Below are 121,896 nucleotides of genomic sequence, written 5' to 3'. Positions count from 1 at the left end.
AGACACAAAACTTAGAAGCGTTTGTAAATTAGGTCACTAATGAACTCAAGTTTCAGCTCTAATGGAAGCAACTAAAATGGTCTCAGCACCCCCTTCATGCTTATTTTTTCCCTCTGTTTTATCATCCTCGGGCTCAAAATGAAATGATATGTCCTAAAAAGTCTGAGACCATCTAATTGTAGAAAAGCAGAGCCAAAGCACAGATGTTGATAATCTATTTGTAATTGGCATGGTGATCTTTCAGATTTGAAGTCTACCCACAATAATGAAGTCATTGAATGTGAGTGTGTGTATGTGTTAGCTTTTGTGTTCATGGCTAGTGCTCTATTACTTGAGCTACAGCCCCATTTCCAGTTTTTGGTGGCTAATTATAGATGAAAGTCTCGCTGACTTTCCTGCCCAGGCTGGCTTTGAACAGTGATCCTCAGATCTTAACCTCCTGAGTAGCTAGGATTCCAGGCATGAGACTGTAAATAAGCTAAGGATTATGCACTTTAATTTGGCTACTGGAGGCAAGTGATGTCTGATGCACTCTACTACACTTATGTATATTATATATATATACACAGATATAATACAATTTTGGTGAACTAAGTTCAAGGTTTCCACACGGCAAACGGAGGCACTGAGTTAAGAAATTCGATTTTTCCTCAAACATGCTGAGCAAATTCAAATTTCTGCTTTGTTGTTGTTGTTTTTTTTCTTTTGTATTTCCATCATGCAGCCATTGTATTTTTTTGTCTCTAGAAAATTCTTCATATTCTATACACGTTCCTTACAGGCTTGTATCCCTCAAGAACAAATTCATGGATGGAGAAAAGAAAATGACATTTAGAAAAAAAACCCCAAGACTGATAAGACATTGAAGTCACCTGACTGGATTAAATATTCAAAAGAGTTAAAGGAACAGCTGGACCCTTACTCCCCTTTTTGCAATGCACACAAAACAGGTGAAGACCGAAAATCGGAACATTACTTCGAGAGAACACACGTTTGTTAAGAATCACAGATCACAGAGGCTCTGCAGTTGATGGCTGTGGTATTGTACTTGCTATAAAAGAAACTTCACGAAGGAAATCAGAAAATAAGCTTACTTAAAGCATTAGCAAATGGCTGGCCTTGACAGCGGAAAGCAATTTCATCAAAGGGATAAGTCTCATTGGTCTTAATGGAAAAGCCAGATGTGTTAACATCTGTCACAAAATAAAGCTGGGTGGGGAAATTCAGGAAGCCACCTCACCCTTGATTTCAGTTTGCATATGGTAAACACACACACACAACTTTCCATGTCTTCTGAAAGTACAATTTTGCTCTCTAAAATCCAAACATTCTCATTCAGCATGAAGAAGACACCCGAGGGATCGATCGGATAAAAGATTAAATTTTCCCACAAGCAAATTTCATGCTTCCATTTCATGCAAACAAGGTGCCTTACAAGAATATGACCATTCTGCAGGGAAAAGACGCTCTGTCGATCTAAGCTATTTGCAACTGCTTTCCTTGGAGTACTGGGTCTATTTATATTTTTCAGTGAAATGTCCATTTCTAGATAAAGAAATGATCTATACATGCTGACCCCTTTGGCATGGGGGCTCCTGGGGTCAGTGCCTGCACCTTAGGAAAGTGGACAGACTGAAGGAGACTACACAGGGCGGGAACTGGGGGTCCACTGGCTGAGAGGCCTGGGGGAAGGAGGGGGGGCACTCCTTGGTCTACTTTGTTTCTGAGTTTTGGGATGATCCTGAGGTTGGAGGTTATGCACAGGAAGGCTGGCTAGGGCAGGGGCATGGAAACTTCCCAGTTATCTTGTTCTTCCTTTCTGCAAACACAAAGTCAACACTAAGATTGTCTGCCCCTCCCTTTTGGGCTTAAAGGCAGTGAGGTGCAAAGTTGACAGATTAACTTCTTTAGACTGGAGCAGAATTTCTCTCTTTCTGGTGCCAGTACAGGGACTTGAATTTAGGGCCTGTGCTTTCACTTGGTTTTTCACTCAAAGCTGGCACTCTACTACTTGAGCCACACCTCTACCTCCATCTTTCTGGTGATTAACTAGAGATACACATCTCATAGACTTTCCTGCCCAGGCTGATTTCAAACTGCGATTCTTGGATCTCAGCCTCCTGAATAGTTAGGATTAAAGGCATGAGCTACTAGTGCCCAACTGAGAACTCTCTCTGCCAGTCCTGGGGCTTGAATGCAGGGCCTGGGTGCTGTCTCTGAGCTTCTTTTGTGCAGGGCTAGCACTCAACCACTTGAGCCATAGCGCCGTTTTTGGCTTTTTCTGTTTATGTGGTACTGAGGAATCAAACCCAGGGCTTCATGCATGCTAGGCAAGCAGTCTACCACTAAGCCACATTCCCAGCCCTGAGAATTCTTTTTGCCACTTGGATGTTTAAGCTGATCTCCTGTAAACCTTGATTTGAATCTTCTATTCCTAACTACCTGCAGAAACGAAAGATAGAAGGACCACTCTTCTCTTTTACAAAGAGGAATCACCAGTTTTGCTCATTCACCGTTTTGTTCTTGCAGTACCAGTTCAATTTCTCTGACATTCTCAACCTTTGGATTTAGCTCCTTTTTTTCCCTTAAGTATTGGGGATTTAACCCAAGGCCTCATACGTGCTAAGCAAGTGCTCTACCACTGAACTCCTCTTCTTGCTTCCAATATGAAGATTTCAAAACAGAAACAAAAGAATGACAGTTGTCTAAGACCTGATAGCCAGGCCATTCATTTAGGTAAAGTCTACTGGAAGTAGTTTACTAAGAGGAAAACCAGGAGAGAAATGGGAGAAGATTCTCTTTATCATAGTTCATCTACCATGACATTCCCCCAGCTATCAAGCCCATTAGCTTATTTCCATGTGAACTTATTTGAATGGATACATAGACAATGAATTTTACTGAGTGTCTTGGCAAACTCTGGGGCTGGAATTTAGGGCCAGAATGCTATCCCTTAGCTCAAGGCTGGTGTTCTACCATTTGAGCCACACTGAAAAATTGCTGAAAAAGCAATTTTCAGTTTCTTGCTAAGTTAATTGAAGAGAAGAGTCTCTCAGGCATTGTCTGCTCGAGGTTGGCTTTGGACTATGATTGTCAGATCTCAGTCTTCTGTGGCCAGGATTACAGGAGTGACCCATCAGTGCCCAGCTCAAATTCTGAGAATCTTAATGAAAATGGACAATTCAAGGTTTTTGGGTACAAGTAGAGAACAAAGATGTTTAATCTCTCTTGAGACTCTCAGTTCTTCAACGAAATCCCCAGATATCAGCTTCATCACATTCAGCCATGCCACTCCAGGATTTCAAAGGCCACGAGGGCTCAAGCGGGGTGGTGGTATTAAAAGACAAGAACAAGTGGACTCTTTATCAAATTCTTTGAAATGTATAAATAAGTTCTCATTAATTGCACTTGGAGCCTTTCTAGGTTAATAATCAAAGTTTCCAAAAAATTTTTAAAGAGTTAATTAGGCCCCCAAATAGGAATTTCAGTAACTCTTGATATTCAAGTACTGGTGATCCGTAGTTCAAAACTGAACAATTAGGGACGTGACGCCTGAGATGTTTCGTGTTTTGTTTAGTTTTAGACTATCGGGTGTGACGGAAAGAAACTGACCTCACTGTTTTCCCACCCCTAGCAACAAAGCTGTGTAGAGTGTGCACATTTTCCTCTATTATTTGCCCTCCGAGTCCATGCAAACCTCCCCCAACCTTACCATCCTTCAGCAACGGACATTGGGTGACATGCTGGGGGATTTATCTCATTTGTGAAATTACACAGCCACATGCACCCTCGGAGATCAAAGGGACAGGTTTGAGGACGAGGCAGTCTTTTCCTATATCAGAAGACGATTCTTAACAAACAAACAAACGACAACTCCCCCACTTAAGAAAAAAATGAAAACAGAAAAACCTCAGGGGCTATTCAACATGAAGTTACTCTGATTCCGGCCGACAGGGCTGCTCTGAAGAGCGCATGCCGGGTAAATTCAGGGTAGCTCGCTTCTCAGGGTCTGGAAGTGTGAGAGTTTCTGGAGCAGACTTTTTCCGGGGCCGATCTTTGGGGACAGACAGAAATTCTGGGGCATCCGTGGAGAGCGGGGTGGAAGGGGCACTGGACGGGGCACTGCGCACAGAGGAAGGAAGCAGGGAAATACTGGAGATGGAGATGGCAGGTGGGAAAACGCCGATTTTCTTGTTGGTAGCTTCCTGAGTGGCTCGTTCGAATTCTCGCACTTGATCCATTGTCATGTCTTCAGAGGGAGAGACAGAAAGGGAAAAAAAGCAGCAGTTACTGGCAAGAGGTGGATGGATTGATCTCTGAGCTTACTTTTAAAGGAACTAGTGAGACCCTGGCAGAGAAGGGGCCTATAAGACGACAAACCTGAGTTATTCCCCCATTTTTATTTTTGTGCCAGGACTAGAACTTGAACTCAGGGTCTTATGCTCTTGTTTAGCTTTTCTGTGTAAGGCTGGTGCTTTTCTCACTTGAGCCACAGCTTCATTTCTTTTTGGTTGGCTAACTGGAGTGTAAGAGTCTTACGGGCTTTTCTTCGTGGACTGGTACTGAACTGGGATCTTCAGATCTCAGCCTCCCACGTAGCTAGGTTTATAAATGTAAGCTATACTTGTCCAGCTTGCAATGTTTTTCTTAGACAGGAAAGTCAAAGTGGCATTTAACAATTGTAAATGTTTCTCTCGTATATGTAATGGATTCTAGACACCACCTTTGAGACCTAATGTGTTGAAAACACATCACCATGTGATATGTTATCACATCCTGTGATAATTTCCTTCTCAAAGTCTATTTGTGGTGTGTGTGTGCCAGTCCTAGGGCTTAAATTCAGGGCCCAAGAGCTGCATCCTTGAACTCTTGCTCAAGACGAGCACTCTACCACTTGATAGTGCTATTTCTTGTCTTTTCTTCTTGGTTAATTGGAAATAAAAGGCTCAGAGACTTTTCTGCCTGGCCTGGCTTCAAACTGTGATCTTTGGATCTCAGCCTCCTGAGTAGCTAGGATTACAGGGTGAGCCACAGCACCTGGCTTCTATTTGCCTTTTTTTTTTTTTTTGGTCATGGGGCTTGAACTCTGGGCCTGGGCACTGTCCCTGAGCTCTTTAGCTCAAGGCTACCCACCCTACCCCTTGAGCTATAGCCCCACTTCCAGTTTTCAAGTGGTTAATTGGAGATAAGAGTCTCACAGACTTTAGGGCCTGGGATGGCTTTTAACCACAAGCCTCAGATCTCAGTCTCCAGCTAGGATTACAGGCATGAACCACTGCACCCGGCTTCTATTTGCTGTTTTAGCTAACTAGCTCTTCTTTCCGTTACTGTTATCAGTCACTGCCAGTCTGACTATGCCTGGTAGCCTTTGCATTTTTATTTACTGGGAACAAGGAAGCAGGCAACTATATTATTAAAATAAGCACTGGGTAAAGTTCTGAGTAAAGGCTGATATCTGTTACCCAAGGGTTTTCTCATGTATCTTGCCTTTCAAGAGGCTCATTTTTTGTCCCCCCCCCCCCCGCCATGGTTTTAGCTGCAGAAACTTCCCTAGGGGCGTGTGTATGTGTGTATGTGTGTGTGCCAGTATTGGGGCTTGAACACAATGTCATATGCTTTCCCTTAGCTTTTTCATTCAAGACTACTGCTCCACCACTTGAGTCATCGTCTCACTGCTGGCCTTTTGGCAGTTAATTGGAGATATGAGTCTCACAGACTTTCTCCTGTCTAGGCTGGCTTCAAACCAAGATCCTCAGATCTCAGCTTCCTGAGTAGAATGGATTATGGGCATTAGCCACTGGTGCCTGGCCTTAATTATTAGATTTTATAGTATTTAACATATGAAAAATATTTTTCATAAAATGAAACCCTCAAGAATTCCTTTTTAATAGTTGTTAAAATTCCCTCAAAGAATAAGGATTTCACAAAGGAAAATAAAAATTTAAATGACAACTATGTTGACATAATGTAAATTTCATAATACGTTAAGAAAAAAATTGTACGTATGGACTTACTACATTAAAAATACTAAGACTAGTAAACTAAGAAATGAGAAGTTTTTAGAAAAAAGGCAAAGTTAAGACTCTAAGAAGAACTTCAGTGAATTAAGTTCTAGGTGTGTACTTGCCCTAAGAAATGGATAGCCTCTGAAAAATTACTTTCTGCAGTCTGTATATATTGCTATACTCAAAGCTTCCAGCAGGGGGCAGAAATCACCCAAGGCACAAAATGTTGCTTTTCCACTCCCAGTGTCTCCTAAGTCTTATTTTTAACCAAGGGGTTTTGAAACGCCTTGATTGAAAATAAGATTGTAATTTCCTTATTGCTGTGTTCATGGATGTTAATTTTGCACATGTCCAATCTGATTCATCTCAGTTCAGGTTGAGTCTTGAAATTTCACCACGCATCCGTGTGGTTTTAATAAAGGATGCACAGCAGCTTCTTGGTTTTAATTGCTTCCTTTTACAATAGAGAAGACTGTGGAAAAAGAAATGATCTTCAATTTCACAGAACTCCAAAGAATAAGGAAAATGTCAAAAGCATTCCAAAAGACCATTTGTGGAACTTTGCAGGGAAGTAGCGGGGGGGGGGGGGGGGGGGGGCTGCGGCGCGGCATCTGTTAAATTAAAATCATGAAACAATCATGGCCTGTAGACAGAAAATGCATGGTGTGTGTGTGTGTGTATGTGTGTGAAAATAATATCTCATTCTAACTTAGTGCCTTCTATATAATATACAGATATAATAATAATATCAACAACAATAATATAACAATAATAGCCAAACTTAAAGAAAATCATGCAAATGGCCTTCTGCTATTTCTCAGGGATTTCTCTACTTAGGCTGGCTTTGAACCGTGATCTTCAGATCTCAGCCTCCTAAGTAGCTAGGATTACAGACATGAGCCACTAGCACGCACACCTTGCTGCAAACATTTTATTTTTATCTTTGGAGCAGGGAGGGCAGAGAGGAATGTCTTATGGATCCGTTTGGCCTCAAATGCAGTCACTGCATGCAAGCAGGCAGGGAAAGGAAGAATTCTGGACCCCAGGTGGCCTCAAGGCATTCAACTTGCATGCATCCCATGGCAGTGCCAGATACTTGCAGGATACATTCCAAAGACATGCGCTAAACACTTAACTGAAAATTTCCAAAGAGCTACCAGGTCTTCCCAATCCTTTGTATCCAAAAGCCATCCCCTGATTTTGCATAACTATATTCTCTTTTCAAATTTTCTCTAAAAACATACAAAGTATCAGCTCATGGTTTAGCAACAGTTTTTTTTTTTTTTTTTTTTTGGCTTATAAAGCAAAATAAAACAAAAAACCCTAGTGATTATTCCACAGCCTGGGCTCCTGGATATGAGAACTCCAGCTGGGGCTGAAGATCCATAGAAATTATTTGTTGTTGATTATGTTTTCCTCTGCTCTTGTGTCTCCTCTTCATTTGCATAAGTGATTGAGAAATGACTGTACTTTTTCTTTTTTTAATTTTTTTTTTTTTTTTTTTTTGCCAGCTGGACTTGAGCTCAGGGCCTGAGCACTGTCCTTGGACTTTCTCAAGGCTAGAACTCTACCACTTGAGCCTCAGCACCACTTTTGGCATTTTTCTATGTATGTGGTGCCGAGGAATCAAACCTGGGTCTTCGTGCTTGCTAGGCAAGCACGCTACCACTAGGCCAAACTCCCGGCTCCTGTGACTCTACTTTCAATGGTGGCCTACACAGTACAGTCAGCGCTCCTTACCCACTGTGTGACTGACACAGGAGAGATCCACTCTAGCTCATCACTGCTTCCCCACTCAGTTTGTGAGCTTGCAGACTACAGATTACTCTGAGTAGAAAGGAACTGATTGGCTAAAATGGCTATGGAGAGAAAGTTTGTTTTGGTTTGGTTTTTTTGTGGGTTGTAGGGCTAGGATTCTGGGCCTGGGCGTTGTGCCAGAGCTCTTCAGCTCAAGGCTACCACCCTACCCCTGGAGCCACAGCGCCACTTCCCATTTTCTAATGATTAATTGGAGATAAGAGTCTCTCGGTGGTCTTTATTGCCGAGGTTGGCTCTGAACCCTGATCCTCAGATCTCAGCCTCCTGAGTAGGTAGGATTACAGGCGTGAGCTGCTCCGTCCGGCCGAAAGAAAGCATTTTAATGCAAGTGGAAGGAAACCTAAAATAGCAGATCATTCAGAAGCCTGCCCTTGAATGAATAAAGTGAGTGCTAAGTATGTTTGGAAAAGTTCCTGACATGTTTTTCTAGTATACATAAGACATCCAGCTATTCTTCCTATGCTCTTTTCTGGTTGGTGAGAGCCATTCTTTTTCTACCTTTACTAGTACCATAAAATGTTTCCATTTCTGTTCTAGGCTTTATAACAACCAACAACAAAAAAGAAGAGAACCCCAACTAGGTTGCTTTAAAGAATCAATCTGTCTGGGAGAGACAGGAAATAGGATTTGTCTAGACTGAGCTGGGCATCTTTACCAATGGCCTGTGGTGGGCGCTGCTATGATTTTGTGGCAGGCTGGAAAGGAGCATTTGTGGTATTTCAGAGATCAGTGCATGTGTTTGTTATGGGGTGGGCAACATGTTGGAATAATTCTACATACACTTGTTTGGGCATGATTCTCTATGTCATCCACAGTGGAGGAATGCGGATTGCAAACTTTTATGTTGGTTTGTTCATGCATGTTTTTCTCGTATTCCCGAACATCATCCAGTGTCATATCTGAAAGAGGTCAAGATGTTGGCAACTTCCGTTATTCAAGGCACACTTTCAATGCGGGGGGAAGGGGGATTTAAGGGGAGCATGATTGCTTAGCAGTGGCCAAAGAGGTTGAGGGCAAAAAAGAAAGAAAAAGAAAATGCAGGGAATGGACTAACTTTATGAAGAATACATCATAAAGTTAGCAGAACCAGCCAAAGAGGGATTGAGGGCAAGGAGGTTAAGTCGAAAGAGACTTAGAACCGAGGACAGATTATTCAGCGGTGAATTCTGGTTGAAAAAGAGCTCAGTTGGGTAGAAGTATTAGCGTGTGGGCAGAGCACAGGCTGAGATCTACTAAAGCTTTTTTAGAAGATCCCTTCGTGGACAGAGGATCAGATTTGTTTGAGCCAGTACTTACCTTTCATAATATCTTTCTCCAAGAGCCCGAGTCTTTAATGTACTCAACATTAAGGGAAGAAAATGGACGTGGCTACCACAGGAGACTGGATGCAAGAGAAGTCTAAGCATGATTTGAAGCAATTCTCACAGAGACTTTTTTTTTGCCTGTCTTCCCAGGTGTCAGGGAGGGAATGTCTACACCTAACAGCTTGGCGATGGCTGACACCACTCCACCCAAGCTCATCTATAAATAAAATGTCATGTGATATGAATTTTGGCCTCAGTTTTTTTTCTTTCAGTATTATGGGATAATGGTCTTTTAAACTGGTGGTTCTTGAGAAGAGACAGTGTTGGGACATTTTCAGGAATTAAAACTGCAGACCTGCATCTATTTAGTGACTTTGTGCCCCTGGCAAAGAATTGTTTGATTAATAGAATGATCAAAGTGTCCAGAGTGATCAGGTTGAGAAATCTCGTCTTATTCAAACAGATCAGAAAACTATAAATGAGCAAGCTGGGTATGGTGGTACATGCCTATAATCCCAGCATTGAGGAGGCTGAGGTAAGAGAATTGAAAGTTCAAGTCCAGCCTGAATTACCTAGTGAAATCTTAGTCTCAAAAACAAAGCCCCCAATCTACTCTCAAACAAGGAACCCATCTTGTCTTTAGAATGAGAAATGTAGTTTCACTTTAAATGACCCCATAATTTTACTCCCCGTCCCCCCAATCTACTCCAGATATATTTGTGTGTGAATCTACCAGTCTGCGACTGAACTCAGGGTCTGATCACTGTCCCTGAGCATTCAAGGCTAGTGCTCTACCACTTGAGCTACAGCTCCACCTTTTTTTTTTTTTTGGTGGTTAACTGGAGATAAGAGTCACACGGACTTGCCTTCCCAGGCTAGCTTTGAACTATGATCCTCAAATCTCAGCCTCATGAGTAGCTAGGATTACAAAGCAAAAGCCACTGATACCTAGCTTACTCCTTCTAGTGTTTTTATTTCCAGCAACTTCTTTCTTTCTTTCTTTCTTTCTTTCTTTCTTTCTTTCTTTCTTTCTTTCTTTCTTTCTTTCTTTCTTTTTTTGCCAGTCCTGGGCTTGAGCTCAGGGCCTGAGCACTGTCCTTGGATTTTCTCAAGGCTAGAGCTCTACCACTTGAGCCTCAGCACCATTTCCAGCTTTTTTCTATGTATGTGGTACCGAGGAATCGAACCCGGGTCTTCGTGCATGCTAGGCAAGCATTCTACCACTAGGCCAAACTCCCGGCTCCAATTTTCAGCAATTTCCATAGATGAGCATTCTTCTATTGCTATCATGGCAGAATTTAATTTTCCTGTCTCTTTACAAAGGAAAGAATGTGGGCACTTGCATAAACTCCCACACTCTGATCACTAACAGGTGTGATGGGTATTACAGCTAGAATTTTTTCTGTGTGCCAGTACTGGGGCTTGAACTCATGGCCTCCTGTATGCTCTCTTTGCTTTTTTTTTTTTTTTTTTTTTTTGGTTGTGGGGCTTGAATTCTGGGCTTGGGCACTGTCCCTGAGCTCTTCAGCTCAAGGCTATGGCCCTACCACTTGAGCCACAGAACCACTTCCAGTTTTCTGGTGGTTAATTGGAGATAAGAGTCTCACAGACTTTGGTGCTGGGGCTGACTTTGAACCTTGATCCTCAGATCTCAGCCTCTTGAGTAGCTAGGATTACAGGCGTGAGCCACTGGCACCCAGCTCCCTTAGCTTTTTTGCTCAAGTCTGACACTCTATCACTTAATTTTACTTTAAGAACTTCAGCTTCTCTTCTAGTTATTTGCTGGTTAATTGGAAACAAGAACTTCACAGACTTTCCTGCTCAGGCTGACTCTGAACCGCAGTCTTCCAGATCTCAGCCTCCTGCATAGCTAGGATTATAGGCATGAACTACCAGCTCCTGGCTCTTCTGACTTTCCCTTAGGTATTTTCTGTATCCTGTGGTTTGACGTCTTTCTACATCAATCCATGTGTCATATGAGATTGCCTTCATTTTCCAAAGGGCAGACATGTCAGAGCTTATGATTTAATTCAATATGGTCTGGGGCTTAGATGGAATATAGGTCTACACCCAGATCTGGACTATTCTATTTAGCTCATGATCCCCCCCAACCCCATCCATCCAAAATGCTGTCTTTATGCAATGTGAGTACAAAGAATGCTAAGCAGCAATCTGGCCAAGCAAAGAGCATGCTTTCATTTTTAGAGAACAGAAGTGAAGGGAAAGTAATAAAGAAATGCTACTTTATGCTTACCACAAACACATTGTACTAAATAATAACAACATATTATGCAATGCAATCTCCTTAATTTCAATGGCTTATTATCAAAACTTCTTAAGCATAGAAACAGAGAATGACTATGAGGAGGTCACATTTAATTAAACGTTTAAAATTTATACAAGTTGAAATACAAGGTTAACAAAGATAATTTAGCATGACCCTAGGCTTTCAAAGATTATATCAAAATCTTATCAAGATCTATCAATTCTATATTGTTAAATAAACAAGGATGAATATTGCTGCCTTGTTTATTTATTTATTTTGTCTGAGATTGAGAGCTGACACTTGCATTCATGGGCTGGCACATTACCAACTGAGCCATGCCTCCAACCTGTGCGTTTTTCATAACAGTGAAAAATGAAAGCTACTTGAAAACATTGATAGTATTATACAATTATCAAAAACATACTTGAAGAATATTTACTACAACTATAGAAAAAAGATTCTTGAATATTGTCAATAAAAATCCCTAAAAAATCAAACATACTACATAATATCATATCATCTATATTTAAAAATGGTACAAGTAAATATTTCAGAATGTTCAGTAATTTTTTGGGGGAGCAGAGTTGAACTTACAGAAAGTTTTCATTTCCTTTATATATACCTGTATATATATTTGTATATCTGTATTTCCTATATCAAATATATGCAAATGTGTAAAAAAAAAAAAGAGCACAATTTGCAAATCGGTTCTTATAGGTCACAAAACAAATACCATCACTTTGGAACTGGCAAAGAGAAGATATACTTTTCTAGAACTTTTGGCCACTTGAGGAACATAATTGTTATTTTTGTTTGGTTGTTTTTTGGAAGTAGCAGAGTTGGAACTTAGGGCTTTGTGCTTTTTTTTTTTCTTTTTTTTTGCCAGTCCTAGGCTTGAGCTCAGGGCCTGAGCACTATCCTTGGACTTTCTCAAGGCTAGAGCTCTACCACTTGAGCCTCAGCACCATTTCCAGTTTTCTTTGCTATGTATGTGGTACCGAGGAATCGAACCCAGGTCTTCCTGCATGCTAGGCAAGCACTCTACCACTAGGCCAAACTCCCGGCCCCGGCTTTTACTTTCTAAGGAAGCATTCTACCACTTGAGCCATTCTTCCAAGTCTTTCTCCAGCTGGGCAGTTGCTGCAGTCTCTGTACTTATGCTTCCTATGTAGTTGGGATGACAGGTGAGTGCTACCATGTCATCATTGTTTTAAAGAATTGAGATGGAGTCTCCATCATTTTTTCTCAGGCAGGCCTCAAGTGGTAAGCCTCTCAATATCTACCTTTCAAGTAGATGGTGTGAGCCATGAAAACTTGTGCATGTGTTTTTCTTCTTCTTCTTCTTCTTAGAAGGGTTAAACAAAGTTTCAGGCCTGGGGTTGTAGCTCAGCAGTAGAACACTTGCCTAGAATATGTGAAGCCCATGTTCCTTCTCCAGCTCCTCTTCCAAACAAACAAATACAAATAAGAAGCAAAATTTTCATAAAACTTCTACAAGAAAAACACAGTCCCAATTAGATCACATAAGAATGAATGTTTTTGGTAGAGCCATTTCTCAAACAGTTGATAGTAATTTCTTTGGTTTGTGCACATATGAAGGGAAAATAGGATTGTGTAAATCCTGAATCCTCTCCACACACCATAAGTGGGCACAGTAATGATGTATATATTTTCAAAATTCCTTGGGCGTATATGGATCCTCAAGTGAAAAGGATCTGTCCAGCTGACCTGGCCAAATGCCTTACTTTTTGCAATATATATTACCTCAATAACCAAGGATGAATCAACATTTAGGGAAACCCTGTCATGCGTGTCCAATGGCAGATTGTACTTTCAGAGATGATTCATCTTCATTATGGATTGATTTTCAAGGATCACAGTGACTTCCAGTAATTCAGGTCCAGCCTTGTTTGCTTGCAGCAAACCAATGTTTAGATGCATCAATTTCTTTTTCTTTTTCTTTTTTTGCCAGTCCTGGGGCTTGAATGCAGAGCCAAGGCACTATCAATGAGCTTTCTCAAGGCTAGTGCTCTACCACTTGAGCCACAGCACCGCTTGTAGCTTTATAGTGTATGTGGTACTGAGGAATCAAACCCAGGGCTTTGTGCATGCTAGGCAAGCACTCTACCACTAGGCAACACTCCTCACCCCCCTTTTTTGTGCCAGTCCTGGGGCATAAACTAAGGGTCTGGGCACTACCTCTTAATGATTTTGCTCATTCAATATTAGTATTTTACCACTTGAGCCACAAAATTCCATTCCTGGCCTTTTTTTTCTTTTTTTTTTTTTTTGGTCCGTCATTGGGCTTGAACTCTGGGCCTGGGCATTGTCCCTGAGCTCTTCAGCTCAAGGCTAATGCTCTACCATTTGAGCCATATAGCACCATTTCTGGTTTTCTGATGGTTAATTGGTGATAGGAGTCTCATGGTTGGCTTTAAACCTCACAATCCTCAGGTCTCAGTCTTCTGAGTAGTTAAGATTACAGGCGTGAGCCACGGTGCCCAGCTTTTTATTGGGGGTGGGGGTGGGGATGGGGAAGTTAATTAGAAATAAGAATCTTAGAGACATTCCTTTTCTGGTTGGCATAGACCCATGATCCTTAGATCTCAGTCTCTAAGTGGCTAGGATTACAGGTATGAGCCACTGGTGCCTGCTCCTTGTTCTCTTAAGAGAACATTTCTTTCCTTCTTTTTCTTGTTCTCCTTCCAGTGAGAGTGAGCAGATCCTGATTTTGTACCCCAGGATATGAAGATCACTTCAAAGGCCCTGAGTGGAACCCTCTCCTCTGCAGGTGACTGAGCTGAGATTAGAACCCCTGCATTTTCCACCAGCCTAGACTTAGCAAAAACACCTTGATCCCAGGGAATCTATGAAATGAGACTTTAAAAATTTCCCACACTATTAACTAAAGAGCAAAACATGCTTCAACTACATGAGTTCTACACTGCTCTAATCATCTTTTTAAAAAATAGACTTTCTAACTACTATTTACTAATTCAGTCACTCAAATAATCTATGAACTATGTTCCATAAAAGTAATCAAATACTATTGACTTCTTCCACCAGTCCTATTGCTTCTCTCCTAAAGATAACACTGGTATGAAACTGAGACACACATATTTATGGAAGTCACATGCATATTAACACACATATTGATCACTTGGATATATATGGAATCATACTATAATTACTATACTTTATTTGCAAGTACTTTGGATTTACTTTTTCTTTTACCTTCTTTTGCCTTCCCTTTCTTCTTCTCTTCCTCCTTGTCTTCCTCTCCTTCCTTTTTTTCTTCCTTCCTTCCTTCCTTCCTTCCTTCCTTCCTTCCTTCCTTCCTTCCTTCCTTCCTTCTTTCTTCCTTCCTCCCTCCCTCCATCCCTTCCTTTCTTATTCATATATTCATAAGCATGTGTGTGTGTGTGTGTGTGTGTGTGTGTGTGTGTGTGTGTGTGCAGGTCCTGGGGCTTGAATTCAGGGCCTGAACATGAATGTTCTACCACTTGAACCACAGCTCCACTGCTGGCTGTTTTTATTGTTATTATTGTTGGCCAGGGGGCTTGAACTCTGGGCCTGGGTGCTGTCCCTGAGCTCTTCAGCTCAAGGCTACTGCCCTAGCTCTTGAGCCACAGTGCTACTTCTGGTTTTCTAGTGGTTAATTAGAGATAAGAGACTCACAGACATTAGTGCTCCGGCTGGCTTTGAACCTCAATCCTCAGATCTCAGCCTCCTGAGTAGCTAGGATTTCAGGGGTCAGTCACTGTGCCCAGCTTGCTTGGAGATACAAGTCTCATAGATTTTCCTTCCCAGGGCTGGCTTCAAACTGCAATTCTTAGACATCAGCCTTTTGAATAGCTAGGATTACAGGCACAAGCCACTGGCACCAGGCTGCGTCATTCCATGAGAATAAATTTCCAGAAGTAGAATCATGGATGACAGGTTATCTGACTCTCAGCATTTTTATGGCATACTTTGTACTTTATCATCTTATACCCCATGATAGGTATTACTAACCACAGATTCTTGCTATCAGACAGGCAAATGTAATAGCTTCCTGCTGTTTTCTCTGTGAGTGGTAATGAGTTTATTGGCCATTTTCATTTGTTCTATGATTTGCTATTCATATTCTTTCTTTTTTATTATATTTTGGTACTGAATTTCCAATTTATCTGACATTTTTTTTGTCACAGGGCTTGAACTCAGGGTCTGCACATTTGCACATTGTTTCTGAGCTTTTTTTTTGTCACTCATTGGGCTTGAACTCTGGGCCTGGGCATTGTCCCTGAGCTATTCAGGTCAAGGCTAATGTTCTACCACTTGAGCCACAGCACTATTTCTGGTTTTCTGGTAGTTAATTGGAGATAAGAGTCTCATGGATTTTAGTGCCTTTGAACCATGATCCTCAGATCTCAGCCTCATGAGCAGCTAGGATTACAGGCATGAGCCACCAATACCCAACATGACTTTCTCTCTCTCTCTCTCTCTCTCTCTCTCTCTCTCTCTCTCTCTCTCTCTCTCTCTCTCTCTCTCCATATATATCTGTATATATACACACACATATATATGATAAATATAAATATACACACATATATATATGGTAAATATAAATCCTCTTTCAGCTATGTATATTGCAAACATTTTCTCCTATTTGTTTAACTTTTTATGGTGGCAACTCTCAATCATTTCATCTGCGTGTTTATCTGTCTGTCTGTCTACTTTGTAGCCACTGGAGACTGAACTCAGAGTCTGAGCTTGCTAGGCAGGCACTCTACCATTGGCAATTATTATTTTTCCTGGTACTGGTGTTTGAACTTAGAGCCTTGTGCTTGCTGGGCTTGCATTCTATCACTTCAGTCATGCCCAGCTTTTACCTGTTTTGAAGATGGAGTCTCATAGACTTTTCTGCCTTGGCTGGTTTCAAAATATGATCCTTTGGATGTAAACCTTTTGAGTGGTTTGGCTTATATACATGAACCATCTGTGCCCAGCTGCCAATTATTCTGATTTAAAGGATGGAGAGTTAAATTCATAGTTAGAGAAGGTAAGGCCAATATTTAGAAGGCCTTTTGGATACAAGTCATTTACAGGTACCGAGCTACTTACTATAAATGCAGGGGAATGAATAATATGCAAGCATCAACTGTTCCCTGCACTGTATCACACCGTCATGGACGTTAAGATTTAGGAGAGGAAAATTCCATATGCAACATTCAATGCCCTGTCCAATGACACCCTGTACTTTACTACTTCCTCTTCTTCCCCTTTTTTTTCCTGCTCCTCTTTTTAAGTTTAGCAAGGATTTATTACAGTAAAACAGGATAAAGTAAGGGAAATGGGGAAGTGGGCATGTTTTGCTCATGCACAGGAAATGTGAGTGAAGAGGACTCAACATGGTGGCTGCTCTGCAATAATTATCTGGGGGTGCTTCACTTTCTCCTACAAATGCCATCTTCTCACTTTCAGGCTCCAAAGCCAAAATAGAGGTCATTTCTGTCGAAGTTGGAGTCAAAATAAATGAAAGTCTAGAGCAAGGATTTGAGTCAGGGATGAAGTTAGGTTGGATATTCCAGCTGCAGCAAAATGGTGCCTCTCTCCTTTGGCAACAGTCACTTATGAACTCGTCAAAATGATTATAATTCAATACAAAAAGCTTAGGTCCTTCCTTCTTTCCTTCCTTCCTTCCTTCCTTCCTTCCTTCCTTCCTTCTTTCCTTCCTTCCTTCCTTCCTTCTTTCCTTCCTTCCTTCCTTCCTTCTTTCTTCCCTCCCTCCCTCCCTCCCTTCCTCCCTCTTCCTCTCTCTTCCTCCCCGCCCCCCTCACTTCCTTTTCTTTCTTTGCCAAACTCAGGTCTTGAACCCAGAGATTCTCACTCTCACTTAGCTTTTTCATTCAAGGCCAGCTTGGGCCACACTTCCACTACCTGCTTTCTCCTGGTTAACTGGAGATAAAAGTCTCATAGACTTGCCTGCCTGGATTGGCTTTGAACTTTGATCTTTAGATCTCAGCCTTCTGAGTAGCTAGCTTTACTAGCATAAACCACTGTCTTGCACTTGGCTCTTGCATATTGTAAATTGGGTTTGGAGCAAAGGTAGGAGAAGGGTTCACAGAGAAAGTTATGAATTCTCTTCCTAGAAAATGAACACACACACACACACACACACACACACACACACACACACACACACACACCAGACACTCAAGTTCACATTTCAAGAAACCCAGGTCACCAGGCAATGCTGGCATGGCGATCTCTACCAGCTAACACTAGCTCCTCAGCAGGCCTCTTGCTCCACTTGAGCTGGCTTCATTCATTGGCAGGCTGGCCCTAGGGATGCCAGCTGATTTCTAAGTCACTTTCAAGGCACAGTGTCATCTATGCCAGCTAGAAGTCACCTTCCCTCAGACTTTTTTGGGAAGCGTCACATTTTCAAAGACATTGGTGAGGTCCCCCTGGGGTCACAGGCTCCCTCTGGCTCCCTCAGTGTGCCTCTCAGAAAATACTGTCAGATTTGAGAAGCAAAATCATGCTTTATAAAGCTGGGCTGGCTATTTTTATCCACCACTCCTCTTGTTACGGCTTCTCTGATTAGTGTTCTAGTCATGCACAAAGACCCAAGGCTCATGGATAAAGACCAATCAGGGCTTTGAAAAACCAACTCAACTCCTCCACACGGAAATGGCTCTACTTTACAATGAACATGAACAGAATCAAATCTGCTTAGGGAAAGATTTTCGTGATAGGCAAATGCTGGAGCTCAGAAGAGATACAAAAATGAATCTTTGGATAGGAAAGGATCCCATCCCTCTCCAGCATCTCTTTTCTTGACTCATAATGACACACCAGAGGTGGTGAGTCTAATTAAAGAGGAGAAGCCAGGGCTGTCATGTGTGGTCCTGACCGGTGTCCAGTGGGTGCACTGAACCAACACAGAGCTGACGTGAATGGAGCCAAAATTCAACTCCAAGTACACTTCCCAGTAGGGGCACTGTGTTCTAGTTCATCTATTTAAAGGGGAGTATTTTCTCATAAGGGATCCAAGTTTAGCAGTTTCCCCTGAAGGAAACTATGATCCTCTAGTCTAACCCTTTTGGATTGAATTATTTAAACTGTCCTTAGATTCAATTGTGCTTTATAACCTATTCCATAAGCCTATAGTTCTGAATCACCTCTAGGGCATCATGTTACCCTTGGGTAGACCAGATGACTAGGCCTAAATCCTCCAAAGTTTCTGAGTTATTGGGTTTGGGATGGAGGCTTGAGAATATAGTTCTAATAAATCCCCACAAGATGTTGATGCTATAGATTTGCGGGGGGGGGGAGGGGGGAGACCTCAGTCAGAATCCTTGTTCTAAGTGGTAGCCAAGGGATATTACTAGGACTTGAACTCAGGGCCTTATGCTCTTATTTGGCTGAGGCTCTTATTTGAGCCACATTTCCAGTTCTAGCTTTTTGCTCGTGAATTGCAGATAAGAGTCTTATGGATTTTTCTTTCTGGAGCTGGCTTTGAACCACCATTTTCAGGTCTATAATCTGGGTCTATAGGTAGGAGTTGCCAATTCCAGGCTGCCAAAGGCTTCATTATTATTATTATTAGTATTAGTAGTAGTAGTAGTAGTAGTATTGCTATTGTTATTATTTAGGCCCAAGACTGGGATTCAAATTTGATACCAGATGCTTTCACTCAGTGGCTGGTATTCTATCAATGGAGTCACACTTCCAACCCTGACAAAGGCTTCTTTACTTTACACCTTGTCCCTGTGTATTAATGTGAACCTCACTGAGCCTGTACAAGCCAAAGAAAAAGAAGCAACACCAGGTCCCTGAATTGAAAGGTTCTCTGGGTATGCACTTAGCCTGGGTAACAGCCACTCCTTTTCCTGGAAGGCCTGCAGTCTCCAGCATGACCTTGAATAAGAGGCTCAGGAGTCACAATGGACAGGACTGTTTCCATTCATTGCATTTCCTGAGCATCTGCAGCAGGCAATGAAGGAGCCACTGTGGTTTCCACTAATACCTCAGCTGGGTGGCTGGCAGTAGTTCACATGAAATTGGTGTGTGCTTCTCAGATCAGACCATCAGTGAGTTAAAAGGTGGCTTGTTTTACCTGGGGCTTTGACTGTGGATCTAAAAGGTGGGGACCCACTCTGGGGACTTAAGGGGCTCTGAGGATCTGCATCCATGAAAGCCCACATTCTTCCCCTCCATCTTCCACTCGAACACAGAAAGGATTTGTTGATCAACAGATTTCTTGAGTTGTTAACTGCCTTTCCCTCATCTATTCTAGGTAAATAGGTGTTTGTCAAGATTTCCAGACTGGAGAACTTGACTGTCCTTTCAATTATTATTTTAGCTTTGGGTTCTGGTAATAGTCTGAGAATTTGGTCTGAACTTGGGGCCTTGTGCTTGCCTAGTGGTCCCTCTCCTTCTTCTCTGTTGTTCCCCTCTCTCTGAATTACTCTTAAGTTCCTCCTTGCCCTTGGCTTACAAAGAACCCCCCATACCATTTTCTGTACAGGTCATTTACATGCTAGAGACTTACCTACAATTTAAAAACATTCCTATATTAATATTTTGTTCTTTACGCCTTCCTTTTTCTAGAAAGTCCTCAATGGCATTCTGGCAGTAGGAGATACCTATTTTAATTTTTTTTTTTTTTTGCCAGTCCTGGGGGCTTGAATTCAGAGTCAGGGTACTATCTCTAAGCCTCTCTGTGCTCAAGACTAGCACTTTACCACTTGAGCCGTGGCATCATTTCTAGCTTTTTCTGGTTATATGATACTGAGGGATGAAACCCAGGGCTTCATGCATGCTAACCAAGCACTCTACCAGTAAGCCACCTTTTCTAGCCCTCGCTTGGTCTTTACAGTGACAGATTTCTGGCCCTCCAGCTGCCTTTCCTCTTGCCAAACTTCTGATCAGTTCAAGCCTGTTATTCTTCAAATCCCTTTTTGCTCTTGCTCTTGGCAGCACAGTATGAGCCATGAGCTCTGAGAAGACCAAATTAGCAGAGGTCAGAACCTTTTGGGGGGTGGGGGTACGGGGTTGGTTATGCTCCTTTTGAGAATCTAAGAGAAGTCCCCTAGGTGGGGAAACCACCAAAAAAAGATTTGTTTGGGGATTAGGGCAAGTAATCACAGGAAGTTGTTTGTTCACTTGCCTCATCAATGACAAGACAGATAGATGGTTCTTCAGATACTTTCATGACAACGTGCGATATGCCAACTTGCTTTAGGACAGGGGAGCATCCTAAGGGTGTGTTTGGACCAACCTAGGAAGATCCATGTACCCTTTAGAAGGGACAGTTCTGGGAAAATTCAACACAAAACGAGTCCGTAGCGTACAGAATTACATCTGTTCAAATGTGGCTCAAAAGCAGGTAGAAACATTTATAATCATTGCTGTTTTGGTCCATTCGGACCCCATGTATCCTGTTACTTTAAATTCGGTACCTTCTGCTAAGAAATGGGAGGGATAGGTGAAATGATGATGGAAAAAGGACCAAAATATAATTTAGGTTACACTTAGATCAAATGGGATGGGACTTGGGGAAGGGTCAAAGAGGAAGGCATTTCATTAGATAAATGATCTGAAAATCAGATTGAAGCTAAGTCACCCATTGGGTGTGTTCCTTTCTATTTATAGCCAAGGACACAAGTCATTTGATGATGGCTTCTGGGAATGCAAAAGGCTCTTGCACAAATCCACAGCGCTGAGCATCTGGGGAGGGCGAGCCATCCGTCACAGGATGAAGCAAACCTCATTTTCACAGAGTGACAAAGCGCAGAACTTCCTTACCTCTTCCAGTTTCATAACCAACAAGTCAGAGCAATGGCATCCATTAGGCTTAGTAGGACACCTGCACCTCTGTGTGCCCTTGAATTTTTTTTATAGAACCTGTAGGTATTTGGTGAAGGATTGTTTCAAGTGCTCTCTGCCTCAAAGGACTGTTTTTCTTGACATGAGACAGCTTTGATCCTGAATTGGAGTTTGGGGATAAATTAGGATGGGTTTGAAATGCATCCAACAGAGAAAGAGAGGGCCTTGCATATCAACTATATACCAGCATCAAACATACTGAGGCCTACTTTGTCAGTAGCTCTGAGGCTATTTTAGACTCAGCTTCTATAATTGCATCTCTATTATGTTCAGTGGACAGGGCCATTTCCAAGACAGGAAGCAGTGGCCTGCCTTTGTGTTTGGCCTTCCAGGTAGCAGTTGAAGCCAGATAAACTGAAATCCCAAGCCAACATATTAGGAAATGGTTCTCCCAGTTACTTCAGGCAAGATGACTTACCATACCACTCATCAACCCATGCGAAAGCCTGCCTGTGCCCAATCAGCAGAATGTCTCGGACAACCTAGAAAGGAGAAAGACGAGGTTGGAATGCTACCACGATACCAGCACCGATGGCTCATGCCTGTAATTCTAGCTACTCTGGAGGCTGAGATCTGAGGATCACTTTCTTGCTTGAGCAAGAAAGTCCATGAGATTCTTATCTCCCAAAAAGCTGGACGTGAAACTGTGGCTGAAGAGGTAGCGAGCTAGCCTTGAGGGGGGAAAAAAAGCTGAAGGACAGAGCCCAGGTTTCAAGCCCCAGGACAGGCACCATAGAACAAACAAACCCATGTTCCATTAAAACTCTGGAAAAATAGGCGGTTCACAATTCTGAGAATCTTGACCACTATGGATTCTTTAATTTCAGTATCTCTGTGTGATGAAACTATGTGTTAAAATATATTATATTATGCTTGTTCACCCCAGCCCCTTTACACAACACTTATATGATTGACAGATATTAACTGCTTTGTTTCATTTGAGTTCCACTGGGCTTATGTACTGTTAGCATAACCTCCTCCATCTTAGGAGCCATTCCACCATCTTAGGTCTTACAGTAAACATGGCTTTTCCCCGAAATCAGCTGACACAGGCCCTTCCTTGAAATAAGCCCCAAACAGGTAGCTGCAACATCTCACAGGCTACATGCAGAATTCCTTTCTTCCTGCCAGTGATTGTCAAATCATAGAAGGTTTGAGTGTTTCAATACATGTAAGAATGAGTGTGTGTGTGTGTGTGTGTGTGTGTGTGTGTGTGTGTGTGTGTGTATTGGAGCTTGAACTCAAGACCTTATGCTTTTGCTTAGCTTTACCACTTGAGCTACAGCTCCATTGGGAGCTAAGAGTCTCACAGACTTTGCTTCCTGGGCTAGCTTTTTGTTGTTATTGTTGATTATAAGGCTTAAAGTCAGGGCTTGAGTGCTATCCCTGAGCTTCTAGCACTCTACACTTTGAGTACCAGCATCACTTCTAGTTTTCTGGTGATTAACTGGAGATAGAGTCTCACAGACTTTCTTGCCTGGGTTGGCTTTCAACCGTGATCCTCAGATTTCAGCTTCCTGAGTGGATAGGATTATAGGCATGAGCTACTGGTACGTGGCTAGTAAATGGAGGATTTTTAATTCAGTGAGTGTACAGAAACACGAGAAGCATATCTAATGAAGTGTTTATTCCTCTATGTCTCTGAATATGTACAGAGGGGTTTAAGATTTGGAAGTAGGAACCTCAGATCAATAGACAAAGGAGCAGGCAGCCATGTACATTTGAGAGCTGAGCAAATTCATGGAAATCTGAAAGAAGCACTTCAAAGCCCAGTGGTGGTAAATCTACTCTATTACATTAAACACAACACAGCTGTCACTGGAAACAAGAACTCCAATAATGTATTAATGGCTCGCTTTCCAACATTTTCTCTCCCCCTTCTCTGTGAATAGATTTCTTTACAAAACAAAACAGAAAAAGAAACCCCACCACCACCACCAACATAAAAACCAAAGGTGTTCAGAGAAAGGAATCCTTGGCACTTAAACTCATGCAAATGCTAACCTCAGATTCTCATTAGCAACTCATGTGCCAGAGCAGGTGTGTTTGGGGGTGACAGTAACACTTCAATTCATTTGGAAATGGGCAAAGGAATGCCTGTGATGCAGCATCATTCTCACTGGTAGTTTAAAAACAAAAACAAAACCAACTCAAAACTATACAATCAAGCCAGGAGTTGGTGGCTTCTGCCTGTAATTCTAGCTATTCAGAAGTCTGAGATCTAGGAAAAGGAATCAATCTATCTATCTATCGATCGATCTATCTGTGCATGCCAGTCGTTAGGCTTGAACTCAAGGCTAGTAGGCCACAGTGCCATTTCCAGCCTTTTGCTAGTTAACTGGAGTTGAGTTTCACAAGGCTGAGACGGCCTGGGCTGGCTTTGAACCATGATCCTCAGATCTCTGCTTGCTTCCTGAATAACTAGGCTTATAAGCATGAGCCATCAGTGCTCATCAAGGGACTATTTATTTTATTTTAAGAGTCCTGGGGCTTGAACTCAGAGCTTGGGCACTGGCCCTGAGCTCTTTTTGCTCAAGGACAGCAATCTACCCCTTGAGCCACAACGCCATGTCTGGCTTTTTCTGTTTTTGTGGTGTTGAGGAATGGAACCCAGGGCATTATGCATGCTAGGCAAGCACTCTACCAGTAAGTCATATTTCCAGCCTGGAGTTATTTATTTATTATTTATTTTGTGGGTCATGGGGCTTGAACTCGGCCTGGGCATTGTCCCTGTGCTCTTCAGTTCAAGGCTACTGCCCTACCCTTGAACCAAGCCCCAATTCCCATTTTCTAGAGGTTAACTGGAGATAAAAGTCTCAGATCCTTTTGTACCGGCCTGGCTTTGAACCTTGATCCTCAGATCTCACCACAACCGGTGGGGCTATTTATTTTTATGAACATGACAGAAGCTATAAAAGGTCATACTCTATATCGCATTTCCTACTATTTTCAAGTCACATGGAGAAGTCAATTTAGAAATCCTCAGAAAACTTAAGTCATCACCACATAGGTTTCTGCTACAACATGAATCTGTTTTGCAGAGTGAGTATGCAGTTGAAATCTGTGTTTTGGGGCTCTTAATAATTCTTCAGTAACTGAGTTATTAAGTGAGCAGAAATGCTGAGCTGTGTATCTCAGAGGACTTCTAGGAGTTCTTGTTCTAGCTTAAGTTTGCAAGATCTGCTGAGTGAAAATCTGTGTCACTTCCTGGCCAGGAGTGTGCACAGAGAAACTGTCTAGCCTTTGCCTGAGGCCAAAGTGAGAAGTACATTTTGAAAGCATCACTTCCCAAATGACACTAGCCTGATCAACGTGGAAGTGACAGAAAGAGAGCTACAGTGTACCATGTCTATAGCTAGTTTCATGGGAAAAGTTTAACTCTACATGTAAATGCGTTTCCTACCTGGTGTGGGTTCCACACATGGACATTGGCTGTATAGCACAGTACTTGAACTTGACCATCAGAGAGGTGACCTTGCCCGTAGCCCAGCAGCAGCTCTTGGATCCACTTACCTTATGTACAAATTGTTCCACTCGAGTCTGAAGCCCCCACACCTCAAATTTCACGGTCACCAGCTTGTAAGAACACATGATGGGTTGATGATTGTCTCGCCAGCCTTCCCTTAGCTGGCCTCGTCCTGTCTTCTCTGATTTGAAGTGTTTAGGATCCTAGAAAAAAAAAGTATCATAAACAAAATCAATGCATTAAAACTTTCGCCCTCTGTGTGAAATGTCCAGAAGAGGCAGGGAGTAGATTGGTGGTTATTAGGGTGTGAGGACACCCCACAACCCCTGAGTGTACAATGTCACCCATTTTACCTTCTTCAGAAGAAAACAAGTCAGGTGTCAGTGACTCATGCCTGTAATGCTAGCTACTCAGAAGGCTGAGATCAGAGGATCAAGGTTCAAATCTAGCCTGGGGAGGAAAGTCTGTGAGACTCCGGTTGCCAGTTAATCAGCAAAAAGTCAGAAGTGGAGCTGTGGCTCACAGTGGTAGACCTCCAACGTTGAGAGAGCACTCAGGCCCTGAGTTTAAGCCGCAGTACTCCCCCAGGTCCCTCCCCGCCCTCGAAAAAGACCCTGCAGTGCCTCAAGACAAACTTTAATTCACGATTAAGACTAGAAAAATATTGCTTCTACAGAAAAGAAAAAAAGAAAAGGAAAAACGACTGGTGATGCTTAAGTCCATTTATGGTTCTTTTAATTTTTTTTTCAGTGCTGCTGCCGTAGGTTGAACTCAGGGCCTCTCAGTTACTTGGCTGATGTTCTACCATCTGAGCCATACCTCCAACCTGACTTTTTACTGGTCACTCTGGAAATGAAGTCTCTTGTGTCCAGGATGGCCTTGCACAGCAACCTTCAGTAGCTCTCTCGTGAGTAGCCAGGATTATCTGTGGAAGCCATGTGTGCCTGGGCTCAACTGTGGCTCTTGATGGTATCGCAAAATTATACAATTGTACTATGCAAGTGTGAAATAAAGTTGAGGGAAAGAGCTAGACAGTAATGGGACGTAGATTGTGATTTCAAGACTCAGAATAGCATTTCTAAGCTGAAAGTGATACTTCGGTTTCATGCCCTCAATTTTGTAGATAAGGAGCAGAAGCCTAGGCGACATGGAACATTTTGCCTCCAGATCACAGGTATTTGGTGACTGGCAGCCTCTCCCGATTTTAGCCCACTGCTCTTTCCACAACCTCTACTCTAATATTAAGCCGCAAAAGGGTGTTGGCTTTATGTAGCTGGATGCCAGAAAAGCAATTAACAACTGGGCTTTTTATGGTAACACTGTATCTCTCTCTCTTCCTTCCTTCCTTCCTTCCTTTCTTCCTTCCTTCTTTCTTTCCTTCTTTCCTTCCTTGCAAGACTAGTGTCTAATCTTGGCCTATACTTAGAGATTCACTTTCAAAGTGCTGTAGGGAGGTAGGAGAGAAAGGTTTACCAAAGGAAGCTTTTCTTCAGACTCCAGAACACATTTGAATGGAGATGACATCAAAATAAGAAAAAAAAAAGTGGGGATGGGTAGTCGAGGGGACACCAATCCAGCAGGTGTTTTCAGAGCTGATCTGACCAGTGAGAATTTTTCTCATCCCATGTACTTTTTATTTATTTTTGCCAGTCCTGGGCTTGGGCTCAGGGCATGACCACTGTCCTTGGGTTTTCTCAAGGCTAGAGCTCTACCACTTGAGCCACAGCACCACTTCTGGCTTTTTTCTACGTATGTGGTACTGAGGAAGAGAATTCGGGTCTTCATGCATGCTAGGCAAGCACTCAACCACTAGGCCAAACTCCCAGCCTCATCCCAAGCACTCTTACTTCCTCCTAAATCCCTCTCCCTCTACTTCCCAATTCCCTTTCTTCTTACAATCCTTTCTTGTCACTGTTTTCACACATGTGTCTCTGGGCATAAGTATCTAAATTGCTCTATTCACACGTGGCTTGATCTTTCTTTTTTGGTTGTTGTTGCTCATGGGGTCTGAACTCAGGGCCTGGGTGCTGCCTCTGTGCTTTTTCATTCAAGGTTAGCCCTTTGAGCCACAGCTCTACTTCTGGTTTTCTGGTGGTTAACTGGAGATGAGAGTTTTATGGGGACTTTTCTGTCCTGGCTGGCTTCAAACCGTGATCCTTAGATCTAACCCTTCTGAGTAGCTAGGATTACACACATGAGCCATTGATGTTCCTTTGGGTTTGGCTTTTATAGATTTTATTTCTGAATTGTATTTGCACAGCTTGCAGAGCAATTTGGTCCCGACTCAAACTTCATTATATTACCTGTACTCTTGTTTGAAAAAGCCATTGTAAACTTTCACTTTCAATACTTATTTAAGCCCAGGGCCTCATGCATGCTAAGCAAAACTTTTAGTGACTGAGCTACAGCCTCAGTCCAGAAGGTTTTGTCATTTTATTTATTTACTTACTTATGCCAGCTCTGGGGCTTGAACTCAGGGCCTCACACTCTTGCTTAGCTTCCTCACTAAGGCTAGCATCCTATCACTTATGCAACACCTCCATTTCCAGATTTTTGCTAGTTAATTGGAGATAAAGAGCCTCACTGACTTTCCTGTCCAGGTTGATCAGAAATCCTTATATCTGAGCCTCCTGAGTAGCTAGGGTTGCAGGTGTGAGCCACCAGCAACCCACTTTTGCTTTGGTAATAGTGGGGTAGAACATACAGACAAAACATGGAAAATAAGCTCAAACACACCCACCCAGTATCATCAGGAAGTTTTCTTGGGGTGTGTGAAATGCGGGTGGGGTTTTCATCATTGATGACTGTGCATAAGCATAGGATTTATGGATAAAGGAATTCTAAGAAAAGATGGCTCCTTAGTGGAACACGTGGCTGGGTGTTGGACACTGTGTGGTCAGTGATATGGGCGGCTGTGAGTCACCAGAACCAATTTACTTCCTTTTCTCTCTTAGGTTCCTTGCGTATTCCGAGGTAGGAACACCCTGTTCCGGGCGAGACAAAAGCAGAGAGGAAGGCACACTGTCCTTTCCATGGGCTGATCACCAAGGCACTTCCCCTAGGGCCTCAGAAACCATCCAAGCATGGCCCTTCCCCGGACAGTGAGCTCACTGCGCATTCACCACCCAACCCAGGAGTCCACCAGGCAGTCCTGTCATCTTAGCACTTGGGAGGCGGAGGCAGGAGGATGGCAAGGCTGAGGCCAGCTTGGGCAAGTTTGGGTTACAGAGAGAAAGTCCATGAGACTCTTAGCTCTAACTGATCAGCAAAAAGCCAGAAATAGAGCTGTGGGTTTAAGTGACAGAGCACCAGCCTTGAATTAAAGAGCTCAGGGACAACACCCATGCTTGGAGTTCAAGACTCATGACTGACAGAAAAAAAAAAAAAAAGCAAGTGTCTCAAGGATTTTTCTGCCTAGGCCTTGGCCTTAAACCATAATCTTCTGACCTCAGCCTCCTGAGTAGCTAGAATTATAGGCATGAGCCACCAGCACCCAGCTCTTTCAAGTCTTCTTAAGTCCTGGTCACTCTTCCATTCCTCACTCACTCCCTGGAACCCAGACCACCACAGGATTTTTTAGTGGACCCACTGAAACGCAAAGCTCTTGCTGAACTAGCAGTGATCTGGCTGGGGAGCTGGGGGTATATCTCAGTTGGTCCTTAGTGTCTCTGGGCCCTGCAGGTACTGGTACGTCCTGTGCTGGGCAAGTGGCTGCTACAGCCCTGCTGGGAATGCCATCTGCTGGAGGTGGGGTAGAATCTCCAGTGCTAAGGTTGTTTCTCCAGGGTGGGCTTGGCTGGGACACTGTGTGTGTGTGTGTGTGTGTGTGTGTGTGTGTGTGTGTGTATGTGTGTGTGTGTGTGTGTGTGTGTGTGTACGTGCGCCAGTCCTGAGGCTGGAACTTGGGCCCTGGGTGCTGCAGTCCCTGAACTGTTTTGCCTGAGGCTAGTATCCTATCACTGGAACTTCTAGTTTGTTTGCTACTTTATTGGAGTTAAGGGTCTCTCATGTGATTCTTTTTTTCTTGCCCAGGTTGGCTCTGAACCCTGAAACTCAGATCACAGCCTTTTGTGTAGCTAGAATTACAGGCATGAGCCACTGACACCTGACCCGGGACATCTTTCTAAGGCTTTCTCTTCTGAGGGCCGACAAGGCAGAGGAAGGTGATGCCAAGGGCATCTTCATTAAAGTAGCCCACATGAAACTCCCTGCATGGGTGACATGCCAGCTAACACCTGGAGGGCTGAAAGAGAAGCCCACAGCAGCTTGAGGTCCCGCTGGAGTGGAGCTTGCAGCTCAGTATTAGCTGACTCTCACAAAGTCTGCAGGATTAATTACTCTTGCAGTTGGAACCACAAAGGACAATCACCATCAGGAGCTTGCTCTGTTAATTGAAATGAGCAGTTTTTTTTTTAAATGTTAAATAAAAAAAGACTAAGCAGAAATTGCTGTACTAGGTAACTGCCATGCCCTTTCTAAGTAAGGAGAATGAACAAGGCAAGTATCACATGGTTTTCCCTACTTTCTAGAACTTTCTGAAGACTCTTTGCTAATTATTTTGGAGATGGAGTCTTGCAGAATTTCTGCCTGGGCTAGTTTTAAACCATGATCCTCCAGATTTCAGCCTCTTGAGTAGCTAGAATGACAGACCTTTTCGTGCCAAGGGTGCCTGAACACGCCCCACTCCCGACCCCCGCAAAAAAGTAAGATTTTACATAAAAAAAATCACAAAACATATTAAACGAAACCAAACACATACTTGCAAATCCTAGGCCAGACACATGAATTCTTACTTTCTATCAGTTAATAACTAAAGTGATATTTTCCAAGCCTTTGCTCTCGGCACAAGAATGTACCCCAGACTCAGAGATTTGTGCTGTTCCCTTGCAAAGACATTCTATTAAAGGAGTTTAGCTCCTAAGGTGAGACTAATATGTATAAAAACAAAGAAAAAGAATTGGATGCTGGAGGCTCATGCCTGCACTCCGAGCTACTTAGGAGGCTGAGGTCTGAGGATTGCAGTGTGAAGCCAGTCCAGGCAGGAGAGTCCATGAGGCTCTCATCTCCAATAAGAAACTATTCAGAAAAGGCCGTAAGTGGAGCTGTAGCTCAAGTAGAACAGTGTTAGCCTTGAACACAAAGACACTCAGAAACAGCATGGAGGCCCTGAGTTCAAGCCCCAGGACCAGCACACACACACAAAACAATGTTTGGATCTTTGTTTCTAGTTCCTTGGACTGAGTCACCTTCCTTCACATCTGAGTTTATGCTAATGAGGTGATTAGGAGGAACCCCTGTGGACAGGGAGCCTGGGGCTGGTCATCAGAGCAACCAGGAATTTTCAGTGCCCCCCACTGACCAAAGGAATGCTGGAAGACAGAGCTCTACAAAGACTTTGTGTTTTGTTTTTTCAGATGTGGGGCTTGAACTCAAGGGCTAGGTGTTGTCTCTAAGTTCTTCATGCTTAAGGATAGTGTTCTACCACTCTAAGCCACAGGGTCATTTCTAGTTTTCTGGTGGTTAATTGGAGATAAGAGTCTCATGAAGTTTTCTGCCCAGACTTGGCTTTGAACCTCAATCTATAGACTTCAACATCCCGCATAGCTAGGATTACAGCTACTGAATGATGAGATTAGCAATTTGATGGGGAAAGTGGTAAGTTAGCTTCCCATTGCTGTGACAAAATGCACACAATAAACCACTCCTAAACAGGAAAAGGCTCATGTTTCAGAGGTTTAGTCCACAGGACTTGGCCCTGTTGCTTTGGGCCTACGGTAACCTAGATCTATTCACTTCATGACAGCTGGGAAGAGACAAGAGAGACAGGAAAGAGCTGGGGCTCAATGTCCCCTACATGTGCACAAACCCAGTGACCTTCTTCTCTCCCACTGGGCCTCAACTCCTCCACACGAACACTTCGCCAAAGTGCCAAGCCATCAGCACACATTGTAGCACTAGGGCACCCACCAAGGGTGTGGAAGTTTCAGGACCTTCCTCTACCCACAGGACCTCAGCATTCTATCCTTTAGAATAAAGTGGTAAATGTAAATAATTTCTTGACTTCTATGAGCCTTTACAGCAAATGACGGAACTTAAGGAGTAAGTCTGTGATAAGCCAGTAGTGAGGGCCGGCCCTGGGGGGCTGAGCTCTTCACTTAGGGGATCTGATTGGAGTACAGAAAGTATTAAAGGTGGCACTATGGCTCAAAGTGACAGAGTACTAGCCTTGAGCAAAAAAGCTCACGGGTAGTGCCCAGGCCCAGCTTTCAAGCCCCATGACTGACCAAAACCAAAAAACAAATAAGCAAAAAACTACAAAGTGTTAACATCTGAATTGTCGAACACTCAGATGGTGTCAAGGAACTTGGCTGGGTGCAGATGGCTCATGGCTATAATCCTAGCTACTCAAGAAGCTGAAATATGAGGATTACAGTTCCAAGTCAGCCTGAGCAGGAAAGTCCATGAGACTCTCCTCTTCAATGAATCAGAAAAAAGCTCAAAGTGGAGTGGTGGGAAGGGAGGGGAGGAGGGAGCTGGGGGAGGAGGTAAGAAGGAAGGGTCTCCTCCTACAGCCTGGAAGCACCCAGCCTCCGTGACAGCAGCAACCCGAAGAGTAGAAGGTCAGCACTCCTCCTGCTTTTCCCAGCTCTGGGGCTGGTTCTCAATCCTAGTATGACACAAGGCATCCCCTCAACATCCTGTTGTCTAATGCTAACAGGATCCTTTTGGCACTAACAGATGCCAGGATCACTTCTAATCAAAGCCAAAAGGGCTATTCAAGGCCACACTGGATGGACCCGCCTCCCAACATGTGACGTGAGGAAACCAAGAACCCTGTACTCCAGAAGCCACTCCTCCTGCTGAGGAAGCCGGGGAGGATATGACCTGTGGGTGGCCTTTGAGCTGGATTGCCCTTTCAAACTGTCCTCACATACTCTTATGTTAGCACTGTATATAAGGAAGGGAATACTGTATACAGTCTGGGGCCTAGCGCTGGTAGCTCATGCCTATAATCTGAGCAGCTCAGGAGGTTGAGATCTGAGGAATCATGGTTCAAAGCCACCCAAGGCAGGAAAGTCCATGAGATTATCGAAAAGCTGGAAATGGAGCTGTGGCTCAAGTAGTTGAGTGCTATCTTTGAGCACAAAAACTCAAGGATAGCCCAGAGTTCAAGCCCCAGGACTGGGCCTCTTACCCTCCTCCCAAGACAGCCTGGTCTATAGTTAGCTTACATTTATGAAATCAAAAGTTGCCAACAGACTCACAAACATTATTGATGACCTGCACCATGGCTGACAGTGATTCGCCCTGGATTAACAGCCTAAATCTAGCTTGTAGTGGATTGCTTTGGGAAACTTGGATCTCCAACCTGTTGCACAGAAACTGAATGGAGACGTTCAACAAGCCAATTTTTATTTTATTTATTGTTTTTAGTCAGTACATGTATTACTCAATTACAGGATTTGTGAGTTTTTTGGTTATTTTTGTTTGTTTTTTCCATACCTAAGGGGTCCTGAGTTTGAGCTCACAGCACCACTTCTGGCTTTTTTCTATGTGGTACTGAGGAATCGAACCGTGGTATTTGTGCATGCTAGGCAAGCACTCTACCACTAGGCCAAACTCCCAGCCCTTGGAAATATGTAAAGACAGAAATTTCTCCAAAAACTGGGGAGTTATCATCAGCTCAGGGATGGGAAAAGCCTTTATCTTTGTGTTACATACTTGTTTCCAAAATGCTCCATTTCCAAGAGCCAATGTCAGTGAGAAACAGTCAAGGAGGGAATAATCTCTTAGCATGATTTTCAGAATTAGCAATCGTTTGTACCTTCAGCTTTACCTTAGAGGAGCCAGCTAGGTATGAGGAACGCAACATTCCTGTGAGTCTTACATTTGGGGTTTCAATCTAAGCCTCCTAAAAATTCTAGAGAGGTACACAGACTCATTTTTGAGTCTCACTTTCCTTATTTATAAAATGAGGCCAATTTCTAATTTTCCTCCCTTCAATTATGAGGAATTAAGTGATACAAAAGAATCAAACAGCTGGGAGTTTGGCCTAGTGGTAGAGTGCTTGCCTAGCATGCACGAAGACCTGGGTTCGATTCCTTGGTACCACATACATAGAAAAAAAAGCTGGAAACGGTGCTGAGGCTCAAGTGGTAGAGCTCTAGCCTTGAGAAAGTCCAAGGACAGGGCTCAGGCCCTGAGCTCAAGCCCCAGTACTGGAAAAAAAAATAAAAAATAAAAAATAATCAAACAACTTGATATTGGCATTTATTTTTCTCAGAAGTTAGCTCCTTGATCCAGCCACGTGACGTGTGGCCTCATATCTATGGGAAACTGATTGCAAATTCTAAGACCCCAGTTAATGAGCTAGTAATTGTATGCTTCTCTCTGGGCCCTGCACAATGAAAGATGAAGACAAGTACCTTAATAGCATCTATTCTATCCTGGGTATTTTTGGAGCTGGAGCTGAACAGTTGTACCTGCAGTTTGAATAAGTAGAAGTGAGGGAGAAAAATACTACAGATGCAGGTCTTATTACTCAAGGGGAAAAATACCACTTCTAACATCATGGAGTGTTACTCACTCACTGGAAGAATTATACCTAGAAGAGGACCAATCTGAAGCTTCCGCCATTTTGGAAGCAACTGAAGTGACATAATGTATTCGTGGTTTCCAAGGAGGACCCAGGTCCTGCCTCTATGATGGCAGCAGATTCCCAACCGCTGCAATGGAATTCAAAACCACTGACTCCAGGCTCACGCCTGTAATTCTAGGTCCTCAGGCGCTAGCCAGTGGTAGCCTTGAGCTGAAAAGCTAAGGGAAAATGCCCAGGCCCAGGGGTAAGCGGTAGCCTTGAGCTGAAGATCTCAGGACAGTGCCCAGGCCCAGGCCCAGGTCCAGAGTTCAAGCCCCATGACTGACCAAAAAAAAACCCCAAACAAAAAAAGCTTGAATACACTAAGTAGAATTGTCTTAGGCAAAGCTTCCTTCCATGATGAATAAAAGATATGACAAGATATTACTTTGCTTGGCCTTGGAGGTTGGACATCTATGACCAGGAGCTGTTTCTCAGTATGTCAATCTTAAGTGACCTTTCTGTGTGTGTGTGTGTGTGTGGTGTGTGTGGTGTGTGTATGCACATGTGTGCACACGTGCATGCAGGCCTGTGCACACATGGATGTGCACACACACATGTTGATTCTGGGACTTGAACTCAAGGCCTTTGCACTCTCTTGAGTTTCCCCCTGCCCTCTATCCTCTCTCAAAGCTAGCGCTCTACCACTTAAGCCACAGCTCCATTTCTGGCTTTTTTTTGGTGGTTAATTAAAGAGTCTCATGAATCTTCCTGCCCAGGCTGGCTTTGAACCATGATCCTCAGATCTCAGCCTCCTGAGCAGTTAGGGTTACAGGTATGAGCCACTGGTGTCCACCTCTGACCTTTATTAATTAATTTATTTTTTATTTTTATTTTTTTTTTTTTGCCAGTCCTGGGCCATGAACTCAGGGCTTGAGCACTGTCCTTGGACTTTCTCAAGGCTAGAGCTCTACCACGTGAGCCATAGCACCACTTCTGGCTTTTTTCTGTGCGTGTGGTACCAAGGAATTGAACCCGGGTCCTTGTGCATGCTAGGCAAGCACTCTACCACTAGGCTAAACTCCAGGCCCTAATTAATTTATTTTTTAAATGTGTCATGGCAAGAAGAAAGTTGGCAAGCTTTCCTTTGAGGCCATTTCCTTAGATTGGGTGCTTTGACAGATTGTGGGGCTACCATCCTGGTGGGAATCCAGAGTGCTTGGCTAAGGTGCAGCTCAGGTATTGCCTTCTTCTCTTCTCCGACAGCTTCCTAGGTGATCCTGACCTGATCTGATCTGGAAACTCTGCTGTGAGGGCCAAGAAGTTCTGACATTTTAATTTAATAAGACTAAAAATAGCAAAGGCTGATGCAGCTGGTCCAAGTCCTGAGCAATGCGTGGATTCAGAAAGGACAGAGGCAGAGAGAGGCTCCGCCCCCTGCCCCCGCCCTCCTTCCTCCTCCTTCCCCCACCAGATAAAGCCCAAGAAGAGTGCTTGCTCCTGGCTGACAGCTCTGGTCCCACTGGGCCCATGTGATCCTGTGTCCCCCCCCTCTCCCCACCCCTCCCCATTGCCCCTTTTATTTTGTGCCAGTGCTGGGGCTTGAACTTGAACCTGACACCTCATGCTCCTCCTTACTAGCCTTTTGGCTCAAGGTTAGCACTCTAGCTACTTGAGCCATACTTCACTTCTGGATTTTTTGCTCCTTAACTGGAGATGTGTTGCATAGACTTTCCCGCTTGGGCTGGTTTAGAACTACAATCTTCAGGTCTCAGTTCCTAGGCTTACATCTGTGAGCCACCAGTGGCTCATCTTAAACCTGCTTCTTTTTATTTACTTTGATTTATTTCATTTTTTGGTACCAGTCTGGGGCCTTGAACTCAGGGCCTATGAGGAGCTGTCCCTGAGATTTTTTTTTTTCTCTCTTGAGATTAGTACACTTAAGCCACTCGTCCACTTCTGGATTTTGAATTCACTGGGGATGAGAGTCTCAAAGACTCCAAACCATGGTCTTCAGATCTCACCCATCTGAGTAGCTAGGATTACAGGTGTGAGCCACTGGTGCCTGGCTGCTGCTTTTTATTTTTTATTTATTTTTTATTGTCGGAGTAATGTATAGAAGCATTACAGTTACATTTGTTAGATAGGAGGTGCATTACTTCTCACAGATGGATACCCCTTCTCATGTTTTTGTCCCCATTTCCCTCCCCTTCCCCCTGTCCCAATCATCTTGCTTTTTTTTTAAAGGCTTAAATGTTATGGTCTTTTCGGTGATACATTCAGTGAGAATGTTTCCTGGCAGGCATTGAATGACAGAATGGCCTCGGGTACTGTGCAGGCTCAAATGTCCCCTCAGTCATAGAAACATTAAATTGTCCTAGTATCCGTATTGAGAGATGGGGCCATTCAGCTCTGACCACCTTGCCAAGAGTAGGTTAGTGATGGCTTTGTCATCAATTCAGCCTTCTCTCGTCCTCCTCTTCAAATCTTGCTCGAGCTGCCCTGCCTCCCACCATGCTGTGCTTCAGTGCATCGCCCTGCCCGGAGGCTGGTGCCATGATGCCAAACTCCCTGGCCTCCTGTCTTAGTTAAAGCACTAGAAGGTGGACTAAGACAGATACCATCTGAGGATCCCATGACACAAACTTGGCACAATAAGCCCGGGTGGTGTTCTTAAGCTTTTTTGTTCAAGGCTAGCACTCTACCATTTCAGCCAGAGCACCACTTCTGGCTTTCTGGGGATTAAGATTCTCATAGACTTTCCTTCTAGGGGCGGCCTCTGAACCATGATCTTCAGATCTCAGCCTCCGGAGTAGGTAGGACCATAGGAGTAAACCACTGGTGCCCAGTTCACCTTTTTTAAAAACTTGAGTTTCTGGGGCCGGGAGTTTGGCCTAGTGGTTAAAGTGCTTGCCTAGCATGCATGAAGACCCGGGTTCGATTCCTCGGTACCACATACATACAAAAAAAAAAAAGCCAGAAGTGGTGCTGAGGCTCAAGTGGTAGAGCTCTAGCCTTGAGAAAGTCCAAGGACAGGGCTCAGGCCCTGAGCTCAAGCCCAGGAATGTCAAAAAAAAAAAAGTAAAAATAAAAATAAAAACTTGAGGACCGGGAGTTTGGCCTAGTGGTTAAAGTGCTTGCCTAGCATGCATGAAGACCTGGGTTCGATTCCCCGGTACCACATACATAGAAAAAAGCCGGAAGTGGTGCTGAGGCTCAAGTGGTAGAGCGCTAGCCTTGAGAAAGTCCAAGGACAGTGCTCAGGCCCTGAGCTCAAGCCCAGGACTGGCAAAAAAAAAAAAAATAAATAAATAAAAAATAAAAACTTGAGTTTCTGAAGGAACTAGAACTCTGAGCCTCTTTGTGCTCAAGGTTATTAGTGCTCTACCACTTGAGCCACAGAGCTACTTCTGGCATTTTCTGAGTAGTTTATTGGAGATGAAAGTCTTATGGACTTTTGTGCTTTTAGGCTGGCTTTAAACTGTGATCTTCAGATCTCAGCCTCCTGAGTAGCTAGAATTATAAGTATGAGCCATTGGCACCTGGATCTCAGCTCCTTTCTTTGCTGCTGCTGCCAGTGGTGGTGGTAGTAGTTGTGGTTTTATGTGTGTGTGCGTGTGTGTGTGTGTGTGTGTGTGTGTGTGTGTTACTAGTGACCAAACCAAAGCCTGTGCCCTACCACGTTCCCACACTAAGGGCTTTTTCTACTGATAATGGTGACCCTATGCTACAATCTAACTCTTCTCCTGATAGAGACCTGGAAGCCTGCCTTTGATTTGGCTTTTAGGAATTTGCCTTAATTTTGTTTGACATACTTGGTCTGGTATTTTACTACCAAATCCCATTGGTAAGATTTGCAACTGGGCTGTTCTGTGTGTGCGGGGAGGGGCGGGGGCCTCATTCATGTAAATGACGGAGTGGTTTGTTTTACTTCTTCTTGGGGAAGGGGGAGGTAAACCCAAATACTTGTTCTCTAAGATGCAGCTGGGCACTTTTTTTTTCTCTGCCAGTTCTGGGCCTTGAACTCAGGGTCTGAGCACTGTCCTTGGACTTTCTCAAGGCTAGAGTTCTAACGCTTGAGCCACTTCCGGCTTTTTTGTATGCATATGGTACCGAGGAATTCACACATGCTAGGCAAGCACTCTACCACTAGGCCAAACTCCTGGCCAAGCTGCACTTTCTTAGTCCTTCCAGCACAAAGCTTTGCTCATAAAAGCATGATAACTTTCATTTTTATCTCTGGGCTGGCATGGGCTGTTATTTTCCTACTTAATCTCTCCCAATAGCTGGGCTAATAGGCGAGTGCCACTGTGCTCTGGGTTGAGATGGAGTCTCTCAGACTTCTTTTTCCTAGAACTTCAGTTCCCTCAATCTTTGCTTCCCAAGTAGCTGAGATTATAGGCCTGAGTCATCATGCCTGGCCCAACCAAATTATTATTACTATTACTAATACTACCATTATTATTATTGACTATTTTGAAGCTTGTACTCAGGGCCTGGGTATTGTCCCTTAGATGCTTTTGCTCTACTACTTGAGCCAAGAATCTATTTTTGGATTTTTGGTGTTTCATTGGAGATTGGAATCTCAAAGCCTTTCTTGCCTGGTTTGAACAGGGATCTTTAGATCTCAGCCTTCTGAATAAGCTAGGATTTTAGGCACGAGCCACTAGTGCTTGAAGCAACCAGATTCCTAAAAGGATGTTTACAACTTCCACCTCCTCCTCCTCTTCCTCCTCCTCCTCCTCTTCCTCCTCTTCTCTTCTTCCTCCTCCTCCTTCTCCTTTTTTTTTTTCAGTAGTGGAGCTTGAACTCTGGGCCTGGGCGCTATCCCTCAAGGCTAGCACTCTACCACTTGAGCCATAATGCCACTTCCAGTTTTCTGGTAGTCAACTGGAGATAAGAATCTCATAGACTTTCATGCTGTGGTTGGCTTTGAATCGCAATCCTCAGATCCCAGCTTCCTGACTAGATAGGATTACAGGTGTGTGCCATCGCATCAACATGGATGCTTACATCCTAACACCATATAAATATAAAAGTTACATCCAATGAGTGAGGCCTCATAAAGGGGCAGTTTTCTGGAAATTCAGACCAACAGCAGAGTTCTCTTGTCTTTCTGGCTAGGCTGAGAAAACATCCCTGATGCCAGATTTCCTGACCTCATTTGTTAGACTCTCACCAAGGGTCACTTTAGCCAGGGATTTATCTTCTCTCCACGTGAGAGGGGGAAGAGACATCCAGACCCTAGGAAATTGGAATCCATCACAGCACAGCCACACTCCTCTCAGAAAGAAACAGATGGGCCCAGGAGAGGAGGGAGGAAAATGACACCAACACAACAACAAATTGAACTTAACCGCGTACCCTGGCATGAGGCAGCTGTGTAGCATCTGGTTATCTGGCACCACTGAAAAATCTTCCATGCCCCCCAAATATGTTTAATTTGACAGAGCCAAGTGGTTTGGGAGAGGCACTTTGGAGCTGAAGAGTAGAGCTCAGGATGGCAATATCTATTTGTTTGGTCTCTCTGTTCTCTTTCTGGGGACTGCTGAGTATAGCAAGCAGTACTTCATCTGTCACGTGGAACAGTGATGGGGAAAGTTAGTGGATCTCTTTGCTTTGTTCTCTGGGTGTTCAGAGAGAATTCAACGGATATTTAGACTGGTGTGACCAAGGAGCTAGCTGTAGTCCAGGGACCTGGAGCTGAGTTTTAAATAGGGTTATCTCCGTTATCCAAGTCAAAGCAAAGTCATTTAAAAATCTGTCTTGGGTTCCATTGTATCCCTTGTGGGCCCATTCTTCTAGGATAGCCTCAAGTCATTCCTTTTTCTCCATTATCCCTCAAGTTCAAAATCTTCTAAATTTCCCCACTTAACATGACTATATTCTTCTGAGCGCTGCCAGCTCATGCTTATATTCTTTTATATTCTTTTTTTTTTTTTTTGCCAGTCCTGGGCTTGAGCTCAGGGCCTGAGCACTGTCCTTGGACTTTCTCAAGGCTAGAGCTCTACCACTTGAGCCTCAGCACCACTTCCGGCTTTTTTCTATGTATGTGGTACCAAGGAATTGAACCCAGGTCTTCATGCATGCTAGGCAAGCACTTTAACCACTAGGCCAAGCTCCCGGCCCTCATGCTTATATTCTTACTTATTCAGGAGGCTGAGATCTGAGGACCGAGGTTCAAAGCAAGCCCACGCAGAAAAGTTGATGAAACTTTTATCTTCAATTAACCAGCAAAAAATCTGGAAGTGGAGGTATGGCTCAAGTGGCAGAGTATCAGGCTTGAGCAAAAGAGCCAGGTGAGAGTGAGAGGTCTTGAGTTCAAGCTCCAGAACTGGCACCAAAAACTGCCCTATGTTCTAGGGGTAGGCATTGTGGCTCAGACCTGAAATCCCAGCAGCTCATGCCTATAACCCCAATGGCTCATACCTTAATCCCAGCTACTTTGGTGGTAGCGACAGGAAGATGGTAGTTCAAGGCCAGCTTGGGCAAAAAGTTAGGGAGATTCCCCCCCCCCGCCCTTTTTTGTCAGTGGTGGGACTTGAACTCAGGGCTTGGGCACTGTCTCTGAGCTCTTTCACTCAAGGCTAGTGTTCTATCATTCTGAGCCACAGCTGCACAACCATGTTGATGGCCATATCCTTCACAATAGCCAAGAGATGGAAACAACCCAGATGCCCCATTACAGATGAATGGATACAAAAAATGTGGTACATATATACAATGGAGTTCTACACAGTCACCAGACAAGACAAAATAATGGCATTCTCTGGGAAGCGGATGGACTTAGAGCAAATCCTATTGAGTGAGATAAGCCATGACCAAAGGAACAAAAGGAGCATGGTCTTTGTCTTGGGTATGGTTCATCTGGTATGCTTCATCTCCAGTCACTTGATGCCAAACAGAGCTGTGACAATGAAAAATGTCATAGATATCCAGATATCTCCAGGGGTGAAGCTGTCCCTTCTGGAGAATCATTGGTCTACAGACATCTGCTGTGTATTTGCATTAATCAATCAAGCTATCATACCCACACGGCTAGCAACACAACCCAGTGGTTAGTGGCAGAGCACTCACATAGCATGTATAATGACATGCTATAATTTGAGCAGTTGGGAGGTAGAGTCAAGAAGATTTTGAGTTCAAAGGTAGCCTGGAGTTATAAATCACTGCCCTATTTGAAAGAAAGAAGGAATAGGAAGAAAGAAAAAAGAACAAAGGAAGAGAGAGAAGGAGGGAGGGAGGAAGGGAAGGAGGGAGGGAAAAAGGGAGAAAGCGAGGGAGGGAAGGAAGGAGGGAGGGAGGAAGGAAAGAAGGAAGGAAGGAAGGAAGGAAGGAAGGAAGGAAGGAAGGAAGGGAGAAAATAGAGAAGGAAATATGAAAGAGAAAAAGAGGGAAGAAAGAGAAAGAGAATATGAGGAGAGAAAGAGAAAAGAAAAAGAAAGGAATGAAGGAAGGAAAAAGAAGAGATGGAGGGAAGAGAGAAAGAAATAAAGAAAGGAGAGAGGGAGGGCTGGGCATGGCAGTAGACAGTAATTCCAGTGATTTGGAGGGCTGAGGCAGGAGGATGAGGAGTTTGAGGCCAACACAATGAGATACTGTGTCCAAAAACCCCAAAGCAACCAACAACCAAACCCAACCCAGAGTGTAGTGCACACAAACCTGCTACTTATACACCTTCTGCATGAGAGAACTGCGTATCTTTTTTTTTTTTTCTCTCTTCCCCTTTGCACTGGAGGAATATCTGAAAATGGAGAAGCCACACATTCCTTCACATACTCTGCTTGTCCCTCCAGGACAGAGCTGCAGGGGGCCAGACTGTGAAGCCATTAAAGATGCCACCGTCTCCATTTAATCATGGAAGCCACTGTTCATGAATGCCAAGGAACAAAACAAGCCAATTTGACCATCAGACAGCACTCCTGGCCTGTAAATGGGAGCCCTCTGAGCCAGACTAGTCTTCAGGCTGGGTGTTGACATTTGGTTTTGCACCACCAATGGCCAGCTCCGTTTTGGGGAACAGTCTCTTTGCCTGTGGGGGTGCTTCGATGCATCGACTGAGCGAACAGAGTTCCTTGTTCCTCTGCTGGAATCTTCACCTTGAAAGCTTGGCAGGGCATCAAAGAGTCACGATGGAAATTTGGCAGAAGCGAGAAGCTGCATATCAACCTTCTAACAAGCTTCTCAGAGGTCAGATTCACTCTTTCTGGTGCTTTGTTCTTTCTGTTAGAGAAATCATGCTGAAATTTTTTTTTTCACATGATCTTGCCTTGCAAGATCTTCTACTCAATAGAGGAATAAAAGTGGAGGCTCAGAGATTCTCAGGAGCTGAAACTCAAAGTCCTTGGCTTGGATGGAAACAGTAGTACTGCAAAAGTGAGAATAAGGTGCTTGCTAGGCGGATCTGGATTCCCCAATGAGTCCTTCTGAACCCCTGGGGAATGATGGCACAATCACTGTCAGGCAGACGGCAGCCCATGGAAAATTCCAGTTCTGGTCACTTAACTGAGAATGGCATTCTGGGGTGCGTGGCTCAGAGGGTTCCAGGGAAAAACAGGCAAAAGACAAGCGAGAGCTTCTATCTTCTCTGCTGGCCTGGGCAGCAGGTATGCTGTGGAAGTGGGGTGAGAGGGGATGCCCCCATATAACCCTGGACTGGATCCATTCACATCAAACATCTCAAAACAGAGTCTGCCCACCCGCACAGGAAGTGTGCTCCAGTTTACGATGCTGACACAGGCAATTTAGAAGGACGGATGGGAAGAAAAAGCCCATAAGGCAGTAAGCCTCAGATGAAAAAGAAACAAAAAACAAAACCCTGATTCACAACTGCTAGCTTAATGGTGACAGATTCATCTTCTTTCATAGAACTCGCTCTGAAATTGTCACTGCTGGGAGAAAAGCACAAAGCCGTGGCCTTCACTCATTCATGCCATGACTGCAAGGAAGCAGCTGCTCCGTCCTCACGCTCCACTACGGCAGATGGAGGAGAATAAAGACGATGGCGTGGAGCTGGGCTTGGGGAGGCTACAATCACAGTGATCTAACATGAGCTGAATCAGCATAACCAGTGTGACCTAATGGGTTCTAGTGTGATCTAACATGAGCTAGCCTGAGCCAATGTGAGCTAATGTGATCCAACACAAGATGGCATAATCTAGCATGAGGCTGCATGATCTAACATGATCAAGTGTAATCTAATGTGACCGAGAGTAGTCTAACATGAGCTATCATAATCTAACATGAATTAGATCATGAATTTGCACGACCTAATGTCAGCCAGTATGATCGAACATGATTTACCATAAGCTAGTATGATCGCATGCTAGCATGATCTAACATGATCTAACATGGGCTAGCATGGGCCTACATGACCAAGTATAATTTAATATGATCTAGTGTAGCCTAACAAGAGCTATTATAATCTAACATGATCAAATGTTAGATCATGAGCTAGCAGGATCTAAGGTGAACCAGCATGATTGAACATGATTCACCATAAGCTAGTATAATCATATGTTAGCTTGATCTAACACGAGCTAGCATGATTTACATCAGCTAGCATAATCTAACATGCACCAGCATAAGTTAACATGATCTAGAAGCCATAGACCACAGACTGGTTAGGGAGCACGGGCTTAGGAAGGTTCACTAGCAGGAAGTGGTGTTGGAGCTGATCTCTAAGGCAGACCCAGTCTGGGTTTTTAAGCAGTGAATGACAAGGTCAGAGCTCATGGCAGAAGGAAAGCTGTGGAGGGGAGCTGTGTGTTAATTATTCACAAGGGTGCTGAGTAGCCATCGACTTGGAAATGGTCTGATGAGTTGGGATTCTATTCTTAGTCCTGGCACATTCACAGTAGTCACACAACCAAAACAGCCTAGAAAACTCACCCCTCTCACTGCTAGGGAGTTTCAACTCCAGTCTCAGATTGTGTGTGTGTGTGTGTATGTAATGATGGTGAGTTGGGGTCTAAAAGGAGCCCCAGGAGTATTCTTGGCACTGCAGATGGAGTATGTATGTAGCCCTTTGTGGTAGAATTGCCCAAGCTGTGAAGGGGGATTTTTTTCTGGCCCTACAGATCTTGAGGAGAAAAGATCCTATATCCATGAAGTTACACTCAGACTCCAGAACAGGCAGAGCAGGCTCGGAGTGTAAGGCTGGACCCAGAGGTCCATCCAGCTCCAGTATCCTCGGTCTCTAGGATAAGTCTTCCCAGACTTGACTGTATTGGATGACGATTTTTGCAAAGGGGTACTCTGTACTGGAAGGATGTTTAGCAGTATCTCCAGACTGTACCAACTAAATGCAGTGGCAGCTAGTGAGAGGCAAAGCTGGCACGAGACAAGCATCTTGTGGGACAGTTACTACTGTGGGAACTTATTTCCATAAAAGACTCTTTTCAGTTGCTCACTCATCTTACTGGACTCCCTTGCAACATTCAACACAACTGATTGCCGCCTTCTTTTTTTGTGGGTCATGGGGCTTGAACTCAGCCTGGGTTCTGTTCCTGAGCTCTTCAGCTCAAGGCTACCACCGTACCCCTGGGCCTGGGCATTGTCCCTGTGCTCTTCAGCTCAAGGCTACGGCCCTACCCTTGAGCCCAGCCCCACTTCCCATTTCCTAGGGGTTAACTGGAGATAAGAGTCTCAGGTTCTCTTATGCTTGGGTTGGTTTTGAACCTTGATCCTCAGATCTCAGACTCCTGAGTAGCTAGGATTTAGGCATGAGCTACCATGCCCAGCTTGGGATTCACTTTTAATATAATTTTATTATAATTTTTTTCTTTATGTGGTACTGAGGAATTGAACCCAGGGACTCTGCCACTAAGCCACATTCCCAGCCCATATGATTTACTTTTACTAAGCTCATTTATTTTATCTTTGAACAGCTTGAGTGACTTGGAGAGAAGGGTTTCAAGGTCCATATGCAGGGCTTAAGGACAAGTTTGGGGCCCTCATTCCAAATATACTGGCTACATGTTAAACAACAAAAATAGCCCTACATCTGTTGTCATTACACTAACAAGCAGGTCTCTCAAGTTCCATCAGCAGCCATTAATAAAAGGCTAACAGGATCTGGATGGTGAATTGCAAAAACAGTAAAATAAAAAGGGACTGGAAAGGCAAAGGGTGGATCATGGTTGGATAGAAAGCAGAGAGAATGATGCTCCTTTGAATATTACCTCAACCAAGAACAAAGATGCTCTCATGGACGTACATCCTATTTCAAAAGAATGGTTCTGGGCCAACATGAACTATCAAGGTTTTGAGGATGGAGCTGGGAGGTTGGCCTAGTGGTAGAGTGCTTGCCTAGCTTGCACGAAGACCCAGGTTTGATTCCTCGGTACCACATACTAGAAAAAAAAAAGCCAGAAATAGTTCTCTGGCTCAAGTGGTAGAGCCCTAGCCTTGAGAAAGCCCAAGGACAGTGTCCAGGCCCTGAGTTCAAGGCCCAGGACTAGCAAAAAATAATAAGAAAAAAAATCAAAAACCAAAGCAAACAAAATTTTGAGGATTTTTTTTTTTTTTTGCCAGTCATGGGCTTGAGCTCAGGGCCTGAGCACTGTCCTTGGACTTTCTCAAGGCTAGAGCTCTACCACTTGAGCCTCAGCACCACTTCCGGCTTTTTTTCTATGTATGCGGTACCGAGGAATCGAACCCGGGTCTTCATGAATGCTAGGCAAGCACTCTACCACTAGGCCGAACTCCCGGCCCCAAGTTTTGAGGATTGACTGAGGATTTTCTTTATGTGAAACTCCAGAGAAACAAATCACTTTAGGAGGCCGAGGCAGGAGTTTGAGACTAGCAAGGTGTGACCGCCCAAAGTCAATCAATGCAGAACCAAGTGAAAGGCTCCCAGATTAGGAGGCACTTAGTACATATCTGTTGAGTGAGTGAATGACCAAACGAATGAACACATGAACACATGAAAGAAAGAAAGAACGAATGAATGAATGAATGAATGAATTTCCTCCACACATCACTTATTTATTCCTTACCTCTGATTCTTTGTAGTAGCGTTCTGGAATTTCATCGCAGGCAATATCAATAAAGCAAACTTCTCTCTCTAGGTCTTTGGCTTCATTGTCAAAAATCTGGAAGGACAGCAACATATTAAAGGTTAGACCACATGTACTAAGGTGCCTGGACATCTGTGTTACCTTGCCCGAGACACAATAACACCTACAGCATGTCTTCACATAGTGCCCTTGCCTAACGCTTTTGCCTGCCACAGAAATGTGCAAGAATCATAGAAGAGGTTTTTACCCCTGCCTGGATTTCTGTCACTTCTGAGGCAGGTGTGCCAGCCAGCACGGCTTGGTGAGGGGGAGAAGACAAAGCAGGATGTTTTTAGACCCTTGAGAGTGAGGAAACAAATCTCTTTCAAAAAATCTCTCCCCAGGGGCTGGGATTTTGGCCTAGTGGTAGAGTGCTTGCCTAGCATGCACAAAGACCCAGGTTCGATTCCTCGGCACCACATACACGGAAAAAAGCCGGAAGTGATGCTGAGGCTCAAGTGGTAGAGCTCTAGCCTTGAGAAAGTCCAAGGACAGTGCTCAGGCCCTGAGCCCAAGCCCACGACTGGCAAAAAAAAAAAAAAAAAAAAAAAAATCTCTCCCCAAACTGAAGTCTGCTATTTGTTTTTTCTTGGCCAGTTAATCTGAATAGTGAAAGTGTAGAGTCTACCAAGGGTCTGGTTAGATTTGAGACTAGACAATCCCGTGTGTGTGTTACAGAAGAATGAGTGTGCATACCCCTCCCCCCCACATATGTATGGGGCTTGAATTAAGGACCTGGCCACTGTCCCTGAGCTTCTTTTGCTTAAGGCTAACACTCTACCACTTGAGCCACAGTGCCACCTCCGACTTTTTCTGTTTATGTGGTATTGAGGAATTGAAGCCAGGGCTTCATACATGCTAGGCAAGCACTCTACCACTAGGCCACATTCCCAACTGAACATATATTCTTGTTTATATGTACCTGATCTCACAAAGAATGCACACTTGACGCAGAAAAACATACAGATGAAGCTGGCTGCCGTGCCTCACACCTGTAATCCTAGCTACTCAGGAGGCTGAGATCTGAGAATCAAGGTTCAAAGCCAGCCTGGCTTATCTCCCATTAACCACTAGAAAATGGGAAGTGGGACTTGGCTCAAGTAGGGTGTAGGCTTGAGCTGAAGAGCTCAGGGACAGCACTCAGGCCGAGCGCGAGCTCCATGACCCACAAAAAGAAAAAAAAATACAGATGAGTAAAAGTGAAGGAAAAAGCCACAAATTCCATTACCCCTGGAGGAACAGGTCCATTTTCTTGACTATTTTATACTGTGATTTCCTTGGTATACATAAGGGCTGACGAAGGTAGAGCTCAGTAAGATGCTGAGATGGCTGTCTGCCAATTTCTCTCCACTGGTCTGAAATGTTTATTAATTGAAAAAACAAAAGCAATACAGCCACAATATATAATCATTTATATCTATCCAGATAGATATAACTGATTCTGGCAGAATAACTAGGTTCCTCTAGTTTTCCTCTTTGTCTTTTTTTTTTTTCTGGTCTAAAGGGAAGAGGATAGTTTGAAAGCACTGCGGAAGTACTGTAAGTAGACTAAGTTTAGAGAAGACACCATTTCTGGAGGAAGTCTTAGCTTTGCCCCATCTTTTTGCTGAGCTAGTTCCTATGGGGCATCATTAGATAACACCAATAATTACATCTAACTCTTCAGGAGATAATAGAATTATTTGGAACAAGTTGTCTGACACCTAAGAACATTGTCTTGACTCAAATTTGGTGCCTATTATTAACATCCACTTCCCCAAGACAGCACCTGGAGGCTTCAGTGCTTGCTACCCGCTTTGCCACTTACATGGCAAAGTAAGATTTCCAATTGTTTTCTGAGAAAAAGAAGACATATTTGTGCAGATACATCTCCATGTCTGCTGTTGGTTCTTCTGCCAGTTTTCTCCTAAAATGTTTGGAGGCTCAATTTACAACCCAGTCTGACCTGAGATGGCCTCCACAATTCCTTCAAGGCAGAGAAAGACCAGTTCTTAGCTCAGCCCTCATTCTTTCCAACTGCCACTGAATTCAGTGCTTTAGGACACCACTTAAATGTTTGGAAGGGACAGGCGGACTGCCTTTGAAACAGACAGTGGCAGACAAGCTCAAGTTGAATAGAGAAATCAGTTGTGGAGGTTGGGAGTGTGGCTTAGTGGTAGAGTGCTTGCCTAGTATGTATGAAGCTACAGGTTCGATTCCTTGGTGCTGTGGCTCAGGTGATACAGCATTAACCTTGAGCACAGAGAAGCTCAGGGACAGAGCCCAGACCTTGAGCTCAAGTGCAGGACTGGAAAAAAAAATCAGCTGTGAAATGAAATACTGGGTCTCAGATTATATAAATCAAAATCAATCTCTGTCTCTGTCTCTGTCTCTCTCTCCCCCCCCCGCCCTCCATCTCTCACAAGGGTAGGCCAAGAAAAGAAAGGCACATGCCCCACTAAGAAGGGAAAACAGAATACCCAGAGGGGACAAACTTATAGAGAGCAAATTACAAAAGAAGTTCTAAAAAGGATTGGAGCAGGGCACCAGTGGCTCATACCTATAACCCTAGCTACTCAGTAGACTAAGATTTGAGAATCACAACTCAAAACCAACCTGGGCACGAATCTGTGAGACTCTTATCTCCAATTCACCATCAAAAAGCCAGGAGTGGAACTCAAGTGGTAGAGTCCTAGCCTTGAGCAAGAAAGCTTATAGACAGCATCCAGGCCCTGAGTTCAAGTCCTAGTACTAGTACTCTCTCTCTCTCTCTCTCTCTCTCTCTCTCTCTCTCTCTCTCTCTCTCTCTCTCTCTCTCTCTCTCTCACACACACACACACACACACACACACACACACGCACACGACGGGACATTTATTAGTAAAATCTATGAGATTCAAATAAAAGGAAACAAGTCTTTGTTAAATGAGCTTTTGACAGATGATGTGGTTTTGTCTAATGGGACTTAATTTTTGGATCATACCGTGCAGCTGCTTTATCTCTGCTGAGCTTAGGGACTGGATGGTGTGCAGGACCAAAGCCTGGCCAGTAGAGGGCGCCGGAGGGACACTGCAGGAAGCAGGGGAAGTCTCCCAGGTCTGGATCTTGAGGACACTCTGTAGAGCTTTGCTCTGCTGCACGCCTAGAGGACAGGATTGCTGACCATGTAGCAGCCCTGGCCCAGGCCCAGGAACTCCATTGTGGCCTTCTCAAACCAGGCACCATGCCCTCCAGGCCTTGTAATGCACTGGCAGTGTGCCTGTCTGTCTACCATGCTCACCTTGCCTGTGCCCCTGCAGGCTCTCTGCTGCCCAGACAGAGGTGGCTCAGGCCACCTCAAGAACTCCTCTGCTAGTCCTCAGGCTACATGCACACCTTCTCAAAATCTGTCTGTGGGATCAAAATCTGTCCATCCTTGAGGACTCTGTATTAGCCTCATGTCCCTCCTGAGACGGGGGGCAGGGGGAGCACTTGACTGTGAAAGCGGGCTTGGCTACTTTTCTTCCATCACCTGCAGTCCCATTCCCATCTTATCATAGACTCTAGAAGCCTACTTGCATTGCTGTCATGAAACACTCGAGGCAGGCTAACTTCACATAAAGGAGGATTATGGGTTCTGATATGAGTGAGTGAGTGAGAGAGAGAGACAGACAGACAGAGGGACAGAGACACAGAGACAGAGAAAGAGAGGAGAGACTGGGGAAACATAATTCCCTCTTCAACAAGGCCCCATGCATAGACTTAATGTTTATACATCATCTTCTAAAGGTTCCACACAGACACCCAGGAACCAGGCTTCTAAACCAGAATCCTCAAGGGAACCCTATGCTGGCACCCCAGCAGATGCACAGAGTGAATGTGTTTATTCTTGCCCTGCGCCTGTTTTCCCATGGAGGGATCCTCTGTGGTGGATTCCACTGCCCATCTGGCTGACCCCCTGACCTCCACCCCACTCCCACTAGGGAATGAGGGGGGCGTTTTCAATGTTTTCTGTTTTGCGGTACTGGGGTTTACAATCAAGATCGCATGCTTCACGGCTGGGCCATTCCTCCAGCCACCTATGGGGAAGAAAAAAAGGCAAGACTCCTTTCAATTCAGGGAAAATACACAGGTCACTAGTCCCTAGCTATTATTTTTGAAGGGAGAAGGGGCCGAGAACATGGCCTAGTCATAGAGTGCTTGCCTAACATGCACAAAGCCCTGGGTTCGATTTTTTTTTTTGGTACCACATACATATAAAAAAAGCTAGAAGTTGTGCTGTGGCTCAAGTGGTAGAGCACTAGCCTTGAGAAAGCTCAAGGATAGTGCCTAGGACCTGAGTCCAGGCCCCAGGACTAGCAAAAAGAACAGAAAAAGAATTCTTTGTAAAGCACAATGAACAATTAAGTACCAAATGGTTTATACATCTTCATATTTTTTGACCTAGAAAGCATTAGTTTTTTTTCCCCACTTCAGTCATGGAACTCAGGATCGACACACTGTCCCTAGGCTTTCTTCCCCACCCCCCTCAAGGCTAGTAGTGTGATCCACAGCTTTTTTGGTAGTTAATTGGAGGTAAGAGTCTCACAGGCTTTGCTGCCTGAGCTGGCTTTGAACTATGAGCCACAGATCTCTGCCTCCCAAGTAGCTGGGATTACAACTTGGGGAATGTATCTCATGAAAATAACTCTAATAAGAGGAAAAATTTTATGTTCAAAGATTGTCATTGCATTGTTATTGGAATGGCCAAGGAAGCAAAGATACTAAGGAGTTAAAGGGAAAAAGATGAAAATATACCACCGTGAGGAAGGAATAGCTGAGGAAACCAGGATACATTCATTGGATGAACTGGGAGTATCGGGATTACTGGAGTGTGTTGCCATGCCTGGCTTATTCTCAGTCTGAGCACTCAGAAATAAGCAGTAGAACTGTTTAGTCTGGCCCCTTCCTGGGTTGCAACCACACGGAAGTCACACCCTCTCAAGTTGTTTTCATTTTTCTCTTTTGCCCCGTTCTTTTAAAAAAAAAGTTTCTCAGGAACTAGATGTTTTTTAACTTGAGAAATACAGTCAAGTACAAAAATTAGAAACCACCCTAAAGATTTGACATACCTTCACTTTGGGCAGGATCAAATATTAAAACTCAAATTTGTACTAAATCTAGTTCCATCTTGTTATTCACAAATATAAATGACAATTCCTTGTCCTTTGAGACTCCTTATCCCTATCTTATTTTTTTTTTTTTGCTTTTGTTGATTTTGTTTTTGGAGAGGGAACATGTACAGATACATTAACACATTAGGGGTTCTGAGAACCATCACCCCAAGAAAGATTTATAGTACCCTCTTTCCTCCCAGCCTTGGCTACCACAGGTCTGTTCTCCATTCCCATGTTGTCTCAGATAGGCCCCAAGGAGGTAGCTCAAGTGGTAGAACATTTGCCTAGCAGGTGTAAGATCGTAGGTTCAATTCCCAGCTCCACAAAAGAGAAAGAAACCTGGGACAAACGCAATCCTAGAGAACGTAATCTTTGAAGACTGGCTCTTCCGGTTCACAAGAATGCTTTTGAAATCCTTTGTCTTGCACATTTTAAAGGTCATTCCTTTTCAGGGCTCAGTGATATTTCATTCTGTGGATGCACAGCTATTTATCCTCACCACTGATCAGAGCTGCTAAAGCACTGATGAACACTAAGTGTTCATTTCTCTAGAGTGAAAACTTAGAAGTGATATCCCTGGGTTGTGATTCGTCCTTAAATGTGAGTCTCTAGACTCCTACAGTAGATTAAATAGTATCTGTCTCCTGACTTATGGCCACCAAGAGCCTTGATTGAGGCTGACTTTATTTGGAGATGGGGTCTTTGCAGATGTCCTTAAGTTAAGGATCCTGGAATGAAATCCTGGATTGAGGGTTGCCCCTAAATACCACGGCTGGTGTCTCGTAGAAAGAAGATACGGTAACTGATGCCATAAAGACACAGGACACATGGGAAGTGGATGTGTGGCTCAAGTGGAAGAACACCAGCCTTGAGCAAAAGAGCTAATAGACAACATGAGGTCCTGAATTCAAGCCCCAGTACTGGCACAAAAAGAGAACAGGAAATCTTAAGATGCAGACTGTTGGCAGGGGAGGGAAAGCCGTGTGAATACAGAGGCAGAGACTGGAATGACTCATCCACAAAGCAAGGAATCCTGGGGCCACGGGAAGCTGGAAGAGACAAGGAAGGACCTCCATGGGGAATTGAGAGGAAGCAAGGCCCTGTGGTCTCCTTAATTCAGCCTCTGGCCTTCAGAGCCTCGAGGGGAGGCCATTCACGAGCGCACCCCTTCTTGCTGCAGGCCAGCATGGCACCCTCCAGGCTCTGGGGCAAGAGACTTGTGTCCTGGACGATTGCCAGTGCAAACGAATAGCCATTTTGTTCTCTGTGCTCAATTAGTTTAGAGTTGGAAAACTCAAGAAACAGGGCTTGGTGGCTCACGCCTGTCATCCTAGCTACTCAGGAGGCTGAGATCAGATGATCAAAGCCAGCCCCGGTAGGAAAAAAATCTGAGACTTATTTCCAATTAACCAGCCAAAAAGCCAGAAGTGCAGCTGTGGCTCAGATGGTAGAATGCCAGACCTGAGTGAAATAGCTAATGGATGAGCACCAGAACCAGCACAAAACAAAACAGAAAAGAACAGTTGAAATGTAGCACCCAATGGGCCAAGTGGTAGATATCAGTTCATTTGCTTTCTGCCCTCCACCCAAAAGTCCCCCAATTTCAACACAATAGGCAGAAAGTCCACAACAACAATGCATTAGGAAGACAGAATAACTAGGGGTGAGATTCAGAATAAAAAAACTGCCATGAAGCCAGGTGCCAGTAGCTCACACAAGCAATCATAACTACTCAGAAAGCTGAGATCTGAGGTAGCAGTTCTGAAGCCAGCCCAGGCAGGAAAAATTGAGACTCATGTTCAATTAACCCCTAGAAAACCTTTAGTGGTGCTGTAGCTCAACATGGTAACCCTGAGGAAAAGAGCTCAGAGACAGTGCTCAGGCCCTGAATTCAAGTCCCAATGAAAGAAAGAAAGAAAGAAAGGAAGAAAGAAAGAAAGGAAGAAAGAAAGAAAGGAAGAAAGAAAGAAAGAAAGAAAGAGAGAGAAAGAGAGAGAAAGAGAGAGAGAAAGAAGCTGCTGTGACATAGCAAGGAGAAGGGACAGGAAGATGCCTGGGACAGTGGAAGGAAGTGGAGTTCTTGAGGTATAAGAGGGTGCAGAGGGAGTAGTGGGGGTGGGGGAGTGAAATCACAGGCAAGGCTCTTTGAGGCAAGGGTTTGTGCCAGGGTTTGAAGCACCAGCAAACTGGGCAGGGGACAGAGAACAATTTCATATGAGGTGTCAAGTTCCAAAGTGCCACACTCAGCATAGAGACTCTGGATTCATTTGGGAAACATTAAAGGTGAGCAAGAAGGCCCAAGAGATTGTCACCAAAGTGACATTAAGGCAGATGACACAAAGGTTCAAACAGGGTTCTAATCAGGCACTCCCGGTCACAGCAGCTAATTACAGGGACAGAGAATTACATTAAAGCCAAACAGCCAGGTCACAAATACTTGATTCATTGACTAAGAAGGCTTTCACAGCGTGCACACACGCATGCGCGCGCACACACAGAACCACTTCTAAGTTTTGGCTCCCAGGACAGCTGTAACAAGGCTCCTTTTAGAAACATGGGCTAATTTTGGTAGAGAGTGTGAATTCTCCCTTTGGGCTGGCGGACTCAGGAGTCAACGTCGGACACCTCCGAGGGACAGTGAGCAGTTTCCCTGCAGCTGGATCAATAATGGATCTCAAAATAATTCTCAGCAGCTATGCTTAAAATAGTCCTGGCTTCTACGTTCGCTCTGATCTCAATTCACACGGTGGGCTCTGAGAACGGGACACGCCTGCTGGTGTTCTCGTAAGGGCGGCAGGTCAATACTGAACATGGAAAGGGTTCCCAGGGCCTGGCTTTCAATATGCGTTGGTGTTTGGTGTCTGTCTACCCCAAGGTGACTTTGAGCCTCTCGTTGCCTAAACTTGTTTGGGAGCCTAAACAAGGAAGCCTTTGCAAAGATTCTGGGTGCATGCCTTCCCCCGCCACACAGGTATACAGACGGGTGGCTTTCAGAGGCCACACTTGGAGTTTCTTGCCTGGGTTGGCTGTGAAGCACAATCGACAGCTTTCAGTCTCCTGAGTAGGCTGGATTATAGGTATAAACCATTGGCACCCAGCTTCTTCTTCTTCTTTTTTCCCCCTTTGCTACTTGTAGGGCTTGAATTCTGTCTGGGTCTAGGTACTGTCCCTGAGCTTCTTTTACCAAGGCTAGGGTGCTACCACTTGAGCCACAGCACCACCTCTGGCTTTTTTCCTGAGACAAAGAGTCTCAAGGACTGCCCTGCCCAGTCTTGCCTTGAACCTCGATCCTTGAATTTTAGCCTCCAGAGTAGCTAGGATTTACAGGCATGAACCACTGAAACCTAACTTCTTTCTTAAAAGTTTATATTTTTATTGTCCTCAAGTAGTTGGGCAAAGGAATTATCACTTGACAAATCGGTTTATAAGTGCAATGCATCTTGACTGTTGTCACTCCATCATTTCCATCCCTTTCAACCCATTCCATCTCCTCAATTTTCTGAGTTTCATAGGATATATATTGACTATTATGACTCTACTCTCCCCACTTATTTTTGGTGGCACTGGAATTTGAACTCAGGACTTCTTGCTTGCTAGGTGAGAACTTGCCCCATGTCCTCGGACTACTATTTTTTTTTTGCCAGTCCTGGAGCTTGAACTCAGGACCTGAGCACTGTCCTTGAGCTTTCTCAAGGCTAGAGCTCTACCATTTGATCACAGCACCACTTATGCTTTTCCTGTGTATGTGGTACTGAGGAATCAAACCTAGGGATTTGTGCATGCTAGACAAGCACTCTACGCTCCCAGTCCTCACTCTACTTTTTTTTGAAGGTCTGAATTGCTTTTACTATATGGCTATAATCTAAATGAATCAATCTTCTTCCTATTGAATATCTTTCCTTTTGTCTCTTCTCCTTCATGTTATTTATACCACTTGGAGAACACCTGTAATAAAATGTCCATCTTTGATTGCTAATGACCTAATAAATCTCTTGGAGAGCTCAGACATTTTTTGCCTGAGTCCAGATTTGTTGATGTCAAAATGACAACCTGAAATGCCAATCTGGGTTTGATCCCCAATTAACATATCAGAGACACATTCATCATCCTCACCTCCTGAGGCCTTTGACTCTAAGATTTATGCCTCTTTCACTTTATGTCCTTCAAGGATCCAAGGTGTGAGCATTCCCTAGTGCTCTGATTGCTTTCTCCATCTCCCATCTGGTCCAGCACTGAATCCTTGCAATGATTCTGCTTCACAGCAGTCCATCTTCCTGACAGATCCTGGACCAAGTTTCTTTCTCTCGACATACATACCTCAACATGCCTTCATCTATCCATTCTCCATCTACACAACCACTTGAAAATTTTCTTCCCGGTCCTGGGAGCTTGAACTCAGGGCCTGGGTGCTATTCTCAAGCTTTTCTTGCTCCAAGCTAGAACTGTACCAATTTAAACCACAGTTCTACTACTGGCTTTTTAGCAGTTTACTGGAGACAAAAAAAAATCTCATGGTCTTTCATGTTTGTGCTGGCTTTGAACCATGATCCTCAGATCTCAGCCTCCTGAGCCATGGACCAGTTTCTTTATTACCTCTAGAAGATGTTGATTGATGGTAGACAGAGAGAAACTTTGTTGCTGGGGGAAACTTCTAGAAACTCCTCCGGGGTTCTGTTTCATCATGTGGAAGTTAGCACTCTGTCTGTCCCTGCCCCTCACTGAGCTATCGGGGTAAGTGGGTGTGAAGGCTCTTTGCAAAGAACTAAATGCTATACACAGATTTGGACTTAATATATTGCCTCTGCCCATCAGCTCACCCATCTAGAACTTTCTCCCTTCTGTGGGCAGGCCTTGCTTTCTTCCTAAGGCCTACCTTCCTCACTACACCCTGCTCACTGTTTCAACCTCTCCTCTCCTCCTTGGCACACATCTACTATTATCTCAGGATCATGGTGACTTTGTGGGTCACCTTTTAGTCAAGCAATAATGAGTAATCACAAATTCATTTTCAGATAACAGTTGGTTAGAATTTAATTCCTGGGTTCTCAGGGGCCCCAAACTCCCTGGCCAGATCAGCACAGGGACATGACTTCTGTAGGTGCTTTGTTCAGCTGTAGGTACTTCCAATAATTAAATAGAACAACTGTCTACCAGTGTATGTACAAGGCTAAAAGTACTAAGTAGCCACAAGTCCACTAGGACTTTTGTTTTAAAAACTTATCTACCTGCTGAGTGCCAGTGACCGACTTACTTCTGTAGTCCTATCTACTCAGGAGGTTGAGATTTGAGAGTCTCAATGAGAAGCCAGCCTGGGCAGAAAAGTGCACGAGATTTTTCTTTTGTCAGCTGTGGGGCTTGACCTTAGGGCCTGAGCACTGTCCTTGAGCTCTTTTTGCTCAAGGGTAGTGCTGTATCACATTGAGCCACAGCTTCACTTCTGGTTTTCTGATGGTTAACTGGAAATAAGAGTCTCATGGACTTTCCTGCCTAGGCTGGCTTTGAACAGAGACCTTCAGATCTCAGCCTCCTGTGTAGCTGGGGATTATAAGTATGAACCATTAGTGCCTGGCTTCCACGAGACTTTTATCTCCATTTAACCAGCAAAAAGCCATAAGTGGAGCAGTGGCTCAAGTGGTAGAGTGCCAGCCTTGAGCAAAAAAGCTAATGAACAGCACCTAGGCCCTGAGTTCAAGCCCCAGGACTAGCATAATAAATGCCACCAAAACCAAAAATCAATAATACAAAAAAGCTATCAACCTTGGGAGTCCATAGTTGATGTCTTGGTTAAATTGGCTTAAACAGCAGTCTAGACACAGAAAAGAAAATCAACTTAACATTACAGTAGAAGTCTTTCATTTTAGGCAGATACAGTGGTGCACACCTGTAATCCTAGCACTCCAGAAAAGTGAGGCAAGGAAATCATGAGTTTGACACAGGCTTGGGCTACAGAGTGAGTTCTAGGCCAGCTGGGATACAGAGTGAGATAGTGTCTCAACTCACCCAGCCTGCCAAGGAAGAGGGGGAAGAAAAAAAAAGAAGCCTTTCATTTTGCTGAACTCTGCAAATCTGAACAACACCCTAAGGATTCTACTAAGAGGCTGGTCATTACTGAAATGCCATTAAATGTTCTAGTAGTAGAAGCCCATGAATCTTTGGGGTTATGGTTAATATGCTTGACAATTCATTTGTGTGTTTCTCAGACTTTCTCCGTATTCATATATGTTGCTTTTGTGGAAATGAGCTGTTAAATTCCTTGAACCTTGAGTTTCAGTCATTTATTGTTTTATGTGTGATAGCACAGGGACATTAAACTCGAGCCCACCTGATCTTGATTTTTTTTTTTTTTGTCAGTCTTGGGCTTTAGCTCAGGGCCTGAGCACTGTCCTTGGATTTTCTCAAGGCTAGAGCTCTACCACTTGAGCCTCAGCACCACTTCCAGCTTTTTTCTATGCATGTGGTACCAAGGAATCGAACCCGGGTCTTTATACATGCTAGGCAAGCACTCTACCACTAGGCCAAACTCCCGGCCTTTTTTTTTTGCCTAGTGCTATCATTCTGCCACTTGAGCCATACCTTCACTTGCCAGCTTTTTGCTGGTTAATTGGAGATAAGTATCTCAAAGGTGCCTCCATCCAAAACAGCTTCCAATTTATGATTTGCTAGCACCCTCCCACTAAGCCACATTCCCAGCCCCCATGAGATTTTCTTTTTTGTCAGTTGTGGGGCTTGAACTCAGGGCCTGGGCACTGTCCTTGGGCTCTTTTCTTGCTCAAGGCTAGTACTGTACCATTTGGAGCTACAGCTCCATTTCTGGTTTCCTAGTTGTTAAATGGAGATAAGTCTCATGGATTTTCTTGAACAGGGTTGGCTTTGAACTGTGATCCTCAGATCTCAGCTGCTGTAGAAGCTAGAATTACAGTCCAGAACCACCAGGGTTTGGCATGAGTTTTAACATTAGCATGTGTTTGATGGTAGTCGACTCACTTTGTTGTCTGCTAGCAGATGACATTTTACAAGCCAAGAAGTAGTAGCAGATGTCAAAGTTTAGAAAAAAAGAATTGTGAGAACATAAAATTCAGATTTCATCCACTAAATCACATTCACGCTTATGCGTCAAAATTATTTCTGAGCATTCGAGGAAAAACAACACCAACAAAAATCTTCAAATTGAATTTTAGGAGTGAACCTCAAATTGCAAAGTAGTTTGAGAATCATCTTCCCACACCTTGGACCACAGAGCCTAAGGGGCAACTTAGCTTTTTATTTTGCCCAGAACGAGCTCTTCTAGCATGTTCTACCAGTTCATGCCATGCTTTGCTAGGGCTCAGAAATCACCTAGGGCAGTTCATTTGCTTTAGTACAAGTTCTGATTCAGTGGGTCTAAAAATCAAGCTCTCAGGAAATTGCAAGGGAAGTTAGTATAAAAAATGGTCAGGGGCTGGAATGTGACTTAGTGGTAGAGTGCTTGCCTAGAATGTACAAAGCCTTGGGTTCCATTCAGTACCACATACACAGAAAAAGCTAGAAGCAGTGCTGTGGCTCAAGTAGTAATATGCTAGCCCTGAGCAAAAGAAGCTCAGGGACAATGCCCAGGTCCCGAGTTCAAGCTCTAGGACTGGCAAAATAAAAAAAGGGAAAAAAATCCTCTTTCCCTTTGATGGTTGTGCAAGTGCTGGACTTAATAAGAGATTGTTCTAGAAAAGGGATAAGGGCCTTCACTAAGATCATGGCAGTTAGAGTGGAAAAGTAACACGAATATATTTTTTGCTATACTATTTTTTCTGTGCCAGTCCTGGGGCTTGAACTGAGGGTCTAAGCACTGTCCTTGTTTCTCAAGGCTAGACCTCTACCACTTAAGCCACAGTGACACTTCCAGCTTTTTCTATGTATGTGGTCTTCGTGCATGCTAAGCAAGCACTCTACCACTAGGCCAAACTTCTGGCCCCAACATGGATACACACACACACACACACACACACACACACACAGTCCAGTCCTGGGCTTGTGCTAAGGGCCTGAGCACTGTCCTTGGACTTTCTCAAGGCTAGAGCTCTACCACTTGAGCCTCAGCACCGTTTCCGGCTTTTTTTTTCTATGTATGGGGTACCAAGGAATTGAATCTGGGTCTTCACGCATGCTAGGCAAGCACTCTACCACTAGGCCAAACTCCCGGCCCCTGGATATATTTTTTAAGAGGCCAAATCACCCAAGTGACTTAGCCACAGACTTTGGCTTGCTTTTTCCAATCCAATGAGATCCACATCTTCTGTGTTTTTGTCTTTCGTTTTTGTTACTGCTTTGGATTTAAAGAAAAAATTAATTCTGGTAGTGAACTTAGGACCTACAGGAGTTTGGCTAATCCAATCAGATCCGCATCTGCTATGTTTTTTTGTTTTTTGGTGCTGGCACTAGGACTTGAACTCAAGACCTGGGCACTGTTCCTTGCTTTTTTTTTTTTTTTTTTTTAAGCTGAAGGCTGGTATTCTACCAATTCAGCCATAGCCCAACTACTGACTTTTTGGTGGGTAATTAAAGGCAAGAATCTCACAGGTTTTCCTACCTGGGCTTTGAATCTCAATCCTCTAATCACAGCCTCCTGAATTGCTATGATTACAGACGTGAGCCACAGGTGCCTGGCTTTGTTTCGAGGTTGCTCAGGCTGGTCTGTAACTTACAGGCTCAGTGATCTTTCTGAGTGGCCCTACTCCTAAGCGCCACAACACCCATCTCTGGATGGCATTTTTCAGACTAGGAGTCCACAGCTGCTTTGGTCTTGGGGTGGCTTTGCAGGCTGGTTAGCCATCATTCTTTCTCTGGGGGCTTAGAACATGGCTGTGTAAGCTCCCACCAACACTGGTCTCGAACACCAGCAAATAGCATGAAAAATTGCGTAAGGACAAAGTGTCCTCAAAGCCATTTAGATAACACTCACGGGCCATGCTGTCTCCAATCTAATCACAGACAAGGAAAACTGGAGGAGGGAAAGCCGCCAAGTGCCTGTGTTCCTAACAGCATCAAGAAAAAAACCCAGAAAAACCTAAGGAACAGCCCTGGATGAAAGACTCAACAAGGTGACAACAGAGCTCCATGTTGAGAGTGTGTTACTGGGACTGAAGGAATCATGAAGATTGTTGTTGTTGTTGTTGGCTATAAAAAGACATGATTAAGATAATTATTGAAAAGTAAATAGCTGCTCTATCAGATAGCATACAACTATGGCAACGTTAAACTAGCAGCATGGAATCATGGCCCTGTGGTTACGTAAGGGAAAACTCATGTTCTCAGGACAACCACAATGACGTCTCCAGGGGTGAAGGGTCAAGGTGCCTGGAACTTATTCTCCAAGGACACCGTGTAAACATTTACAGAGGGAAATATCAAATGGGGAAAAATGTGAACCATCGGTGAATCTGCTATCCCGGTTCTACTCTTGAAAACTTCCTGCCAGGTTTGAATTTTGTTTTTTCCTCTTTGAAGGAAAAGTTTTAAAAGTTTCCCTATAAGACATCTTGCACTGGTTTGGCAAGAGCAGGTATTCTGGATACATCACCCAGAATTGTGTTTTAACAGAGAACCCTGCCCAGTTGCAATGCTCAGGCTACAAAGCATAAATGGGAAGAAGAGCTAATCACTGTGGAGCATATAATTCTAGCAACTCAGGAGGCTGAGATCTAAAGATCATGGTTCAAAGCCATCTTGGGCAGAAAAATCCATGAAACTTTTTGTTTTTGTTGTTTGTCATGGGGCTTGAACTCAGGGCACGGGCACTGTCTCTGAGTTCTTTTGCTCAAGGGTAGTCCTCTACCACTTTGAGTAACTACTGGTTTTCTGGTAGTTAAGTGGAGATAAGGGTCTCATAGACTTTTCTGCCAGGGCTGGCTTTGAACTGTGATCCTCAGATCTCAGCCTCCTGAGTAACTAGGATCACAGGTGTGAAGCACCAGTGCCTGGCTTCAGCCACAGGGAGCAACCCCTGGGAACCAATCACTGTGTGTCCTTCCTTGGATCAGCATGGTATGAGGTAAGCAATGTGAGGTTTTGCTCAAATAATGATTCCTCCAAGTCCAAGCAGAAAACAGGCCTCAGTGATCATTATTTCCCTTGTGCTACAGATAACAACCCCTCCCCCGCTTAAACTGGGGCCAGTCCAGGACAGGAAGGGTCATGGTGGAGGTCATTTCAAGGTCAAGTCACTGCCAAGATTTCTGACAGCCAATGATCCATTTCTCTATTTATCTGACTAACCCAGGAGAACAGAGTTGTTCAAAGGAATTCTTGAATATCTTCCCCCCTATTTCTTTCCCCATGGGGAAATATTACTCTTACTTATTATTACTTTTTAATGGAAAGTGGGGGAGGAAAGCACCTCTATGGCCCTGAGCCTAAAATCTTCCATGTGATGCTAATGTCTTCTCCCCACTGCTCCCACATGTTGTCCTTGGCTCTGGCCAGTTTAATATCTTGGTGGAAGATAGCAGGTTGTGGCAAGGTTTCTATTAGCAAGCTTGGCTTTCAATTGTGTCTGAGATGGAGATAAGTCTTCCAGGCCAAGGCCCCACCCATCCCCAGTCTTGTAGGAGTATCCCAGAGATCTGCAGCCTGCATTTGTGAGTCTTTCTTACCTAATGGAATTTTGTCATCTTTATCATCATCATCATCATCATCATCACCATCACCATCATTATCATCATCACCATCATTTAGTTAGCTGAGATTTTTTTGTGTGTGTTGTGGGTCATGGGGCTTGAACTTGGGGCCTGGGCATTGTCCTTGAGCTCTTCAGCTCAAGGCCTTTGCCCTACCCCTTGAGCCACAGCCCCACTTCTCGTTTTCTAGTGATTAATTGAACTGTAAGAATCTCAAGGTCTTTAGTGCCTGGGCTGGCTCTGAACCTTGATCCTCAGATTTCAGCCTCCTGAGTAGCTAGGATTACAGGCGTGAGCCATCACCTGCCCTGTTAGGTAGCTGAATTTTTAACTGTGTCTTTTTTTTTTTTTTTTTGCCAGTCCTGGGCTTGAGCTCAGGGCCTGAGCACTGTCCTTGGACTTTCTCAAGGCTAGAGCTCTACCACTTGAGCCTCAGCACCACTTACAGCTTTTTTCTATGTATGTGGTACTGAGGAATTGAACCCGGGTCTTTGTGCATGCTAGGCAAGCACTTTAACCACTAGGCCAAACTCCTGGCCCCTTAACTGTGTCTTTATCAATGATATTTCTTTTTCTAAAACTTGATCCATCTCTTGGAAGGTGTTTAAATTTGAATAGGGTTTTAAAAAACATAATCTAAGCCAGTGACCAGTGGCTCACACCTATAATCCTAGCTATTCAGGAGACTGAGGATCTGAAGATCAAGGTTCAAAGCTAGTCAGGGAAGGAAAAGCCATGAGACTCTTATCTCTAATTAACCACCAGAAAACTGGAAGTGGTGTTGTGGCTCAATGTGAAGAAGCTCAAGGATAGCACCCAGCTCCTGAGTTGAAGCCCCTTGATCAACCAAAAACAAAAACCAAAATCCCTTGAGGGTTATGGATGCAGCTCAGTGGTAGAGTGCTTGCCTAGTCTGGTCTAGGCCCTGGGTTGAATTCCCAGCACAACAAAACAGAAATAAAAAGGGTCACTTGTTGGAATGACAAGAAGCAAGATAAAGGGTATTGAGAAGCAAATGTTTTCTCCAATGCTTGACAAAGAAAATGTCTCCGTTTTTACTAGTCTCCTTTCTCTCGATTCCATTTTTCATGATTTACATAAACACTTGTGTATATACTGAAGATGGTTGAACCCCAACTATTGAATAAGTCTCTCAATTATCACCCATGGTCACAGTCAGGCAGCCAGCTAGTTTAGTGAAGAATTCTCGCTTCAACTCTTCCCTCAGGTCTACTATGGCCACGGGCTCTGCTTCTGAGCAGGTGAGGTGGATATAGAAGAATTAGAAGACCACAGCCAGGCTCAAGGATCTTTGAAATTCACAGTGGCACTCTGGCTATGTCATTGGTGCAGTGTCGTCCTTGGGTTCACTTTTCTGGGCCTGTGATCACCTCTCCTCTCCATCCCCCAAGTGCTCCTTCTCATCCTTCTCCAGGATACGCTATTTCCTTCCCTTCCCATTGAATATCCATCTTCTCATGGGTTCTGGCCTTGCCCTTCTTTTCCTGTTACCACTCATCTGTCCTGTGGGAAATAGCTGCACAGCTTTAAAACTACCATTGCTTCATGACTAAATCTCTATCTCTAGGTCTCAGCTCTCAATTTATAACTCCAATTTCCTTCCAGTTTTTTTTTAACTAAATTTTCCGTGAGCACATCAACCTAACTGGATAAGAACACGACCTCAACCTTGCCTGTCTCGGTCTGTCCAAGTGGCTGTATATACCACAGTTCTCTAGACTGTGCAGACTGTATACAATGGACATTGATTTCTCCTACCTGTGGCACATGGCAAGTCCAGTCAAGGCTTACCTCCGGCTATTCCATGGCCCCTTCCTGCTTCATCCTCATATGATGGAAGAGGACAGGGTCTCTCTTCAGATATACCTCTTTTTTTTTTTTTTTGCCAGTCCTGGGCTTGAGCTCAGGGCCTGAGCACTGTCCTTGGACTTTCTCAAGGCTAGAGCTCTACCACATGAGCCTCAGCACCACTTCTGGCTTTTTACTATGGATGTAGTTCCGAGGAATTGAACCTGGGTCTTTGTGCATGCTAGGCAAGCACTCTACCACTAGGCCAAATTACCAGCCCCTAGATATACCTTTTTTGTGCCAGTACTGGGGTTTAAACTCAGGACCTGGGCATTGTCCCTTGACTTTCATGCTCAAAGCTGGGCGCCATTGCTTGAGGCATAACTATACTTCCAGCTTTTTAGTAGTTAATTGCACATAAAATTTGGATGGACTTTTCCACCCAGTCTGGGTTCAGATTAGGATCCTCAGATCTCAGCTTCCTGTGTAAGCTGGGACCACAGGCTTGAATCACTACCACTCCTCTACATTTAATAAATTTATGTACCAAATTACTTCCTTCCCTTCCCTTCTGCTCCCTTCCTTTCTCTTTCCTTCTCACTGATCCTAGAGATGGAACCCAGGACCCTGCATTTGCTCTACCACTGAGCTACACCACCAGCTCTGGCAATATTGTTTTCTAACTGTTACAAAAAGCCCCAACAAAGGCATGCCATGTGTACAATTGGCATCAGCTCTTCCAAGAAACCCAGATGGTTCCAAGCAAATTTAGTTGGGTGCTAAAAACAAGGCTTCCCCCATAGATTAAAATTAAGTTACTAACACACACACACACACACGCACACACACACACACGCACACACACACACACACACACACACACACACACACACACACCCCTTTTCAGTATCCTTTATTCTTCAAGTCTCCTTACTATGTTTCATTTTTCTTTTTCTTTTTTTTTTTTTGCCAGTCCTGGGCTTGAGCTCAGGGCCTGAGCACTGTCCTTGGACTTTCTCAAGGCTAGAGCTCTACCACTTGAGCCTCAGCACCACTTCTGGCTTTTTTTTTTTCTATGTATGTGGTACCGAGGAATCGAACCCGGGTCTTCATGCATGCTAGGCAAGCACTTTAACCACTAGGCCAAACTCCTGGCCCCTATGTTTCATTTTTCATTTCAACATTTCACTCTAGTTTTGACCTGCCAACCAAGATGAAGTGAGTTAGTAAGAAACTCTACTGTATAACAGACATGAATCCAATGATTATCTATCTACCTGTCTGTCTGTCTAATAATAACTTTAGCACAAGGCTATCCAATATTTGGTCTCACTAGTGCACGTCCATTATGTGATGACATTTAACTGACACTTCCCGACATCTGTTTATTACCTATAATAATCTGATTGGCATAACTAAAGATAATTAAAACTAGCACACTTAATGGTCAGTATATTTAAAAAATATTTACTCTGAATAAATAAATAAATAATCTGGGCACAGTGGCTCACACCTGTAATCCTAGCTACTCAGGAGGCTAAGATCTGAAGATCTTGGTTCAAAGCCAGCCCGGGCACTAAAGTCCATGAAACTCTTATTTCCAATTAACCATTAGAAAGGCGAAAGTGGTAGCCTTGAGCCCAGGCCCAGAGTCTAAGCGCCATGACTGACACACACACATAAAAATTATGAGCTGAATGCTGGTAGCTCATGCCTTTAATCTCACCTTTTGAGGAGGCTGAAATCTGAGGATCATGGTTTGAAGTCACTCTCTAAAGAATTACCAAAAAGCTTGAGGTGGATGCTAGAAGTGGATGCTGTGGCTTAAGTGGTAGAGTGTCTGCCTTAAGCAAAAATGCCCAAGCTAGAGTGGGAGGCTCTGAGTTCAAACCCCAGTATATCAGCAAACACATACACACACACATACACACACGTGCGTGCGCATTATAACCATCTTTAAAAGTTTAGGAACAAGGGGCCGGGAGTTTGGCCTAGTGGTAGGGTGCTTGCCTAGCATGCATGAAGACCCAGGTTCAATTCCTCGGTACCCCACATACATAGCACCTGAAGTGGTGCTGAGGCTCAAGTGGTAGAGCTCTAGCCTTGAGAAAACCCAAGAACAGTGCTCAAGCCCTGAGCCCAAGCCCAGGACTGACAAAAAAAAAAGTTTAGGAACAAGATGGCATATTTTCAGATGCAGTTCCCTAAAGTTTATATTTAATAAGGGCTGTAAAATGGTGTAATGTAAATAGGTCTTCAATAGGTATTAGTGGCTTCAATCAGATTTAAGGACTTCATACCATTCCGATTGTATTTCTGGCACTCTAGGAAGATCAAGTGCAGAATTGGGAGGCTAACAGCTGAGACACCACCTGGCTAGAAGGCAGAGCGTGAGTGCAAGTTACAGCAGATGGAAGCACAGCTCAGTGAAACTAAAGGAAAAATATTGCCTGGAAACTATGTCCATTAGAAACCATTGACTTCTTTTCCATATGCCTAAATAGGAGCCAAGAATTTTGTCCTTGCAGGTGTGTTTGTCAGATAATTACATCTGGGGACTTCAGAATGAAATTCATCTCCCAAAGGGGATGGCTCTGAACCTATAGAGGGAAGGCAAGCCCACTATTCTCTATGCAAAGATCTAGCAAGTCATTTGCATTGTTGCAAAGCCTGTCAGCATCCTGGACTAAGTTACCATAACCTTCCTGTCCCGCAGAGCCCAGCAGTGAACAGCCTGCTATTCAACGACTTTTTTTTTGTTGTCAGTCCCGGGGCTTGGACTCCGGGGCTGGGCACTGTCCCTGAGCTCTTCAGCACAAGGCTACTGTCCTACCCCTTGAGCCACAGCACTACCTCCTGTGTTCTAGTGGTTAATTGGAGATAAGAGTCTTAACCATTTTTAGTGCCCGGGCTGGCCTTGAACCTCGACCCTCAGATCTCAGCCTCCTGAGTAGCTTGGATTATAGGTATGAGCCACAGCTCCTGGCTTCAACAACTTTTCTTTGGCAGAATCTAGTTCAGGTTACACAGTTCTATGCAAGCACCAATCAACATTTAAAGACCCTCATGAAGGACTTGTGCATACACGTGGATGCTGAATTAGTGCCTTGCATCTAAGACACCACAGCCTACTATGTCACCAAAAAAAGGTGTGTCACCTTTGTTAGATGTGTGTGCGTGTGTGTGCGAGCGTGTGTGTGTGTGTGTGTGTGTGTGTGATACGGTTTTAAACTTAGGGCCTGGGTACTGTCCCTTAGCTTTTTTGTATACAAGGCTATCACTCTACCACTTGAGTCACAGCTCCACTTCTGACTTTTTAGTGGTCAACTAGAAATAAAAATTTCATAAACTAAGCTGAGTGTGGTGGCTCACGCCTGTAATCCTAGCTACTCAGGAGGTTGAGATCTGAGGATCAGAGTTCAAAGCCAGCCCAGGCGCTAAAGTCTGGGAGAGTCTTATCTCCAATTAACCACTAGAAAACAGGAAGTGGCGCCATGGATCTAGGGGTAGGGTAGTAGCCTTGAGCTGACGAGCTCAGGGACAGTGCCCAGGCCCAGAGTGACCAACCCAAAAAACAACAGCAACAACAAAACCATTAGACACAGATGCAATAGGAACAGTGGCTTTTTACTACATGCATCAAGGTAGAACAAAAAATGATCTTGCAAAAGTGCAAATGGAGGTGGTATTTTATACAACCTTCTTAAAAAAATCTACTGACTTATTAAGAGAAAATTACAGATTTTGTAGGTGGCTGGTTATAATAATCTACAGTTAAAAACAACCATAAAAGTTGAAGGCATCAGAGATCAGATCTAAAAATAAAGCAAATACTTTTTTTTTTCTTTTAACAATCCTCAATTAGAAGCCATGTAAGGAAAAAAGAAATCAGCTTCTGGGACCTGTAAATATGAATTCCCAGTTCTCCCCGGCACGCCTGTTTTATAATTTAATTTTTGAGTACATTTTGAAATGTGTTATTCACTATCTCATTTGCCGTATTGCCCTTTTGACATTATAAATACTAGGAATGAAACATACTTCATGATGACTATTGTCAATTAAAAAACAGATACATAGAGGCAGTTCTCCCAAAATGATGAAGTTTTTCCTGGCAGCTGGTTGCTTCCAGGGCTAGCTATTTGGGGTGAGGAGAACATCTCTGGGCATCTCCCCAAGGCCATGAGGGATGAGCCTCATCTATGCATGGAGATGCTTTTGCAAATCATGCAAAGATGGCATCCAGAGAACAAACTCCATTTGGCTGGAATCTTTTATACTTAAGAAAATGGGAAGAGCCTAATTTCCTAATACCAAGAACAACCCAGTGTTTAGAAATCACTCATTAGGGGGGAGGGAAATGGGTACCAAGACATGTGAAAGGGTATCAATGTATGTGAATTAATGCACCTTCTATCTGGCAAATATCATGTAACCCTTTTACTAATTACAATAAATAAATAAATAAATAAAAAGAAATCACTCATTAAACTAACGTAAGATAATAATCAGAAGCTGAACTTGAAAGCAATTACAGTCAAGAGCCACTGCTTTACACTAGTAATCCTAGCTACTGACGAAACTGAGACCTGAAGATCAGGGTTTAAAGCCAGCCCAGACATGGAAAGTCCACGAGGCTCCAATTAACCTCCAAAAAGCTAGAAGTAGAGTATGGCTCAAGTGGTAGAGTACTAGCCTTGAGCAAAAAGGGCTCAGGGATAGAGCCAGGGCTCTGAGTTCAAGCCCCATGCCCCCCAAAAAAAACCGATAAATCATGCAACATGGAATCCGACTGTGGTTTCTGGAATAGAAGAACTAGGACTTCATTGGGAAAAGTGGCAAAATTTGTACCAAGTGTGTAATTTAGACAAGCACACCAGGGTTAGACGGGGACAGGTTCACACCAGGGGAGGTCTGGTGCAGGACAGGTGGGAAACTGTATGGACCATCTTTCTGACATTAGTGCAAACTAAAGATTATCCCCCAAATAAAAAGTTTATTTTAAAAGTTCAGTAAAGCACATCATGTCCTTCTTTGGCTTAAACCTCCTGGTAACTTCCCTTTGCAGTGCAATCCAAACTCTTCTCCATGGCCCCACATGCTTTCCATGATCTGGCTTCCTCCACTGTTCAACCTCATCCACTTCTCTACTTCCTTTCCCTACTAAGGCTGGCCAGTGACCTTCTATCTTACTGTCAGGGGCCCAAGATCTTTGCCCTCACTATCTTTGCAGTGACTGCCATCACACAGTCCTACAGACCGAGAGCCTTAAACAACAAAACTGAGTCATCTCACAGGGAGGCTGAAAATTCAAGGACAAGATCCTGGCAGGGTTGATTTTCTCTGAGGCCTCCCATCTAGGTTGGCAGTCCCAACTCACTGTGGTCTCATCTGTCTCTCCTGTGTGCATGGGCGCCAACTTCTCTTCACCTGCCCAAATTTTCTCCCCTCACAAGGATGTTGGATTAGGCTCCACCCTAACTGGTCTTCAATATATGAACTGGGGTAGAAGGTTGCATCTCAGCTCATGGCTGGCCTAGAAAGCTAGCAGATGGCAGACTCTCAGATCCACATGGACTTGTCCTGCATTGTGAGAGGCCTTTTTGACCGTATGGCTTCCCTGTGTCTCTCTCCATTTTATTGCCTTTGTGACACTCAGTTACAGTTGTGATTCCTTCGTGGCTTTGCTTGCTTGTGGTCTGCCTTTTCTTACTCCATGAGCAAGGGCCCACAGGTCTCTGATGGCTGGATCTTCAACACCTCTCCTAGTGCTTGTCAATAGCAGGTGCACTACCACAAATGACTTACTAACAATTCACACAAAGCCAGTCTCACTAACAAAGCACCATGACCACAGCCAATCCAAGATCTAGGATTGTTCATAGGATGATTACAGTGGCTATCTCTAATATTTGTGTAAGAGCGTACAGTTAAAAAAGTACTTCCACATAAACAACCTCTAGAAAATCTCCACACTTTGATACAGGCATTAGTATGTGTGTGTGTGTGTGTGTGTATGTATGTGTGCGTGTGTGTGTACATGTATGTGAACCCCAGTACTCAGGGTCTGGGTGCTGTCCCTTAACTTTGGCTGGCTGACACTCTACTATTTGAGCCACAGCCCTACTTCTGACTCCAGTCCTGGAGTTTGAACTCAGAGCCTGAGCACTGTCCTTGGGCTTTCTCAAGGCTCTACCACTCGAGCTACAGTAGCACCACTTCTGGCTTTTTCTATGTATGTGGTACCAAGGAACTGAACTCGGGTCTTCATGCATGCTAGGCAAGCACTCTACCACCAGGCCAAACTCCTGGCCCTACTTCTGACTTTTTACTAGTTAACCGGAGATCAGAATCTCATGGACTTTCTTACTCAGGCTGGCTTCAAACTGGCTTCAAACTGTGTGAGCCACCGACACCCAGCTTGATACAAGCATTATTTATTCTATTTTCTTGATAAGCCAAGACTCCAGTTGGTTAATAGGATTTCTGAAGGTCATAGAGCTGGGGAGCTTGGACATGAATGATCTTTTAGTCTCTTAAAGAACAACGCTGTGTTCTTTCCTTCCAATCTGGATGAACTAGGCAGTAAATAAATTCCAAATACTTGTTTTAGTCAATCTCTCAGGAGAGCTCTGTGAAAGACAGGGCTTAGTTTCCAGGAACGGGAAAAGAACTAGACATTCTTTCCTTATTGGAGGACTTTCCTGGCTGAGGGATATTGTCTCTGTCGATAATATGACTAACAAGAATATATATGGTGTCCTGGGCCACATAGCAGGGCGGTAATTGCAGCCACGCAGGCTTTTTGGAAAATGTTCTATTTTCAGCAACAGGAAAAGACAAGACATTCAAAGATCTCAGTTTCTTGAGTGCTTGTGTCTTAAGTCTGTTAGATTTCAGCCATGTTGTCCCTTCCATTCACCTCGGAGAGCTTTAGAAACCCTACTGGTTGGCCAGGTGTCTGTGGCTCACACCTATAATATCAGCTACTTAGGAGGCTATGATTTTTAGTTCAAAGCCAGCACAGGTAGGAAAGTCTATTTTGAATGAAAAAAAGCTAATAGACAATACCTGGGCCCTGAATTAGAGCCTCAAATACTAGCTTTTAGAAGAAGAAAAAAGCAGGGTGACATTGACCAAAAAGAATGTGACGTAGCGATAGAGTGCTTGTCTTGCACACATGAAGCCTGGGTTCCATTCCTCAGTACGACATAAACAGAAAAGCCAGAAGTAGCACTGTGGCTCAAGTGGTTGAGTGCAGGCCTTGAGCAGCTCAGCAACCATGCTCAAGCCCTGAGTTCAAGGCCCAGTACTGGTGTAAAAACAAAGTATACCCATTCCCACTTCCCAGATTCAGCCTTCTGGAAGGGTGTGTAAGATACTGCCTCTGTGTTAGTTGCCCTGGGGCTGATGAAGTCAAGCAAACCTCCTCTCTGGAGGGTGGGGAGGAGAGGTGGCAGAGCCCTTTCAGGCACCAATGGACAAACTTCTCATATGATTTGAGAACCGCTGTTGTTAAGTGGCACTGGCTTTGTTTGGAAAAAAGAAGTAGGGGTCAAGCCATCCCCATTAGCCTCCCCAAACACTAGTCACACAAGTGGCTTTTCCTTTTGCTGAGCTAGGCACAGCTAAGCAATGACCCTCTTAAACCCAGAATTATGGCCTTAGACAAACAACAGCACCTTACTTTGGTCAGGTGCCAGCCTCCTCCCACAGCACTCATTAAGGCTTAAATAATTCTCCTCACTAGTACATAACATAAATGGGCCTCAATGCAAAATAACTTCCCCTCTGTGACCAGGTCATAGTAATCACAGTTTGCAGGCTTTCACAATCATACATTTACTAGCCTTCTTTTTAAGGAGGAATGAGATCCATCTAGTCATCCTAATCACTATTTCTTTTTTGCTCCTTTTTTTTTTTTACTAGAATAAGGAAGGTGTAAAAAGATGACTTATATGATCATTGATAATAAGATAATAATGTGCTCTATTCAACCACGAATCCATGTGCTTATCACTATCGTCTTTCTATTTAATTATTGCTTCTTATCATCAGCCATTTCATTAAAGTTTTGGCAGGTAGGGGAGGAAATCAGGTTAGAGCGAGTGGAAGAAGGATGGCGAATAAATGATAAGATTTGGCACTTGGATTATGTAGAAAAGAAGTGAGTTTTTATTAAATAACCTGACAGCGCATGGAGGATACCCACTCCTGTCCACCAGTCTTGAATTCTGCCTCCACCCCAAATTCCTCCTCCACTCTGGACAGAAGAGGAGCCCAGGTCAGGCCCCAGTGGCTCCCTCTTGCAGTCCTAATCACTCAAGAACAAAGCAAAGAGTCAGAATAGCAGATCAAGTGGGTGCCGGGTGGCTCAGGCCTGGCATCCTAGCTACTCAGGAGGCTGAGATCTGAGGATCATGGTTTGAAGCCAGCCTGGGCAGAAAAGTCCTTATGAGATTCTTTCCTCCAATTAACCACTTAAAAACCAGAATTGGCGCTGTGACAAATGGTAGAGCACTAGCCTTAATTACAGAGAGGCTCAGGGACACAGCCCAGGCCCTACAACCAACAAACACCCACTGACACACACTGACACACGTACACACACACACTCACACCAGTGAGATAATGGATTTTAAGCAATACAAATACATCAAGTTCCTAGCTAAAATGTCTAATCGTTCAAAATGCCATGTGGGGTTGAAGGTTTTGCCCAGGTCCCCTGAATTTTTGGGTAGGATATGTGTCAATGTACAGATAGGCCCACCTAAGCAGGAGGCAAGAGAGCAGATTCAGGGTCGCACACAGGTCTAATTCAATTCACTTCTCCAAGTCAATTAATAGTCACTGAAAAGATTTGTACTGAATCCAATGGTCAGAACCAGACCCCAGGGAGCTGAGTTTCCCATCATCCTCTCTGCCTCTAAGGATAAACATTGCAGGCGAAACTCACAGAGGTTTCTGTGGCCCAGGGAAAGTCAGGCCGCAGGGACTAGGCCAAATTGGACATCTCAGAGGTCCAGGCGCAGACCCTGCTGTCTACTCTGGCCATAGAGGGAACTTGGGGAAGCAGCATGACTGCACAGCACAGAAAAAGGTGACAAGCTACTCACACTGTCATTGCTTCCTTTGTTGTCCTCATACTTGGTTTCTATATGGATGGAGAATTTCGGCAGAAAGGAGCACTGTGGAGAAAAAGGCAAACTTCCATTAGCATGACTTTCCCTTCCTTTCGGTCATGATTTGAGAGTAGGATTGTGAAGGTACAACTCCCATCACCACATTTAGAGACGCAAAGCCACCTCTGGAACACGAGTATGATTTCTGTCAGGCCACAGACAGCAACAGCTACGGAAAGCCTAATGGCCCAGGAGAAGACTTCCAAAAGGAATATGTCCTAGGGGATCCTGCCACTTGGCTGTAGAAAAGCAAATCCTTGAAGCAAAGGTCAGGCTCCAGTGCTAGGAGAGTCACACCATAAAGTGAGACGGATCTCACTTTAACTTTTCCATAGTCATAGAATACTAACACGAGACAAGCTTGCTACTTGGTGACTTTGGGGAAATCAGGCAATTTCTCCGAATCCTAGTAGTCAAACAGGAACCATAATTATTATCTAATTATTATAAAAAGCTAGATTAGCTAATTATCTTAAAAGCTAGACATTATAAAAAGTTAGAGTGATGTGTGAAAGAAAGGAGTCCAAACCAGGAATCCATGGCTCACATCTGCCATCCTAACTAAGTTGAGATCTGAGGATCACAAGTTTGAAGCCAGACCAGGCAGACAAATCTGAGACTATCTCCAATCAACTGGCAAAAAAGCTGAAAAGGGAGGTCTGGCTCAAATGGTAGAATGGCAGATTTGAGTAAAAAAGCGGAGTGTGAACACAAGACCTTGGAGCCAAGCCCCAGTACCAGCACCTGCCTTCCTGCATGGCAGGACCAGGGAGGGCCAGAAACCTGAACTGTGACACTAGCCTAGCATCAGGTCACACTGTCCCATCACGGTATCCAGCTTTGAAGGACTGAAGGAGCATGGGGAGAGGACTTTGATGGATGTTGGGATAAACACCTTCCTGCTGGTATCATGCTGGGCAGTGACTTTCTCCACCACCACAGATGGGGTTGGAAGCTAATGGATAAAGTGAGCCAAGCACACCACGGGGGGCTGTAGGTATTGGGGAAATGAGACTTGACTTGATCGGATCACAGTCCTAAAAGGCTGGGCCCTTTATGTAGCACACTCAGAGCATGCACTCTGGGCATCTGGGACATTTGAGATGCTTTCAAGTTCCTATTCAATAGCTGTCAAACCTCCGAGGGGTACCATCTTTGCTTTCAAGATGGAGATGCAAAAGAGAAGTCCAGAGAAATTAAGTAAATAGCCCAGGATCACAGAGCCAGCTAACCATAGGCACTGAACGCTTCTCAAGCAGAAGATGTGTCATCAACAATGGAAGACCCCCCTAGATCACCTTGTTAATAAATGCTAATTCTTGGGCTTCAGCCAAGTCTCACTGAGTTGGAAACTCTGGAGTCAAAGGCCAAACAATATTATGTTTCCCAAGCCTGCCAGGCATACATCAGTGGAAAACCACCTCCCATGCCACCCACAGGAAGGAAATTCAGAATACATTATCTAACATCCCACTAAGAGTCTAAAAATAGACTAGGCACTGATGGCTCACACCTATAATCCTAGCTCCTCAAGAGGCTGAGATCCGAGGATCACAGTTCAAAGACAGCCCAGGCAGGAAAGTCCATGAGACTCTTATTTCCAATGTACCACCAAAAGAAACCCCAAACCAACCAACAATAACAATAACAACAACAACAAAATGAGAAATGGAGCTCTGGTTGATTGCTAACCTTGAAAAATCTTAGGGACAGTGCCTAGACCATGAGTTCAAGTCTCTGTGCTGGCTCGTGCATGCACACGCACGTGCACACACACACACAGCATGAGTCCATGAAAGAGTCCACTTCTCCCACCATGAGCTTCACCCACGACCACACGCCTCTTGAAGCCTTGCTGAGACCTCGTGGCCTAAGTACCAAAAAGCAGGGGCTGGGAATTAGCCCTGGATAATTTCCCCAACACTGCATGCCTGTGTGCATCTGGCTATCTTCATCTGGGTGTATCAAGCCACCTGAACCCCGACTGAGGAAGCATGGAAGCCATCGATCCCAGTAATGGTCCTTACGGAGAACGAGGTCCTGCAATGATTCCTCAGCATCTTCTCTTGGGCTCCACTCACATCTTCTTTGGGCATGGCTGCCCTCACACCCAGTGCCAGGGGCCTCTAGAAAGGGCTGTAAAATGCCAGTCCCTGGAGGGGCTTGGCTCACCCCACTGCCTGAGGCAGACTCTGATTGATTTCTGGATGTGGTGAGGTGTCCTGACAGAGAGATATTCTTAAAAGCAATGCGACTTTAGGGACACCCATGTTGGACTTTTGAACCCATAATCCATCTGAGGATCACTGAACTAGCAGGTGAGGAAGTGGGTCTGGGGGCGCCAAGTAGAAAACCACAAAGCGTGCTTATCCCTTTAGTCTCGAAACCACATAATGAGGTCAACAAAGACATTTTAGCATCAGGGTAATAAACCCAAACATGGAATGCAAAACTCCCAATGCAAATGAGCAGATGTGCTTATTTTGAAGTTGAGGACTTAAGGTTGTTTTCTTATCATGTGATGGCACACCTGCCTTTGGCAAAGCACCAACAGGAACAGCACCAGACGGGCCCAGTCCAGGCTGGCCAGTGTTTAGTCCCTGTACACATGGCTTGGGGTGGATCGTCCCCTTGAGAGATCTGATGGCTGCTTCTTGGAGCCCTGGTATGTTTGAGTGTCTTGAGTTAAAAGTCAGGAATCTTAGCATACGTGTAATCCTAGCTACTCAGGAAACTGAGATCTGAAGATTGAGGTTCAAAGCCAGCCAGGGCAAGAAAGAAACATAAGGAGAGCTGTGGCATAATTAGTAGAGTCCCAGCCTTGAGCCCTGCTGAGATCTCCAAGGGCCACTGTGCCAGACAGTGCCCAGGCCCTGAGTTCAAGCCCCAGTACCAACACACACACACACTGACACACACACAGACACACACACAGACACACACACACACACACACACCCAGGAGTCTCTGTGGCTTTAGGCATTTTCATGTGATGATATGCTCATCTGAAGATAAATTTCTGTCTGCCCCGTGTAGGTTAGTGTGTCTAAAAATTCAGCAAAGCTTGGCTGTCAAGCAAGGACTTCCATTTCCCCCTGGATGTCCCACCCAGAGTTATTCCAAGCCATTTCCCCGCTCCATCCTGGAGTTGATCATTTCCATTCATAGTCTGATGAGAACACAAACCATGTGAGAGAACCACCTACACTTCCTTCCACTTCCAGGCTCCTGCTTATTTCTTGATGCTTCTTATTCTCGATGAATCAGAGAAACTACACTTATTTTTTTTCCAACACAAAGTAAGAAAAGAATACTAGGGGCATTGCTCAAGTGGTACGGTGCCTGGTTAGCTGGGCTCTGGATCCTGACTTCAAATTCCAGCACTACAGAAACACCCACTAAACAAAAGCCATCTCTGAATGAAGGTCCCTGAGTGCAGCCAGTATTGATGGTGTTGTCTCTTCAACACAGCCCACCTCTTCAGTAACACCATTGTTCTTTTGTTCTCAAACTGCTTCAGTCATTTTCCAAGAAGGTCATCGCCTACAGCCACTGATATCAGCAATGGTATACCAGTCCCCCAAGGGAGCCCACTCAGTGCATCATTCTGCTGTCGCTAGGGATATGTTACTAGTCTAAACACCCTATCAAGAGTAGGGGAATGAGAAAGAGGTTGAGGGTCCTGACTTGGCCACTCAGGAGGGTGAGATCTGAGGATAACAGTTTGAAGTCAACCCAGGCAGACACATACATCTAAGGGCTTCTATGTATGTAAGGGAGTGATTCTTCAGAGCTCCTCAGAGCCTTTGACACCAAGGAGACAAGACAACCACTCCTGAGATTTTGTCACAGGATCTAACATTTTATTTTAAGAGACTTTTTTGGGGGGGGGTGCTTTGAAGTGTTTTGGGGGGGCTGGAACTCTGAACCTGGACACTGTCTCTGAGTTTTTGTGCTCAAGGCTAATGTTCTACCATTTCTGGCTCCACTGTGGCTTGAGCCTCAGCTCCACTTCCAGGCAGGGGAGGGTACTTAATTGGAGATAAGAGTCTCACAGACTTCCCTGCCCAGGCTGTCTCTGAACCATGATTCTCAGATGGCAGTGTCCTGAACAGTCAGGGTTACAGGTGTAGGCTACCTGGGCCCAGGTCTTACTTGGCTTTTTGATCAAGGCCAGAACTCTATCTATGTCTCCATTTCTGGTTTTATAGTGGCTAAGTGGAAGTAAGAGTTTCTGGCTGAGCTGGCTTTGAATTGTAATCCTCAGATCTCAGCCTCCTGAGTAGCTAGAATTCCAGGCATAAGGTACCAGTACACAATAGCAGAGACTACTTCATTGGCTGTGAGTGAGCGAGTCAGGAGGCCAGGACTGGAGGAAGGCTGACTAGAAAGTGGGACCACAATCCTACATCAAAATAAACAAACAAACAAACAAACAACAACAACAAAATCCAGAGCCTAACAACAATGGGTCAGCTTAAACAGACCTCAAGTCTCAAGAGAGCCTACAACCTGGCCAAGGATTCAGCTAACCTTGGCCTCTACTTTTTTTTTTTCATATATTTTTATTGTAATTGTAATTAATAGAAGGGTTACATTATATTCACCAGATAGAAGGTGCATTACTTCACAAACATTGATACTCTTTCTCATGTCTTGGTCCCCATTTCCCTCCTCCCACCCCCACTCCTCATCTTGTTTTCCTCCCTTCCCTATCCAATTTCAAATAACCAAAAACATATATATATACATACAATATATCAGATAATAAGGTGAAATATTGTAACAATATGAGATAACCAAGGGACAGCAAAAGAGATGAGAGATAACATAGTACATTGAGGACAACAATCACTCATTATATGGCTTTTGTTTCTATATCCTGGAGGTCCTTTCATTTAGCATCATTCTATATGGCCTTATGTATCTAGGTTTTGCTCTATTGTAAATCTCTGCTAGAAGAGCCCAAGGTTTCTACTGATTATGACAAATGAGGGAAACCATTGAGCCTATGTTCCTTTGAGTCTGGCTTACTTCACTTAATATGATTTTCTAAGTCTTTCCATTTCCTTACAAATGGGGTGATGTCATTCTTTCTGACAGCAGCATAGAATTCCATTGTGTATAAATACCACATCTTGTTGATCCACTCATCAACCGAGGGGCATCTGGGTTGGTTCCATATCTCTGCGATGGTAAATAGTGCTGCAATGAACATCATTGTGCTAATGGATTTAGTATGTCCTTGTTTCTGGACGATTGGGTAAATTTGGCCTCCACTTTTAAGCTATGGAGAGAGTGAGATGACAAACGCATGCTGGGTAAGGTTGCTAAGATTATGGGAAATGTGTTCCATGGCAGTAGAAAAATCAAACAGCATTTCCCTTTTAATCAGGCATGGCCTTCAATTTGGTAAGCTTCAGTCTGGGAGTACCCCTGGCACATGCTCAAACTGTGGTCTGCCTATTTTAAGCTTCCCGTTGTCTCTGGGATCACAGGTACTTACCATCACACCAGCTTCTCTCCATGTAGACAAAGATTTCTACACAGAGTGGGCTGGCACCTGATCCTTCTAAAGTTAGCCTCCATTATATTCTGTGATGCCAGGCATGTGCCAATGCATCCAGCTATGAATTGAGAAGAGGTCTCAACTTTTTTGCCTTGAGCAGATCTTACACTGCCATCTCTCAGTTTCCCATAGTACATTATGGTGTCTACGCTTAGTGTGTGAATGTGTGGTATGGTGTGGTGTGCTGGTACTAAGGTGTGAACTCAGAGCTTTATGCTCTCTCTTGGCTTTTTCCGCTCAGAGCCGGTGCTCTACTATTTGAGCCATGCTGGCAGTCTGGCTCTTTTATTGGTTAATTGGAGATTAACCAATTTGTCTGCTTGGAATAGCTCCAAAGCCGGATCCTCAGATCTCAGCTTCTTGACTAGCAGAGATTATAGATATGAGCTACTGGCACTCAGCTATCTGTACATTTTTAATTTTTAATTTTTATTTTTGTTGGTCATGGGGCTTAAATTCTGGGCCTGAGGTGCTGTTCCTGAGCTCTTTGGCTCAAGGCTACCGACCTACCCCTTGAACCATAGCACCACTTCTGGTTTTCTAGTGGTTATTTGGAGATAAGAGTTACAGACTTTAGTACATGGGCTGGCTTTGAACTTCAATCCCCAGATCTCAGCCTCCCGAGTAGCTAGGATTACAGGCATGAGCCACCACGCCAGGCTTATCTATGTATGTTTAATTGGCCTTCCAAACCCAATAGAGTCTATGGGATCAATGTCTTAAGAGTGGCCACTGGGCATTCTTAAATCTCCAGCACCTAACAGAGAAAGGATGCTTCTTGGTTGAATATTCAGTCATCTCCTGGGAACTTTGGGAAGGGGTGAGGGGATCTGCCAGGAAAGATGCGAGGTCTCTGGGCTTTGCAGACATAGCCCCCTCCCAGATTCAGTGTCGGGAAATGAAAGCAGCGCACACACAAAATGTGGGCTAGAGCTGCATTCCCAATTCACTACAGACATGCTTCAGAAAACATGAAAGAGCTATTTTTGGTCCTGTGATTGATTAGGGTTGCTATGGCAATAAGAAACACTTATGAGAACAAAACTAACTGTAAGCAAACCCAAGTCTTAAAGAGAAAGGGTCCAAAGTCTGGGGGTATTTCTTCCACTTCTGGGTGGGGCTGGAAGCTTCAGCTTCAGGTTTTAAACCTGTGCAGGGAGGGGGACGGGGTACTGAGCATGAGAGCTATGGGGACAAGAGTCCTGACGTTCAGAGGCAGGAGAGGCAGAACTTTAAGGATTGTCTTTATTGTCCTCCAAGGATACAAAACCCTCAACACACCTAGGATATCCCACCCCACCCCCATACCAAAAACAACAACAACAACAACAACAAAAACCCCCCAAAACAACCCTCTACCAGCTTCAGAAATAAAATGTAAATCATACTCTTTATTGTGGTGTTTCTAAAGCCTGCATAATGCTACTTTGCCTGCCAGGCTTGTTCAAACAGACTTCACACCTCTTGTCCTCTTGTCCTTTCAGTAAGTTGGTGGGGTCCAGCTGTTTACCTCCAAACTCAGGAGTTGGCCCCTCCCTTCTTCCTCCATTCCCTCTCTTCCTTCTTTTCCTCCCTCCCTCCCTCCCTCTCTCTTTCTTCCTTGCATGTCTTCTTTTTTTTTAAGTGGATTTATTCAGAGCAGATGGCTGAGTGGTATAGCTGTGCTCAGCATGTGAGGCTCCTAGCAAAACACAGACACACACACACACACACACACACACACACACACACACACACACACTCCAGGAAGAGGATTCAAACCCCCATGTGGTAGCACACACTTATGATTCCAGCCTTTAGGAGGCTGGGTTTGGTGGCACACCACTGTTGGCACCAGCTTGGTGGAGGTTTGTCTGGGGCCAGCCCAGGCAAAGTTAGCTCAAGACCTCATGTGAAAACAACAAACAAATGATCAAAAACCTAAAAACAAAAAGATTAGGAGTGGGCATAGTTCAAGGAATAGGAACACTTGCCTAATAAGCACAGCCCTGAGTTCCATTCCCTGTGCCCCCCAAAGGTCAGCCTGGGCTACGGTTGGACTCTACCTTGAATAACAGGAGAGAATAACAATTTCACTTAGCCAGAATACTCAGTGCCTTCTTCCTTCTTATCTCCCACCTCGCAGAGGCACCTGACAAAGAGTTTGGAATCAAATGGGAGAGTCAAGAAGCTGGCTTAGGGTTGATGAAGTATTTATAGGCCTTTCATAAGATCATTTCCTTTTAACATGCATGGAACTCAATGTGTTCCTTTGTTGTGATGCCTGAGAGCAAACAACCCATGTTGCCAGCTATCAATGAGTGTGATACTGCCCTTGAACTTGACCTTCTCTCTGATCCAATGTCCTGACCATGACTTTGAGAACCTGCTACTATACTATATATTCTCATAGCTAACCTCCTCCATGGCCAGAGAATTCTAACCTGGGATGGACTCATTCACAACAACTCATGTGCAAATGTTCACACCTTTCTCTAGCAGGAGACCCCACACGCAGAACACAACCCCATCCTGGTGAGACCAGGCCGGGAGCAGAGGGCTGCTCTTCATCCACCCTGATTCTCAGATGTCCACTTCTTGAGCAGCCATGCTTATAGGCCATGAGCCACCAGCGACCAACTTAAGTCAAAGCAAAGAGATAAGGAACCACATGTAAAGGATGAATCTGAGAGTGACTTCCCTCATCCTTACTGGAGAGGAAGGCAAGGTGGCCCAGACAAGGAAGGATCTGAGAGAAGCAGAGGCAGAGAAGAAAAGAGAGGGAGGAAGGCAGAGCTGACTGGCAGCCGGAAAACAGCTGCTTGTATCCCGCCCACCTCAAGGCCCTGCAAAGGCGACAGCTCCTGGCTTCTCTCAGCCAGCACCCCACACTGGGACTTCTGTTCATTCATACTTCAGCCATTGATGGAGCCTCTTCCCGTCCCCTGACAGGCCGGGAAATTGCGACTCACTGCAGGAGGAAGGGCAGGAGGGAGCCAGTGGCACCATGAATGGAAGCGCATTTTCTGAATGGAGGATGCTCTGCTACTTGGCACTTCTAGGAAAATCCAAGCAAGGAAACTAAATTCAGGCTTGTACAATCTGGAGCTGGACTTGTCAAGGCAGAAATAAGGAGAGGATGCTCTTGAATACTGATAAGCTCCACACAACAAAGAGAGACAAGAATTTAAAGAGGCAGGCCCATCACATTGGATGACACTGGGCTGCGTGGTAAATAGAGTGATGAGAATGAATCAGGGACAGGCAGGCAGCTGGCCAGGTAGGGAACTCGCAGGTGGCTTTCTTGGTTAAAAACTAAAAGATTCACCCCCTCATTTTTCTTTTTTCTCTTTTTCCTCAATGAAAAGAACACACCTGCCAGGTGCAGGAGGCTCAGTCTTATAATTCTAATTGTCCAGGAGGGGAGAGATATGAGGATATTGGTTTGAAGCCAGCTCAGACAGGAAAGTCTAGGAGACTCTTATCTCCAATTAACTACAAAAGCCCGAAGTGGAGTTCAAGTGGTAGAATACTAGCCTTGGGTAAAAACGCTAAGGGACAGTGCCCCAGCTTGGAGTTCAAGCCCCAGCACCAGAACAACAACAAAGGAAGGAAAACGACACTCCATGCTAACATTTCCCACAATATTAAGTTTATAATTCTGAAATGAAAAATAACTGTGTCCCTTCTTCCTTTCTTTAATTATTTTTTTCAACGCTGAGGCTTAAACTCAGGACCTTCTGTTTGCTAAGCAGGCAGTGAGAAAACTACCATGCCTTTAGCTCTTTGTGCTTTGGTTATTTTTGAGATAGGGTCTCATGATGTTTACTCCAGGACCAAACTAGACAAAGATCCTCCTATTTATTTATGCCTTTCACATTGCTGGAGATCATACACGAATACCACCAAGCCTGGCTTGTTTGTTGAGATAGGTCTTACATTTTTGCCCAGGCTGACCTCAAACTATAATCATCTCAATCTCTGATTTTTACTTCCCAAACAGGTGGAGTTGCAGGCATGAGTCCAGGAGATGGATGCATTCTTGTAGCAATATTTGCCTGTATGTACAGGCATCTTGTAGTATCTCAGGTCTACAAAGGCTAAAGGACAAAGTCTAACTCTAATAATTGGAATTGTACTATTTTATTATATTAAAGTTCATCTTTTTCATTTATTTTTGCCAGTCCTGGGCACTGAACTCTAGGCCTGGGCAATGTCCCCGTGCTTCTTTTGCTCAAGGCTAGCTAAGTCTACCACTTGAGCTACAGCGCAACTTCTAGCTTTTTCTGTGATTAACTGGAAATAGGAGTCGCATGGACTTTTCTGCTTTGGCTGGCTTTGCACCATGTTTCTCAGATCTCAGCCTCCTTAAGGAGCTAGGATTACACGCATGAAGCCTGGCTTTTTCTTCTCTCTTTTGCCTCCTGGTCCTGAGGGAAGCCGTTTTGTTCTGTTCCTATTCACTCACCCAGGAACTGCTGAATCACCACAGGGCCAAAGCAATAGGGCCAATCAGCATGGACTGAAACCTCCAACATTATAACCTTTTTTCTCTATAAGTTGATTGACTCAGGTATTTTATTATAGTGATGGAAGGCTGACTATCTCAGAAGTACTATGCTTCATACATTCTCCTCATCCCAATTTACTGGTGCCTTTGCTACATAGTTTAACAAAATTGATTTTGGTTGAAAGGGAACTTAAGAAATTCTGTGCCAACCGACATAAGAAAATACTTCCATTACTATTTGGCAATCTTCAGAAAACTTAGGCATGGGAGTACTACCAATCTTCAGGCAATGCCTCAGCCCACTGATAATGAGAATAACATTTGCATGACAGAATAGATCCAGTGGCCTATTTAGTGGGCATAGAATAGCTCTGGCCCTAAGAGAAAGAACTCAAAGTCTCGTGGCAAGTGGCTTCCTTTGTGAGATTCGCTTTGTACAGGAGGATCATAAAGGCTCTGGGACACCCTGTCTTAATGAACTCTAGTGATTCCTCTTGCTTAATTGTCTGTGCATCTTCTTCAATGGTAGTTATGGTTTCCGACTTGCTTCCACCTGAATTCTCTGGAACCCTGAAGATTCTTGAGTCGGGTCACTCTGCCTCTTTCTACACCATAACCTGTGTGTCCACTAGCCTCTCCATGAGAGTCTGTCTTCTTCAAGCCTGTGTCCACTGATGCCCTGCTCGTCAGCGCCCCCAACTGGAAGATTGTTGATTTGACTTGGTCCCTAACATGTCCTTCTTGATAAAAGGCCATGTTTGAAAAGAAAGGATATTTTCTGCTCCTTAAAATTGGGTACCAAAATTGCACCCATTGGATAGTTATGGCTCATTGTGATGCAGAGATAAAAGTAGCTTCTTCACAGCTAACAATCTGGCTTCTCTATGACCCCAAAGATGGGACAGTTGGGGACTTGATTATCTCAACGTTCATAGTAGGTAGTTGAACTGGCCAGGAGGCTGTCATTTCCTTCTCACAAGGCTGGTCCCAGTACTGGTATAATCTAGGTATCCCTCCCTGGAATTGCTTGTGTTCTCTTGTTATGTAATTCAGAGGTTTGGTGGATGTTTTAGCTGGAACTCAGAGCAAGCAGGGCAAGGCTAAAAGGGATGGAGGTCATTCATCCACTCTGGAAGTTACCAGAGAGGCCAAAATGGGAAGTGAAATTCCTAGCTGAGAGAGTTCACTGATTTCAGAAAAGAATTTTTTTTTTTTGCCAGTTCCGGGCTTGAGCTCTGGGCCTGAGCACTGTCCTTGGATTTTCTCAAGGCTAGAGCTCTACCACTTGAGTCACAGCACCACTTCCAGCTTTTTCTATGTATGTGGTACTGAGGAACTGAACCTGGGTTTTTGTGCTAGGTAAGCACTCTACCACTAGGCCTCGCTCCCAGCCCCAGAAAAGAATTATCTTAGCCCCCACTGCCATTCCTGAGAAGTACTGAGAAGTTCACCTTGGGTGATTGTGACAGGGTCACATGCTCAATTCTCTCTATTCTCAATTCTGCTTACTCTCTATTTCATTCCTGTCTGTCAAGGCAGCAGTACTTTTGAGGCTGTCATTAAAAAGTCATTTCACAGGTAGGCCCTAATGGCTCATGCCTGTAAACCCTAGCTATTCAGGAGGCTGAGATATTAGAATCCTTATTTGAAGCAGCCCAGACAGATAAATCCAAGAGACTCGTATGTTCAACTAACCAGCAAAAAGCTTCGAGTGGGTATATGGTTCAAATGATAGAGTGCTAACCTTGAGGGAAAAAGCTACAGGACAGCCAGGCCCTGAGTTCAAGCCCTAGTACAAGCATACAGAAAATGTCTCTTAACTCTTCCTCGCCTTTTTCTTTCTTTCTTTCTCTTTCATCTAAATAATTAACATGTTGGGTAGCAATAAGCTACCTCCTTGTGGCAAGACCACCATTTTGACTAGCAGACGACATTCACTGGTTTGTCCCATGGATTCTTCCTAAAAGATGCTGTGGTGGAGAGATGTAACCACAGGAGCAAAGCATATCCATCAAGTATATATTCTAAGTCTCTGTCACTGTAACCTGACTCTTCAAATGCCTACAGAAAGGGGGAAAATCCCTTTTCCTTCATTACTAGTGAGCCTGAATTGATGCCATGAAGTAATGTTCAATTTCAAGTATAGGCTTTCTCTCCCCTCCCAACTTTTCTTTTGTTCTGAGACAGGGCCTAGAACTCAGTATCTGATTCTCTCACTCATTAGCTAGCTGAACCATCCACCCCTCTTCTCTTTCTTCTAAGCTATAGGAAAAAATAAAACCAACAATTTGGGAAGGTGGCCTGTTTTCTTCCAGCATGATTGAAAATTGACATAGTTGAGAAACTCTTGCTGGTTTTGATGACTTGGCCATGTTGGGTAAACTGGCTTATCCTCTGGGCAACTCACTGTGATGTTCCCTTGTTTGCTATATAACTAAGATTATAAAAAATTTCTTTCCACAATCAAGTTAAAGGCATTCTTTCCACTTCCTGGGCACGTGGTATTTCAACAGAATCATAAACACATGGTCTCTTGCAATGATGAAGATGCTTTGATCTCTTGGTAACTGGGAAAATGTGAAGTCCAGAAAACCCTGCAGAGAAAGTACTTTTGTCTGACTTTTGGTATACATGAGGGCAGGCTGAGGTCTGTCTACCAGCTGAACAATCAGAGAGGAACTAGGCAGGTCTCAGATAAACACGTCCAGGCTCATGTTGTCTGAACTGGTCTGGAGTTTTTCAACCTTGGCAGCTGCCTTGGGAGGGAATGGAAGGGAGATCTTTGCTGGGAATCTGACATTGGGTATTGGGGGAGGTTTTTCAGAGAAAAACTGAGCTTGAAAAAGACATCAAAATGAGGTATGAGGATGAAAGGGCTGGGGATAAAGAGCTCAATTAAAAGAAGCATTTTAGGGGCCTAGTGGTAGAGTGCTTGCCTAGCATGCACGAAGACCCGGGTTCAATTCCTTGGTACCCCACATACATAGCAAAAAGCCAGAAGTGGTGCTGAGGCTCAAGTGGTAGAGTGCTAGCCTTGGGAAAGTCCAAGGACAGTGCTCAGGCCCTGAGCTCAAGCCCAGGACTGGCAAAAAAAAAGAAAAGAAAAGAAAAAAAAAGAAGCATTTTAAATGGAAAGATGAAGGCAATTGAAAGTCCCTGTCACAGAGCCTGAACACAGTCTATGACAGCTTCCACCCCACCTCTTCCCAGCTTCAATCCCTGCACTTGCAAGCCTGCAGGGGGCACACATGAGTGACAGAGAAAAATCTCCAGCCCCCACCACGGGGAGGTGGCAAGAAAAGCTGTTCTGGATTTAAATTAGAAAGTAGAAGCGGGCTAGTCAGGTCCCACACAGATTTCCTATGGAGAAGTCAACTCACATCTTGACCTGACATTCAAAACTCGACCAGTCACCAGGTACTCTGGAGGCCAAGACCCAGTGATGCTACCTGCCTGGCAGAAGCACCAGCGTAACAGCCAAGGTGGCTGCATTTGGAGAAGGGAGCTTTTGAAGGTCATTCCGTTAAGACTGGGTCCTGAAGGTGGGGTCCCGAGAACAGGGCGGGGTCCCATGGACAGGATGATGGCCCTTATAAGGGGATTATTTGCAAACCAAGAAGAGAGGCATTGCCACCTAGCAAAAAAATCAGCCAGAACTGAGGAGAAATACATAACCACTGAAGTGCCAACCCTGCCTCCAGTCTGTGGTGTTTGGTTATAGCAGCTGGAGCTAACTAAGACGGAGCAGATATGTGCAAAGGGGGTGGGGGCTAGCCCTTGTCCCCTGGGTCAGCTTCAGTGCCATCTTCACCAGGAAGTCTACCTGAACTTTCGCAGACATTCTCTCCTCTGCTAATCCTGATGAAGCCAGCCATATCTCAGATGTATAACAGGTTTTCCTTAGCACACTGAGAGGTGTGTTTTGAATGGCTCCCACTCTGCCTCCTCTACTTCACCTCCCAAGTTAACGCTGACACAGAGGCAACTTCCAGGGGTTCTGCTGACATTTGGCTGGGCTTAGAGTTACCACCCTGCAGGATGGGTTTCTGAGTTACCCCTTCCTGATCTCTCCTCCTTCATCCCTCATCCTTGAGTCCTCAGGCCAGTTCTGTCACACTGCTGCTTATTCTAGAACAGTGATTCTTTTATTTTTTTTTCCCCCGGTCACTCATGGGGCTTGAATTCTGGGCCTGGGTGCTGCGCCTGAGCTCATCAGCTCAAGGCTAGGGTTTTCTGGTGGTTAATTGGAGAAGATAAGTGTCTCATAGACTTCTGTGCCCAAGCTGGCTTTGAACCATGATCCTCAGATCTCAGATTCCTGAGTAACTATAATTAAAGGTGTGAGCCACAGGCATCCAGCTGATTCTTCGATCTTTTGAACATTAACATTAAAAATGTGCATCTTTCGGGGCCGGGAGTTTGGCCTAGTGGTAGAGTGCTTGCCTAGCATGCACGAAGACCCAGGTTCAATTCCTCAGTACCACATATATAGAAAAAAAAAAGCTGGAAATGGTGCTGAGGCTCAAGTGGTAGAGCTCAAGCCTTGAGAAAGTCCAAGGACAGTGCTCAGGCCCTGAGCTCAAGCCCAGGACTGGCTTAAAAAAATGTGCATCTTTCCATAAAATATTGCCTTTTTCCTCTTCTACAGGTTTTTGGCAAAAATGCTATTCCTATCATTTCACAAAAGATATTTACTCTCCAGGCATGAAGGAATGGAATTTAGTGACAGGCCTTTAGGTGAAATGAGTTGAATTTAATGACAAACTTGGAATATTATTCTTTTCTTTAATTCTTCAAAGAACACGTGAGACTGTAGCCTAGAGAAGATATCCGCTGGGCAATTGGGGGGTCTCTGCTTAATGGTTTGTAGCCAGTAAGTGGCAGGCTAGAGGATACCTCAGCCTTGGTAACCCTGAAGCCCATGTCAGCTCTGGATGTGTATGTGCCTGTGTATTAAGTTATGGGTCATGCATTCATTCAGTTATTCCATAACTGTTCATTGAACTCCTACTATGTTCCTGTCATCTTTACACTGAGGACATTATGAGTCATTCTTCTCATTCCTCTTATTGTCTCTTGCTTTCCTTTGTTTTATTTTATTTTGTGTGGTTGGTTATGGGGCTTGAACTCAGGGCCTAGGATTACAGGTTTGAGCCACTGATGCCTAACTCCTTTCTGGTTTGTTTGTTTGTTTGATGAATATAAAATCAATTCTTAGCTGGGTGCTGGTGGTTCACACCTATAATCCTAAATTACTCAGGAGGATGAATTCTGAGGATCGTGGTTCAAAGCTAGCCTGGGCACAAAAGTCCATGAGACTCTTATCTCTAATGAACTAGCAGAAAACTGAAGTGATGCTGTGGCTTAAAGTTTTAGAGTGCTAGCCTTGAGCAAAAGAGCTTAGGGATAGCACCCAAGCCCCGAGTTTAAGCCCCACAACTGACAAAATAAAATAAAATAAATTCCAGTTCTTGGGACTCCTCTCCAAATGGAGAGATGGAGAGTCTTGCTATTTTCCTTTCATGGTTTTCTTTTTGCTTTCAAATAAACTTACACTGCTTTACCTTAAAACCAAATTCAGTTCTTCCCTCAGCTCAGTTAACTATTTTTCTGAAGGCCATTGAGGGAAATGATCAAATGACAATAACAACACAATAATATAATAATATTATAGAGTCTATCTCTCAGGACAGGAAGGAAATACATTATTTTATCAGGCCACAGCGACTGTCTAACCAGTGTTCTGTGTATAGCTGTCTGCACAGGTCTTCAAGATTTGTAGGGTTTCTAACATAAGCCCTGCCTTCCACCAACCAATAACCAACTCTCCCTAATATCACATTGCTAGAAATGATTCTTCTGGATACAGTAAACTATCACCCATAAAGCTGTCAAGGTGCTTCAAAACCACAAGCAAAAGTTAATCGTGCAAAGGTAAGATCAAGGTTGTTTGAGTAAACATTAATATTCTTGAACCAATTATTCAACTTATTATATTCTATGCAAGGTAATAACCTGCATTTAAACATTTCTGGTTTTGAGTTATGACTCTTTTTTAAAAAATATGACATGGATAAGACAAATACAAGGAATCTTGCTCATTAAATAGTCCCATTAATTTAAAATATTAAATGAAACTTACTGTGTATTCTGATTCCAAAGGTCCAGGTAGAGAAGAGGGAAAAGAAAAAAAAAAAAAAGAAAGACAATTATTTAGATCACATTTAAGTAGAACATAAAACCACAGAGCTAACAAATAGTGGTGAGGTGTAATTATTTAAAATGTTGTAAAGATATCTCCCCCCCAAATAAGATATTGATAAATACTGAATGTCTCTATGATGCACTGAGTTTGGAGTTTCCCAGGATATTCTTGTGGTTGGCCAGATAAGGACAATAAGACAAGATTCAATTAGCTCGTAGGTTTGTGGCTAATTAAAAACCTAAGTGTTGGCATTGTCAGAGCAGAATTAAACTCTAATAATTCCAGCTGAGCATTTCATTACCCGCAAAGGAAATCTTTTAAGTGGAAAAGCAGCTTTTATAAAACCAATATGAAGAGCTTGTTACGGTGAACTTGAAGTGGGATCTCCAATGTAGTGTGTTTAGGAACAGGAGCCCAACTGTCTAAATGTAGGGGCCACAGTTTGTGGTCAAGAGAATGTACTATCATTGCATTAGAAGGAAATTGATTGTAAAGATTTTTTTTTTTCACATTCTCCAAGAGAAAAAGGATCTCAGGAACAATGAGAGAGACTCATTAGACATTTTTATTTCAAAAGTCACATCATTTAGAAGGGCCAGGATGCTGTAAAACAAGACAACAGCTAGCTTGCAGACATATAACGGGGGAAGGGGGAGGAGGCTAAAGATGATAAAATCTCTACAACTATCATTAATAGTGTTTTTTTCCTCATTCCCTCACAAGGTCTGCTCAGATAATTGGCACCAACTCAGGGAATCTCAGCTACTGCTGCAGCATGGGGAATATTTCAGGACTTACCTGTAATTGTGTAGGGATAATAGTTCCATGCCTTCTCAGTCACATAAAATATTTTAGGGACCACAGCTCTAGCCCAACTAGGCAGTTTACTAAAAGAAAAAAACAAGAGAAAGGGAGAGGAGGGAAAAAGCCATTAGAGTCGGTTCAGAGCCTCATTTCCTCCTACTGGAACTGGCGGAAACCTGAAGAATTTCTTCTTCTTGCACTCATTCTTTCTCCAGCTCTGCTCCTTATGGTAGCAACCATTTTCTGGGCCCTCAAAACAAGTTTCTACCTGGCTCAAGGAAGGGCAGCTCTGAGCCTGTCCTCATGGATTGAATTTGCAAGCGGAGGAGAATTTGAGGCCTGGTAGGTGCCGTATATGACAGGTTTGTCCAACCTGTCCTTTGTCTCCTGGGACTAGAACAGGGGAAACAGAATGTACATATGTATAAGCCCCAACAGGTATCAACAGAGGCAAATGCCAGAGACTGAACCCAGCCTGACAACCCACACACACCGTGTGTGTGTGTGTGTGTGTGTGTGTGTGTGTGTGCGTGCGCTCACGCGCGTGTGTGTGAGCTCTGAGGCTTGGATTCAGGGTCTAGACAGTCCCTGAGCTTCTTTTTGCTCAAGGCCAGTGCTCTACCACTTGAATCACAGCCTCACTTCTGGTTTTTTGGTAGTTCTTTGGAGATAAGAGTCTCATGGACTTTGATGGCCTGGCTGACTTCAAACCGTGATCGTCAGATCTCAGCCTCCTGAACAGCTAAGATTACAAGTGTGAGCCACTGGCACCTGACATTTTGTTTTTTAATGGACAAAAGCCATAGAGTAAGAAGCTGGTGACACTAAAGAACAAAACACAGCTCTTTGAAACACGTTGGCGCCACCTCAAATTGGACTGTCTCCCTTTCCGGTGCCTGGGAATATAATCTGATTTGAAAATAGGGTCTTTGAAAGTATAATTAAGTTAAGGATTTCAACATCAAATTATCTCCTGGGTACCAGTAAGTCATGCCCATAATTCAGCCTGGGTAGACAAGTCCAAGAATCTCTTGCTGGTCTAAGAGCCAGCAAAAGGCAGAAGTGGAGGTGAGGCACAAGTGGTAGAAATGCAGTACCTTGAGTGAAAAAAAAAACAAAACACAAAACTAACCAGAAGTATGACACCCGAATTCAAAGCTCCAGTACCAACACACACACACATAATCAAAAATCAAATTATCTTGGATTTAGGGGTGAGCCCTAAATCCAGCGACCCCTAAATTCAGCGATTGGCTTTTTCCTTTTCTTTTTTGTGTGTGCTGGCACTGGGGTGGAACTCAGGACCTGGGCACTGTCCCAAGCTTTTTTGCTTGAGCCATACCTCCACACCCAGATCTGTGTACCCAACGCCCCTCCCCCATCCTCCATTAATTGGAGATAAGTGTCTTAAGGACTTTCCTTCCTGACTTAGCTTTCAGCCTCCGGAGTAGCTAAGACAAGTACCAGCCATAAACCAGCAAGATGCTGGACAGCCATTTCTGGAAGACAAATTTTCAGAAGGCATGGGTCCAGAAGCTTTTGTGCAAACCAACTTCCAGTTAAGTTTTATATGTTCCTTTCTTTGTTTTCTTCAAGGATAAATTGTCTTGCAGAGTAGAAGCCCAGAGAATTTCATAACTATCCCTTACTATATTTAAGGAATAGGTGAGATTAGTACTTAGAATGTAGCTGCCTGTATTTATTTCACCTAGTGCTATAACGAGGGATTTTTCTGTCTTTCCAGAGGCCGCCATTTTGTCTTTGCTGTTTTGCAGCCTGCTGAAGAGTCTGGATGCCAAGGCTAGCAAGGAGGATGAAGTCCATTCTCAGTCATTAGGGCCGAAGGCTAGCAGGAGGGGACATCAAGAAGCAAATTTGAATTCCAAGTTGGTCAAACTAAGAAAGGAAATAAATATAACTAATAATAGAGCCCCAAGCCCCCAAATCCCTCTTGTTGGTGGACTATGAATGCCAACCAGAGCCAGTGAAACACTGTGTCCCTACCTCTGGTTTCTGATAATCCCACCTTTGAAAAGATAAGATGTGCATTGTCAATAGCTGGCTGGACCCAATCCAAAGTTCTGGGGTGTTTATCAGAGTCAAAACAAATATAGGGGAGACATCAGTGAAGGCTGATGTTCTCAGGTGGGTTCTGAGAAGAAAGACCAGTCCAGGCACTTAAAAATTTACATAGAACTCTCAGGTTGAACTCATGGGCCTGGGTACTGAGTTCAAGGATGGTGCTTTACTATTTGAGCCATAGCTCCACTTGTCACCTTCCGGTGGTTAACTGGAGATAAGAAGCTCAAGGCATCTACTGCCTGCGTGGGCTCCATATGGAGATTCTTAGAGCTCAGCCTTCCTAGTAGCTAGTATTGCAGGTGTGAGTCACAGGTACCTGGCTCACCTAAACCTCTGATTGCTGCTTTGAGGTGAATTTCTCCTGTCTAGTCATCTCAGCAGTGGCCACTCATCTACCTTAAATTCACAGTTATCAAAAATGGCCAGCCTTCATAGGGATAGGTATAGCTTTTACCTATGCTTGATTCTCCCAGTCACGGATGTGGAGGAGCAATGGAGGTTAATGTGAAGTGAGAAGACCCCACTAGCTTGCTTAAAGGAAACAGTGGCCACCCAGATCCACCTGCCTGGACCTTGATCCTACTATTTAGCCTGAGATGATATAACATACCCAGTGGATAGGGCTGTGTGTGCTCAAGCCACAGGAAGGTGTTTTCACATGATTTTAATGGACCGAATCAGAGTTGGAGATGCTCCTCAAATGAAGCAAGGCCTCAATTAGCTTAGATAACTGGAATTGGCTTCCTACAGCCTCAGGGCACCTTCTCCCTCATTCTGTGGTAAGGAGCTGCTCACTTTCACTGTATGTCTTCCCCAATCCACTGGCATCCATCCCTCCAGAATTCATTCCTTATAGACTTCTAAGAACCAGACTCCTAACCACAGTCACTATTTATGAAGGAAGAAGCAGAAGAAAACCATCTGTAGTTATCCATTCCCAACGAGGCTTTCCCTACTTATAAATAATCAGGACTCTGGATGCTAGCTAGAATCCTTAGTTTTGCTATTTTCTTTAGCATCTTATCTAATACTATAAACCATGACCTTTCCCCTAAATCATAATCATTTAACCAAAATGGCTGCACTAATTTTCTGAAAGAAAGCCATTCTGGATGTGTGTGTGTGTGTGTTCTAGTACTGGGGCTTGAACTCAGGGGCTTCACACTATCACTTGGTTTTTTTTGGTGGGGAGGAGGGTCATGGGTCTTGAACTCAGCCTGGGCACTATCCCTGAGCTCTTCAGCTCCAGGCTACTGCCCTACCCCTGGGCGTGGGCGTTGCCCCTGAGCTCTTCAGCTCAAGGCTACCTCCCTAACCATGGGCCTGGGCATCCTCCCAGAGCTCTTTAGCTCAAGGCTACCGCCCTACCCTTGGGCCAAGCCCCACTTCCCATTTTCTAAGGGTTAATTGGAGATAAGAGTCTCTGGTCCTGGGCTGGGAGTTTGGCCTAGTGGTTAAAGTGCTTGCCTAGCATGCTTGAAGACCCGGGTTTGATTCCTCAGTACCACATACATAGAAAAATGCTGGAAGTGGTGCTGAAGCTCAAGTGGTAGAGCTCTAGCCTTGAGAAAGTCCAAGGACAGTGCTCAGGCCCTGAGCTCAAGCCCAGGACTGGCAAAAAAAAAAAAAGAGTCTCTGGTCCTTTTGTTTCTGGGCTGGCTTTGAACCTTGATCCTCAGATCTCAGCCTCCTGAGAAGCTAGGATTACAGGTGTGAGGCTTTGGCTTTTTTTTTTTTTGTTTGAGTCCAGGACTCTAATTCAGTATCTGGTGCTTTCACTCATTGGCTGGCACTCTACCACCTGAGCCACACCTCTTCAAGTCACTTGGCTTGGCTTTTTTTTCTTTTTGCTAGTCCTGGGGTTTGAATTTGGGGCCTGGGCATTGTCCCTAAACTTCTTTTGCTCAAGGCTAGCACTCTACCACACGAGTCAAAAGCGGAGTCAGCTCCACTATTGGCTTTACTGGCAATTTATTACAGCTAAGAGTCTCATGGACTTTCTTGCCCAATCCTCAGACATCAGAGTCCTGAGTAGTAGAATTACAGGTGTGAGCCACTGGTGCTTGGCTCACTTGGCTTTTTTTGCTCCAGGGCGGCACTCTAGCAATGGAGCAATACCTCCAGCCCAGTGAAGCCTTCAGATCTACGTCATTTACTGGGCCAAGAGCATTATTAAAGTTCAATTCCCTCCAAAGACCAATGTGATAAATAAACGAAGCCTTAGCCGTGTGGGAGGCGGCAGGGCATTTTGGAGGTGGGAAGAAGTTAGGTCATTAGCACTGAGCCTTTAGAAGGACCCCAGCCTTCTTCCTCTTCTGCGTTCTCAGCACTGAGGGACTGTGCAGCACATCTCACTCTACCATGTTACTCCATATGACTACCAAAGGTCTAATAGCAAGGGCTCGTTGCCACCACCAGCTGTAAACACCAACATCAAGAGCCATGATGAACCTTTTCTCTTTATAAGTTCATCATCTCAGGTGTTTTGTTACTGAGACAGAAAGCTGATGAACACAATGCTTTTTAAGTATGCTTTAAGCCCACTAAGAAACCTCCTTTCAGCCCCTAGATTCCCCAGAACACATCATTATTGGGATCATTTTTATCAGAGAAAGGAAAATTTCCTTTTTCCTACAGCAATGATTTATGAGAACCAGCAAAGGAGAATGGAATTAAATGTCTCTGCTGTTGCTGTCACTTTCATGATGCATACTGTCACACAGCCTTCAATTCTAAGGGAAAGTGTCACTCAAATTTACTATGAAGTGTCAGCCCAGAGTTTCTCTCCTAGGAAGGAGAGCTTGGGTCCAGTCTGCAGTCCATGCATGGGCTAGGGTCAAATCTCCCAGGAAGCCATCTTGTCAAAGCTCAAGTATTAAGAGACATTTCAATGTCTCTTTGTCAACACCTGTGGAAGGCAAAGAAGCATTTGGTTTCTTCCTCTTTTTTGTTTTGTTTTGGTGGCTCTGGTATACAACACCGGGGCATCACCCTTGTTAGACAGGCATTCTACCACAGAGGCACACTGGAAATCTGAGACTTAAACCATTCCAAGCTGAAAAAGCCAACACAGGACTTCCTCCCGCTCAGCCCCTTAGCCCTGTCGCTGGGCCCCGGGACTGGGCTTAGGAGACAGGAACTCATTTCCCCCAAATCCACATGGCCCTCCGGGTCAGGGGAAGAGGCAGACCTTGCATCTCCTCCTAGGCTGGAATGTGGTGTCTGGTAATTCTCTGATAAGAATCCATGGCTCGCATCCAGCTGTTCACATGGTGATTTCTGAGGTTTTACAATGTCACTCCTCACCTGCTTTGACTCCTTTGGTGTGAGTGTCTCTTCTGGCTATCCGGGGCACTCTAAACACACAGAGGCCTACGGCTTCTGAGGCTGAGCTATTGCCAGAGGAGGCAAAGCTGCCTGGCTTTTTCCAAAGAAACGGTGTCAAACCTGAGTTCCTTGAACTCAGACCCAGACTCTATGTCGGAGGCATCTCTTTTGTTGGGTGCTGGTAGCTCCTACCTGTAATCCTGGCTACTCAGGAGGCTGGAATCTGAGGATTGCAATTCAAAGCCAGACTCCAATAAAATACCAAAAGGCCATAGGTGGAAGTATGGCTCAAGTGGCAGAGTGCTAGCCATGAGCAAACGAAGCTCAGAGATAGCACCAGGGCCCTGAGTTAAAACATAGGAATGGTACCAGAAAGGGAGGGGGGGGGGGAAGAAAGGGGGAAAGGGGTATGGGGAGAGAGGAGAGGCCTGGTGGAAGGAGCTTGCCTGGGGCAGGCTCCTGGGAGCCTCTGATTGGATGGAATTAGGGTGAGGTGGGTAGGCCAGATGCTCTGTATTCACCTGCATCTTTCAGGAGTGAGGCAGAGAGGGGTGGATGCCTGCAAAGATCCCAAACAGGCATAAACCTTCTGTTCAGGTGATTTCCCATGGGAGTAGAGGGAGTAGAACAGAGAGGGTCTGGTGGCAGGGGAGTTTCTAGAATATTCTTCAGCCTTGATATGGGGACAAAATAAAATAGCCTGGTCTGGAGGGCAGGAAAGAAGGAAGCCCCTGACATATCCCATTTTTTTCCCAGAGTACTGTCACCTTTCAATACATGTGTGCATACACATGTGACATGATAGGGTAAGTATTTATACAGGATATATAAATATATGTTCTAAAATTCATCATGACCTACTAGGGTGACAGGGCACTCGAACTCCCAATTCGAAGTCAAGTCCCATCAAGGTAGGGATCTTTGTTTTGTTCACTGTTAAATCTCCTATACCCACAGAAAGCAACTTAATACGTAGTTTGTTTCTTGGTTTTGAATGAGTGACGATGGATCCCTGCGCATGCCCAAGTCAGTAATGATGGTGAAGAATCTTTGGCAACAGCAAATCGAGCAACCACAATTTGCTGAGAAACCTGCTGCCTGGCTCTCAAAGCCAGGGGTCCCCCAAGCTGATAGTAGGAGCCTCTTGGAAAATGGCAGGGATGTGTTCAGCCCATCTGAGAGTGTGGAGAGAAGAGGAAAGCGAGACTTAAGCCATGGCAACAGCTTCTACCAATGAGCAGTAATGGCCAGGGCCAGGGGACCGGCAGGTAGACTGGCATATCTGCTTACAAAGAAATTACAGAAGCATTACTCTGCCTTCTGCAAGACACCAGAGGGCCCAAGAGCATGCAAGGGAAGGTCAGGACCACGTGGGAAAGGAACCCGGCTGGCACGGTACAAATCCACTCAGGCATGGGGTAGAATAACCCTCAGAAGCTGGCATCGCTCCCTGACTGGCAGCTGCCAGCACAGTCTAATTAATCCAGGAGTCGTGGTGCTGAAGAACATGACACTTTATGACTGAACAAAACAAGCCTAAAAATAGTCCCCCATCTTTTCTCCAAAGCCTCGCCACCCTCCCAGGCCTCAGTGGGAAGGGACTGGAGAGACACCAGGACCACAGGGGAAAATCAAAGGTGACTGAAGAAAATCCCGCCTGCATGTTACTGGGCGTGAGTTTTATTTAGAGCCACTATTTTCGAGTCTGATTGGAACCTTGTCTCTTATCCCTCGATGCCAGTCAAAACCAGGAGTTTAGAAGACAAGCCAAACAATATGGCTTTATTTGAACGGGATCAAAAGCCCCCTGAGAAGCAGCAAAGGTAGGGCTGTAATAGCACTTATGTGAATGGATGAATGCATAAGTGCTAAGATATCTAATCACTAAGTGATTCCCCACTTCCATGCACTATAGACATGGTAAGGAAACATGAAGACGGAGCAAGTCCTTGGAAATGAGAGCGAAGCACTAAAACATAAATGGGGTTATAAAAGGGACATGCTACTCAATTAAAAATTGGCAACAAGGGCCCAATGCAGTGGCTTGAAACAAATATTCTAGCTACTCAGGAAGTTCAGATCACAGGACCACAGTTCAAGGCCAGCCCAGGCAAGGCACCCAATTAAACAACAAAATGCTGCAGCATTTTGTCCTCCAGCCACAAAGTATCATGGTTCTGGGTGGCCTGGGTAAAAACAGAAGCCCTGACTTGAAAAATAACTAAAGCAAACAAATCTGAAGGTGTGACTCATGTGGTAGAGTGGATGTTTAGCAAGTGTGAAGTCCAGAGTGCAAACCCCAGTACGACCCCTACCAAAAAAATGGTGGTGGCATTGTCACTGGGTTCTTTTGAGCCCCCTCAACTGCTGCCTATTTTTGTACCTCCAGATCGTTTTGTAGATCCTTAACATCCTCCCAGGAAATACTCTTTCTGCTATGAGAACCAGTTTCTTTCATTGGCAACTTTGTGTGTATGTGGTTTGTGGTTATGTGTGTGTGTATGTGTGTGTGTACACATACGTGTACACTTGTCCATGTTAACTGGGCTTGGAATCAAAGTCTTACACTCTTGCTTTTTTTTTGCTTGATCTGGCTTTGAACATAGATTTGCAGAACTCAGCCTCCTAAGTAACTAGGTTTACAAGTTTGAGCCACTGACATCCAGCTGGCTCACCCTTCCCACAGGCAACTTATGCAACAGCCAAAGTGATGGACAGATGTCTGGGCTTGATGTGGTGATAATTATGGTGGAATGTAGTTCCCTTCTCAAAAATTTGCTTCTCTGGACATGAACCAGAGCAGGCGCTGATGACATGGGCTTTGATGATTGCCGGTGCCTCTGATTCTTACTTGGGATAGTGAATTTTTAACAAGGCAGTGTGAATGTGCTTGACTTTTCATATTGACTGCCAGCTCCAAAATTCTGGTCCATCAGGTGCTGGATGCACTAAGCTAAGTTATTTAAATGGGCCCTGCAAACAGGCAGATTCTGCTAGATGGACAGATGAACTCAAATGCTGCCACCAGCCAGCCTTGGACGCCATCTTGATCAGAAAATGGGACTATGCCTTTTAGTAATGGGGGCCCTCTACAATCTGTTCAGTTTGTTGTATGTTACACATTTCAACGACTTGTCACATGACAGCCTGGCCAACCCGGCAGTCACGTGACTTCTACTTACAGGCCACGCATCAGCTTGAAGAGGCTCTAAGTGTGTGTGGGGGGGAGTGAAAGAATAGGTTTTATTTTCTTTTGAATAGTGGGAATTCACCTTGTTGATTCATAGTTCTGTCACCTAGCAATATTTCTTTCTCTTGCTATGCTATAATCTCCATGGTGCTAAAATACATATTTCTACTCTTTCAAATAAACCCAAAGCCTTTGAAATTATAAAATGATAGACTCAGATCATCATAAAGTTGCGATACTTTATGTGAGGCACAGTGGCTTTTGTTGTGGTAATCCTAGCTATTTAAGAGGCAGAGATTAGGAGGATGGCAGTTCAAGGCCTGCCTAGGCAAAGAGTTAGGGAGATGCCATCTCAATTAATAAACTAAGCTTGGTAGTATGTACCTGTATCTCATATTTGGGAAGCTGTTGGTAGAAAGACTATAGTCTGAGGCCAGTTCTGGTGGGGGGTAGGGGGGAATAAGGAAATTTTTAACCTAGAGAAATAACTAATGCTAAAAGAACTAGGCGGTGCCTGCCTAGCAAGCATTGGGCCCTGAGTTAAGACCCTATACCAAGGAAATAAGGGAAGGAAGGAATAAACGCATGAGTAAACAATGCTTCTTTGGCCTGTGCCTCTTTGGTTACTGAAGCACAACTGGGATATCAAATACACACTAGTGTAGAAAATTAAGAGTTTGGGCTGGGAGCATAGCCTAGTGGTAGAGTGTTCACCTAGCATGCATGAAGCCCTGGGTCCAATTCCTCAGTACCATTTTCACAGAAAAAGCCAGAAGTGGCTCTGAGGTTCAAGCGGCAGAGCACGAGCCTTGAGCAAAGTGTCCAAGGAAGGACAGTGTTCAGGCACCAGGACTGGCGAAAAGAAAATTAAGAGTTCCAAACATTCTCCCATATCTGTCTTTCTGAGGGTCAGGTGGGGCACAGAAATGGAGGGACAAAGATGAACCAGGGCAGTAGTGGGACTCAGTGGACACTGTGTTGAAAATGGACTATATAACTTGTGGGTGGAGATGGGAAGGAAAAGCCGGGAGAGAGCGAAGGAAAGGGGGAGAGAATCCAAAAAGAAATATGTTCATCATCTGACTGATGAAACTATAAATCCTCTATACATCACCCGTATCATAACTATAAAAATCAAAATGTTAGTAAAATCGAGTCTTCTGGTTTGTCTGACTGAACCAACCCTCTGAGGTGCTTACCCCTGTTCGGTGTTTGAATCTGCTTGGACACCCCATCTGTGGGGGCCCCAACAATGTCCAAATAACCCTACCACTGTACTATTGACTAGAAAGCATGACTATGGTCTCTGACAGCTGCAGACTTGGACATTTCTCCCCTCCATCCTCTGCCATTCCCACCCACCACTCAAGTCCTGGTAGTCTCAGAGCACACAGAAGTTGAATTCTTGGCCACCTCACCCCACCGTGGATCACCTCACGGGGCTGTCTTTCTTTTTTTTTTTTTTTGCCAGTCTTGGGCTTGAGCTCAGGGCCTGAACACTGTCCTTGGACTTTCTCAAGGTTTGGGCTCTACCACTTGAGCCTCAGCTCCACTTCTGGCTTTTTTCTATGTATGTGGTACCGAGGAATCGAACCCGGGACTTCATGCATGCTAGACAAGCACTTTAACCACTAGGCCAAACTCCCGGCCCACGGGGCTGTCTTTCTATGCGGAGCATTCTCGATTCTGCCAGTCATTCTTTACCCTGGGGAGACCTAGTCCTCTCCACTCATGGGGTGCCCTCCGCCATAGTGAAGTGGCATTACAGAACAGGTAAAAACGTTCCAGGCATGTTCTGACCAGTGGGGAAGTAGGGAAGGTGATGTCCTCGCTTATTTCCCCTTGTTTCTTCTCATGTGATCCAAGAGTATCTGTATCTAGTCTATGTATGTATTCTATGTATCTATCTGCCTCTGTGTGTGTGTGTGTGTGTGTGTGTGTTTGTGTGTGTGTGTGTTCTCTCACAGAGACCATTCTTCTTGTGTATATGTCCTCATGCAAAACGGCTTCATAGTCAATTGTCAACCAGAATCATGGGATTTCAAAACTATGCCATTACAGACCTTGGAGTTCTTCTTGTACAAGTGATGTTTTAGAAGGCAAAGATATAGCCACTTGTTCTTGTTTCACTGTATCCGGGTGTGAAATAAACCATAATTCCAAACTACTACTGTTTTTCTGAATTTTTAGAGTCATTACTCTTCCTAGCTTCAGATTTCTCAAAAGTTTGGGAAAGGAGGGCCAGGCGCCATGTCTCATACCTAAAATCCTATCTACACAGGAAGCTGAGATCTGAGGATTACGGGTTCAAAGCCATCCTGGGCACTAAAGACCATGAGACTCTTATCTCCAGTTAACCACTAGAAAACCAGAAGCAGTGCTATGGCTCCAGGGGTAAGAGCTTAGGGACAATGCCCAGGCACAGAGGTAGGGCAGTAGCCTTTAGCTGAAGAGCTCAGGGACAGCACCCAGGCCCAGAGTGCAAGCCTCGTGACAGACAAAAAAAAAAGAACTAAAGAATGAAGGAAGGAAGGAAGGAAGGAAGGAAGGAAGGAAGGAAGGAAGGAAGGAAGGAAGGAAGGAAAGGAAAGGAAAGGAAAAGTAAGTTTGGGACAGTTTCTAGATATTTGGGCCACTACTGGAAAGATTAAATGGAGCTGAATTTAGCTCTCCAAGTCCTATCATTACTTCCTCTTTCTCGGCTTCCTTTTCTTCCTCTTTTTCCTCCACCTTCCTTTGACTTCTTGTCCCTTCTTTCTTCTTCCTCCTTTCACCAATACTGGAGTTTGAACTCAGGGCCTACCTACCATTCTCATTCAGCCCTTTCTGCCTATGCCTGGGCTCTACCATTGGAGTCATACCTGTAGTCTGGCTTTTTGCTGGTTAATTAGAAATGGAATCTCAAGGATTTGTCTGCTTAGGCTGGCTTCAAACCACGACTCTCAGATTTCAGCTTCCTAAATAGCCAGGATTACAAGCATACATTACTAGTTTCTTTTCATTATTTGCCTCCTTTAGTTATGGAAATGTTTATTTTTCACTTTTTTTTGCCATGTTTCTTCTTTTTAATCTGGCAGTACTTACAGTTTATTTCTTTATGCCTTATTAGTTTATTGCACTCTACAAATAATAAAGAATAAGTTATCTATATTTCCCTGAATTTTTATATTTAAATATTTAACCGATTTGTAATGTGATTAAATTTTGTGTATGCTGTGAAGATAGACGCCTACTTGCTTTTCTGATTGAAAATTCAATCATCTCTACATCATAGACTCAGTGGTTCATCTTTTCCTTGCTAATTTCTTATGTCAGTCTTGCTCAAAACGAAGCATGTATAATGACTTGGATCTATTTGGAGGCTCTTTTGTTCCATGAGTTCATTTAACTCTGTTCTAATATCCCGCTTCCTTAATTACCATTTTTATTTAAAAAACTATGCTGTCTGGTAGAGCAAGTCCTTCTTATTTATTCAACTTTTCATCAAAACTGTTCATATAAATTTTACAATAATTTTCTCCAGCGGTATTTTTTATTTAGCCTGTTCTGGGTGCTGTCCCTGAGATTTATCGCTCAAGGGTAACACTACCACTTAGAGCCACAGTTGCAATTTCAGATATTTTGCTAATTAATTAGAGACAAAACCTGAATGGGCTTTCCTGCCAGGCTGGCTTCAAATCACGATCCTTAGATCTCAGCCTCCTGCTAGGATTAGAGATATGAACCACTGGCACCTGGCTTTCTAGTTGCATTTTTAAAAAATAACACTATTAGCAATTTAATGAGACTTACATTGAATTTATAGGTTGATTTGTGAGTTTATAGTAATTTTCAATCCATGAATATGGTATACCCCCCCCCACTAGTTGTGGGTTTTTAAAATGTCCTCTAAAGATTTTGGATATCTTAACAGGTATCTTTAAGTTTATTTTTCTATTGCAAATTGATTTTCTAATTTCTGAATATCTTATAAATTAATAGGTTCCTATAATATTACTTTTCTATTGTAAATGAAATATTTAAAAATTATATTTTTGAGCCAGGTGCCTGTGGCTCACAATTGCAATCCTAGGTCTTCAGGAGGTTGAGATCTGAGGCTCACAGTTCAGAGCCAGCATCAGGCATAAAAGTCCATGAGACTCTTATCTCCAATTAAGCAACAGAAAATTGGAAGTAGGGCTGTGGCTCAAGTGGTAGAGCGCTAGCCTTGAGCTGAAGAGCTTAGGGACAATGCCCAGGCCCAGAGTTCAGGCCCCATGACCAACCAAAAAAATTCTATTTTTGAAACTATTTTTCCTACTGCATGTTAATACGTGGTATTTGTTCATTTGTGTGGGTACTAGGGGTTGAACTCATGGCTTTAAATTATTACTTGCCCACAGCTGTTGCTTCACCACTCGAGACACATCTGCAGTTTGAACTTTTCTGTCTAATTGGAGATGGAGTCTCTTAGACTTTACTGCGTAGGTTGGCTTTGAACTGTGATCAAGCAGGTCTTTATGTGGGGCTGGGTAATCAAACCTAGGGCCTTGTGCATTCTGGACAAGTTCTCTGCCACTGAGCTACATCCCCAGCTGTTCATTCTTGTTCTATGGTCTTGGTAAGATCTTTCCACAAGGTCAGACAGAAATGGTGATAATAAGAATACTTATTTAGTTCTTGTCTTCACAGTAGACAAGCATTCAGAAAGATTTCTTTCATGTCAACTTAATGAATCTCAGGACTAAATCTGATTAGGTCATAACTTATTATTATTCTCTAAGGTATTTAATTTGCTAATGTTTTCTAAAGGATGTATATGTTCTTAGCTGAGAATGACCTATAACTTTTTTTGTGTGCCAGTACTAAAATTCACTTCTTACTCTTCTTTAGCTTTTTTTGTTCAAGGGTAGAACTCTACCACTTAAGCCACGGCTCCACTTCCTCATGCTTTATTATGATTTTTAAGATACTGTGATGCTGGGGTAGAACGGAGGGCCTTCAATGTGTTAGGCCAAATGCTGTACTACAAATTGCTGCATCCTTGGACCTTTCTTTTGCCAGTCCTGGGCTTGAGCTCAGGGTCTGAGCACTGTCCTCGGGCTTTCAAAATGTATGTGTTCTATGTATCATACATTATTATTATTATTGTTATTGTTATTGGTGGTGCCGCCAGGGATCTAATCCAGGGTTTTCCATGTACAAAGGAAATCCCACACTCTGAGCTACCTCCCTCTTTATTCTCCCACCTTCTATGGATTTAGTGTGTTTTTCTCTTGTTCTACTATTCCTTCAGACATTCCTTCATCTTTTTTTTCCATATATTTTTTATTGTAATTAATAGAAGGGTTACATTATATTCACCAAATAGAGGGTACATTACTTCACATACATTGATACCCTTTCTCATGTCTTATTCCCCATTTCCCTCCCCAGCCCTCACCCCACATTCCTTTATCTTAAAAAAAAAAAACCCTCAAAACCAGTCAACTTCTTTTTTCTGATTCCTAAACACCTTAGAGTGTTTTTTTTAAACTATAATTACTACTCTTCTATCTTTTGTATTATTGTTTTCTACTATTTAGGTTTACAGGTATAGCATCAATTAACTCTTGTTAGTGTTTTAAAAGCATTCTGTGCTTATTCAGATTTTCCCAGATATTAACCAATTAACTTATTAAATTACTTGTTATTCTGGATACCTCTCTCCTCTCTAGACTCAAGAGCCAGGCACGTTCTTCCATTTGAACCATGCCCTAGCTCTTTTTTTGTTTTTGGTTTCTACTTAACTAGGATGTCACACTTGTGTGTGTGTGTAGGTCCTGGAATTTGAACTCAAGGCCTAGAGGCTATCTCTGAGCTTTTTTGGCCAAGGCTAGTACTTTTTGGTGATTAATTGGTGATAAAAATCTCATGAACTTTCCATCTTCCAACCGTGACCCTCAGGTCTCAGCCTCCTGAGCAGCCAGGTTAACAGGCAGGAGCACCCGGCAGGATCTCACACTGTTTGTCCAGGTTGGCACTCTTTTTCCTTTTTTTCCCTTTCTTTCTTTCCTTTTTCCTATTGTGAGGCTTGAACTCAGGGTCTGAGCATTGTCCCCGAGTTTTTTCATCTCTTCCCTTTTTCTTTTTTGCCAGTCCTAGGCTTGAGCCCAGGGCCCGAGCACTGTCCTTGGACTTCCTCAAGGCTAGAGCTCTACCTCCTGAGCCTCAGCACCACTCCCAGCTTTTTCCTTTTCTTTTTGCCAGTCCTGGGCTTGAGCTCAGGGCCTGAGCACTGTCCTTGGACTTTCTCAAGGCTAGAGCGCTACCACTTGAGCCTCAGCACCACTTCCAGCTTTTTTCTATGTATGTGGAACGGAGGAATCAAACCCGGGTCTTCATGCATGCTAGGCAAGCACTTTAACCACTAGGTCAAAGTCCTGGCCCTCCCAGCTTTTTTCTATGTATGTGGTACTGAGGAATTGAACCTGGGTCTTTGTATATGCTAGGCAAGCACTCTACCACTAGGCCAAACTTCCAGCTGAGCCATTTCATCTCAAGGTAGAGCTCTACCATTTTGAGCCATAGCTCCACTTCTGGTTTTCTGATGAATAATATGGAGATAAGATTCTCCCCGACTTTCTAGCTCTGGCTGACTCCCAACTGTGATCTTCAGATCTCAGCCTGGGGAATAGCTAGGCAGGAGCTCCTTGCTCCGAGCAATCTTGGTCCTCTTATTTCCACCTTCCCAGTGGCTGGAATTACAGGTGTATACCCCTACGCCTGGCCAGTTTTCCTCATTCATGAAGTGCAGTCTTTTATTGTTTTAAAAGATGATCTCTGGATAATAACCTCTCTCACCTATTGATTGTCAAAAACTTTTTATGCCTGATTCTCGGGCCACACATTTCTTGCCACCAGGGGCACAATGGCCCAGCCCTTAGCTGACTGGAGCTCCCCCAGGGACCCCCTGCTCAGGGCTCCTGGTTTCCTTAGCACTCACCAACCAGCCTGCCTCCCCACTGTGATTTAAGTTTCCCTCTAGCCCTGGTACCTGAGGAGTCCCCTTTCTTTATTTTGAGTTCAGCTTCATATCATTATATTTCCTCTTGTCCTTGATGCAGGAAATGAGTGAGGGTCTACATTCACCTTCTTTGCTATTATTACTGCTAGTCTGCATCTTTTATTCATAACAAATTTCCCTCCTCACTAATGTTAATAACTCGCCTTTAAAATAAATATCCTTTTTTTTATAGTGAAAACAGACAGGACACAGACAACCAGGCACTTCTTCTTTGGGTTCAGCAAAGGCTATAAAGTTGCTGAGGTTTTTTTTTTTTTCCTGATTTTTTTTTTTTTTTTTTTTTTTTTTTTGGTACAGAGGGAACATTCTCTAGGCAATAGCTTTAAAGAATGTCATCATCTGCCAAGAAATGGAATTTTCCATCGTTGCTGTGTTCCTGCACCTTCCTCTCTGAATTCTCTTTGCTCTTCAGAGGAAGCCTGAGGGGGACACTGGCTCCAGGCATGTCCATCTCCTCCATTCTCAGAAGGCCAAGGGGGACACTGAGAAGCATGTCTCTGTAAAGAAGCCATTCCTAGGCTGGAATGTGGCTTAGTGGTAGAGCACTTGCCTAGCATGCATGAGGCCCTGGGTTCCATTCCTCTGTACCACATAAACAGAAAAGGCTGCGAGTGGCACTGTGACTCGAGAGAGTGCTAGCCTTGAGCAAAAGCAGCTCAGGGACAGTTCCCAGGCCCAGAGTTCAAGTCCCACAACCAACACAAAAAGAAGAAGAGGAAGATGAGGAAGATTATTTAACTTCTCTTAGAAGCCTGGGATCAACCTCATCCACATTTCCTCATGGCTGAGGAACTTCCTGGTCCCTCAGCCCCAGCTAGAGGAACTAGAAGACTTACATCTATCTACCTTGGTGACAAGTTTCAAAGTCTCTGGTCAGGGTTGAAATGTTCAAGGTCAACCTGAAGGACAGTGAGGCCCCACAACAGTGGAACCCCAAGATGGCTCTGCTCAGAAACAGCTAGCCGTGTCCAAGTCTAGCTGTGTCAAGGACAGATGAACAGTTGCCAGGGACAGTTTGAATGCTCACAGTGGGCCAGTGAGAGGCCACAAGTAGGTGGGGACTGAAGTATACATGGAAGGCTGATTTCCACAGTTCATTTCAATCACATCTACTTCACATTCTAACCCAGAAAATAGTGAGAACACACGATGGCTTGAATGGGGGGGGGGGGGAGGAGGGAGGATAAGGAGACATCAGACCAGTCCAAGTAGTCCATGATGTCATTAGAACAAAAGAGATATCAAGCAGGAAAGACAAGTGTGATCCATATGGGTTTAAAATCCTTTCAAAAGGGGAGGGACAAGTTTGACCTTGGAAAAGCAGGGTCTGATGGAGAAATGGCATCACACATCGATCTAGTCTCCAATGTCTGTGACTTTCTCCAGTTCCCTTTCCAGACACCTGACTACCACTCCACTACAAATGGAAGCCCTATTTTAACAAGACCCAAAGCCCACACAGACACCTCCTGCCCCTTCCTGCCATAGGTAGGGCATCATCTCCTCCTGACAGCTAACACAACACCAGAAAAGACAGCCCTGCAGTCAGTCATTCAGTTCAGATGGGCTGTGATCACACACAGTGACTATCAGACTGGATCCTACATCTTAGGGGTGGGACAGATGAAGGGCCAAGTTGCACAAGGAAAAGGCGAGTCTGGGGTCTATTTTGCAGAATGAAGGAGGGGGTGAGTTGTGACTTCAGAAGCCCCGTGAGCACCGGGGCTGCAAGGATGCTCATGAGCACTTTTCTTTGCCCCACACCCCAGATGTCCCTCACCCGGGTTTTGGCATCAGGACTCTAGGGTATCTCCCTAGTAGCCAGGGACTTACCTGCTGAGATACACCCGCTTCTCGGTGAACTGGCCATTGCCGTGGTGAGGGTCCTCGAAGGGCTCATTTTGGACAACCTCCACGCCCTCTCCCCGGTCGCTCTGCTCGTGGCTGTGCTTGCTGATCATGTACAGCTGCCCGATCTTATACTGCAAAACACACAGACAAGGAGACACAGGTCAGTCGCTCGGGCCTCTGAAGACCCCCGACCCCAGGCACAGCGCATTGAGTGATCCCACCCCTGACTGCCCCTAGGCCCCATGGAACTGTGAAGACGGGGCCCGTAGTCTGGCCCTATAGGATTCTATGGAGCAGCTGGGCTATTTATATTTAGCTCCACCAAAAGGCAGCTTTGGCTGTGTTACTTCTGTCCCTGCTTTGTACCTAATCAGTATGCTTGCCAGTCATGGAGGATTGCATGTCCCCTCCCCAAGTTGCAGGGCTCTGTCCCTTAGAAGGACATATCTTCTAGGTGGCCGGACATCAGAACCTCTTGGAAGCTTTCAAAAGCTCCAAGGAGAGCCTGAGTTCTAGAAACCTTTGCCACACTCCTCATCCAGTTCCATGACAGTTGATGGAGCCTCTGGCCAAGAGCCCCAGAGATTACTGCCCTCACCGCAAATGACCCGAGGAAGCCAATACAACAGGGGTACTTTCTGTCCTGTCCTCACTTTTAACTTGTGCCATTCTTGGGGCTTGAACTCAGGGCCTGAGCCCTGTCCCAGAGCATTTTTGCTCAAGGTTAGCATTCTACCATTTGAGTCACAACTCCACATTTAGCTTTTATTAAATTTTAAGTAGTTTACTAGAAGTAAGAGTCTCATGGACTTTCCTGCCCTGGCTAGGCTCGAACCACAATCCTCAGCTCTCAGCTTCTTGAGTAGCCACCAGCACCAGGCTCCATGTTCACTTTTGGATTATTCCACCCAGGACCCAGCCAAAGAACTTCCACAGTGGTGAAATTAATTTGATAGAAAGGTGGTGAGAGAGAAGGGAGAGGCAGCGAACTTTTACCCACGGCAAAAGTCCATTCAAGGTCTCAGGCAGCATGACGTGTTCTTGCTGAGCTCCTTCCAACACAGCCATGACATCAGTGAGGGACACGAGAGGAGCCCAAATCTCCAGAAAGCTAATGACAACACCCAGTGTCCCTTCAAAGAGCAAGGATAAAGGTCCTTTGAACATGTGCACAAGAGGAAGAAATAGATTTCAACTTCAGGAGGCAGAAGAAATACTCAAGGCAGCAGTGGATGGTTTCAAAGCTCAGAGGCCATGGATGGCTCTTGCATACTGAGCCTGGTAGAGAAGTCATGAAAAAGCTGGTGGGCTCTCAGCTGTAGCCGGTCCAGGCGACCAGGTCCAGTAACCATGACAACAGCAGTGGGCTACTGCTGCTGCCTGGGTCTTCTCAAAGGGCTGTGCTTCCTGTGTGAGCCACACCCCGCTCCAGAATACAAATTTGCCTGCATACTTGAAGGGAGGAGGGAGTGCAGAGGAAGAGGGGAGAGACGCAGCTGGAAAATCACTTCCATTTCAGAAAGGAATTCTAGGTGCAGAAGCTTGACCTGGCTCCTCCCTAATCCGGGACTACTTTTACTTCTGCTTGCAAAAATGGTAGCTCTTTGCCAGGATAGCAAGAGTAAGAACAAGTCCACAGATGGTAAATTTGTGAGCTACACCTGTTAGATCAATGACCTACATTGCGCAAGTCTTGTGATGGGGTATTTGGCTGCTCAGGGGGCGGGGGATTCTACTGGCAGGTGTTTTGTACTGGGTGTTCGAACACACAATGATCACAGACAGTGGAATATTACTCAGCCATAAAAACGAATGGAGGACTCGAAGTGAATTTGCTTAATGTGTGCTATGGGCTAAAAGACATTGTCTAAAGTTTATATGGGGAAGTCCATATAAACTGAGGCTTCTTTGTGCCTCAGAATGTGACTTTTTTGGAAAAAGGGCCTTTATGACATAAGAAAGTAAACATGAGGTCATTAAGATGGACTCTGGTGGAATGTGATATGTGTCCTAACCAAAAAATAAAAAATAAGGAGAAATATAGGTGCAAGGCACAGGCAGGCACAGACAAAGGGTGTGAAGAGAAAATGGCTAAGGACTAAGACCCGGAACGGGCTTTTCCCTGGCAGTCTGGGAAAAGTCTCCCGTGCTCTGGCTGAACATGTGAGCAGATGCCTGTCAACTCAGCCTCCAGGAGGCTAAGGGAGAAGGAAGAAGAGTTTGGGGCCAGCTTTGGCTACCTAGAGAAACCCTGAAGGAGTGAGGAAGAATTGTGGGTACTGGTGCTTTGCGAGACAGCTCTGGGACGTGCGCCATTGGTGCAGGGTTTCTTTTGGGGTTGGCGAGAGGGTTGGCTCTGGTGTAGGCATCGGATGTGATAGTGTACTAGATAGCACTGAAATGACCATGGTGGGTGGCTCAGTGGGGGTGGGGTGTCACTCAGTGCTAGACTGTTTGCCCAGCTTGTATAAGGGCCTGGCTTTGATTCTTAGCAGTGCACGAAAAAGAAAATGATAACTATTATCTCTTTCTTTTTCTTTTTTTATGATGCTGACTGTGTCAGAAGTTGGTCCCTCTAACCCCCAAGTACTGTCATAGGCTACCAGAGGGCTTGGCAGAAGAGTTATGTCCAGCAGCAGGCTGGCCTTCAGGAGCTCCAACCCCTTGCAGATGAACAATAGATGGGACTCAGGTCAATGTTTAACACAGCAAAGCCATTAGCCAGACGCCAGTCAGCCTGGCTGGGCCAAGCTCAAGTGCCCTGCTCTTGGCCAGGCAAGGACGGCTGATTCACCGAGGCCAGAGGAGGCCCAGCCGATTGCCTCAAGCCAGGCAGAGCAGACACCAAGCCGAGCTCACTAAGACAGCCTTGGGCTTGGAACACAGGGAGTGGGGAGAGGAAGGAGGGGAGGGATGGTGGGACACGGAAATGGTCCAGTGCTCTGTGACCGCCCCTTCCTTCCATTCCAGCAAGATCAGGTCTGCACTGCCACTCGTGGCCACTGGAGCTGACCATTAAGAAGAAGCTTGTGTTGTTTTTCTTTTATTGTTGTGCTTTTCTCATCCTGGAGTTTGAACTCAGGGCCTGGGCCCTGTACCTGAGCTTTTCTTTCTCTTTCTCTCTCTCTCTCTCCCTCTCTCTTTTAATTAAATCAGGGCTAATGCTCCACTTGTAGCTTTTTGGTGTTTAACTGGAGATAAGTCTCACAGACTTTCCTGACTAGGCTTGGCTTTGAACCACGATCCTCAGACCTCAGCCTCCTAAGTATCTGGAATTACAAGGATGAACTACTGGTGCCCGGCTTTGTGTTTAAGCCACATTTGTGATTTGCAGACAAGCAGTTTCTTAGTTGGAGGAGGGGAAGGGACAGATCATTAACCAGTTCCTAAAAGTACTGGACTAGGGGTCATTCCCTAACTTCTACGTTCAGTAGTGTGGACAGGAGGCCAGAATCCTGCGTTCTCTCATTCTCATTCTCTCTCTCTCTCTCTCTCCTCTCTCTCTCTCTCTCCCCTCTCTCTCTCTCTCTCTCTCTCTCTCTCTCTCTCTCTCTCTCTCTCTCTCTCTCTCTCTCTCTCTCTCTCTCTCTCTCTCTCCCTCTCTCTCTCTCATACACATACACATGCACGCGCATGTGCTCACATACAAATCAGTGCCCCATCCAGGCAGCAGGACATAGTGGCATTCGTGGACACAGGCACAGGACCACCGGGGTGGCAGACTCTGTCCTTTAGAGGACCATGTCTTCCCCTTCTTTCATACCCATTTTTTTGCCAAGTTCTATCCCTAATGAGGAGAAAATACCCATCCCTGATCCCTGGTTACAAACCAACTTGCAAGTCAGTGAAAGCTACAAACTCCCCGTCACAGAGGGTCCTCGGCGCTTGAGAACTGAGAATTCATGATGACAATGATGATGGTGGTGGTGGTGATGGTGGTGAGAATGACAACAAAGCACCCATCAACTCAACAAAGCTGCCCATCAACTCAAAGCACCAATTAGACATTGTCTATTTCTTTTTTTTTGCCAGTCCTGGGCTTGAGCTCAGGGCCTGAGCACTGTCCTTGGACTTTCTCAAGGCTAGAGCTCTACCACTTGAGCCTCAGCACCACTTCCGGCTTTTTTCTATGTACGTGGTACCGAGGAATCGAACCCAGGTCTTCATGCATGCTAGGCAAGCACTTTAACCACTAGGCCAAACTCCAGGCCCGACATTGTCTATTTCTAATCCAATGTGTTAGCCAAGGAGGTATAGACAGACAAGGAAACCAAGTAATACACATGGAAGTCTTACTGGAACTTAAAGATGGCAGGCTTAGGATATGAATGGCACAGGTTAGTGCTCTTTCTAATCCACCCAACTCTAGCCCTTTCCCCTTCTGCACAGGTGAACTGCTGTCACAAATCTAGGATTCCATATGATTGTTTTAAAGGGGAAAGCCATGCCGCTGACCTTTTACTATCTAACAAGTCAAATTACCTAAAAGTCTGACTGCAAACTCAAAGTTGCTGTAGCTCTGTTTCCTTGTGGCTTGGGGAAGCAATTAATTATGCCCTAACTTTGTAAAATTCATTGTTATAATTCCAGAGTTTGGGGGTGATCATTAAGAGGCAATCACGATTAGAGACAGTTCCACTCCACAGGCTGAGCTTTCTGTGTGAGCTACCATCAGAGCAGCTACCCCAAGTAATTATCTTCTCTGCAGTTAGAAAAAAAATATTAAGATCACAGGGCTCCAGATCTTTCCTTCTGAGCCACAGGGCTGGATATCACCAGAGAATGCAAAGCAAGGCAGGAGATGCCATCACTGGAGAAACCAAGTGGTATCATTAGTTCATGTAGTTAATGTAGTTGCAAATGGTAGGGGTGAATGGCAGGAAGTTGCATAACACAGCTCAAGCTTGAGATTGTGTGTGTGTTGGTAGTGGGGCTTGAACTCAGGATCTAGGTGCTATCCCTGAGCTTTTCTGCTCCTGGCTAGCATTCTACCACTTGAGCCACAGCTCCACTTCTAGCTTTTTAGATGGTTAATTGGGGATCAGAGTCTCATGGATTTTTCTGCCTGAGCTGGCTTCAAACTACAATCCTCAGATCTCAGCCTCTTGAGTAGCTAGGATGACAGGCATAAGCCATCAGCACCTGGTAAGACTTAACTTTTAAAAAGAAAGGGTCCAGGAGCATCGCCTAGTGGTAGAGTGCTCGCCTAGAATGCACAAAGCCCTGGGGTCCATTTCTCGATACCACAGACACAGAAAAAGCTGGAAGTGGCACTGTGGCTCAAGTGGCAGAGTGCTACCTTGAGCAAGAAGTATCCAAGGACAGTGCCCAGGCCCTGAGTTCAAGGCCCAGGACTGGCAATTTTTGTGTGTGTGTGTGTGTGTGTGTGTGTGTGTTCCAGTCTTGGGCTTGAGCTCAGGGCCTGAGCACTGTCCTTGGACTTTCTCAAGGCTAGTGCTCTACCACTTGAGCCTCAGCACCACTTATGGATTTTTTCTATGTATGTGGTACCGAGGAATCGAACCCGGGTCTTTGTGCATGCTAGGCAAGCACTCTACCACTAGGCCAAACTCCTGGCCCCCAAAATTTTTTTTGAGTAGACTTGAAGTGCAAATTTGTAGCCAATGGTCAGGGGATTCCCTGACCATTGATGAGGTCTGATTATCCCTCATCAACCTTGCCCAGAGCAACACTGCATCCCATGTGCTTGGTTCAGAGCTGCAAGGTGCCATATCTACCTTGAGCCCTTACCTACCTCCCACCTTCCTTCCAACCTACCCTCCTATCCCCTTTCTCATCCTCCATTAGTCTCAGCAGGGCCCCTGTCCATACACCATAACGTAGCCAGCACTTTGCAACAATCACCACCAATCCCCAGTGGACTTCCTCCTCAACACGGCTCCGTTTCTCCAGGCTCCACATCAGCCATGACAATCGCTACCTTCTTTGACCTTTTTCATCAAGATGGACGGGGCCATGTGACCTCAGCAGCTGTCACCTGACTTCATGGGAAATGACATGCTTGTCCATCTGTGAAGCATGCCTGACATCTCTGGCTGTGTGGAGAAGGGAGAAGCAGAGGATGATGTGAGCTAGACTTCCTGGGGGGCTGGAGGCGGAAGATCCCCTATTATTCATGTGACCCATAATGCTTGCAAGAGAACCTTTCTTCCAGCCTCATGACATGGACACCAAGCACAAGCACAGAAAAGCAATTGCTCCAGAATGTGTGAGAAACCCACGGCTAACCGCACATAGGAATCGGGCCTACTGTAGCTTGTACACCAAGGTGGTATCAAAATTGTAATGACACACAGGGGCGGAGATGCAATGAGGGTAGACACTAACAACCTCATTTCAGAAAGCTAGAGGCAAGAGTTGCTTTTCTGACACCCCACTGCAAGCTAAGGCACCAGGACAATGCTCAACTCTGGCAGCTGGCGAACTACGAGCTGGGCACCTTTTGTTGAATAAAGTTTTATTGGAACTCAGTTATGTTCATTTATTTTGTGCCATCTGCCATGGTAAAGTGGTAAGAGGTAAATGGTGTACACAGAGACTCTATGTATGGCTCCCAGGAAGTGAATTTATGACGTAGTCCAGCAGTAGTGGGCTATCCTAGCCTGCACCACTTTCAGCTTTCGTTCTGCCTAGTAGCTATCTAATAACGAGAACTATTTGCTCTTGTAGCTAGCGAGCATTTGACATGTAGCTTGTGTGCTGGGCATGGTACCTCAAGCCTGGGATCCCAGGTTCTTGAGGAGGCAAGAGAGTTGGGAGGATTGAGTTTGAAGGCTAGTCTGGGGGACTCATCTCAATCAATAGCCAGGGGTGGTGGTATGCCAGTGATGTCAGCTACATAGAAAGTATAGGTAGGTAAGGAGGCTCAAGTCCAGGCCAACCTAAAATTTGAATCCCTGCCTTAAAAAATAACTGAAGTAAAAAGAGTCAGGATAGGTGTCCAGTGGCAAAGTGTCTGCTAGAAAGTTCAGGGCCCTGAGTTCAAAACCTGGTGCTGCAAATTTTCATTTCAATGGAAAGGCTTATGATTCTTGACTCCATGATTGCATTCAGGCATATGAATTGCCTGAATGCCTAAATTCAGATTTACATCCCTATGTGTAAAATTTAGCTTGTGACTTGACATTGCTTTAAGTGTGACATGCATTCTGGATTTATTAAACAAGTGAACAGAAAAGAATAAAGAGAGTTCATGAATAATTTTTATAAGGCTGAGGGCCTGCCTGGATCAATTGGTAGAATATCAGCCCTGAGTTCAAGTCCAAGGAGTAATATTTTTTTTGTTTGTTTGGTGGGGGTGGAGATTGCGGGGGGGCTCTACCACTTTGATCCACAGCTCCATTTCTAGTTTTCTGGTGGTTACTCGGAGGTATGAATCTCAAGAACTCTCCTGGTTGGGCTGGCTTTGAAATGTTATCTTCGTATCTCAGACTCCTGTGTAGCTAGGATGACAGGCAGATATAAGTCACCAGTGCTCAGTGAATATTGCTTTTCTATATTTATTATACACTGAAATAGTCCCAGTTTACTACCCCGATCTGAGGGGACTGTGTTCTGAAAAAACGTTTTTCTCTTTCTTTCTTCCTTTCCTTTTCTTTACTTTCTTTCTTTCTTTCTTTCTTTCTTTCTTTCTTTGTTTCTTTCTTTCTTTCTACAGTGTAGCTACTTAAAAATGAGAATTTCCCATCTTGTATATGACATCAACTGGGATACAAAGCGCCCTGCCATTCTACCACGCCAAGACGTTCCCAAGACTCTGGAGTCCATGGGTCAGGTGTCAGAAGTGTGTGTGTGTTGGTCCTAGGGCTTGAACTCAGGGCCTGGGTGCTATCCCTGAGCTTTCTCACTCAAGGCTGGTGCTCTAACAACTTGACCCACAGTTCCACTTCCAATGTTTTGGTGGTTAAATGGAGATGAGAGTTTCATGGGCTTTGCTATCTAGGCTGACTTTGAATAATGATTCTCGGAACTTGGCCTCCTGAGTAGCTAGGATGCAGGTGTAAGCCACCAGCACATAGCTTTTTGCCTCCACCAGCTCCATTGATCTAGGTTCTGTTGAGGACATGACTCAGGAACTCCTTATCCCTCCAGACTCTGTGATTCAATGTGCAGACAGGGAGGTTTAAAAAGGAAAAAAAAAAAAAGGTGCAAAGCTCTTCAGCATTTCGTCAGATGTCACTCTGCCAGCTCAATATACCACAAAAACCAATATCCGATCCTACAAAGAAAATACAAACCTGCAGCTCGCCTTTCAGGGTATCAGCCCATCATCATATATTTATCTTTCCTCCTAGACTTTTATAAGCAGTACTCTGAGGAGCCTTGTTTACGTAATACCTGTGTCACTGGGCCAGGGCACAGGAATGAAAATGTTGATAAAAAAGATCTGAAAAGGAGCAGGGTTATTGACAATTCAAAAAGAAATCCCCCTTTTGTGACAAACTATTATAAGCTGCACTATATAGAGATGCTTAAGCCAGCCTAAGTTTGGGATTGAAGTAATAGACACAGAAGCACTTGCTCCCAGGGCCAGGAGCAAGCTGCAAGCCTAGCACTGAACCCGTGGCTGCCTCCAGATTGTAGACTGGAGCTGGCTGCCAGGGGCTCATACTTGTCATCCTAGCTACTCAGGAGGTAGAGATCTGAGAATCACGGTTTGAAGCCAGCCTGGGCAGGAAAGTCCCTGTGAGACTCTTATCTCCAATTAAAAACCCCAAAACTAGAAGTGGTGCTGTGGCTCAAAGTGATAGAACACTAGCCTTGAGCAAAAGAATTCAAGGACAATGCCCAGGCCTTGAGTTAAAGCTCCATGACTGGCAAAAAAAAAAGACAAAAAAAGAAAGTAGAAATATACTTTGAGGAAAGACAGCAGTGAACTTCAGTGTCAGAGGCTCTGTAAGAGCAGAGGTAAACAATCACAAGTGATGCAATCTGTGTGTCACCATGCAACTTTTACAAGGAAAGTCTAGTGTTCTAGGAGTTATCAAGAGATTCTGAGAGTCTCCTTTGCTTAAGAGTTAGCTCTTAAGCAGGACAAGTGGTATAGAGGCCTCTGGTAGCTTTGTCCACCGAAGTTTCCTAAGCTTGGAAAGTTTCAGAAGCTTTCCTCACCCCTCTTGGGAGGAGAGGAGAGACGCCAGGTTCCACAGATGTCATGGTTAGAACCAGACAGGTGGTGTGGCTGACTGGAGCATCCCAGTCTTTCAAACCTAAGTTCCATTCTTTCACAGTTAAGCAACAAGCAAGAAATGAAATGGAGAGCTGGTGGTGAAAATCAGTCATTGGTTATCCCCTGAGAGCCAATGAAGACAGCAGAGTAGAATCAACGGGACAGTCGACCAGTCTGCCCTTTCCCACATCAACAGGTGGGGGTGCCTGTCCTCTTTTCTTTCTTTCTTGCTGTATGTGCCCACCAATTGAACCACAGCTCCATTTCCAACTTGAGTTTTACAAACTTTTATACCCAGACTGGCTTTGAATTAAGATTGCCTTTCTTTCTCTTTTGTCTGAGACTGAGATTCTCACTCACTACCTGACGCGTGCTTTCAATCACTGGCCAGTACTCTTCCTCCTGAGCCAGGCCTGCAACCCTCAATTGCAAATCTCGGCCACCCGACTAGCTAAGAATATAGGTGTGAGCCGCTGTGCCAAACTCCTGATAGCCTCTTGATAGTCCCCCAAAAAGGATGCATATGGGTCCACTCTGGGGACCATTATTTCACATGGTTGCAAAGAAGTAGGTGGAAGAAAGACATCAGTGCCATTCTTCAAGTTTGCCTTGCTCCCTCCCTCCCTCTTCCTTCCTGGTAGTATAATATACACAATATAGAAGATGGCATCTTAACTTGTTTATGTTTGGTGGTAGGTGTTGAAACCAGGGCTCATATCTGCTAAGAGGGGACTCTGTCCTAGCTCCATCCCCAGGCATTGTAGTCACGTTAGTGTTCAATTCAAGTCCATTCATCAAGTCAGGAAACCATCACCACCCTCCATTCTCCAAGATTATTCCACACTCTAGGATGCAAACAACGAATAACTGCTCCCAATGGAGTAGAACCAATTCAATTCCCTGTCCTATGACTCTATCTATCTTAGATACCTTCACTTGTAGAGTCACTTAACCCATGCCCTTTTGTATCTGGTTGGTTTCACTGGGTAGCCTGGGTATCTGTAAATTTCAAAATGTGTCGTAACGCTCATCCACGTTGTGGCATGTCTCCCCAGTTCCATTCCTTTTCAGGAATGAGTAACATTCCACAGTGTGGCGATACCGTAGTTTGATTATTCAGTAATCCATTGATAGACATTTGGGCTGCATTTACCTTTTGGCTTCTGGGAATCGTGCTACTATATGAACCTGAGCATCTGCATATCCTGCTCAAGTCCCTGCTTTCAACTGTGCTGAGTATAGCTCTAGGAGTGGGTCACTGGCTGGATCACACAGAAATCCCATGCTTAACCTTTGGAGGAACTCTTAACTTTTGGGGGCATCATCCATCAAACAAAGTAACACTCTCCTGTCACAGGATATCTCCTCGTTACCCAGTTGGGAGGCCAAAGCTACACTTCACACTACAAGCAATTAGCATGGTATGTGAAGACAGCATAAGCAAGTGTGCTAATGATGCAGCACAGATTGCAGGGGAGTGTGGGAGGGGCTGGGAACCGAGGGGTCTAAAGGTATGGGGTGGGAAGTAATCTGGCAAAAAAAAAAAAAAAAAAAAAAAACAGACCAAAAAACCCAGGAAAGATCCTGGGCCCACAAGCCAGCAAAACTTCTACTGTCTTCAGGAAGCCGGCAACTATGACAGAAGTCGTTGTAAGAGCTGTTACACAGAGTGCTGGCTTCCTTGGCTCAGCATGCCTCTAACATATGCATACTATACTTATTCAATCTACCCAACAGGCCTGTGAGGTGGGTGGGGTGGGTGTTTTTCGTCTTACTTGTCAAGCGTGGAAATGAATGCACAGAGAGGTTGAGTTATTTTTCCAAGATCACACAGCCAGGGTGTGGCTTCTCTGGGGTTGGGACTGAGGGAAATCCAGCTTCAGGACCCACTCCAGCATTTGCCTCACTTGGCCTTGTTGCTTGTCAGCTAGAGAAAGGACTACAAGGCTGGACGGAGGCACTTGATCACGGTCAAGCATCCCCACTTCCCTCAGTCCTGAGCTACTGGCAGCTGACCGTGTCAGGAGGGAGTGAGGACTTTAGATTTTTAGTGGTTGGGGGACAGCAACACTCTGGGGACACAGAGGCCATAGGGGGAGTCACTAGGGGAGACGAAATTAGAAGCCAAGAGCCTAAGCTTGTAAGTCCTGGAAAGTTTTCTTCCCACACAAATTCCACCACATGCTCGCCGTGGAAGGAAGCCGCCCACCCATGCTGGTCCTTGAGAGCCCCAAGGAAAAAGGAAAATTAATGAGTCTACCCAACGTGGCCTCATCAAATGTGTGGGTGGGCAACATTTCTGAGGAACAGGACCCCATCCCAGCCTTGGTGGACCACGGGCTTGCAAAAGGGATTCCAGAACTCCTGCCTGAAACAACATGTCGGCCAACGAGCTGGACAGAAAGGTTTGGAGATAGAAAAATCTCCATGTAGCCCATGTCTCGTCCCTAGCCACCCTGATGTGTGGGAAAGGGTTGGGGGCGGGGACAATTCCATCTTAGCTTTCTTCGAAGTGCATCTGCTGCAAGTTCCAAGTCTAAATCCAGCTTCCTACCACCTCTGTTGGGTAGAAATGTCACTTTAGTTCAGTTGGGTGTTTTTGTTTTTGTCTGTCCTGGGGCTTGAACTCTGGGCCTGGGTACAGTCCCTGAGGTCTTTTGCTCAACATTAGCACTCTACCACTTTGGGCTACAGTGTCACTTCTGGTTTTCTGGTGGTTCACTGGAGATAACAGTCTCATGGGCTTTCCTGCCTGGACTGGCTTCAAACTACAATCCTCCAGATCTCAGCCTCCTGAGTTGTTAGGATTAAAATGTGACCTCTAAAATGGCCTACTCCATCTTTATTAAGTTATAAAATATGCTTCTCTTGCTCATTCCACCACAAGTGGAAGAATCTAGCAGAAGCCAATATGTGCATCTCAAAGGACATACCTTGAACCACGGTCCACGATGCAGACAGACCCCCACTCAACCCCTTGCAGGAACAGCAATAGGAAAAGCTTCTGGAGACTCCCAAATCCTTCCTCCCCTTCCTCGAGAAAGATGTGTACAGAGTCCCTGCCAGACCCCCTCCCCAGGCAAGGCCCGCCCAGCTCTCTCCTCCCGGCAGGCAGAAGGGAGTTGCACAGTGACACACTGCCAGTGCAGTCGCCCAGGTAACCGGCCTCCCTCCCGTTAGCAACGGCGCAATCAAGGTCAGCCCAGTGCCTTCTAAAATTAGAAGGCAGACACATCTGATTTTTTTTTAACTGTTCAAGGTAGGTATCCTTGGCTACAGGGCAAATTCCATTCTTAAAACAAGTGTGCTCTCAGGAGACTCCACACTGGTTAAGGAAGGCAAGACCAGAACATGAGAAGTGATGTGGTCAAGCTGCTCTGCAGCATTCTTGTTTCCATAAACAATGCCGCCATGGCCCCTGGCTCCATCCAGACAGGAATCTTTGGCCCTGGACTCCTTCACTTTCACAGCCAGGAAGCACCCCCCCCCCACACACACATACACAAAACACCCCCACCTGTCAGTTCTCTGTTTAGAAGTTGGGGTATGCTGTGTTTGGCATCACCCCACCCTGTTCTGGTTGCCCCTCCCCACATAATCTGTGGACTTCAAAGCAATTAGCACAGAACACAACCATTTCTTCAGCTCCTCTGGCCTGGCCTAGTTGGAAGCCCTCTTAACTGGTTGTGTCCCCTTTTTCCCTTCCTAGGCCATACAGTGGGATCTTCAGTGGGCCCCCCTGGACTGTGTACCTCAACAGTCCAATCCTTGTAAAGTCATAAGCTTAGAAATGGTATTTACCAGTCTTTCCCAGACTTCCTATAGGACCTTAATCCTCCTATTTTTCACTTCCCACCACAGATGGAATGACAAGTTCATTTCAAGGAGATAGTCTTGTGAACTTTTCTGCCTGGGATGGCCCAGAACCAATATCTTCCCACACCCCCAGCCTCTCACGCAGCTAGGATGTCAGGCGCAAGCCACGGTACCTGGCTTCCTTCATGTATCAGTGATGACTAAACATCCATCACTGCGATGATCACATAATCCTGTGACGGTTTTATATATGTCTCTCTACCAGATTGCAAGGCTCTTGTGTATAAAAGAAGCACACACCTCGATTTTCTCTTTTCCTATGCTGTGTCATCCCATTAAAGCTTATTTGGAGTTTGTTGAATGAATGAACAAACTGATGAATGAATGGTTGAGCTTATGTCCCCAGATGGCTAGCAAGCTCCTTCAAGATACAAGTTACATTTTAAACTTTTTTTATTTTTGTTTTTGAGGTACTTGAATTTGGAATTTGAACTCAGGGCCTTATGCTTACTAGGTGGGCACTCTACATTTTTTTTTTTTTACCAGTCCTAGGGCATGAACTCAGGGCCTGAGCACTGTCCTTGGGCTTTCTCAAGGCTAGAGCTCTTCTACTTGAGCCACAGCACCACTTCTGGCTTTTTTCTATGTATATGGTACCAAGGAATTGAACCTGGGCCTTTGTGCCTGCTAGGCAAGCACTCTAACACTAGGCCAAACTCCTGGCCCCCTCTTTTATTTTTCTGTCTGGTTTTGGGGTTTGAACTGGGACTGGACAGGAAAGAAGGAAGGAAGGAAGGGAGGGAGGGAGGGAGGGAGGGAGGGAATCAGAGAGGAAGGAAATAAGGGAGGGATAAAGAAAAGGAAAGGAAGGGAGGGAGGAAGGGAAGAGGTGGGAGACAGAGAGAGATGAGAGAGAGAGAGAGAGAGAGAGAGAATTTTATACTACCCACCCTAGCTACTCTTCCTAGGAATTTATCCTAGAGAAACTTACAATTGTGTAGAGATTTATCTGCTTAGGATTACTCAGGCCTGCATGATATGCAATAGCAAAAAACTGGACGAGCTCCAGTTGTCCATCAATGGGACCATTTAGATAAATCATGGTCTTCCAAATAATGAAATACAATATAGCCATTAAATCATGAAATGGGTCTCTATCTGCCAAAATGGAAAGATACCCCCAGATAGATACATTGTTCAGAAGGGAATGAATGAGGGGGGGCACGAGGGTACAGCACAAAACTGTAGGTAGAATAGAAGTTTTGTTGAAATGTGGAGGGAAGGAAGAGAGGGAAGGAAAGTGCCAGCCTCCAGTTAATGACAATTATCTTTCAGAGGGTTGTGGGAAATGTAGTTCTACCAAGTTTGACATTTTTATAAGGACTATACTTTTCAGGTAAAAGAAATAGCATTGAAAAAGGTGACCCTAGGCCAGAATTCCAAGGCAGGATTCCAGTTCCTGGGGAAGAGGGTAGACAGGCTGAAGAAGGGACTTACAAGTTTTCACCAACCAGGGCACACAGGTTGCACACTGCGCCAGGGTGTCTCCTTGAGGTGTGTAGAGCTTGTGACAGGTTCCTCGGGCAGTAAAATAACAGAGGTGGAGGGCTGGGACAAGACAAGGGGAGTGCCCTGTTGGCTTTGTCACAAGAATAGTGACACAGCAAGGAGGCATTCATCTGTCCCACAGCTCGGGTGGGCCAGAGTCATGATCCCAAAGCTCACAGCGGGGCTGGAATTCCCAGATATGTGGGCCCAGTGGAAGGCATTAAATGTGCAGCCCCCTGGCACTGGGAGCTGGGACCAGGGGACAAAAGAGGAGGACATATGTGGTCTCTTTCTTCCCAAGCTCAGCTTGGAGTTCCTGAACTCAGATCAAAGATGGCGCCAAAGGCCTTTGTTACCCCAAATGGTGGAGCCTCCCGTTTTCCTGTCATGACAACCTCTGCAAAAGGCAGACAGAAGCCACGCGCAGTGGCTCACGCCTGTAATCCTAGTTACTCAGGAGGCTGAGATCTGAGGATCGAGGTTCAATGCCAGCCCAGGCACTAAAGTCCATGAGACTCTTATCTCCAATTAAACAGTTAGAAAACAGGAAGTGCGGCTGTGGCTCAAGGAGTAGGGCAGTAGCCTTGAGCTGAAAAGCTCAGGGACAGTGCTCAGGACCAGAGTTCAAACCCCATAACTACTCCCCGCCCCCCCCCC

General features: G+C 44.6%; 1 protein-coding gene across 1 annotated transcript; it reads right to left on the bottom strand.

Annotated features, from left to right (window-relative positions):
• Positions 1-1,745: 1,745 nt before the first annotated feature.
• Pitpnc1 (phosphatidylinositol transfer protein cytoplasmic 1) lies at positions 1,746-106,831 on the bottom strand (the record flags this gene model as incomplete). The annotated part of the gene is made up of 9 exons (XM_090351489.1): positions 1,746-4,249; positions 8,606-8,722; positions 21,688-21,751; positions 24,783-24,938; positions 45,313-45,408; positions 72,058-72,129; positions 88,324-88,331; positions 89,185-89,273; positions 106,668-106,831. Coding segments are annotated over 9 exons (1,083 nt in total), but the record flags the coding sequence as incomplete, so codon positions are not given.
• Between the last annotated feature and the right edge of the window lie 15,065 nt (positions 106,832-121,896).

This window comes from Megascapheus bottae, chromosome 17, assembly GCF_031878675.1.
Source record: "Megascapheus bottae isolate mThoBot1 chromosome 17, mThoBot2.hap1, whole genome shotgun sequence".
Classification (NCBI taxonomy): Eukaryota; Metazoa; Chordata; class Mammalia; order Rodentia; family Geomyidae; genus Megascapheus; species Megascapheus bottae.
The sequence above is the reverse complement of the archived record's forward strand: the minus strand, read 5'-3'. Positions and strand labels throughout refer to the sequence as shown.